Raw genomic sequence first — 144179 nt, 5'->3', positions numbered from 1 at the left:
CTCTCTCTCTCTCTCTCTCTCTCTCTCTCTCTCTCTCTCCAATTCATCCCACCCAGACACACACACACACACACACACACACACACACACACACACACACACACACACTGTATTTTTGTCCATTTAGAAATTGTGCAATGGAGAAAAGGAGCAGATATGTTTTTAGTTTGTGTTTGAAGTAAATTTCATTACCTATTAAATTCTTTAGATCACAGGTGGGGTAGTCAAATGTTTATATGGACAAGTACCAATCAATACCTTTTCTTTTTGTGCTGGAACTTCAATTGTGGACAACATACTACATGAGGGAGTAGGTGTACCATGAGATTGCTGACACAATATCCGGCTGTTTGAAAAGGTTCCTGCAAATGGCTGTAGTCTGGGCACCATTCCTTATTACATGCATCTGTGCAACAAAACTTTCTTCCTCAATGAAACTTTACCACAAGTTAGGAAGCCACAACAATTTGGTGCATTGCATTCTATTTTTCTTGGAGATATCATCAACAGTTTAGCGAACAGATATTCCGTGAGGGGACATTTCACATTCTCTGTTGCAAACTACTATTAAAAGATAGAATTTCTAATGTTTGTATGTAATCTATAACCATTTTTGTTAACATTTGAACATATCTAGCCTGTAGAATTGTCTCTGTAGTATTTTGTGAAAAGTATTTTGCTTTGTTTCTGTTTTTTGTTTCCTAGAGTTCTTAAGACCCTGAAATTTGTGTATCTCATTTATCACATTTAGCACTGTAACACTGCTAATGGTACATCCTAGGTGTTTCAAGCTCTTAACGTTTTCAATTGGCTGAATATCTAACTATATATGCATTATATGCAAAATACATTCACAACTGCAAATAGGGACAACTATTCTGTACAATGAAATGACAACAATGAAAATTTGTGCCAGGCTGGGAGTCAAGCCCAGATTTCCCGTTTATTGCTGGCACTTACCTTATCATTAGCCTATCTGAGCACACATCATGGGAACACCTAAAACTTCCATATGGTATCAAACATGTGTCTACAACCAGCAGTTGTACATCCATTATGTATATCCCCATCCCTTGGAGACATCTGAATTGAAAGTCACTTCAATGGTGCCAGTTAATGATCATGACATTGTACCACCTTTGTTGTTCTGAAATAAAATGCAATGTTCCTTTGGGCATGTAGACATGCCTGAAGGAACACTGCATTGTTCTTATGAACAGCACAGCCACCTAAATGTTGTGTATACTTGTTATTGAAACTTTCTTTCAAAATTAAATCATCCTATAAGGTATTCCAGGTGAAGAAGGAGCATGATTAAGTGATTCTGGAGACTACTCAAATACTGTTTCCTGTTAAGAGTTCATTGTGTCACTATCATGTGGTCATACAATGATGGAATCATGTGCATTCAAGTCTCAAGGCAGGGAGTGAAGGCAAATAAATATTACATATGATCTGCAGATGAAGGCCTGTTTTGTTTGCTTTTTGCAGCATAATGATAGATACAGGAATGGTAACATTTATCCCACATAACAATGCGTTTTATGATTACATGGCTACCACCTAACTTATACTGTGCCTGCGAGGATGCTCCATCTCCTATATTGCATTTTGATATACGTGTATCCACACATGAAGCAACTAATGTTGCCCTCTATGGCAGTGGCGTGTCTTTAATAGTACTGTGACCAGTTTATTCACTGTTGTATTCCAGATGACTGATGGCAACATGGACCTTGCAGCCAGCACATAGAGTTTGAATCAAACAGAGTCCAGTGCTTTCAAATATATGGATGGAGGGAGAATTTTCTGAGTTACCATACGGTTAAAACACAGAGAGAACGCAAGTTCTAGTTGGCAATGTACGGGGCTGGATATTGCAATGACCTTTTCAAGGAAAACATCCCAGTACCCACCAAATGCAATTTAAAATAACAGGAAATCTAAGTCGGAATGGTTGGACAGGGCTTAATGCCACCTACTCATGAATGTCCAGTATCTTAAACCCTTATTCCCCTTACATGCTATATACATGGAGGTGTATCACACATCTGGAGGCAATGAGCTGTGTGTGATTGAATGTGCCTGTGTGTAACTGAATATGGCCATCCCACATAAATGTCACATAGATGGTAAATACCATGAGTCACATCATAGCCACATACCTTGTAAAGTCACTCATTGTACTGTAGCTAATGGACACTTTTTCCTTAACATTGTTGGTACCTGCAATTGAGTATTTAACAGATATAATTACATATATTCAACAAGAATCATGAATATACAGTGCTGGGCATTAAAGTTGCAACATGAGGAAGGATAGCAATTATAAAAATTTCGCTTATTTTGCATATACCATCTGCTTCATCACACCATGACAACAACAGCAATACCACTGTAACTCCACATCTCATCAGAAAAATGGGTCTTAGGTCACTCCTACACTCAACTACAATTGACGTACAAGGTAGTGCAGAACCACAATTCTTTGCTGTGTACAAATCAGTGCCACTCATCTGCAGTCCATGTTTCCTGGTCACAGCACCATTCCAAAGACAAATCTTGGTGATGTGGTGTTAATGACAGTACCCACATAGAATGATAATTCTTTAGTCTAGCTGTTTCTAGTCTCTAGCCAGTTTGGCTGGATGACAGAGAACTTTGCAGGGATTCCATAATTTCTTCTCCAGTGGCAAGAGCAGATGTGAAGTGGTTACGATGTGTTTGCTACACCATACAGTATCCTCCCTTGTGGTGGTCAGATGAAGTCCACCAGAACCTTCAAGAAGTGTATGTCTGCCCTCACATTCCCAGGCAGTCAACATCAGGCCACTATCACATCCAAAACAACCACAAATTTTGTTAAATCATGATTCAACCAGCCTGCCAAATGAAGACTGGCAAAGTGACACATTTCAAATTCTGTAACATACTGATAATATTGTCTCACATGACTACCCTATATCTCCAAGCCCTTCCCAGCTATCAGTCAACATCTGATGCTGCTCACCTACCTTACATAGCCTACCAAGCCTGGTAAAACTAATACATACAAACAACACTTAAGTACTCTGTTGGCAGTTGTACTTGTGACAGAGAGTAAAAAAACTAATCATTCGCATAAATGATGTGCTGCCTCATGCTCTGTACTCTTCAGACCTGGCCCTTCAGCCTTTTTTTATTTATAAAGTTGAAATTTTGAAAGGACGAAGATTTGCAATGATACACAAGGTAAGAGAAAACTTGCAAAGGATGCTTTTTGCGATAAAGCAAGAGGCATAGCAAGACTGCTTCCAGAACTGGAAATAGCATTGGGAGCAGTGTATAAATTGTGGTGGAGAGTAATTTGAAATGGACCATGCACAATAAGTAACAGGTAAGTGTAGAAAGATTTGGTGAGCAAAGTTCCTGAATTTTTGAGCACACCTCATTTGCTTAGAACTCAGCCATCTGTTGTGGATTCTACAAACTTAACATTGTATCAGCTGATAAAACTGCCCAACAAGTACGAATTCTAAGGCAGGTATTGTAGAATTTTCGTCTATACATTATTGTAAATGTTAGCAAACATCAATTAAAAAATAGAATTGTAGGTCCCCATGAAGGCTTACTCCTGGAGTTGTATGAAAATAGATCTTGAGCAAAGCTTTAACCAATACCCAATCACAAAAAATTAGAACAAGAGACTAACTGGTGATGTACCTTCAACAAACTGAAAATATATTTCAAGTCAAGAACATTTGTGGATCGAAAGATAAGAACAATAATTTACACTGAAGTATAGCTGATAGTCTGGTTATAGGGTAGCTGACTCTACTCAAGTCTCCCAGACCTGCCTCATGTTATAAATTAGTCCGAAACTATGACAAGAATAAATAAAAAATATAGCTGGTAATGTGGTTATATGGTAGGTAGCTGACTCTACTCAAGCATCCGAGACCTGCCTCATGTTATAATTAGTCAGAAACTATGACCAGATTAAATAACAAATACATAATTTTTCACTCATCAAAGATGCTATAAAACACTGGATTCAGCTAACATGTTAGTTGAAACTCAAAGACAATCCCACCAAGTGGCTGACAGAACAGTTAATCAACCAGGAGTTTTCAAATGATGGTGCACAGAAGCAGGTTGAGTAACAGGTGCAATATATACAAACTTAAACATATTTTTCCATATTAATACAAAATTAGGACCAAACTGGACTAATATTATCATTAATACACCCATCACAATACATTCACTCTGTTATGACATTTAATGTCAATGAAAATATGCTTAAGACAAGATTCTATGACAATTCAATAAACAAAAGAAAAACCTGTACTATGTTTCTAAAAAATGTGTACTGTTGTGAAAATTATACAGTCAATATTCTTCCATAAGGGTAAGCAATGTAGGAGAAAACCTCAGGTTTTTAAATCCAAAAGTTGATAAAATGCAAATTTCTACAAACTGTGCATATCATTGTTTGATTTGTTTTATTACAGTTTACTTTGTTGTCCAGTGGAAGAAATGAAATAATACTGAAACATCCTCAGAACACTTCCCACAGTGGTGTGTACTCTTATGATTTCTTAATTGTAATGTCCGCATTTTGCTAATGAATGTGTTATCTCTTCAAAGGGTTTTTCAAAGTACACACAAAATACAAACTAAGGCATGCAACTTCAAACACATATATGTAATCAGAGAAATGTTTGGTTTTTTGCATCTCTGTTTCAACTGTATAGAACAAAATACTAAAAACCTTCCTTCATGTAGCTGTACACCAAATATGGTTATGATGAATGTACCACAAGCAGCTAGTTATGGTGTTAACTATATTATGCAGCTTATGGGGAAAGGTTCTGGAAATGTAAGGTATTTGCCTATGTAGAATTGAATTAGGAGTAATTAAACTACTACTATTTCTCAGCTTATGATGACTGTTTTAAAAAGGAGGAAACTATTTTAATATAACATTTTATATTTAATAACATTGTGTTTCATGGATATCGTCAAGCCCTGTAGCAGAATACTGAATGTATCTTTTTCCAAATATTTATTTTGTTGAACAAGTCCATAGGAACTGTGAATCCAAAAGCTTCACGAATCTGAAACAGAAAAATTCATTATATCGTAACTTATGACTTCATTAAGCAATCTGTATGAACCAGGTGGCAAATAAACATAATTTTCTTCCTTCTCAAACTGGTTACACATTTTCTGAATTTACTTCAAACCTATGATTTATATATCTTCCTTCAGTATTGTAACAGCTAAAAGAAATGATAAATTTCAGTTATACTGCTGTTCTATAACAAATCCCAATATTTTCCTTCCTTTGTGTTCCTAAGCATGAAGACAGACGACTAAATAGGATCAATGACAGGATATAGACAACATATACTATGTGATCAAAAGTATCCAGGCACCCCTAAAAACATACGTTTTTCATATTAGGTGCATTGTACTGCCACCTATCGCTGGGTACTCCATGTAAGCGACCTAAGTAGTCATTAGACAAAGTGAGAGAGCCGAATGGGGTGCTTTGCATAACTCACGGACTTCGAGTGTTGTCGGGTGACTGTGTATCACTTGTGTTATACGTCAGTACACGAGATTTCCACACTCCTAAACATCCCTAGGTCCACTGTTTCCGATATGATACTGAAATGGAAACGTGAAGGGACACATACTGCACAAAAGCGTACAGGCGGACCTCATTTGTTGACTGACAGAGACTGCTGACAGTTGAAGAGGGTTGTAAGGTGTAATAGGCAGACATCTGTCCAGACCATCAAACAGGAATTCCAAACTGCATGAGGATCCACTTCAAGTACTATGACAGTTCCGCTCATAAGCCACAAATAACGCCAGAAAAATGTTAAATGACTTCTCGCTTGGTGTAAGAAACGTAAACATCGGACGACTGAACACTGGAAAAATGTCGTGTGGAGTGACAAATCATGGTACACAATGTGGCGATCCAATGGCTGGATGTGGGTATGGCATATGCCCAGTGAACGTCATCTGCCAGCGTGTGTAGTACCAACAGTAAAATTCGGAGGTGGTGGTGTTATGGTGTGATCGGGTTTTTCATGGAGGGGGCTTGCATCCCTTGTTGTTTTGCGTGGCACTATCACAGCACAGGCCCACATTGACGTCTTAAGCACGTTCTTGCTTCCCACTGTTGAAGAGCAATTCAGGGTTGGCGATTGAATCTTTCAACACGACCGAGCACCTGTTCATAATGCACCGCCTGTGGCGGAGTGGTTACACAACAATAACATTCCTGTAATGGACTGGCCTGCACAGAGTCCTGACTTGGATCCCATAGAACACCTTTGGGATGTTTTGGAACGCCGATTTCGTGCCAGGCCTCACCGACCGACTTCGATACCTCTCCTCGGTGCAGCACTTCGTGAAGAATGGGCTGCGATTCCCCAAGAAACTTTCCAGCACCCGATTGAACGTATGCCTGCGAGAATGGAAGCTGGCATCAAGGCCAAGGGTGGGTCAACACCATACTGAATTCCAGCATTACCGTCACCGATGGAGGCGCCACAAACTTGTAAGTCATTTTCACCCAGGTGTCCGGATACTTTTGGTCACATAGTGTACAAATGAGAGCTGTGCAGTCCATTAGGGTTTAATTTGTCACAGGAACTGTGAGAAACTCACGTGGAAAGAACATAAAGGTACTGTGTGCCTAAGAGGTTTAATATCCATCTCACATGTATATGGTAGAATGCTTAACCAAATTCCATGTAAATGGCTACAATGGGGAAATTAAAGAAATTCTTATTTGTGCAGAGGGGAACAGGCAGTTATTTCTTTCGCATGTCATCTGAAACTAACATAATAAGAAGAAGAACTGGTATAAGTATACTTAAGTTCTTTAGCATGTACTGCTAATGGAATACAGCTCAAGGGAAACATATAATTTCAAGTAAACAACATAAAGCTGTTGGATTCTTTTTTTGGAAGGCCATATGTGTACTTCTCATCCAGCCATCTGATTTTGAGTTTTTAGGGATTTCTCCTACAGTCCTCATAAATGCTTGTTCATTCCTAATAACGGTGCTTCGGATAAATTCTTCCCCAGTGTTGCAGAAACGTATCAAGTAATTTATTTACAAAGAAAACACTGTCAGTGCAACGGAACATCTAAATAAATTAGTGTCAAATTTCAAAATTTTTACTATTCATCTTCTATTACGTAAAATGTTTGAATGGACAGGTATTTTGGCTTAAGACATTTGTACATTAGCGCTTTATCCTGCCACCAGATAATATGCACATATGCAGGTATACTGATTTTTAATAAGATACAATATTTATTTTAAAGTGAAACTGCACAATCTCTTATTTGAGATAATTTCATGAGAAGTGAATGTTCTGTCATGTCTGTAGCACTTCCTATTCCTTTGTTTCGTGGCAAATCAACACATCTTACATCATCAAACCTTTGCTGTATATTGCACATATTCAGCTCTATCTGTCTTTTTTTTTTTTTAATTTTCAAATTAAAACTTCAGTATAAATTGAACAGGTGTTACATCCATAAGCATGGGTGACCCATTACCTAGCTCACTTTTTGAAGTAGTTGATGCTGTATTCTATTCAATGATGATTCACAGCGGATAATGTTCTGGACTAACAATTCAAAAACCTAGGGCTCAACCTCTGATTGACATTAGAACATCCTTTTTCATTTAATGTTACTCTTTCTTCTATGGTAGCTTTATGTAGGTGGAAAATGAAAATTTTACCTAGCTTAGTACTCCATATTAAATAGTAATTCAAACAAATTGGTTTTACTAGCTGGGAGTTACATATGGGAAAGGACGTGATAAATAGCTTCCCACAAACTCTTTGCATTATTGCTAGGAAAGAATGCTCACATTCACGCCACTATCATAATGATAACTATTTCAATATTCATACAATGAAGTACCTCCCAAAATAAGTTCAGTAATAGATTACTCAAAGGACGCTGAAATTATCTAAACTAGTGAACACACATAAGGGTATGCTAATTGTGATCAACATGATGCTTCCTGTGGACATATGAGTGCAGTGCTTCATTAGGTATTTTATGATTGGAGGTCATATGATCGACCTTTCTTTTGAGTGGTGAGCAGCTGACGTACCAGGCTGTTGCGGATATACAGCTGAACATGAAGGCTCTACTATAATCTGACTTTATCACACAGAAAAAAGGCTTGTGAATGCTGAAAAAACATTACATAACAGAGACGAATCTTCAGGAAAACATGACTACAACCCAAAATATTTAGTTTGCAATCTGATGTTTCAGAAACAGAGTCATCAAACCAGATTCACTCCCTAAGTTGAACCCATTGGTGTGCATGTAGGAGGGCAAAAATCACCTAATAAAAAAAGTATACAGAAGTAAAGAGAAGGGAATTTGGAATACTGATGTGAAAGAAAATGAAAATGCTGTTGGTCCTGAACAAATATGAAAAGTGTGCTGGAGAAGAAAGGAAAATTTCCTTTCACACCACATATCTCAAAATAGCGAGCACAAATGAAGGACAGCCATAGGATAGTCTGTTGGGGGTGGCCTACAGCAGAGAGTACGGAGTATTTTTGATATTTTGGAAGACGAATGATGTCTTTTTAGTACCCATAAAAAAGTTTCAGTTCAACCCTGTTAAAAAACAGCATGACACTGTATTTTAAACCATTTTATTGAAAAAAAAGCACCTGACTCCTAGAGCTGGGGATGCTGTTGCATATGTTATTTCAGTTATTTTCAGGATATCTTCAGTAAAATACAAAACCCTGTGCCAATAGTACAGATTTTATATTTCAGCAGAATCATGAGAGTTGAAGTTTAGTTCTTAATGTTCACAGAATAAATCTGATAGGTTTATTTATCTTTATATTGTTTAAATTTAATATTGACTGCAAGGTTTTAGGTTTAATGATTTAAAATAAAAAAGTGAAACAAACACTCCTGATTTAGGCACTGGTAAAGAAAAGTTTTGGGAAAACCCAGGAGTGGTTAAAAAATTAGCGAACCTTACTGGGGCTCATTACATATGTAAGTTCACCAATAAACACAGATAAAATTCAAGCAAAACACCAGAAATTCAGTTCCCGAGAGACAGTAACTTGTATATATGCATTAAACGTACTGTACCTAATACAAAAGTCTTTTTATCACTTACTTGTATGAGGGGAAAGAAATTCAGACATCTCTATCATTTTGAGTCTGCTCTTCATTCTCTGTCCCTTTACTGAATGGATGACCGGCATTCTTCTGTACACTTTGGAATGTGAAGCAGAACGTTACATTACTGACATTTAAACTTCAGTTGCATAGAACAGTTTGCTCCTACAATTTTATGTACAAGGGCAAATACTTGAGGCAATAAATGAATGAAGTTACCTGTGGGTTCCCTCTACATTCAATGACTTTTGACAGCTGCTTGGCTGTATGTCTTCCTTGGGCTGACTACAATCTGCGGACTGTGCAGATCCTGGGGACTCAGTGCTCTGCAACTGTATATCAGTAATAACGTCCCGCGGATTCTGCGCTGAATTCCCTGCCTCAGTACGGCCACTTTGAGTAGTAAGAGGTTCTGCCAACCCTATTATTACCTTCTGATTACCGGCAACTACTGTGTGCACAGGTTGTATTTCACGATTCTCCATGTTTTCTCTCACTTCCTGCTGCCTGTTGATGAGAAAAAGGTGAGAAGTTGAATATTTATCATGCAAGGAGCCAAACTGATAATGTAAAACTAGGGGACTACAGACCTGCTGTCCTGTTGCGTTGTTTTTAGGATCCACGTGTAACGGTAATACATTCTACGTTTGGCAGCTTTTGCCCGCTCCTTACGATTATTCATTTCGTCGTAATGCACCTAAAAAACAGAAGTGCGTCTTCCGTAACGGACACGTGTAATAACTCAAATTATCTTTCAATGCTGTTAATACATCGTGAAGTAACATTAACTACCAAGAAAACTTAACAGACTTGTTAAAATACCCGTATATAAAACTTTATACATAAATTCGATGAAAAAACATATTTATGGTTACCAGAAATAACAAGTTTAGAAATAGTTCGCACCGGATTTCGGTCTTGTAGTTACCGACAATTTAATATCAGTACTTAAAAATTGCTAAGAAAGATAGCATCATAATTTAATTAAATCGTCTTCAATGGAAAATAGTTGACGAAATTATTAAAGCAACACTCGGGCTACTTACCTTTCCCGCTTCTTTTGCAGCGCCGTTCAAGAATTTGAATGTACAGACTATTCTCGTAACTTCAAAGTTATTACGTTATTTACAACTATGGACGCATTTACTGTGAACGACTATGATTTCGTGGTATATGTTCATATTAACAGCGACATCGTATAACCAAAAGGCAATTGCGAAGATCCTCTTCATCAAGCCGCAAATGTGCGTAAAAGGGCTTGCGATAAGCTATTATATAATAGTTGTCATTAATATAACATAAAATTAATGAAGTATACGTTCGAAAAAAAATTACAATAAAAAGTTTCCTTAACCAAAGATAGTGATTATTGTTATAATAATAATAATAATTATTATTATTATTATTTGAATGGCACTCATAGGACATTTCACAGCGCTCACAGCAGCTGCTCTGGTCCCTGTTGCTCAACACCAAATATACTGGATGAAGCAGGATGAAACCATGGGCCAAAACATGGATGATGGCTGTGGTATGTGCTAGCAAAGAGCGATGACAAACAGTGACAGCGTGTGCCCACACAAATCGATCAACAGAAACAGTGTTCACTCACTCGGGCACTGACGGCTTGGGCAGCTAGTTGTCCCAAGCTTGAATTCAAGTGCATGGTGAAAGCAACTGGCAGCAAATGATAGTCACCCAACAGGTGATCTTCTGCTGGAAACGTACGAAGTGAGCAGCATTTTGACTTAAAATAGGATGTGGCTTGTGGCTAGTGATGACTGTGTTTAGTGATGGTAGTCTTGCTGACTGATATTGCTCCAAAAACTACTGTGAATCTCCCTTCGTGACTAGTGGCTGGCAATGACTAATTCTGAATGTCTACATTTGCCAATGCATATGCAAGCATCGTCTGTTACCATTTCTGAAATTCCAGTTTCGCCATCCAAGTCAAGATGTAATGCTCCACCAGTGAGCAACCACGACATCATTGCTCCAATTTTCTCATCACATCAGCAGCTAACTGGTGGTACTGTAATTCTTTCACAACGTGTCCTTCAAGAAGTCCTAGGTTGTGACTTCTGGAAGGTCAGCATGCTACATATATGTCATTACGCCTGTGCACCTTTCAATGGAGGTGAGATAAGCACCCTCCTTGTGATGTCATTTTGCTAAATCAGCCACAAGAGCGGTCCACTTCGCAAGGTGGAAGCACGGTGCAACAAAACTACTGATGCTAAAAATCTCTAAATTGTTTCATTTTCTAATTGGTTTCTAGGCCACTGGTAAATAACTGAGAGAGTGACACTACACAATAAATTTCTGTGAATTATTTTAAGTGAAAGTAAATTTTGAAGTGGCTTCTGAGTTATGATTATACACTCTCTGTCATGAACTGACGGAAATGCTGTCTAAGTTTAGCTTTTGGCTCATCTAACATAGTGGAGTGAGCTTATCCGTGCTTTCACTGTATCGCAACTGCAATTCCACAGGCATATTAACGACCAAGCAAAATGCAGCTATTGTTAATTCCTAGAGAGCCTCAACAAGGATAACATTCAGTATGCATAATACTGGGGTATAAAGATACATATGGAACCCATTCCCTGAGTTTACTGCAAATATGTATTCCAAATAAATCTTCAGGCTACTCTAATAACAGGGCCGTCTGTACTAGGAACAAGCCCAGCAACAGGATTGTATTTTGAGGGCAGTGGGGATTTTGGGTGAGGGTGAGGGAATTTGGGAGGGCGTTCATGACATCATTATCCCCAGAAAACACTTTAGTAGAAGTGTTTGCTAGTTTTACATCTACTGCTGGCCATTAAAATTTCGTCATCATGAACATAAAAATTGGCTGTGTCATGGTGTAGAACGTTGATGGCCACCAGAAAATATAAAAATAAAATAATGTTTTAATGTTGTTCGTGTTTATTCTTGTTATCATGGCTAGTAAAGTAAATAAGGGGAGTAAATAGCTTCTGGTGTTGAGTGATCATTGTGAAGGACAGAGAGACAGTGTATACTCATGTGAGACAGCGGTATCTTCACATGAGAGAGTTTGGATGGGGCCATATTGTGAGTCTCCATTTCGCTGACTGATAGAATCGTGAAGTATCAACTCCCGTGGAGCACTTCGATGAACCAGTGCCCCTATATTAGACGTTATGGGAACATGAGGGCACGTGTCGACCCACTCTTCGCCAAGGTTCTGGCTGACCACATCTAACTACCACAAGGGAAGGTCAGCATATTATGCAAGCTGCTATTAACACCACAACACAGATGGCAGCATTTGGAGTGGAGTCATGACAAGGAAGCATGGGCTGTCGATGAACGCCATTGCATTGTATTCTATGATGAATCATGGTACTGCACTTCCATGAATGACCATCTTTGCAAAGTTTTGTGGTAACCTTGAGAGAAGTCCCATTCTTATAATATTTGGGAGAGGCACGGTAGTATTACTCCTGGTTTCACAGTACATGGAGTCATCAGATATGAGTTCAGATCATGGCAGGTAATGACTGAAGGAACTCTGATGGCGCAAGATACATCACAGATATCCTGCATTCTTATGTGTTGCCTTTCATGTGACAGTATCATGGTGCTATATTTCACGAGGACAATGCTCTTCCACACAGGGAATGTGTCTCATTGAACTTCCTGTGTGACACTGAGATACTCCTGTGGCCAACAACATCCCCAGGTCTGTCCCCAATAGAAGATGTCTGGGACCAGATCGGATGTCAGCTCCATCTCAGTGCCAGTATCAAGGATATGAAATGCGAGTTCCAGCAGTTGTGACCTAATGATTCCACTGTAATGCTGCTTGCAATATAGTGTATACAACAGCTGAAGTAGGAACATGGAACAGACGGGTTCTGGAGGGCCTTACTCTATGCTTTGTTGGACTTCAATAGCAGCACATATATAGTGCCTGAGGAGACAGATATATTATTTGACGGCTTTGCTGGATGCAGCCATGTCACATACATTGAGTCAGGGAATAGGCTAATTTGTAGCAACAGAAGTATCCTGACTGACCATGCAATGATGTCTGGTGCACCATGTACTGTCAGCATGTGACCATCATTGCAACTTTATTTGAAGTGGCAGCAGAGAGTGGTGCACTGATGGCAGTGCTCCCAATGACAACAATCGACACAGAACTGATATCAAGCTGTATTTTCAGACGAGTCCCAGATCTGTGTACAGTGTTATGATAGCTTTATCCATCTGTCAAGGTTCCGCCGGTCAGGGTGGCCGAGCGGTTCTAGGCACTACAGTCTGGAACTGCGCGACTGCTACAGTCGCAATTTCGAATCCTGCCTTGGGCATGGGTGTGTGTGATGTCCTTAGGTTAGTTAGGTTTAAGTAGTTCTAAGTTCTAGGAGACTGATGACCTCAGAAGTTAAGTCCCACAGTGCTAAGAGCAATTTGAACCATTTTTTGTCAAGGTTCCGAGCAGAAAAAAATGTAGTGAGGTTGTATTTCTCATAGTCATATGGGCTCAGCACAAGCTGTCATTGCACAGGATGTAATTCTATACTCCAAAAGAGATCCTCTGTCTCGTGTAGCTGGCAATTTATACAGGAGGCATAAGATTTCTGATCTACTTACACATCAAGCAATGTTTGAGCAAAATAATAGGCTGCCGATCCTGTCCTGATGTACCTCTATGCAGTGTGTCACCCTCGCCTGCACTGCTTCCACTTGACTCATTGATTTAAAATATCTGATCACAGGTTGTTGACAATGTGGGATGCCACCACATGCTAGCCACTTTGACTGATGAACTCTGGTGTAGAGATGATGTATCATAGAATGATATACCTCTATCTGGAATATTTTACTATTGTATTGTGATGTACATGTGGAAGAATTTCCCAGATTGTACAGGAATACATAAGAGATCATGTCTATGTTTGTATCAAGTGTTAGAACTTTTGTTGAGTCACAAAAAGAATTCAAAATCAAAAAGGTTCAAGTATTGCCATAATTCATAAATGTAAAGAAAAATATATATGTACCTTAGTTTCAATTTTCTGTTAAAAATGACCTATTCCAGTGTCTTTAACTTACTAATAGTCTCCTGGTGTACTCGTATTGTTGTGTCTCAAACACCAATTATTAGCATGCTAGCCTGTCTTATTTAACAGGGCTAGATTTTACTGAGTTGAATTACTAATTCTCGCTATTTTATCCATAGGAAAAATGGTCAGTGACATCATAGATGGGGGCTGAGGGGAAATCTGGCAACAATGCTTGACATCATAGGGTGGGGGGAAATCTCGCAACAATGCAGACAGTTCCTAGGACCTGCACAGCACTACTACTGGCATCTACTAAATAATTTGACTATATTTGGTTTCATGAGGATAGGAACAATCAAAATATACTTTTACATGTTCTTTCTGCATTTCCTTCAATGGTCCTTTAGCGGAGGTCTGTAAGTATTAGATGGTAAAATAAGCAGAACAGACGAGACATTAATAATCGCTAGGATTCAACATTATAGTAGCATCAAACTGAACATTTATCCTTAATAATGGCCTCAGTTCTGCTAGGAAGTGGTCCCACAAGTTTTTTTCAGGTACCCCATTCCTGCTGAAGCCAGTCCAAGTAAACTGCGAGTGTTACTAAGTTCTCTTGTCCTTGTATGGCCAGGTCTGCCATCTTTGATGGCCAGCTTGGATTCTGACATCACGCTTAGCACAATGGATTATTTACGATTTCAGGCCATTTTTGAATGTAATAAAAGTAATAAATACAATTGTACTGAATCTGCCCACATTGCAAAAAGTCATGTTCACAGCAGCAATATTTTAGTGTTGCTGTATGATAATAAATCGTTTTATTTATTATTTATTAGTCATTTCCAGATACATGGAACCACAATACGTTCTTCCATTAAACATAATTTCTCATACTTCACAAACACTATTTCTCTATATGTGATCTAAGAGCCAGAAAAAATTCCCTCTAACAACTGCTTCTGCGAGTGTTCAATTACAATCGACCTCTGGAAAATATTTCGATTCGCAAGTGTTTCTGCACAATAATGACGATAAGCTTAATGCAGCTATGGTAGGAGCATGTGTGTTGTGACACAACAACACCACGCAAATACGATGGCTTTTCACAACATTGGACATAAATTCAAAGTTTATTCTCAAATGGTAGCTCCATGAAATTATGGATTAAGATCGTGGTGTACTCTATGAATTTTGTACTGTGCAACTATGTCAGTTAACATCAGTTGAAAGGCATTTTGCAAGATACAGAAGCAGCATATTGTACTATACCGGTTAATACAGTAACACAAAGTCTTTTGGTAATTAGATAATAGGCATTGAAATCAATCAGTGGCAATAAACTGCTAGAGAAATTGGCATGATGGCATGGAAGCAATGAGGCCTTGGTAAGTTGCGGCCCGGCCGCAGTGGCAGAGCGGTTCTAGGCACTTCAGTCTGGAACCGCGCGACCGCTACAATCGCAGGTTCGAATCCTGCCTTGGGCATGGATGTGTGTGATGCCCTTAGGTTCGTTAGGTTTCAGTAGCTCTAAGTTCTATGGGACTGATGACCTCAGATGTTAAGTCCCATAGTACTCCGAGCCATTTGAACCATTTGAAGTTGCTGGAGGGAGTTGGCACAACATCCGCACACTCAAGTCACCCAACTCCCGCAAATTCTGGGGAGTGGAGCAATGAGCTCTAGTACCACGGTCATTCACATCCCAGTTGTGTTCGCTTGTGTTCAGATATTGCGAGTTGGGGGGGTCACACATCAATTGGAATTCACTACTGTGTTCCTCAAACCAGTCCAGCACACTCCTCGCCTTGTGATATGGCCCATTATCTTGTTGAAAAATGCTACTGCCATCGGGAAACAAGATCGTCATGAAGGGGTGTATGTGGTTTGTAAAGAGTGTACAATACTGCTTGGCCATCATGATGCCTTACATGAGCTGCACAGGACCCATGGATGCCCACATAAATGATCCCCAGAGCACAATGGAGCCGCTGTCCCGTCGTACAGGTGTCTTCAACTGGAAGACGACGATTTCGCGCTCTCCCCCATCGTTATGGAGAAGGTATTGGGATTCATCAGGCCATGCAATATTCTGCCACTATTCCAACGTCCAGTGCAGATGGTGGCATCCCCATTTCGTTTGTAGGTGCCGATGCTGTGGTATTATCATTGGCACTTGCATAGATTGTCAGCTGGGAGGCCCATCGTTAGGAGTGTTTGTTGCACTGTGTATTCATACACACTTGTACTCTACCCAGCATTAAAGTCGGATGTTAGTTCCACCACAGTTCACCACCTGTCCTGTTTTACCAGTCTGCCCAGCCTACAATGTCGGACATCTGTAATGAGTGGTGGCCGCCCAACCCCGCAACGCCTGGATGTGGATTCACCTTGGTCTGACCACATGCTGAAGACGCTCACTGCAGCGCACCTTGAACACCCAGTAGGTTTCTGAAACACTCGTGCTGCCGTCGGTCAAACTCAGATAGACTGTGTGCCTTCTCCATTCTAGACACGGACAGCACGCTCACTGATACTACATTAACTGTGCATGTGTCTGACTAGCTGTAATTCCTCGCCAGGTGATGCCACTATCACCTGGATGGGTTTATACCGACAACAAGCCGGTGGTCATAATGTTCTGGCTGATCAGTGTATACTTCCCATTTAATGAAAAATTTTAGTTAGTAAATGCATGTATTCTTGAAATGCAAGATTCGCTATTAGCTTATTATCACTGATTGACAGTGTTGTTTGTTGTTTCATTACCAAAGGCCGTTACGTTTTTAGTGTTATCCTGTATCATACAATATGCTGCTTCTCTGTCCTGCGAAACACTTCTCAGTTGGAGATAATAGGCATTGTTACTCCATACAACATTCATACAGCGGTCTACGATCTCAACCTTCTATTACATGGTGTTGACAGTTGGCAATAGACTTTAAATTACGTAAATTGAAGGTGAAGGGGTGAGAAGGAAAAGGAAAGGGAAGGAACTAATGATTTCAGCTGCGTTGGGGCTTTATGGAGAATCAGCACATATGAGTGAAATTGTGTGCCAAACCAGGACACGAACCTGGGATCTACTCCCTACTAGGCAGTTATGTTAACCACTGCATGATCCAGACACAAAGTATACTGTGAATGTGCGGAATATCTTGGCACACTCCCAGGCTGACCCACACTCAGACCTAGTACAACTTAGCTGCAGTAGACCATTTAGGAGGCTGAATGTAAATGTGCATCTGCACTGAAAGCTGTGCAGTCACTGCCCATTAATGTGAATCAATTATGTGAATGCATTGTGTCCAAAAGAACAAACACCATGTGTTTATATAATTGATTCACCTCAATAGGCAATGAATCCACTGCCTTCATTGTGGATGCACATTTACACTCAGTCTCCAGTGACAATCTAAAATTAGTGAGCATGGAGGACATGCACAGGTACTGTGGATAGGTGGGTCAGCCAGGAAGCATGCCGAGATAGTACATGCATTTGCAATAAACACTTTGTCAGGGTGGCATGGTGGTTAACACAATTGCATAGTTATAGGAAATCCCTCGTTTGAGTCCTGGTCTGGCATACATGGTCACTCACTGATGCTGATTCCACATAAAGTCGTGATGCAGCTGATATCGTTAAGTCCTTCCCTTTCCTGTTTTTTCTCCCCCGCCAACTTCAATTTACATAATGCTTATAACAGTTGCAGTAGCCATGTGCTGTCTGTTATTTTGGAGGTGTCTGAAAAAACATGCACCACAAATTCATATAAGCTTTAAATTTATGTGTAATGTTATGAAAACCACTCATATTAGCTTGCTGTCATCATGTGACAATACACATAGCCCTCTTCTGATTGTATGAAGCTAGATTGTTTTTATCGTCATTATTTTGCAGAAACAGTTAAAAACTGAAAATCCGCCTGAAGTTCGATTGTGAACAAACACACGTGGAAGCCTTTATTAGTGTGATTTTTTCTGGATCTTAGCTCACATCTAAGAAAATTACTTTTGCAAAGTATTTAAAATCATTTTCTTTGAAGAACATGTGTTTTTATCTTTCAGTAGGTGAACGATAAATAATTAATCATTATCTTCGGATTATTGCCATGAGTCACCACTATAATGTTGCTGCAGTGTACATAACTTTTTTTTCAACATGGGCACAATCAGAATAATTCTGTTTATTACTTTTATTTTGTAGACACAAGTAATAGTTCTGTGCCTGTCCAAGGCCACTCTGCGCTGGTGTCAGATTTCTCGCACAGCCCTATCATCTTATACATTGTTGTCAGATTTCCCCTCACCTCATTTGTATGACATCACACGCCGGTCTCCCTACGAATTAAATCACAGGAAATTTTAAAAAATGGCGAGAAATTTCAAAATAATCAGTTGTGCTAACTGTAAAATGACGTAAATTCTATACTCCAAGATGGCCTCTATCATGTAATACGAGATGGCTATTCAATATGGCGGACTTGGGCATACAATGACAGTCCCAATAATGTAAGAATCCAAGATGGCAATAGATGATGGTGGACCTATATATACGACGACAGGAGAAGTAAGTGACACTCTCAGTTTACTTGTAAGTGATGCCAGAATCATGTGGCACCCACTGTGACCACAATCTTGATAGCAGTTGTTCCAGTAAGCCAGGAGTGACATCAGCTTCTCTCATCTTTGCATGAGCCCCCGAAAATCTCAATATATTCTCAGAGAAAGCATCTGAATATACGAGGTGTGGCTATAAAATAACAAGAGGATCACTGTAAAACACTTTCCTTCAAAAACAAACATATTTAGTTACTGTCACCCTCAATATACTCCCCTCCTCTGTCCCTACAAAGCTCCATGCGAATTTTCCATTGATGAAATAATCCTGGCCGTTTTCCTCCATGAGCTCCTTAATTATACATGCTGCTTTTTCAAAAAAATTCAAATGGCTCTGAGCACTATGGGACTTAACAGCTGTGGTCATCAGCCCCCAAAAATGTAGAACTACTTAAACCTAACTAACCTAAGGACATCACACACATCCATGCCCAAGGCAGGATTCGAACCTGCGACCGTAGCAGTCGCGCATGCTGCTTTTTCTTCCACTGCTTAAACGAACTGAAATCTTGCTCCTCTTAGAGCAGATTTTACTTTGGGGAATACAAAGAATTCAAATGGTGCTAGGTCAGGCGAATAAGGTGGGTGGTCTAACACTGGGATACTGCACTTTACTAGTAACCTTTTACCAAGTAATGTGGTATGAGCTGGTGTGTTGTCTTGGTGCAGAAATCATTAAAGCTGATTCACATTGTCCATCACGTCACATCGCATCACATCCGATCAAAACATTCTGCAGTGCATTTCACATGGGGGCATCCACACTGGTCATCCTGTCCCACCACATCATGTGACAGCACTGTCAAGATTTCTCAGGAAGAAAGCTTTGATGGTTGATGTGATCAAACAGTTGTTGATCACATGACCCCCAAGTTCATTTCCTCGCAATAGAAGACTATGCTCAGATCTCCAAATTTCGTTTCAACGTGGTTTTCGTGGTCGATGTCAGTTGTATGTTGTTCATTATTCGTTTTAATTATTTATTTTCGTTACTTATTTTGTGAAAACATATAATAAATGATGAAAGACTAATTGAAGGAATGGGCAGCAGTCTGAATTTTAAAACATGAGTGTGCTAAATTACTTACCCTCTCCTACATTTTTAAAGTGCATTTTATCTCACTCTGGTACCATATTTAATATTTTACAATGTAATGGATAGCAATATGGCTGCAACATGATCTGGAAAAGTACTGTGGGTAGAATCTGATTAGTAAGTGGTATTATTTGTATGTTGAATTTACAATTAAATCAATACAATGAAATGAATACCTTAGCTGCATACAGGCGTTGATATATGTCGACGGGACAGTTGAAAACGTGTGCCCCGACCAGTACTCGAACCCGGGATCTCTTCCTTACATGGCAGACACTCTATCCATCTGACCCACTGAGGACACAGAGGATAGTGCGACTGCAGGGACTTACCTCTGGGACTCCTCCTATGAGACCCACATTCCCAACTTATTGTCCCACACTATATACTTGTGCCCCTGCCTATTACACTCATTACTCGCGGCTTTACCAATTCCCGTAAGACTTCGGGCAATGTGTGCATCCACACAGAAGATGGTCAAATGGCCGGTGAGCCTTAAATATTTGCACGTTGTCAGGCATTTGTAATGTTTTCTAAATAAATGGAAGGGAACCTTCAGGCACTGCAAAAGTGGCAAAATCATTCTTTTAGGTATACAAGAAGTAATGTTTTAAAGTTCTTTGTTGAAGTATGTGTTAGTGGCAAGCTTATTTATTGTTTATGAGTTCTCTGGACTGTGTGTGAAACTGTTTTGGACGCGTAAGTGGTCAAAATTTATATGGTTGCACTGGCTAATTCTAGTACAAATGAGGCACTTCACCTGTTAAAATTCAAATACATGATGGAATGGAAACCTATACACATTTAAGGTGAAGGTATTGAGGGAGATACGACTATTATACAAAAATTTGCACTAGACTGTCAACTAAACTTAACCTAAAACAGATCAAATTTTAATGGGATGTGATGACAGCTCATAATACTACGCTCCTGTTAGTATTCTGGAAACAAATTGACGTAACATATAGAATGCAGATTCCTCTGCCTCCAGCTGCTTGTAGAGTGTATGAAATATCCCTTCTGCAAAATGTAATGGCATTATTCAGACCCACACACTTTTTTGCGTTGTTTCACGCTTCTGTCTTCCTTCTGCATTGCACACGCTATCTCTGCAAGCTGAAAACCATTTGATTCCAATGAAAGTCCCACCAAAAAACAGATGAGGATAGCCATGCGACTTGAGATTACGTTACTTATACTGACTTGATGTGCGGGTGTCATGTGATGGTGCTGTGATGGACAGTGTCGAAAAAATAAATAAATAAATAAATAAAAACCCAGTCTTTATAACTTTGAATCTTCATTTGCTCGTTCGAGCTGGGACATTGGGCCCTTCCGATGCATCGATTGGCCCTTAGTTTCTGGTTCATAAGTGAAAAACTGAGATTTGTCACATGTCATCACTGTCTAAGAAATTAGGATTATTTTCAATGGTATTCAGTGTGTCAGTATAAACGTTTTCACAATCTTCTTTTTTTTATCGTGAGAGTTTTTGGCACGAGTTTGGCACACATTTTTTCATCTGAAATTGGTTATGTAAAATTTGCCAACACATTCGTTGTCAACTCCTACAGTTTCCGCAATCGATTGAATATTCAAGCAGCTGTCAGATCAAATTAGATTACCTAATATTTAGATATTTCCATCCATTTTTGGTATTGAAGGGCGTCCCAGGAGTGACTCATCGTCAACATCTTCTCGGCCATCTTGGAAACGCTTGAACCACTCAAAAACTCCCGTACATGATAAATAGTCCTTGCCATACATTCGTTTTAGTGAAAGATAAGTTTGATTGGGAGGTTTCCAAATTTCATGTGAAACTTCCAGGCAATTCATTGCTCTATTATTACATTTACCATGTTTCTGGCAAAACAAAATGACAGCTCTTACACAAATGAAGGCTACGATCACACTGATTTATCTACAGACACCAGGGATGTTACATTCGACAGAGAAGATTTCAAGCCTCACGGATATTCCTCGTTCATCTTTGGCACATGTGTATTTACTCCGTGACAGTGTAACTCCTATTATTCTATAGCCACCCTTCGTATGACGTCTGTTCAAAAAATTCAGGAAGTGTGTCCACAAAACTTTTCTGTGCTTACCTTTTACTTATTGTGCATGAACTCCTTTGAAGAATTCTCCTCCACAATTCATACACCGCTTCCAACGCCGTTCCCACTTCCGGAAGCAGTCTTGGTACACCTCTCGAGGAGCACATCTGCGAATTTTCTTTTATATCGTCTATCGTTGCAAATGTTCGTCCCTACAGTGAACGAAAATCAGAAAAAGTTTGCAGGGACAGGCCCTGGATATGGCAGCACTGCGATTTCGGTTATTGTGCAATAGTCCGCACCAACAGGGGTGAATGTCCGGTTCGTTATCGTGATACAAGAGCCATGAACTGTCTGAGCAAATTTGAGGCCACTCTCACATTTTCTCGCAGGCGTCGCAACACGTCCCGATAGTACCATCGACTAACAGTTTGTCCCTGAGAACACGAGTTTATGATGAACTGATCCTTCAAAGTCAAAGAAAACTATTATCGTGGCTTTGACTTTTGATTTGACCTGACGAGCTTTTTTGGTCTTGGAGAACCTGTCCCGGCCCATTGTGGAGACTGAACCTTGGTCTCAACATCAGGACCATAGACCTACATCTCATCACCAGTTATGAGTCTCTTAAGGAAAATCTCCTTCTCATTTTCGTGATCCAAAAGCTCTTCACTGATTTTGAGGTGAAGGTCTTTCTGGTCTTGACTCATGAGCAGTGGGACCAACTTGGCGGCAACATAATGCATTATAAGATGCTCTGTCATGATTTCATGACACGATCCCACTAAAATATTGCATTCTTCTGCAACCTTTCAGACAGTTAGTCTTCGATTGGCATGCACAGTTTCGTTCACGTTCCTGACAAGAGTGTCATTGGTACACGTGGAAGGGCGTCCTGAACGAGGGTCATCTTTAATTTCTGTCCAGGCACTTTTAAAGTGTGGGAGCCATTCGCAACACAGAGTATGGCTTAAGCGCTCATCACCGTAGGTTTCCCGCATCATTTGGTGTGTCTCTGTAAAGGTTTTCTTGAGTTTCACGCAAAATTCAATGCAGTCACGTTGCTCCTCTAACTCTGCCATCTCGAAATTCGCAAACTGTGCGACTCAAAGTTCCATTCAATACAACCGAGAACAATAATTAATAGACATACAAGAATGAAACTTCAAACAATTTTAGACATAGGAATGTGCAGGGATGCCAACCGCATTCCGCTCCAACACATATTTGGCGCGAGATTGCGAACGTTTTGGAATTTTTTGAACAGACCTCGTACATGGTAAGGAAGAATATAAATGATATTTAAATTGTGCTATTAGGTTCCTACCTAACCACACCCCAGAAATATCGATATATTAATTGCAAGTAAACAGCCAACTTTTGACGACAAGCGAGAATATTGGTTTCATGTCATCTTGTTTCACTCTCAGTAATTAAGGATATCCTCTCAGGTTCCTGCCTACGAACATCCCTTCAAATCATGACATATTAGGAAATAAACAGTCAAGTATTTATGACAAGAAGGAATGTAAATGTCATTGGCATCCTTGCAAATGAGGATATATTAGGCAGTAAGCAAACAGATATTTCTCATAAGCAATAACATAAATGTCGTTGCTGCTCATTTCATTCACAGCAATTTAAGCTGTCGTCTTAGGTTCTGCCTAGCCACACCCACGGAAGTAGTGGTATATTTGGAAGAAACAGGCAAATAATCGTGAGAAGAAAGAATATAAATAGCACTGCTGGTCATTTCACTCACAGCAATTTCATCTTTCCTTTTTTAAATATACTAAAGTCACATAATCGAACAAACTCATTCCTGAGGCAATGTGCTCTTATATGTAAGTAACATATTGGGGTACTGTAGGACACAAACCTGCTTGCTTCGACTCCATAACTCCTTGTCTCTAACCACAAGGCATGGTGAACACATGAAACTCTCAACAATATTATCATTCGTCCTGGGATATGCCAAAGGATTTTACCAAAGATGTGTCATTAGGCAACATGTAACTGTAATAAATCATACCGAAAACGATGTTACCTTCTTCAGAACAGCTCTCCTTCCCAACCCCCATCCCCCATCTACACACAACCTATGCATAAAAGCATAATGCTGAAATTGATGCGATGTTAGTAGTAGTGTTGGTTCACTTCAAGGACAGATTACAAGATGCCCCATGCACACCCCTACGGCATCATCGATGATATCATGCATTGTTGCCAGATTTCCTCGCCCTCCAATTATATGATGCCATAAGCCAATTGCCCAACGTGAAAATGACAGGCAATTCAAACAACTATTGGTACATTCAAAATAGCCCAGTTGTGCTAAGTGTAAGTGGCAGGAATGACGAAAATCGAAGATGGCAGACATAGCCTAACTGTCTAAAGTATAAAATCCAAGATGGCAGACCTGAGGACCACCTCTATGGCATCGCAATCGAAGATGACAACCCAAGAGCGTGGATCAGGGGTTATCAGGATATTGTGTATGGTTGCCTGGTCACTTTTTCTAATCACAGAACGCAAAATGGCATGCCTGGTGATATGAGGACTGTGTGCTTTGTTGCCAGGTCCCTCGATCCAAGTACAGAATTCTAGATGGCACAACTCCAGGTACTGGGACACTCTGCATGGTTGCCAGGTCACTTGTGCCAGAAGCCCAATTGTCTGACGTGTATAATGGTAGGAAACTCAAAAATCCACTTTTCCTAAGTTTAGGTCTAGTACAGTTTCCCCTCACTGCTGCAACAGCAGTTGTTTAAACATTTGCCATGTTAAATTTAGAATCATTAGAGCACATTTGCCTTAAGGTTAAAACTGTCGTTTAAGCATTTATGGTATATGTAGGAGAGCTATGGTTATGTCTTTAGTTGATGAAATCGTGCCCAGGGAAGCCCAAAAAATGGTTCAAATGGCTCTGAGCACTATGGGACGCAACTGCTGAGGTCATTAGTCCCCTAGAACTTAGAACTAGTTAAACCTAACTAACCTAAGGACATCACAAACATCCATGCCCGACGCAGGATTCGAACCTGCGACCATAGCGGTCTTGCGGTTCCAGACTGCAGCGCCTTTAACCGCACGGCCACTTCGGCCGGCCCAGGGAAGCCCCCTACACAGTCACAAAACTCTTACGGGTCATGGTCCAACTTGCCACCTTAGCGTAGTCATAGTCCACAGGAACTGAGTCCCAAGCTTAGAATATGAGAATCCACTAGAAGCGGAAAATTCAGAAAACCTAATTGGGTTTCTCCAAAAAAATTTCTCTATGTTAAAAACAATATGAGCTGTACAATGGCCCCCAAATACATTCAACAGCAAAAGTAAAAAAAAAAGATCACAGATGCATATTCATTCTATCATAAGAACTTGGACAGTGACTCAAGAAAGAAAAGGTTCAGATGCTGTGTTTTTAAAATTCACTACCAACATTTTAATGTGTGGAGGGAATGACAGCAATTGAAGAAAGAGGTCTCATGCCATACAGCTAACTTTGTCAACCACATTCAAGAACTAAACATGTTTGTATGAAATGACTAGTTCAATCATGTCCATAAGGAACATCACAATGATAGATCTTGAAAAAGAATGACAGTTTACAAGAGTAGCAGTCAACATCCTCATTGTGTCCTGCATTTCAAGATGAAAAAACTTTACCATCATCAGTGTGAGGGCCAAATGCCAACTAGTTGATGGATGCAGAACCTATACAAAAGTGTCCCACTGGTAGCCTAGTGGGAGATGATACCAGAGCATGTTGTCCACATAGCAGAGGTATGCATCATGTAGTTGGGAGGTACAGGTGTCCGCTGCTGCAGCCCTCATGTCACCAGCCACCTGAGTTAGCAGCCATAGGATTGCTCACCCTCTGCCAACTTGGCAGTCGGCGGCAGCAGCAGCAGCAGCAGCAGTAACCAGTGAAGCAGCTCAGTGAAGGGTGTTACCCTTTCCCGTCAGTTACCAATGCCTGTTGATCTAGCCAGGAGCACGCTATTCGATTTTGCAACGATAGATGGTAGTATTATCCTTTAACTATCGCATATTATGGCAGTAGGCAGGCTTTGGTGTGAACGAAATTTGTTAGTAACCATTGCATCAATTCAGCGTCGATTTTGAGTTACATTCTTCCATCAAGCGCAGAGGTATATGCTATGATTTGTTTGCAAAATTCCTATCCAGTTCCTCTTCACCAGTTGTGTTTTCTTTTTTTTATTTTCATCATTTCAACAGAAGGCAAAGTAACTTTAAGAAGTTCGAGAGTGGCTGTCAATGAGTAATACAGATTGCAGACCATGTTTAAAGTCTGCAAGTAGTAGATAACAGCATTGTATTCTGAATGATTTTTAAGCAATTCCTCTCATAACTTCTAATGAACAACCAAGTTTCAGCCCAAACTGCTTACAAGCATGTCACAAGTGACCGAGAAATGGTGTAGTTCATGCACTGAACTGCACAATGTAATTAATTCAGAGACGAATATGGACATATTGCTTCTCTGTACAGGTTACAAGTACTGAATGGAAACAGTTTGATGCATAATACTTGACTCAGCACAGACAGTCAGTAGCCTTCCCCAGACCTACTTTCTTGGGTTTTCATTCAACACCTCAGATATCTACTGAATAACAGTGTAAAACCATAAGACAGCATCTAGAAAGAGAGGGAGTTTACGGTTCATGTAGTTGCAGTGTCAAGGAGACTTAGCATATTATAGGTGAGATGAAACTTGACAATTCAACCACTGGAATGCCAGAGAGAGAGAGAGAGAGAGAGAGAGAGAGAGAGAGAGAGAGAGTCTTCCCAGTTAATTCATTTTCAGTTGTTGCAATGTAAGTCAGGTTTGCCCATTTGAGCAATTTCAGCGGTTGTTGGAATAAGCAGTTTGTTATTAGAAGAGACATCATGTGTGTAGAATGTATGTGCTCAAAAATTAAAGCATGTATGGATAAATCACGCAGTATGTCTTGGGGGTGGAGCAGTGGGGAGGTGGTAGAAGGCTGACCTTTTGGGAGAGCGTGACTAAGGGTTAGTCAACCTGTGTTTTATGACTAGTCGGTAGTGCTTGTGATTACGAAAACTGAAGGAGGGAGATATAGACCAGCATGTTGATCGGTTCACACATAATTGTCTGTGCTATCAGGATGCACATTCACAGACGTGCTAAATCTCACATATTATGCCATACCTTGCCATGTTACAGTAAAATTGTTTCAAGATAGGTCATATTCCAGAAAAATTTTAACAAAATACCCCAGTTACATTGAAACTGTAACAAGTCGCCCTATGTTACAGGAAAAATTAACTAAATGTCCCATGTTAGATGAAAAATTGTAACTAACTCCTCAGTATTTTCAGCCTCATATAAGGTTTCCTGGTTGAAGACTTCATTCAGCTCACATATACTATAACCACCTTCATGTCTAGAATAGTAGCATATGATGACAGTTAGCTGCTAAGGGGTGACGTCTCCATCAATAGTTTTTGTCTGTATGGAATGAGACTTTGCCTTTCGACATCATGCTAGGCATATTGTATTATTGTTCTAACCCTGCTTCCCCCATAACCTTAAATAACTCTGATTTTGATGGTTGTCAAAAATATTTCAATGTATAACTACATGAGAACACGTTTCGACGTCTCACAACCTAGCAGACTTTCAGAATTTCTCAAAGTGCACACACACAGTTGTTTCACCACTCATCTCCTAAACTCCCATATCATAACCGACTGCAGCCTTGAGCAGGGAAATACATCCCACACGATGCCCTTGTTGAGGAAACCATACCCACATTCATCAGAATTTATTTAGAAATCTTGTAAAAAATTTGATTTCTTATGTTCATTATAAACACATGGTAAAGCAAAATCCCTTAGACGTAAATCTTATGTAAAATGATTGTAGACAGTTGCCGTTCGCAAAGTTTAAAACTAAGTGAGTAACATCATTTGGTTCTTTGATGTACGTGTTGAGTGGTAGAGGAGCAAGTTTCAAGCAAAATTTTCTGATTTATGCACAAAATTTATTGATTTTATTCGGAAATTCATTGTTTTCAGTCCTATTCTGCTCACGAGTCATTTGGCTTGGCTCTGAGCACTATGGGACTTAACATCTATGGTCAGCAGTCCCCTAGAACTTAGAACTACTTAAAGCTAACTAACCTAAGGACATCACACAACACCCAGTCCTCACGAGGCAGAGAAAATCCCTGACCCCGCCGGGAATCGAACCCGGGCGTGGGAAGCGAGAACGCTACGGCACGACCACGAGCTGCGGACGTATTCCGCTCACGAGTGAAGCAATGGGAAAATGTGCATGTCGTTCTGTACAAGAACTGATTTGTGTTGTGTTCATGGTACTTTTAAACGAAAAGTATGTTCATGGCAGTAAGTCATTCTGCAGTCTGTCGTACATGTCAATTCTCTAATCTTTCCGCATGTCATTTTGTGAAAAGAATGTTTGACACCTCTGAATTGGTTCTGTGTCTTCCTTTTGTCACAGTGTCTCGCTACAAATTGCGTTTCCCATCTATCAAACGATGAAATGAAGTGTTTTTGTAAACTACACTGCTCCTTGTCACATATGATACAGCCCCCTTCTTGTAAGCACCTTCGTCTGCAACTTAGTTACTCATAGAATTTATACAAGGGATCGCTTACAAAATCATTTAAAAATCTAATTCTTTCAAGTGTTTTTGCCGAGTTTAAAGCTGTTCTGCGATCTATGTCGCTTTCCAGGAAACATGTTTCACTGATATCCATTCCCAGATTTTAAGATTTACCACGCATTCTATTGGAATGATGGAAGAAATTACTTGAATAAAAAGGTTTTTAGCTTAACACTTTTCAAAATGCACTAACAAGAATTAACCAACTTCTCATACCCCATGCAGATTCCTAACTCTATACAGATAGTCTCGAAAATTTGTGCCCATGAATTTTTAGTAGCTACGCTAATACTCATAAAATTTGAACGAAAAAACGCTGGGTGTACGCAACAGATAATTGATGCATGAATATTTCCCTTAAGTACTAAACATTTCATAGCAGCTGATATTTGTTGTTGTGTGATATTTCCTTTTTAAATTTTATAAATATTCTCATAGCTGTTAAAACTTCACAATCACAAATTTTTAATAATACATGTGTGGGGTTAGGGATTTGTATGCGGCAATAGCCATTCTTTCTGTAATCCAATTTGAAAATACGTTAAATTAAAGTGATTTCTATTTAAATAATTATTTACCGTTTTCTAAGTTTGTGTGTGATTGGAATTTTCCATACATTCTGATGAGATTACATCACAGAAATGTGGTAAATCTCAGGTTTATTTCAGTTTCTCTTATCTGAGCCAACCAACGTATTACTTCCTCCTATGAACATCTCGTGAGAAGACTGTGAAGGTAAAAAATTAGAGAGAATCGAGCTCACATGGAGGCTTACCAGCAATATTTCTTACCATAAAACACTCACGACTGGAACACGAATCCAGTTCTGAGCTACTCTGAAAGTTTCAAGTCTCCAGCTCAGCACGAAGTTTAAAATCAATTCTAAAATTTGTACCGGTCAGACAACCAGACAAGGAAGCGAACTAATAAAAACGTGTTAAAAATCGCAGTTGCTAAAGTGGAACCGTATGGGAGCTATACAAAAATTTGATTCGCCTACATCTGGGCTTTTCCAGTCTATATAATGTAGAATCTACCCTGTATTGGATGCAGTGAAAAATGACAAATTAGTTCACACCAAATCATACCTATGGTAAAAATTTGTGTTAGTTACAGAGTAATACTTCCATCTATCGTTGTAAAATCGGGTGGCATGTTCTCAGGTAAAACAACGAGCCCTGGTAACTCACAGGAAAGGGTGGTGTGTCTCACCAGGCTCATTCACTACTTGCCTCTGCTGCTGCTCAGAGCCAGGCCGTCAGAGGCTGCCGCGTAGCGGCGCGTTGGCTGTACCCGTGGACTCCGATGCCTCACGACCACATGCTGCATGCTTGTGCAGCGCGGACAGTGTATTCTTGCGTCATCTCCCTCTAGCCTGCCTGTGGAGCTCTCAGCTACCGAACCTGTATCCATCAGCTAGTTGGCGTTGGGCTCTCCCACCGATGATGGCACAGTTTTTTAAATCTGAAATGTTGGAAACGATTAATCCAGTGACTGCAACATTCTTTTTCAGGACCTGTATCTGCGATGGTTTTGATGGTCATGATCCCACTAGTCACTTTGATTTTAGGTGTGTAGCTCCGAAATTTGGGTTGTACATGCATGGTGCAAATAACTTCACATCTTCTGGATGCAACTGGTGGTTGCCTGTTGACAAAACTTGTTGGTTTAATTTCTGTCGCTCCTTCCACACATTAAAATTTTAGTGACGAATTTTATAAACATAGCACCTGAAACTTATGGCTTTTAAGCAACTATCCAAGTTCTTACCAAAGGATAAATATAGGTCTGTGATTTTTTTAAATTTCCTTGCAGATTGTATATGTATGGGCTATTGTACACCTTGGATCACCTTTTTGGATTCTGGCACCATAGCAGTTGTCCTCACATACCAGGTCTCCATCTTGCATAGCCATCTTGGATTCTGATATAATAGGGGCTGTCCTTGTACACTCGTCCTCAACTTCCTCACGTTCAACAATTTACGCAGTTCCTTCGTGAAATCCGACATGAAGTTGGTCCCTTGGTCAGTAATTATTGTCTCTGGTACATCAAACTTCAAAATCCAGTTATTTACCAACGCTTGCCCGACCATTGCTGCCTGTTGATTTGGCATAGCCACCATCTCCACATTCCTCGAAAAATGGTCTATTATTGTCAGAACGAATCTGTTCCCCAATGGTGTTCGCCTAAAAGGTCCTAAGTCATCAATCCCCAGCAAAGAGAATGGACATGTTGCCTTCGGTAATCGTTGCCACTGTATGTTTTTCCGACTCAAATTTGCTCTCTGCGCACATGGTATACACTTCTTGACATACTGATCCACATCTCCTTTCCTACCTCTCCACCAATACCTCTCCGCCACTCTCCTATTCGTCGCTCTGCATCCCCCATGACCAGATAAGACGTGATCATGTGCTTCCTTTAAAACCTCATCCCTCAACTTCGCTGGCACTTCTACCCTTGGCCCTAACTTCGTTTCCCTGCACAGAAGACCGTCGTACATATTAACCTGTGGATGTGTCCGATACAATTTATAACCGTTGTCCGCGTCCTGTAATTCTTGCCATACTGCTAGGTCATAACCTATGACTTCTACTTTTGCCACCTTCCTACTTAGTGCATCCACATTACCGTGCTTCTTCCCAGGCTTGTGCACCACCTCGCAGTCGAATTCACTAAGCCTCACAGCCCATCGAGCGAGTCTAGTGGACGGATCCTTCATCCCCAAAAACCACATCAACGCAGCATGATCTGTCACTACCCGAAATCTTCTCCATTATAAATAATATTTAAAATATGTGATTCCATAGATTACGCTAAGCATCTCCCTCTCTGTTATTGAGTAACTCTTCTCTGCTGCATTCAACTGCCTCTGCCTAGACGCATAGGCTACAAGATGTTCTTCCCCATCAATTTCCTGACTAAGAACACAGCTTGATTCGATGTATCGCATGCTAGTATAAACTCCATTTCAAAATCGGGAAACACAAGATCCGTAGTTGATGTTAACACTTCTTTCAGTCTGTCAAACGCTTTCTGACACTCTTCTGTCCACTCAAATTTCACACCCTTCTGTAACAATCGCGTCAACGGCTGTGCTAAATCTGCAAACCCTTCACGAAATTTCGATAGAAATTGCAAATTCCGATGAATGACTGCACTTCCTTAACTGTTTTCGGTTCCCGAAAATCCCTTACAGTCTGTACCAACCTCGGATCTGTTCGCACTTCGTCCTTACTGATAATATGACCCAAATATTTTACTTCTTCTAATGCAAAATGACACTTCTCCAGGATCAACGTCAAATGAGCTGCTCTTGACCTCATAAAGTCTCCCCTTAACCACTATCTATGTTGCTCCATACTACGTGAAAACACTATAATGTCATCCAAATAGACCAGACACTGCCGTGATTTCAAACCTCTCAAGACACTGTCTAGCAACCTCTGAAACGATGCTGGAGCGTTTTTCAAACCGAGTGGAGTTCTAATGTACTGGTAATGGCTTCCAGGTGTAGAGAAAGTAGTTTTTGGACGATCCTCTGGAGCCACCTCTGACTGATGATAACCACTTGTCAAATCCATCGTAGAGAAGTACTGCCACTTTCCTAAGAGATCCAAAGTCTCCGATATGTTTGGAATGGGGTATGCGTCCGTTACTGTCTTATTATTGAGGTATCGGTAGTCACAACAGAACCTGTATTTCTTAGTTTCATCCGCAGGCTTTTTAGGCACAACGACAATGCCCGCTCCCCAGCAACTATTACTATGCTGTAGAATACCGTCCGCAAGCTGCTGATCAATGAAATCCTCCACAATCGGCTGCAAATACCTCGGTATTCTGTATGGTTTACGGTAAACAGGTGCTTCATTCCATGTTGGTATCCTATGTTGAACTAATGGAGTTGCTGGTAATGGCCCTTGTGGAAAAAAACAAATCCTTAAATTTCCACAATAATTCTTCAATATACTCTCTTTCGTCTCCTTTCAAATGCTTAATTTTGTCACGCAATGCAGTTCTGTCGGCAGTTAGTGGTTGATCGCTTCACCTACCTCTCGAACACCAGTCTTCGTCATCTGGCACATCCAAATTTGCTACTAAAACTCCTTTCCTCAAATTCGCGTCTACAGCACTAAAATTATCAACGTTCACGGGAACTACTCGCCCGTCGTTCCCCTCCTGTACGCATACAACACTACGTTTCACAAAACAACCCAGTGAATCCAAAACTTCTTCATCCTCCAATGGTTCAATAACACATACTGTACCCAGGTAGATTCGACTCCACACTTACCCAAAGCGACTTCCCTGTGCCACTAGACAGACACTCATGCGGTTTAAGCCTTAATGCTAATGTACGCGGTTCAATTGGTTTGTTCATTACGTTTAACGCCCCTCGCGACAGCTCTGCATTGACAACAGTTTCCCCTAGCTGAAATAACATTCCGCCAAGTTCCACAGCTCGTTGTCCAAGGTCAATTTTGGCATGATGTTGATGCAAGAAATCTACTCCTATGATCGTGTCGTAGCTCTCGCTTACCCATGGTCCTACCTCCATGCATGCGTTAAATCGGACTTGTTCTATTCGAAAGTCAACTGTCACCGACCCCAAAGGTGTGACCTCCTTATCCTCCACTCGACGCAACCTATAACGTGGTGGGTCTAACTTCCTTCGTCCCGTTATATTCTTAGTAGCCCCTTATATTTGCGCCCCTGTGTCCAACAAAATCTTAAACTTTTTAGTTCCTATGGATCCTACCACTGAACATTCCATCTCTGCATACGTATTCGTAACATTGAAATTAAATGGGAGCTCCCTTAGGTGGGTCTTGGGCCCCCCCTGTCGTTCACACCCGCCGTAAACACTGTATGCCTCTCGCGTGCCCCTGTTGCCACGTCTATTTCCTCAAGTTGAATTGCCAGCTGAATGGCCGAATACAGATCTTTCGGATTTCCTTCACGCACTTTCCGTGACATATGCGCCGGTAACCCTCTCAAAAATACATCAAGTGCTCTTTGCTCGGCCTCCTGCAACAGAACACTATTCGCTTCATCGCTCTGACCCAACTCTTAAGTACATTCATTAATTTGCCTTATCCTTTCCACAAATTTCTCTATCGTCTCCCCCTGTCTCTTTGACATTGCATTTAACCTCTCTCTAAAGTACCGAGCGCTAATCTGTTTCTCGTACCTTTGTAGAAGCCCCTTCTTCAACTGCTTAAACTGTCCTGCCTTCCTTAAAGCCTCAGAACGTCTTACGTATGTTTTCGCTTCACCCGTTAATCTAATCTTGGCTGTATGTAACAACTGCTCATCAGACCAACCATTCATCACAGCTGAAATTTCCAAGTCCTCCACAAACGAACGCACGTCCTCAGATGCCTTGCCAGAAAACGAAATAATCAGACTCGTGGTTTCTGGATCAATCTCCTGCATCCTAGGCAAACAACGACTGATCAGATGCGGTTTCCTGCTCACTTCTAGATGTTAATTCATTTCTCACTGCGTATTATCTGCTGTCAATTGTGCTACTTTTCCCAACAAAATCCGCACCACTTCTGGTTCCGACACACCTTGCGTCCTTGACTCTGCCATTGTGTTGCTTTCGTTCCCAGTCAGTTCTGAAACAAAACGTTTACATACAAGAACAACCTGACTTCCTACAGCAGCGTATCATCATACTCAGTATCATCATAAACCAATACAAAAGTAATTAAATGCCACGAAAACAAAATAATAAATCTTACTGTCTCAAATACACTAACACTTACTCTGACAACAAAATAAAATGCCCAAGCAAAATATCTACAATGTGGCTTGCCAGGAGTCATATTCAAAAGACAAAAAAAAAAAAGTCCAACACTCAAAAAGAACAATTTTGTCAGCACTCACCACATCTTGCGACTGTACTGCAGGCGGTGAGCTCGAACGTCGTACTGGACAGATGACGTCCGCTGTTCTGACACTAAATGTCGTGGATGTATTAAAACTTGGCGAGAACTTTCCAAATGATTTATTGTTCTTTAGCTATAGTGCCCCGTTAACCTCGGTCCGCGTCACGGGGTATCGCAATGCTGAGGCCACCGGCCCAGCGACACAATGCAACGCGCTGCTGTGTGTCAGCCTTGTAGGAACGCACCGTCAGGGCTGCGCCTGCAGCTGGCTCAGCAGTCTTCTTCCCCGTTGACTCAGTGTTGCTCCGCCAGGAGCCGTACGCCGGCCCCGCTGCTGCTTCTTCCTCACTGGTGTAGCTGAGAAAGTGGCGTCAAACGAGCGCCCGTGATCTGGCATCCGAATCTGTGGCCCTCGCCTCGGGAAGTCTCCGGCATGTGTCGGGAGCCGAGACGACTGCCCGCGGTCGAGGGTCGAACAAGTGACCCCCTGTGGACTGGAATGCTGGTGCCCCATCTTCTCTGAGTGTAGCCGGTAGTGCGACACGCCCTGCCATCCAGGAAATCTGTCACACTTCAATGAATCTAGTTAGAAAACGGCCTTTGTTTTGCAAAGCGCGCCGCTTCGCGTCAAGTACACATAACACGCTAAGTTTCCCAGTGGCCCCTTCTGACTGTGACTTGCGCCATGCAAACTGCTGTGTGTGCCTTCTCCGGCAGTTCTATGCCCCTGTGGCCTCTATTTGCCTTCTCAACTGCTGGTATGCATAACCCACTGCAATCTGGCCTGCACCTGGCCGTAACTCATGCTCCGAATATCGCGCAAAACTAACTTTCCCTATCCTAAACGGTGGTGCCGCTACACCAGCATCTCGCACTGATGTCTGCGCTAAATTACGAGCTTCTGTAAAAGATCCCCAATATTGGAGATTTTGCGTGCATTTAAACTTGGCATCCTTTTTTTCTTGTTTCTGCAATAGAGTTCTGACCCGTTTTGTGTACCAAGGAGGAGCAGTTCCACCATTAGTTAATTTATTTGCTATAAATCTCTCAATTGCTGTCGATAGTATTTCTTTGAATTCAAGCCACATCTGGACTACACTTACATTGTTAATTTGGAAGGAGTGGAGATTGTTTCTCAGGAAGGCGTCAAATGAATTTTTATCTGATTTTTCAATAGGTATATTTTTCATTTATTTTTGGAGAATGTGAGGTCACAATATACAATCTCGCTACAACAACCCTTTGTTCACTAATCCCTGTATTATATTTTACGCTCATTATTACCCCACAATTATTTGTTACTGAGAGGTCAAGTGTGTTTTCACAACCATTTACTGTTTGTGTGAGCTCATGGACTAACTGCTCGATATAATTTTCAGGGAGTGCATTTAGCATAATTTCGAATGATGTTTTATGCGTACCTCCAGATTTAAACATGTATTTTTGCCAGTATATTGAAGGTAAATAAAGTAACCACCATCTATAATTGTATGAGTCGGGTACGTTTTTAAATTAACCTCAAGTTCCGTATGAACCTTTCAACAATTACATCATCTGAGTTGGGAGGTCGGTAAAAGAATTCAATTATTATTTTATTCTGGTTGCCACGGATGACCTCTGCCCATACCAAATCACAGGAACTATCTGTTTCAATTTTGCTACAAGGTAAACTACTTCTAACAGCAACAAAAATGCCACCACCTCCTGTGTGTAGCCTGTCCTTTCAGAGCACCGTTAGGTTCTTCGCAAAAATTTCAGCTGAATTTATCTTCGGTTTTAGCCAGCTTTCAGTGCTTGTAACGATTTGAGCATCTGTGCTTTCTATTAGCACTTCGAGCTCTGGTACTTTCCCAACACAGTTACGATAATTTACAAATGTTATACCGATGGATCCCGTATCTTTGTTCTTCCTATGTTCGGCCTTCGCCCTTTGTGACTGAAGCCCTTTTTGTATTTCCCCGAGATATTCTAACCTAAAAAGCGCCCAGTCCATGGCACAAAGCCCCTGGTACCTGTGTAACCGCCTACTGCGTGTAGTTGAGTCCTGACCTATTCAGCGGAATCCGAATCCCCACCACCCTATGGTGCAAGTCAAGGAATCTGCTGCCTACATGGTCGCAAAACTGTCTGAGCTTCTGATTCAAACCTTCCACTCGGCTCTGTACCAAAGGTCTGCAGTCGGTCCCATCTAATATGTTGCAAATGGTGAACTCTGCTTTGATCTTGAAAGCAAGACTGGCAGCTTTTATCACTTCTGTTAGCCTCTTGAAACTAGAGAGAATCTCTTCCAGTCCAAGGCGACACACATTACTCATACTGACGTGAGCCACCACCTGTGGTTGGCTGCACCCTATGCTCTTCCTTTCATCCGGAAGGGCCCATCCCACGTCTGGAATGACTCCACCCAGTATGCAAACGGTGGGCACATTGGTTTTCTTTCCCTTCTTGGCAGCCATATCCCTAAGGGGCCCCATAACGCGCCACCACAGAACGCCCCACCCCCTTAACCAGTGCCTCTACCTCACAAGAAGGGCCTGCATCCCACCATCTCTCCATCCATCCAGTATCTCATCCTTCCACCGAGACCACACCCGCCAAAAAACCTCCCAAGTGGCCAAGTGGCGACCTCACCTCCACACCCTCCTCCAAAAGACCACCACCCACCTCACTTCCCTCTGATCCTGCCATGGATACCACCCCTCCTCCCGCCTCCCCTGCCCCCACCCTGTATACCTTCGTCCTTGCCAACCCTGATCCAAAATTCCTAGATGCCCGCACCCTCACCATTGAAATCTGGAAATACATTCCCAGTGCACCCATTACCCAACTTATCCCTCGCAGAGACTCTCTTCTCATCAAGTCCTCCTCCCCTTCTTCCATACTGATCTCGTCCAGCACCTTCCCTGCATCACCTTTTTTCCCCATGCGTCCCTGACCCCTTTCCTTACTTCCTCCTCTCCTCACCAGCCTCAAACCTGTTATCGTCCACCAGCCCTCACTGCCATGACCACAAAACTCACCCCTGTGGTCACAGAAGTGGAGGTGTTGCTGGAACTGAACACCCATCCCGCCCTGGAAATCCGCTCAGCCCACCTAATTTACAACTCCTCTGTCCCTACCTTCCTTATGCATATCTTTACTGAGTCCGCCTCCTAGATCAATCACCTCCTCACACAGGGAAAGCTGATTTTCAACCACCACCACCCCACTGACCTGTCCCATTCCCCTCCTCCATCCTACTGCTGCCAGTGCTGTCTCCTGTACAATGACCACCTCACCCAAAACGGCAAGGACTCCTCACCTTCCCCCATTGTAAAGCCTTCCACTTTCTTGAACAGTGTCCTAACCTCGCCTCTCCCCCTTCCTGCAACAAACCCCACCCCAACTACTCCTCCAAATGCAAAGCAAAGCCCCCTCCCACCAACCTTGATCTCACTGTCCCCGTTCGCCCCATCGACCTGCCCATCCACCCCAGCAATTCCCTCTGCCCTCCCCCTACAGCAGAAGACATCATCCAGTTCCTAACCATTGTCCTGCAGGACTTCTACTCCTTCCAGCACCCCCAAACACTCCAGCAGATTTCCCTCGCCACCCGCTCTATTTTCCATTTAAATACCTATGCCACCTTCTCCCACAAATAGGTTCACTTTACCTTCACCCACCTACACACCCTCATTTAAGCCTGTCTCTCCTCGCCCCACTTCCTTTCCCACTCCCATCTCCTGGCTCATCACCAGTATCATCTCTGCTACCTCAACAATAGCTCCCTCCCTGCCTACAAATACCTCTTCATGCATTACCTATCCCAGCACCTTGATCCTTAATGAAACTTTCCTCCAACCTCACCATGTTGCCGCACCTCTCCCTATCTCCTTCAGTGCATCGACAATGCCCTTCCCCTCGCCCGAGGTGTGGTCGCTGTTGGCCACCTCAAGCATCTTCCTGTCCGGCCACAACCCCTCCTCAATAACCCAACTGAACACCTTCTCCTCAGCGTCTTTTTTCCCTCCCTCATCATCACCTGTGCCACAATCTATAGTCATCCCGCAGCTCCTCTCCCCTAAGACTTCATTTCCCATGTTGACTGCACCGTCACCACCTATGTGATGGCCACTGACCTCAACATCCCCTGACGTTAACCTTGCTTCCCCCCACCTCGTTTGTTGTATCACCATGGACGTCCTCGATCCCATTGGTACTGACCACCTCCCTGTCCTTCTCACTGTCCCCTCTGCCCATGGCCCCCCTGCAGCCCCCCACCCAGCTGTCTTCCAAAGTCCATCCAAGACTGCTGCTGCACTGACTGGGATGCCTACCAGGAATCCATTACCTCACAGGTCAAAAGCCACACGCTCACCTTTCACCATCCCACTGATGTCGCCCATGCCTCTTCCTTCCTTCAGAAGACCATCACTGATGCTGTGAAGGCCTATGTCCCTACCATACTCATCAACCCTCACTACCCTATGCTTCCACCGCAAGCCGTCCTTCTTCGTGAATCCTGCAGGCTCTACCACTCGTTCCTTCACACCTATGACTGGGATACACTCCCCCGCCACCGGGGCAATTACTGCGACACAGCCAGAACCTTCTTACAGCAAAGAAACGCCAGGACTCGTGCTAGACATGCACACACCTCAACAGCACCCTCCCTGTCAACCCCTCCAAGTACTGGTGCTGCATCACCTTACTGGTAGCCATCCCACACTGCATTACCCTATCCTCCACAACGATCGCCGCTTCCCTGACAATCTCAGTAAGGCTAACCATTTTGCACCCCACATATCAGAGGTCTTTTCCATTCCTGACAATCCCCATTTTGATTACTCCCTCTTCCCCACCATCCTTTACTGCACTGATACCTCTGTCCCACCACTCATCCCGAGCTTCCAGTGCTTGGATCAGTTACCCCCCCCCCCCCCAACATCAACAGCCTCATCACCACACATGACATCACACTCATCCTCTGCTCCAAACGCAACACCACCCCTGGTCATGATGGCGTCACCTACTGCCACCTCAAGGAGACCCCCCGTCATTCCTGGCTGTCCTTGCTACTCTGTACAATGTCCTCCTCTCCACTGGCTTTTACCCGGACCTGTTGAAGACTTCTCGTTTTCTACTGTTCCCTAAATCCAACAAATCCCCCTCTGATACCTCTTCGTATTGTCCCATCTGCCTCGCCTCCATGCTCAGTAAGGTCTTCGAGACTATCCTCTCCCACCGTATTCACCGCCACTTTAACCAGCACCAACTCCTCCCCCTTACCCAGTGTTGCTTCCAACCTTCCTTCTCAGCTGACGTCCAGCTCCTTAACCTTATCAATCTTCTTTCCCTCCAACGTGACTCCTGTCACTCCGCTATCTTTGTTTCCCTTGACCTCCAGAACGCCTGCAACCATGTCGGACAGACCTATGCTCTCCCTATCAATTTCGTCCACCTCGTTGCTTTCTTCCTCTCCCATCATCCCTCCTATGTCACTTTCCAACTCCCATATCGTCTATCCCTCTGCTGGCGTACCCCAAGGCTCTATCCTTTCCCCTCTCCTCTATCTCCTGTACACTACTGATACGCCCAAACCTCCCCCACCTGTTCATCTTCTCCAATTTTCTGATGACACCGCCTTCCTAGTCCTTTATCCTGCCGTTCAATGGTCCCAGCATACCCGCCAAACCCACTTTGACCAGTTCACCACTTGGTGCAACAAGTGGTTCCTTCATCTCAAACCATGCAAAACCCAAGCGATCATCATAGGCCGCAGCATCCCCTCCTTCTGTCTCCATGATTTCTTCCTAACCATTTATGGCTGTCCTATCCACCTCACTCCTACCCTCAAATACCTAGGCCTCACCCTCAACCGCCCCCTCACCTGCACTCCCCATCTTCTTACAATCCAACACAAAGCCCACAACAGACTCCACCTCCTGAAACTCCTGTCTGGCCAAACATGGGGACCGCATCCTTCCACCATCTTTCACACCTACAAATCATTAATCTGTCGCAGCCTTTGTTATGCCTGTGTTTGCACTCCACCTCAGCTTCCCTATCCGCCTTCTGTCCCCCCACGTGCATCCTCTTCGACATCATCCTCTTCCCCCACCTTCTCCTTTTCCTTGAACACATCCGCACCCTGTATATTGCCCAATGACTCGATCCCCTCCCGCCCCCTGGTGTTCCCCTTCCTCTCCACCCCCAGCCCATTGCGGCGCCTTTACCATTGTGTCCCCCCCTCTCTCCATCTCCACACCCTCCACCTCCTTTCCCAATGCAGCTTCCAGCACCTACCCCTCCCAGATGATGAAATTCGGCCTGACATCTACCCCTCCTACCAACTCTAACCCCACCTTCCTCCTGCCTCCTCTTCAGGGCTCCCTCTCCTCCTCCTCCCTTCTCCTGAGCGGCGTTCCCCCTCCTACATCCCCTCTCTCTCCCACGCTCCCCTTCAGTGTCTCTACACTCCCTCCTGCCTTGTGTTCCATCTTCATTTCCTGCCCTGCCGGTCTCCTGCCTCTTGGTGCGCCTCCTGCCCTATTTTTTTCCTCTTTCTCCCCCCCTCCCAGCCCTCCACCGCAACTTCCTCCCCTCTTTTTCCCTCCTCTCCAGCTTCCAGTCCCTCGGCAGGTCCCTACAAGCGGTTTTTTTATTCTTCATGAATGCTCTGACGTTTCCAATGGTTTTTTAAGTGTCATGCTCTGTGTGATTTTTATCCTGTGGCCAACTTTTAACTTGTGATTGCCTCCAGTGTTTTTTTTTTTAAGTGCTCTTTGATTTTCCAGCTGTGTTCTTTTAACTTTATGTCGACTTTTTAACTGTCCCCCAGTGCATATCCCCATCTTAGTGTATATTTTAACTCCCATCATCTCCATTTACTGTGTTTTTTATGTCCCCCTTTTTATCCCCCCTTTTTATACATTCACCCTTCTGCACTTTTAGAAAACCAATTGGGTGAAGAGCGGTGGAATGTGCCGTTGCCAGCTCTTCGCTGCCCATATGGGGCAGGGGAATGAAATTACAATAAAGAAAAAAAAATCAGTGATTAAAGTAAAACATTTTCAAGCAAAGCAGAGTAGGCACTGGGCACGAAGTCACTCTTCCAGTTAAGCAGTTTTGTTGGTATGCCTCTTAATACTTAAAGCACACAAGTGCATATGTATGGCAGTAGCACTTTCCATTATGGTCTATTTGCTGTTTTAAGCTGTAGAGAAACTGCTAATGTATTTATGTTTCCCGTATTTTGCTGCAGATCTGAAAATGGTCATTATAGACCGAAACCGGTAATGCGTTGACAAAAAATTTTGTGACCATAGACGTAAAGTAAAGGAAATAGTCGTATAATCCTCAGTCAGTGGCGTCTGTCGGATGTGGCTTGAAGCGTGTGGCGTCTGCATAGTACACTCTTGGGCGTTGTCAGCTTCCCACACCGTCGAGAAGCTACTTCCCACCCTCATACCACCTCAGTTGGCATCACGAGGCAGAGTGCATCTTGCTCCAGTCCTTCTAACAAAGAAATAAGCATGGCATTACCGAGAATGGAATAACTGCAGGAGAGGCGCTCTGCATCGCGGTGTAGCTTGCTCGCCAGGTTTCGAGAGGGTGAGTTTCTGGATGAGGTATCGAATATATTGCTTCCCCCTACTTATACCTCCCGAGGAGATCACGAATGTAAACTTAGAGAGATTCGAGCGCGCACGGAGGCTTTCAGACAGTCGTTCTTCCCGCGAACCATACGCGACTGGAACAGAAAAGGGAGGTAATGACAGTGGCACGTAAAGTGCCCTCCGCCACACACCGTTGGGTGGCTTGCGGAGTATAAATGTAGATGTAGATGTAGATCCGGGTTCCCCGCATGCCAGTCTGACACGCTTACTCTCATATACAGAGATGTGCGCTGAATCAGTGACGTTAAGAACTCAATAGACAGCTAGAAGCATACTATTCAAATGCACTCATTGTCATCTGACTTCCACAGCCCATACTAAGTAACTTTCAACAGCTGGTGTACAACAGATCAGAGCATTCCCCACAGCGGCTATCTATAGTTATCTCACAGTGTACTGTCCACAGGACTGAGTGTTTTACCTGGTGAGCTCCTTAGTGAGTAACAATTGAAGAATCCCTTGCCTTCTTTATGCTCTGCTGATTTATTTAGTTTCCGTCACGGCGTTGGCACACAAACATAAAGTTGCACATTGATGGAAATTATGTATTACCTTTTGGCTTTTGTCTCTGCATCTTCGGAAAAGATTTGTTTAACTATTTTTCCGACGTTTCTCCAGCACGAGTAGTTACACTCTAAGAAGTTCACCCTCTATTGCTGGTAGAGGAATGTCCTTCAGCAGTGGAATGTGAACTTTTGACACTTCCACTCACCCCTGATTGTGCACCGTTAGAAAACTCGTTAAACAAAGTTTGTAAATCCGTTTTTCAGTATATTATAAAAACACACACACACAAATATTTTTCTTCGTCTTCTTCGTCGAAAAAGAAACTTGTGACATCCGTAAACACAGGGTAAGGTGAATCCTCTCTCACTCTTTAAGTACCATGACGTTGCTCAAAACAGAATACGGATGATATGAGTGACTTTTGCGAAAATAAATTTAATGATAGTCCAGTTGCTGCATGAGTTTCTCTTGGTACCACATTCTCAGAAATTTTTGTTCAGGATTTAGAGTAACGTCTCGCATTAAAAGGACACCATTTGCTTTGATGAATATGCACGACCAAATTTCCTCTCTAAGGAGGTTTTTTTGGTGCTGACAGTAACACTATACGTACAAAAAACCACACACAATTACTTGTCTTAACATTCTTATAAAGTGGCCTGATACATGTCTCCCTGACTAAAGAACATTATGTGAACCTACTATTTATAACACTACGGTGGTGCTAGGCATTTTTCGCAGAAAAACTATTTTTCTACATTGTTTCCCATTCCACATGCTTTTATTGTAGTGTAAACTGCTGGACAGTGTTCTGCAATGTACTACATTTAATAGCTATTCGTTGCTAAAGTTGTGGAAATTTTAGTTCTATACGAAAACAGATATAGTGGTGGAAGCCTTGCTAACTTGTACCCAAGAAGATGTGAGTTCTGTCTGCCTATAGTTTTAATTATTTAATTTGAGAGTCGATTACATAGACTAAAACACGATTTACGATTTGGCAGACACCTTACTAGTTTTCTAAACTGCCCTGACCAAAGGACATAGTATTAGCAGTCTGCGTAATACTACCGTTTGTCGAAGTAGACAACCTTCAACATGATTTTAAAAAAATACGCTGCAGAGTACTATTGTTAAGACATTTAGACCTGTATGCCTACACAGTTCCGTATCATTTGGTAACAAGCGATTTGCGATGTGGGAATATCATAACAGAGGCAACTTGTACATTACGCCAGCCTCTAAGCGGGATGATTAGCATGGAAAATATCCAGTTCCATTACGACACAAACTCACTGTATCCTAACAGTTATAATTCACTATCTACACCAACATGTACGAAGCCTCTGCAATTCCAATTTTAGTAATATTACACTGATTTATGGATAAACGAGGGAAAAACAGTGTTCGGAAGAATTTGTGACAGTGACTGTGGAGCTTTAACGTAAACAGCAGGCGTAAGAGGGAGACGACAGCAAATATGCATACTTTAAAAAATATACGAAGTTAAAAGTTTCTGTGAAGTCATCGGGATATTTAAGTAAACGTCCCACTGTCCCACAGTGGCCACCAGTTCGACTTCCAGGAGGAAAGTCGCTGCCTGCTAGACCGACAAACAATGACACAGTCTCCGGCACACCTTCAGTAAAGTTCAGTGAGCCGCTGCTGCCCGTGAGTATTCACTTCCGTCCACAGCGCTAAGCGGCCAATGTGTGTTCAGCCGCGAGTCGGATTACGACGAAGCCTACCGCCTGTGTCACGGAGTTGCTAACAAGCGTCTGTGGAATCAGTACATTCCGTCTATTCCATGCAGAAGAGCTCTGCATGTTAGCGCCAATATTTGTGCCTCAGACACCACATCCTCTGTACAGCGTGTTGATGTATGATACACACGTGATCTGCAATCTTTTGCAAGTTGTGTGTCTCGAAGAATAAAACCCACTTTAGTTGAGATTGTGTCATCATTAGTTACTGTTTTACCACTGTTCGTTCCTAACTTCAAGCGGCGACCCAACGGTGGTGACGAGTCTCGTGAACCTACGGTGATGTGTTTTCCTTCATCAAGGGCGACGTTAAGTGTATTTTGTGTGTATTAGCGTCAAGGAATTGTTATGTCTGTGCCACGACAAGAACTTTCTGTAAATGATGTGGTTCAGTTGCAGAGGCAACAAATTCAGCAACTTGGGCAGAGAGTTATTCAACTGACGCAAGTACTTTCAATGGCAGTTACAACTCAACATACTAACGGCACACCCAAATTCCGATAACATACGGCCAGTGAGGGGACTGGGCTGAATACCCACTCAACTTGTAGCGCAGTTCTCCGCCTACGACATAGCAGTTGCGAAGCACAAAGATTATTTCCTTACTAATGTTGGTGTTTTATGTTGTGTGTCAAAATGTCTACGGACTCTTGGCCGGAGGACTTTGAGTGTTATTTGTTCGAAGTTATATGAGCACCTTGGCGCTCAGGTGCATGTAGCAGCTGCCAAATACAAGTTCTTTTGGCTTAGGAAGCAATCGGAACAGACATTTAAACAATGGCTCGCAGAACTGAGAGGTGTTGACAGACTCTGCATATTTAAGTGTCCATGTGACGTCACACAAGTGGCGTCATACTCCATGGCGTGATTACTCAGAATGTATGAGATGCACGCATGCACACTCCAATTTTGAAGCTACCATATCCTAAGTTAGAAACTGCCCTTTCTGTTACTGAACCTCAGAACGTTTTAGATTCTGCAGAGGTAAATTTAGAGGCTCTGACCATTTCTGTAGTTCAAAGTACACAATGCACTCAGTTCTCTACTCAGAGGTCAAGCTGCAGGCAAAGCCCATTGTTAAAAAACAATCAGTCACGCCGTGCGCCTGCCACTTTGAGAGGTGGCATGCCTTTAGATGCACACAGTGACTTGCCCCCTCTCTTATTTATATCTAACTCTGAGTAATTCGGTTTGGGGAAGTATGGCCGAGTATTGTCATTACAAGGCTAGTATTGAGAACTCAGAAGATATGAATATTTTCCTCTCTAATTGCATGTGGTGAAAAGTTGCTACTGCTTCACATGTGGACTTCCCACGCAGCGTCTCTCATCACCTGGGTGGTCCGGTGACAGGCGGGTTCTGCCGATCTTGAAAGGGTTAAGCCGACGGGTGTGAGGGAGTCGAGTGCATGCTTTCCAGACGCCACATTGTCATAAGAGCGGCGGTGACACGCCCACAGGGGCCTGACGGAGCGGCTGGGCTAGAGATTCCGTTGCTTCACAGAAACACAGTGAAAACACTTTCTGACGGACTTCCAGCGAGGCGTGGGAATGATTTGTGTTCCCAGGCAGTCTTGGCAGGCAAATTCCCGCGTTTTATGCAAAATTATAACTGTGATTGGCTTGCTCAGGGGCGCAGAAATTGGCGCCAAGTATCTCCATTGATGGAATAGTAGTGCTTCGGCAGTAGAGTGGAATTTTCCACCGGTTTTCGAGTTGCTGATTGGCACGTTTTAACCATAGCCACTGTCGTGGGGGTGGGAATGCTCTGTGTTCGGCTTGTACAGGTGCTCTTGAGAGAGTCGGCTCTCGTTTTTCGGTCAGAGTAGGTTACAAGACTGAGCTCTCGCTGCTCTGGACAGCCTGCCTTCCGTTGGTTGTCTAATATAGTTTCATTTAATTGTAACTGTTTGATGAAATTGCTGAAGTTCCGACTTCAACGTAACTTTCCGAGTACAGTTGGCAATTGAGCATTCTACGTACAAGCGGCCTACGTTGCCCGTCTTGAGCAGTTTTGGCTAAAGTTGACTGTACCGGAGTTACTGTGTGACTTCGCTTGTTAAAATCAATCACTATACCATCAGTGATTGTGTAGCGAGCCTTCTTCGTCTCCCTCAGAGGCGCATTTGTGTTGCTAGAAGTCTTTAGTCTGGAGCAACCAGACCAGGATAATTAGTTTTGGGCTATACTCGCGACATTATCATCACCACAACGGGACGTCGAAGCAACCAGCCATCGCCTCCGGTATGCCAGATCGTGTCCTTGCAGTTAAGAAGACAGCTTGGTAATGTATGTCCGCAGCACCGGCAGATTAGGGAATTTAGATATGTGACAATCAGAGCTCTGCATAGCGCGCCTGTTCCCGTCTTTTCTAATGTGGTTCTGTCTTGGGTGTTCATTGTCTGAGTTCTCACTACAGTAGCAGCAATTAATGTTGGGTTGGCTGGGTGTTTCTCATAAGATTTGAGTTGCAAGGAATTGGCTCCACATACCACTTGGTCATAAATGTCACAATCTAGTTTATGAACAACTTCACCTTCACAGCATTTATTTGAGTATCCAAGTTGACGTATTGTAAATGTTTCATGTGTTATGTTTATTATTTTTCTTCTTGATCCATGTGCAATAACAAAAGTCGGATTTAGGAAAGGGGGGGGGGGCTTAAAGCATCATTTCCATATGAAGATTCTAGAGGAATTTAGTGTTAAATACACTGCTCGCCCCGACACCTTGCAACTTTGCAGTCTAATATCTGGAAGTCGTTCCCGAAGTGCACGACCGTTAGCAGTGCCCACGCAGAGAGGCAAAATGCTTTTCCTGTGGCAAACGGGGCCATATTCAAGCGTGATTTCAAAACAGCCGTGGCAGGCGACAGTGACGCCGCTTTCACACTATACGGTTTTGACCGTACGGCAAAAAGCCGTACGGCTGTAGGTGTGAAGAAATGTATGGCGCCTTTCACATTATACGGCGACGGCAAAATGCCGCTGCCGTGCCGTGCTGCAGCCGTGTCTTGCCACTACAACAGACGGTCGCCGTACGGCAAGTTCGACAACAGTGGCCTACGTGACTAAGTGCATGCTTTCACACTGGACGGTTTTGAGCCGTACGGCGTCGACTAGTTCGTTGTAGTGTCGTTTTATTCATTTGTGTTTATTCTTGTTTACTGAAAAGTGTAGAAGAATGGATGAAATTGATACTGAACTTTTGATAACCTTGGTGGAAGTAAGACCTGTTCTGTGGGACAAAACTCTAGATGCGTATAGAGATCGTATTGCTACAAAGAATGCTTGGCGGGAAGTTTGCGTAGCACTGAAGCAAGATTTTGATGAGATGGAAGACAAAGATAAAAATGCGTTTGGTAAGTATTTATTTAATATATTAATATTACATTTAATACGTTTTAAACAGTTTTTATTTAACGTTATAAATTTTATTCTAAAAGTAAATCGTTTGTTTATAAGTAAATTACTGCTACCAGTCACGTTTTTTTTGTTTTGTTTATATTTTGCACGACGCGTTTCGGGAAATAATTCCCATCCTTAAGTGCGTTTTTCTCTAAGTTTTCATCATGTGTGGTGTCTTTTTATGTGTCAGGTCTTGCATTCTGTTTTCTTTACTGTAATTTATAAGAGAAACACGCACAAGACCTCACAAATAAAAAAACACTACACATAATGAAAACTTAGAGAAAAAAACGCACTTGAAGATCGGAATTATTTCCCGAAACGCGTCGTACAAAATATAAACAAAACGATTAAAAACGTGAGTGGTAGCAGTAATTTATTTATAAAGAAAACTATTTACTATACAGTCGCAGGCTTTCACAAACAATCTACAAAAAGGAAAAGGCTTGTTAATTTATATCTTTGACATCTGCCATGACACGCTTCCAGCATTTGTCATAAAATATTTACAAAGAGTGTTCCTTATGGCGTTGGCTGTCAGTCCTCCTCTTATGTTGGCATCTTGGGCTAAGTCTTCCAAACCAGTGAAGGATGTGGTGTCTTCAATTATAAATCCATCTCTCTGACGTACAAAATTGTGTAAAACAATGCAAGCTTTAACCATTTTTACTGCAAAATCTGGATGAACATTTAAAGGTCGGTGAAACAACCGCCACTTATTGGTGAGGATGCCAAAAGCACATTCCACATACCTCCTTGCTCTGCACAAACGGTAATTAAATACACGTTTCTCAACTGTCAAGTTTGTTCCCCCAAAAGGCCGGAGCAAATGCGTGTGTAGGCCAAATGCTGCGTCTCCCACGAAGAAGTAGGGTACTTTTGGACCTTCCGTACCAGGCAGACATTGGACGTCTGGAAATTCCAGGGAATTACTTTCTATTGACTTCCATAAACTGGACCGTCTGAACACTGAAGAGTCACAGTCTTTGCCATAACTTCCTACGTCGACATAAATGAACCTGTAGTTGGAATCCGCTACAGCCATCAGAACCACAGAAAAGTATTCTTTGTAATTGAAGTACATTGATCCGCTATTAAATGGGGCAGTAAGACGGATATGTTTTCCATCCACCGCTCCTAAGCAGTGGGGGAAATTAGCAGTACGTTCAAATCCAGCCGCTATTGATTCCCATACCTCTTTGGTCGGTCTTTGTATACATTCTTCCCGCAGTGATGACCAAATTGCTGTGCATACATCATTAACCACTTTACTTGCTGTAGAAATCCCAATTCTGTACTGGAAATGTAAGTCAGTGAAGGAACAACCGCTTGCCAGATACCTGAACAAAACGAAAAAAAATCAGTGACATTTAGTTTGCAGTGGACATTTTTTGTTACAGTTTTGCTTTTTTCTATACAAAATTAAAATGTTTTCATACAGTTTTGTTTTCTTTTGATGTAGGTATAGAAGTAATACGGAGGTGGACCAATCTACGAGACTCCTTTGTGAAGTCAAACATAAAAATTCAAGCTGCGAAAAAAAGTGGCTCAGCAGCAAAGAAAATGAAAAAGTATGTATATTCTGATCAGCTGCAGTTTCTAAAAAAGCTGTATGATGCTCGAGAGACGGAGGACAGTTTTCAATCGGAACGCACCGCCAGACTGGAAGAAGATATAGAAACGCAGGGCTCCGTCGAAAATACTGAGAATGTTTCTGGGCCATTTGATACAGCACCCACACAACAAACATCCAAAAGCGAGTGCCATACAAACAGAAAACATAGAAAACCTGATGCAATCGAAATGAAAATATTACGAGCTCTGGAAGAAGACAAACCTTGCAGCAAAATGTCATTTTTACTTAGTCTGAAGCCTCATCTGGAAAAATTTGATGAACAGGATTATCTTCAGTTTCAGATGGGAGTCCTCAAAGTTATAGAAAATATATATGAAAGGAGAAATATATTGACAGCTCAACCTCCTCCATTTACCCATTACACACCTCCCATGCCCTATAATAATAGATTTCAAGCTTATTCTTATTCACCTATGGAAAATGCTGCTCCAATATCCTCTTACCATACGCATCAGATTCGTCCTCCTCCAGCTGCACCAAACCCAACTACTTTTCTCGAACAACCATTACAGACTTCTCAAGGTCGCAGTTCTTATCAACGAATTAATAAAGTGCCACCACCATACCCTTCGCCTTCCACAAGTAGCCATGAAGGCCCACCATCAACAACGCAGTTCTACAACGTTTTTGCAGAGAGCCTGTCGCCACAAAGTGACAGTACAGTCAGTCCTGCTACAAACTCTTTGGTTTCAACTGCTGATATTGATATTGACTTTTCTACTTCATAATCTGAGCGTAATAAAAATGTAAAACACAAATAAATAAGTAAATAAACAGAACTAGTTTTTATGTATTAAATTACCTTAACGTGATAGCCAGCATTTGAACAGGTTGGATGCAATTGCGGAATTGTGTGTTTTGTCGTTGTAACACATCCTTTAGTTTTCTATGTAATTCGTCAAACGAGGTAATAGACATTCGGAAATAGTTAAAGAATTTATTTCCGTCGTTCCTCAAATCTTCAAAGAGTGTATAAAATAAACCCACTTCGTCTCTTCTCTGGTTAATGGGGTGTACCCACAAAAGACGACCTTTTCTTTTGCGGCGACGATGAAGCAACCACAAAGCAACAACTCGTTTACGGTTCATCTTGATACACACATTAAGCAAACTGAATAGACACCAACAACTGGTCACGTCAAAAAGCCGTGTAATGTGAAAGCAACACAGGCACGGCTAAAACTCGTACGGCTTTTTGCCGTACGGTCAAAACCGTATAGTGTGAAAGCGGCGTAAATGTATCAGTTGAGCCGGTGAAGGAGGCCCAATCAGTGTTTTACCCTTAAAGTAAACAGAATCGTTCACAAGTGATCTGCTTTCAGAGAAATAAACTGTATGTACATCTACGTGTGGCAGAGCATTCTGTGAGACTACAATTAGACAAAGGTGCTTGCGTGACTTTGCTGAACAGAAATACTTATGAATTGTTAGGCAGCTCATGGCTACAGCAGCCTACTGCCATTCTGCCAGCATACAATGGACACAATATCCCAGTGTCGGGAGTGTGCAGACTGGCAGCAACATTTCTTAATGTTACTAGAACTTTGCTTTTTTATGTACCGTGTTCTCGGAACAGTCCGAACTTTTTTGATCTGGCCTCACTTGACTTGTTTTACCTGGACATTCAGGACAATGTGTTGCCAGTCAATGCTACTGTTCCTCACAACTGTATTAATGAGTGATGTGACAATACAGAAATTTATTTCGAGAAGGCCTGGGGAACGCTGAAGATTTTGAAGCACACGTAACTTTAAAAGATAATGCACAACCACCGTTTCATAGTGCAGTCCCCTAACGCATTCGTGATCAGGTCGCTCAAGAATTGAAACTATGGCAAGACAGTGGTGTTGCTGAACAGATCTCAGCCAGTCAGTGGGCATCTCTCCCGACAGTTATCAAAAAGCCATCGGGTGGGTTGCAGCTATGAGCAGACTTTGAAACCACTATCAACCCTCAAAACAGAGATGGACTCTTTTCCCCTTCTTCACCTGATGAACTGATCGACAGATTGTGACAGGAATGCTTGTTTTCCAAAATAAATTTCCCGGGGACATACTCGCAGTTACCCTTGAATGACATTCCAAACGGTTCTTTGTACTTATCACGCACTTGAGTCTACATCTGTTCCAGCTCCTCCCAATCGGCAGTGCATTAACTCTCGCAGTTTTACAGTGATTTCTGAATCAGTTAACAGCGAAGGTCCCTTCGTGTGTAAATCATTTAGATGACACTGTAGTTTCTTTTGACACACCAGAGGAATATTTATCCAGTTTTGATTGTTTGTCCCAAGATCTTTCGGAAATGGGAACCAAGTGTAATAAAGCGAAATACTCATTTCTTCATATCATTAATTCACAGGGCATCCATCCAGCGCAATCGCACTTGTCGTCACTCAGGGGTTTGACGGGGCCTCGTCATTTTAAGGAGTTAAAGGCAGTAATGAGCTAACCGACGTATTATTTCAAATTTATTCCTCATACAGTACAAACTGCTGCCCTGTTGAAACACCTACGCTGGAGACGTGTTCGCTTCTTACGGTCCAAAGATTTACAGGACGCATTCCATCAACTTAAGGATGATCTTCTCAGTGATCGTTGTATGGTCCACTTTGACCAAGACAAGCCAGTAGTTTTAGCACTTGATGCGTCATCCTATGGGCTTGGATCGAAGCTATTCCACAGGATTGGTAGCTCTGACAGGCTTGTAGCCTTTTCTTCCAAAACTTTAAACAAGGCGCAGTGTAATCGCAGGCAGCTGGAAACAGAGGCGCTCGCCATTGTTTATGGAGTCACTAAATTTCTCCACTATTTGTATAGTCGACCTTCTATCTCATCTCAGATCACAGGCCACTGACAGCTTTGTTCAGCCACTCCAAGCCTGTTCCGCCACGAACAACACAAAAATTATTATGAAATTACAACGAAATTCAGACCATTAGCTGCTTACAGGCGTTGATTAATATCAACAGGGACAGATGAAAATGTGTGCCCCGACCAGGACTCGAACCTGGGATCTGCTGCTTACATGGCAGACGCTCTATCCGACTGAGCCATTTTTTTTCTTTTTTATTTATTATCAGAAAGACTTGGTACTATCATGACACTTCAGTAGACCATAGTCATATCATCATGTAATAGAGGCTGGAAAAGGGAGAAAAAATTTATTACGAGAGTAGAACAATAAATAAAAGAAAAAAAACGAGAACGTAGCCAACAAACCACCACCAAGCTCATAAGATATGTATCAATAACTATTTTGATATAGTTTTTTAGTAAATTTTAATTTTTTTATTTTTTATTTTGTGTTTTTTATAGTTCATAATTGAATCTAAAAGGAGTAGGAAAACGGAACAAGATTACATTCCAAATAGCAAACTAAGAAAAATTCCAAGTAAACTAGGAAAAGCTAAGGATTGTAGACGCGCCCGTGTATCTATACTTCATCGATACACATTTGACAATAGAGCGATGCTGAGTCAAAACACAAAACAAAACGAACAGGGAAACAAGGAGAGAACAAACCGAAGCAAATCAGGTGGGAAACATACATAACAAAGAAAAACACTTATCATCAAAATGAATTAAATTAACCAACACCTTACCGATGAAAAACAAGATTCACCATGTTGGCGAAGAGGTCTCGGTATCGAGGCATTCGCAAGCATGTCCAATAGGCCGTGATCATGTACTGCATGACGTTCATGTGATCGTCCCCCTCGCCTTCTACAAAATAATGAACGAAATGTCCCAGCAACCACATAACGGTATGGGTTTTTGACTGTGGAAAGAAAGAAGAATCTGGGCGCACTATGATGTCCGTAGTGCAGGCAGTCTCAGAAGACCGAGTAAGGAAGGCCAATTGTGTCCTGATCCAACCACCAGTTGGCCTTATGACCTCCACAAGTAAAACGATGTCGTATCGTATCGGGAGACGTACAACGACTACATAAATCCGTCTCACTAAGCCCAATACGGAAAAGTCGCTCGTTCGTTGGAATCAAGTTATTTACGACCTTGTACCACGAGGACGCTACTCACATCGGCAAAATCGGAAGACTGATATTAAACCAAACTTCCCCACGAGTATGTAGGAATTTAATGGTCTCCATATGATTTCAGCCCATAAATAGCTCATCGCAAGATAGAAGTCACGAATGTGTTTTAACTTATAATTTATGCGACCAATATCAATATGGGGTTCAAGACTAGCGGGACAGACAAAGAAAAATAAATGAGACGTGAATGTGTGAGTTTCTTGAGTCATCGTCAAAATAGTACGACGCACATTTAGCATCTGCGACTTCCTGTATATATCAGTCAGGTCCAGCCCCCCAAAGGAGCGAGGCTTCGTGATCACCTCATACCGTAAGCGAAATATATGTCTTTTCCATAAGAAACGACCAGAAAATTGTAGTTTCTTCGCTATCGTCGCGGGAAGCGGATAAACTTAGGCCGCGTAATAAGCTTTGCATAAGACATATGTATCCAGTATTCGGACTTTCTGGAGCAGAGTAAGAGAACGCCTTTCATGCTCTAATACAGCTCCCTGAATTTTTTCCGTAACAGACTTCAAGTTGAGCGCCACCATTTTGAGTGGACAACGATCAATGATGATACCGAGAGACGTATACAGATCCACCGCAGTAGCCCATGGAACAACCGCGTCATCAAAACCTCGCAAAGGAAGAAGCTTAAGTTTTGCACCTGAACTGCGACAAAAACTATCGATGACAGCCTTCAGTCGAGGTATCTCAGCAGAATTGCGAAGTAGAACAATCACGTCATCCGCGTATGCACGAACAGCTATAGTCCCGCCGGAAAGCGTCCAACCTGTCAGCTGGGATGCTAGCATGCGGAGTAGGGGCTCCAGGAAAAACACAAACAGTCACCGTCAGCGGGCTTCCTTGAGACACTCCCCTACGGATACTTATTAGGGGCGTTAGTTGGCCATTAACAACCACCGAAGCCGAAATACCCGTAAACAGATTTGAGAGCACTCGCTGCGTGTCAATAGTGAAACCAACTGCCTCCAGAATCGGAATCAGAAAGTCGTGATTAACACGATCAAATGCCTTACTGAAGTCTAAAAAAGCAAGAGCACAAGGGACGGACGTTACAGCAGCAACCGAAACCATGTCACGAAACTTTAATATAGGGGTAAGAATGGTACGACCAGGTACGCAGCTTTGATGTTTTGTAACAATCGTATCCATCAAAGCCGACGTCCTACTATTAACTGCCCTCGCCACAGTCTCATAATCAAAGTTTAACAAAGTTAGTGGGCGAAAGTGATCAGGGGCAGCCGGTCCAGTGCGTATCGGGATTACAACAATTTTTCCCACTTTGAACGAGGGCGGCACTACTCTACCCTGTAACACCTCATTCAGAAGGGAGGTAAAGGTAGCACCCAACAACGGCCAAAGGCGCACGTAAAATTCCTTTGGAAGTCCATCTAGACCCAGGGACTTTTGATAAGGCGATCCCACAATAATTTTGTAAACTTCCTCAGGCTGAAAGGCAGCTAAGAGCGTTTCATTATGTTCAGATGTAATTGTCGTATACAAGATGCTGACAAGTGGGTCGTAAAAGGTTTTACTGGACTCCTCGATATCGTAGATTTCTACATAGTACTGGTGTAAGATACGCACTATATCAGCTTGCGCCATTACGATACATCCATCTTTTGTCGTGGGAGAATGAATACAAGTGCGTCGGCGACGGGTCTGATGCCGAAGCAAATGATATAAGGAAGTCAGTTCTTCCATCACCAATGATCGCGACTTCGATCGGATTTTCAAACCTTCCATTTCCATTCTCTTCACGGTTAACAATTTTGCCTTACAGGCCTAACATCTGCAATTCGCAGAGGGCTTGATCCGAAGCAGCATAAAGTTCACGCAGGCCTCCCCCCCCCCCCCCCCCCCCCACCCACCCAGACCTAGGGTCATGTAATGCAATGCCAGTCACTAAGGCGGAAGCATTCTGTGGAATTACCAATACAACAGGTGATACTTGGTCGCTAATTTTCTTCTCCTCGGGAGCTGCTGTAGGCGGCAAATACAGGAAGACGAAGGAACAGGAGGACACTGCATCGTCTTAGGCTGTAACGGAGGACACAAAGACGAACGGGGCACTCCGCTCCCTCTTCACACACAGGCAGCTCAGAAGGAGCCACTTCGCGAGCAGGAGGGATGCTGGAGATAACTTCTTCGGCACTCACCGTACCACGGACGGGAGGTATAGTAGCATCGAGAGTAGCAGGGGACACAATCGATGCGGAGGAGGTTGGCGCAGAAGGTACAGCCAAATCCTCACCATCACCTTCCTGAGTGCGATGTCGCTTGTTTGTCGCCGTTATAAGTTCTATCCTGGGGCCAGTAGGATTCAGAACCTGTCGCGGAGGTAAAGGCGGAAATTCATTGACACGATTATCAGAACTGACTGTTTATACATTATAATCCGAAGGCGAAGTAGGTCCGACGGCGGGAGGCGAAGGAACAAGATCAGCAACCGTCAATTTGTGAAGCTGCACTAATGACGGCTTTAATACAAAAACCCTCCGCGGACAATTAGAACGAACGTGTCCACTTTCATTACATAGGAAACAGGTTCCCTCTTGACCAGTATACATGGTACTGATGCGGTAACCACACACTTGTAAATGTGATTATATATTGCGTTTGACATGCACTTCCAAGGAAAGAATTCCACTATAGCACTGTAATCTGCGTTGAGTAGACCAGCGTTCACGACGGATGTTTTTCACGTTACCATAAGGAGTCAATATGCCCTTTAGAAAATTGTCATCAACTTCCGGCGGGAGGCTGAACACTCGAACATTGGTGTATTCGATTTCAGCATCTGTGAGTGACACTATACTAGGGGAATTATCGCGATGTCTGAACGGGATGTGAGAACCATGTCGCGACACTAATCTTTCAGCGTGAAAGATCCATGAATTTCACGTAAAACACGTACTCGTCAGCATCACAATGCCGCGCGGAGTGGCCGCGCGGTTAGAGGTTCCATGTAACGAGTTGCACGACCCCTGCCGCCGGAGGTTCGAGTCCTCCCTCGGGCATGGGTGTGTGTGTGTGTGTGTTGTTCTTAGCATAAGTTAATTTAAGTAGTGTGTAAGTTTAGGGACCGATGACCTCAGTAGTTTGGTCCCTTAAGAATTCACAGACATTTGAACACATTTCAGCGTCAAAATAAGCGGTGTGGACCTGATCAGAGTTCACATGAATTGTATCGAGAAGCCAATCGTGAATTTCTAGGGTCCCACGCTGAATGTGTCACGTTGTTTTATCGAAGCGGAAAAGTTCATTGAGATGAGCAACCTCCTGCTGTAGTGAATCGCGCTGCTGTTGAAGTGAAAAGCGGTCTCCATATTATGCAGAAGACGTAACACAATCTTCTTGTGTGAAGCACCCATGTGCATTTCGCAGTGAGGTGTGTATGGAATGGGCAGAAGCTGTCGCGACGAGGGAGACATGGAAGACGCATTAATCTTCATGCCTTCTGATCTGGCAGAATGGCTTCTTGCGTCCAGCGTAGGAGACAGCATGCCTAAAGCCGGAGATTGCACAAGAAGATGATTATAGAGGTCCATAGGTAACGGAAAAGTTTAAGAAAATCGGCCCCCAATATGGGGCCAAACATGCAGGCCATTAACAATCATCATGAAGGTGAGAAAACATTTTGCAGATTTAATTTCATATGACTCTGAGGCACATCCCGTAAAACACCACTTATATCCAAACCTGTGTTGACCAAAATTCCATACCAGATATCTTTTCAAACACAAATAATCGTGAAGATTCACATTTAGCAGAAGCTGTGGCATTGTCATTACAACTACAATCTTACTGGTTATACAACGGATACGCACGTCTATACACATCCGTTGTTGATATCTGGGAACCCACACAGTTTGCAACATCATCTAGCATTTCGCCTGAAGTGTCTATGGAATCAACACCATTCGAATTTGCGTGGCTGCCGCTCGTCAATGCGCCGTACGCTCCTTCGGCTGTCAGCTGCCAGCTTGGCGTAGAGTCTTGCCAGTTCAGTGAGGATCATCTCAATAGGTGGCTCTGGTGGCTGCACAGCCGAGACGAGACTTCAGTGACAGCGAAACATGGGAAGTGACGTAGTTGAAGGCGTTGTGAATATTGACTTTGAAGACGATATTTTAGATGAGGCAGAAATATCTGTGTTTGTTTTATGTTATTGTTTTTGTTGACGTGGTAGATGCTGCATAAATCCTTTTCAGAGATGAATTTTTTTAATAATTTCAATTTTGACAATTATTTTTAACACTATATTTGAGATGTAAGGAAGTCATTGCAAATATATTTCTTCAACAAATGCTTCAATTTACTGTACAACAATGAAAATAGGAAATTGCCACATTTGTGTACATGGTGCATAGCAGGTTACATGAGAGCAAACATGGTGAAAACATAAAGAAACTAAAAAATGTGATAAATAATAGCGAAATTCAAGTAAGAAGGAATTGTTCACATCATGTATTGTGGAAAAACTCCGTACATTGTGGGCAAACAGGAACCTTGCACTTTTGCAGATGTATCTTGTTCTTCTTTTGCAGTTTTATTTCTCACATTCCTTTTTTTTTTTCAGGGTAATGGGCTATTCCATCCAGTCTTATATATGCAGTACACCCAGTGCGTTGCCTTTTCTTCCAGTGAGCATGGTCAATGGTGTTAGATGGTCTGCCAGACTTCCTTTGCAGGCTTCCAAGCTATGTAATTGTTGTAGCAACTGAGGCCTTGTATTCCACCAAAGAAATATTTCTCTCAGTGCCTCTTTTGTAAAGAATCCATGCATTTACTAGTGCAACATTATAAAAGTGGAAAAATATTCTCAAATAAAACTTCTTGCTCTTCATTGTGTGAGGGTAGTGTGCAACCATCTGGTCAGTCATGTCTACTCAGCCCATGAATTTGTTGTGGCATGCTACAGCATCTGGCCTCTCGATATCTATGCGAGCATGGTTCTTCATGTCCCATCACAGTATCAGTTGGTGTCCCTCCAGAAAAGGTAGATATCATGTGGACAATGTTTCTCTCCACCCATCACAAAACTGTAATATTGTCATTAGAAGTAGCAATAGACATTGAACCTCGACCTGATTCCATTAGAGCTTTGCTGTTGGTCAATTTACTCTCTGCACCGTACAGTCTGTTCGACCTTATGGTTCCCAATACATGAATTTTCTTTTGCTTGAGATATGAAAGCAATGCGATTGCTGCAAATAAATGGTCAAGAATGATCTTGTGATTTTTTCCTTCTAGCCCCTGGCACAATCTTATGACAGTGTCCCCAATAGGACTGAAACTCAGTGGGTAATTCCGCTCCCGCCTTTTCTCTTGGTACATTTCAAAAAATGTCGCGCATCCATCTGAGCTAGAGCGTACCCATGATTTCAATCCCCACTTTTAGGGCTTAGACTTTATATACTGTTTTGCCCTGCTTCTACCCTTGAAGAGGATAATCATTTCACTTATAGACTGATATTCAGTAGGAGTTACATTCCCCGAAAATGTCTCTTTCAGTGTGTCCAATATGGGTTTCACCTTCACAAACATGTCAGAGTTATTTCCCGGGATTTCGTTCAAAAATGGTTCAAATGACTCTGAGCACTATGGGACTTAACATCTGTGGTCATCAGTCCCCTAGAACTTAGAACTACTTAAACCTAACTAACCTAAGGACATCACACACATCCATGGCCAAGGCAGGATTCGAACCTGCGACCGTAGCAGTCGCGCGGTTCCGGACTGAGCGCCTGAACCGCTAGACCACCCCGGGCGGCCGGGATTTCGTCATTGTCCACAAAACGTAAATACGTTTTTAGACTACTGGCCATTAAAACTGCTACAAGACGAAGATGAAGTGCTACGGACCCGAAATTTAACTGACAGGACGAAGATGCTGTGATATACAAAGGATTAGCTTTCCAGAGCATTCACACAAGGTTGGCGCCTGTGATGGTGTACTCAACGACAAACCTGGGTGCACGAATGGCAAAACATCATTTTTTCGGATGAATCCAGGTTTTGTTTACAGCATCATGATGGTCGCATCCGTGTTTGGTGACATCGCGGTGAACGCACATTGGAAGCGTGTATTCGTCATCGCCATACTGGGGTATCACCCGGTGTGATGGTATGGGGTGCCATTGGTTACACATCTCAGTCACCTCTTGTTTGCATTGACGGCACTCTGAACAGTCGACGTTACATTTCACATGTGTTACGACCCGTGGCTCTACCCTTCATTCGATCCCTGCAAAACCCTACATTTCAGCAGGATAATGCACGAACACATGTTGCAGGTCCTCTATGGGCATTTCTGGATACAGAAAATGTTCGACTGCTGCCGTGGCCAGCACATTCTCCAGATCTCTCACCAATTGAAAACGTCTATTCAATGGTGGCTGAGCAACTGGCTCGTAACAATACACCAGTCACCACTCTTGATGAACTGTGGTATTGTGTTGAATCTGCATGGGCAGCTGTACCTGTACACGCCATCATAGCTCTGTTTGATTCAATGCCCAGGCGCCTCAAGGCCGTTATTACGGCCCGAGGTGGTTGTTCTGGGTACTGATTTCTCAGGATCTATGCACCCAAATTGCGTGAAAATGTAATCAAATGTCAGTTCTAGTATAATATATTTGTCCAATGAAGACCCGTTTATCATCTGCATTTCTTCTTGGTGTAGCAATTTTAATGGCCAGTAGTGTATTTTCTCAAATCTCTTAAGTGACATAATGTCAGCAATAAGATCCATTCTCAAAACTGGGTTACCTGACCAGTTCATACGTCCGTTTTGGGTACTTTATATATGTCATGATCAAATTAATCGCTAAGAAGCAATGAACTTCTCTTACTGAGACAGAGAAATTGCATTCGCCATTTGAAAAAGCATTCTGTGTTGTCTCTCTAACTATCAAGTCCAGTGCTTTAGGAGTGTACATGTTGTAGTAGTAAAAATATGGCGTCTTCTCTACTAAAAGATCACTATTGCTTTTGTAAACGCCACAGAATGCAGGAATGTCACCAACGAAGTCAATGTCCTTGTTTGTATACCATATATTACGTGAAGATGTTGGAGAATTCGAAACTTGTACTTGCAGTTGCACTATTGGTCTGGACTGTTATTGAGTGAATTGCCCTATCAACAGCTGAATCACCACTAGCAACAGTGTCATCACCAACAACACTATCATCATCAGAATCATCATCAATAATATCACTGTCTTTATCACACGTAATTACGTCCAAATCAGAACAATTGGCATCATCAACAGAATCTAAAATGAGTAATATTTCCCCTGGGCTTAATGTTTTCCTTCGATTCATTTTTAATAATGTTGGAAGAGAAACTGTAAAATAAATGAAAGTAACAAAATGACAAAAATGGTATTTTATAATTGAGACTCTGGTGGTTACATGGTATTTCAGGTTATGTTACCTATGCACTGTGTCCACAAATGTGTACATTTGTAAACAGTCGATTTACACAAATAGTTTCCAGATATCACTGTTTCAACAGTAACATCATAATAATAAATGTTCAAAGCACACAATAAAAAATTGTAGACGAAAAATTCTCCTGCAAAAAAAACGTAAATTATGATTTCAAATGCATGTACTAAACAACAGGCAGCCGCTGACTATCCACAGATATAAAAACATCTCTCTTCATAACAGTTAAAGATAATGAACTAGGGACAGGGTAGCCAACTTATGGGAACACAATGGCCACAAATGTAACCAATGCCCATTGGGCTCAAATGGCTCTGAGCACTATGGGACTTAACATCTAAGGTCATCAGTCCCTTAGAACTTAGACCTACTTGACCTAACTAACCTAAGGACATCACACACATCCATGCCCGAGGCAGGATTCGAACCTGCGACAGTGGCGGTTACGAGGTGCCAAAACTAGAGCGCCTAGAGCCACTCGGCCTCACTGGCCGTCCACTGCCCATTAAGGAATGCATTTTCTTCAATATATTCAGCATAAGGTAAATGGCTACATATGTGCCAGAATCCCTGAGGAGGTTAATTGTCATAGTAACTCAGCCATAGGCTTTGTGCTACTCTGATTTTCAAGAGATGAACAATCGTAGTCCGCAGCTGGTGGTCGTGCGGTAGCGTTCTCGCTTCCCACGCCCGGGTTCCCGGGTTCGATTCCCGGCGAGGTCAGGGATTTTCTCCGCCTCGTGATGACTGGGTGTTATGTGCTGTCCTTAGGTTAGTTAGGTTTAAGTAGTTCTAAGTTCTAGGGGACTGATGACCATAGATGTTAAGCCCCATAGTGCTCAGAGGCATTTGAACCATTTTTTTTAACAATCGTAAGCTCATTTGTTGGAGAGAAAATAGGAAACGTAATATACATTCATATTCAGGGAGGCAATTACACTATGGCCATTAAAATTGCTACACCACGAAGTTAACGTGCTACAGACGCGAAATTTATTAACCGACAGGACGAAGATGTTGTGATACGCAAAGGATTAGCCATCCAGAGCATTCACACAAGGTTGGTGCCAGTGGCGACAACTACAACGTGCTGACATGAGGAAAGTGTCCAACCGATTTCTCATACACAAACAGCAGCTGACACGGCGTTGCCTGGCGAAACGTTGTTGTGATGCCTCGTGTAAAGAGGAGAAATGCGTACCATCACGTTTCCGATTTTGATAAAGGTCGGATTGTAGCTTGTGCGATTGCGGTTTATCATATCGCGACATTACTCCTCGCGTTGGTTGAGATCCAATGACTGTTAGGAGAATATGGAATTGGTGGGTTCATGACGGTAATATGGAATGCCATGCTGGATCCCAACGGCCTCACATCACTAGCAGTCGAGATGACAGGCATCTTATCCACATCACTGTAACGGACCGTGCAGCCACATCTCGATCCCTGAGTCAACAGATGGGGATGTTTGCAAACAACAACCATCTGCACGAACAGTTCGACGACGTTTGCAGCAGTGTGGACTATCAGCTCGGAGACCATGGCTGCGGTTACCCTTGACGCTGCATCACAGAGAGGAGCAGCTGCGATGGTTTACTCAACCTGGGTGCACGAATGTCAAGACGTCATTTTTTCAGATGAATCCAGGGTCTGTTTACAGCATCATGATGGTCGCATCCGTGTCTTTCGACATCGCGGTGAACGCACATTGGAAGCGTGTATTCGTCATCGCCATACTGGCGTATCACCTGACGTGATGGTATGGGGTGCCATTGGTTACACATCTTGACACCTCTTGTTCACATTGACGGCACTCTGAACAGTCGACGTTACATTTTAGATGTGTTACGACCCGTGGCTCTACCCTTCATTCGATCCCTGCGAAACCCTACATTTCAGCAGGATAATGCACGACCGCATGTTGCAGGTCCTCTATGGGCATTTCTGGATACAGAAAATGTTCGACTGCTGCCCTGGCCTTCACATACTCCAGGTCTCTCACCAATTGAAAACGTCTGCTCAATGGTGGCTGAACAACTGGCTTGTCACAATACGCCAGTCACCACTCTTGATGAACTGTCGTATTGTGTTGAAGCTGCATGGGAAGCTGTACCTGTACATGCCATCCAAGCTCTGTTTGACTCAATGCCCAGGCGTCTCAAGGCCATCATTACGGCCAGAGGTGGTTGTTCTGGGTACTGATTTCTCAGGATCTATGCACCCAAATTGCGTGAAAATGTAATCACACGTCAGTTCTAGTATAATATATTTGTCTAATGAATACCCTCTTATCATCTGCATTTCTTCTTGGTGTAGCAATTTTAATGGCCAATAGTGTAAGTTGACTGGTTCAAATGATTGTGGTTAGAATATCGTATTTTCCCACAGAATATAAATGTATAGGATTTATTTAATACTGTGATTATGTACTCTAGCTGCAGGTGTAGTGTTGTACCAGTGAACGTTATAAACTGCAGATTTAGTTTCATAGCTGTGTGCACATGAAAGGATACACAGCTGTGTTGTATGCAACGTAGTGCTGTTGTAATGATTGTTGGAAGGCTTCTTCAAAGTTAACTCTCAACATGTTGAGTTGTTAAGTAATGTAGTTGTTGGACTTTATTTTTAGTCACTGAAGCATATAATGATGGAACTAGCTAAAAACACGAAGAGACATGCAGCAAAACTGGAGATACTGTGGGAAATTTGGATTTGCAAAACAATAGCAGGTTAGGATTTATATTGTGGCGCCGATGAAATCGACACCAACATCGACATGTATTCATCTTTGGACTCTAGGCATTATCTTCGGCTGTTTCGCCATATTCAGTTCAGTTTTTTGTGATCCTTGTATGTGTTAAGGTTAATAAATGAACTATTTGTAAATGGGTGTGATTATTGGTGCAACCAACAAGGTAACCCTGGTGACCCCAAGTTGTAACGTCTTTCGTTTTCGCAGTTTTACTGTGTCCGCGACCTCTCCGTTGGTTATTTTCGCGTGTATTACATTGACACAGTATTCGAACAATGACTTCGTCTCAGCACCTAACGTCGGATTTTGTGATTGACATGCATCATGTCGCAGGCGATGTACACCCGCCAGGACTGCAACATGATGCCTCTCACTCGATGATTCCGCCAGACGTTTTCGAGCCTGCAACAATAAGTGAGGTTAAGAGTGCGCATGACTCCGGCTATCAAACGCCTTTGTTCCCACCCCATGTGCCCTCCCTGTGCAGTTACCTATTACAGATCTTCATGCAGTGCAGGACCAATGCCGATTTCTGCAAATGCTTCGTCAGACAACCTACTACCGCCAGGACAACGATTTGCCATGCTGCAATCCGTGCAGTACCATGCAGATACCTGCCACGTGGCCGGAACTGCTTCGTTCACAGGTCTACCTCCTCAGCATCAGACCACGCCCACACCTGTCTCAGTTCAGCTTTGGCACATGCCTTCGTAATTCTATACCTCGGCCTGCAACAGGAACAATAACCTGTTATCTGTGCCTGACCTCCACCTCCATCCCACTGCTACGTCTCAGTGTTGTGTGCCATGACATTCACCTTATCCGCACACTATTTTGAGTGGAGTGACTATGAACAGTGAACATTCACACATTCCGTCCCACATTTCCCACACTGTGCTTCTGGACAGCCCGCACCTCCGCAGCCTCCCTGCAACACAGGTGGCCCTGGCTCTGATCACACGTCGAGCTTTCCACGGACTAACACACATTCTCATACTCTGAACTTTTTCTCACCTGTCGCCCCCACACCTGCTCCAGTCGAGCTTCCGCTACTGTTCTCGGCACATCTCGGTGCCTCATCCACGTTGGTCTTCTGCAACGCGTCAATCCGAACACACCCGCAACATGTTGAGCTTCTGCAATCGCAATCGTCACATTATGGTGTCTCACCCGCGTCGGCCTTCTGCGTTGCTACGGATCACGCTCAACCACAACGTGTCACCTTCACATTGCCACCTGAACAGCCGTCATTACCACATCCCCTGGAGACACACTCTCCTCAAATACTACAGCAACAACAGCTCGATTCAGGCAGTGCCCCGACGAACTCAACTCATCCTGTTCTTCTGAACATTCTACAACGCTTACCAACGCTGCCGCCGTTTAATTTCGACAGAGCAACAACCTGGTTCAAAATTGTGGACGAAGTGTTCGACCATTACAAACTCGACGAGTGAACCAGGTTTCTGTGCCTCATCACCCACCAGCACGACCAGGAGGACTTGATTGCTGACCTGGTCGACGCCCTGGACTCATCTACCCAGTAAATTCTAGACAAAACGATAGTTCTACGTCGGCTTCCACACTTAACTGAGGAGCAAACTATCAAGTGCTCCATGTCCTGCAACTAGACAACGACAAACCTTCCCAGCTCTGGAGATGGCTACGTGCCCTGGTCAGCGACGATCTACTCTCTGACGCAGCTCTCCTTGCCATCTGGTCAGATAAACTATCTCCTCACATCCGCTTTGCTCTGGCGTGAAGGTCTCCTGAACCTGTTGAGCAAAGAATGACAATTGCTGACAAGCTACACGATGCGTCACTGCTCTATTTCGCCAGCCACTGCCTACCTCACAAGTCTCAGGTTCAGGCTCATCGCCCTGCGTCCGGATGCAGCCGGGGCCATACTGTGCTGACCCTTCCGCTCGCTCTGGGAAGCAGTAAACAAGCAGCTGGGACGTCACCGGCTCTGCCAATGGTCACGCCCCCTCCTCCAACCGAACCTGCTGCAGCCACCGAACCTCGGCCACTGCCACTGGCAACGAACCTTCCACAGGAAATGCAACCACACTACCCGTACTGTTACTTCCACACATGGTTTGGTGAGGCGGCATGAAACTGTAGACCACCCTGCTACTTCCCAAACGCCAATCGCAGATAGGTCGAGCTGCCGCCTCCTGCGCACAACATGACAGGCATCCCCCCCTTCTCCAGTCTGTACGGGAACGACCGGATAATTGCCGACAACTTTACGTTAAAGACATTTCGTCGGGATACCTTTTCCTAGTGGACACAGGCGCCAATGTTTCGCTGCTGCCTAAGTCCTTAGCGTCGTCGAACATCCGCCCTCATCATACTTCACTGCAAGCCGTGAATTCAACTAAACTACAATGCTCGGGTTCAACTTCCCACATCGTCTCTCTGTCTCTGAAAACTGCAAACTCGAGTGGACTTTTTTAGTGTGCAAAATTGACGAACCTGTACTAGACATTGACTTCTTGCGACACCACAAACTTTCACTGGACCTAGTGTGAAACACTGTGTTTCATCATCCGTCCAAGACTCACTTCCCCTGTGCTCCGTCGAGCAACCCTCCCCCCACCCCTCCCCCTCCCCCCATGACACATCGGTCCGGGCTCATCTCATCTGTACACACTCGTCTCTGTCGACGACGTTACAAGAAATCAGGCACAAGTGCCTTGTTGAGCTTGAACACGTCGCTCGCCTACACAACGAAAACTTCAAGCTCTCCCTGCGGCTCCACAAAACACAGGTCCAGCTCTCCGATGCAATCCCAGCAATCGAGCCTCCGCTACCCCTTGCAACTGTGCTATTAAGACTGCCATAACGTGTACTGACAGCTACACAGCGCCACACCCTCCTAACACAGCAACGTTTGACACTTGGCTGGACACAAGTGAGCATGCGTGACGAGCGTCACGTGCTCCGGAACTGACAGCTCCTACCCCACCCCTCGCGGACAGCACCTCAAACTATGCAACTTCGGCTCCTGTGCGACTGTGCTGCCACAGGCCGCGCCCTCGGACAATGGACTCACTAACGGCTCACGAGCTCTACCGAGCTCACCCTACCGTGGTGCCACTCCTTCGGGCCGGCGGCCATCTTGTCGCGCTGACTCGTGGTACATTTCACCGCCACGGCTCCCATCGGATCCGCCGAGTGGCTCCAAACACCACGACCACGCCTCGCCTGCCCCACCGACTACACATTGTAAACAAACCGCCTCCCGTGACGCTGACAACATTTCCGTCGTCACCAGCGGCACGGTTCACAAACTTCTCCTCATGCCAGGTCCCCCGATCTCCAGTAAACCACGTTGACTCTCTCCGACCTTAAAAATCTAATTTCTGAAATACTAAGCTCCGGCATCATTGAACCCTCTGCCAGTTGCTGGTCTACACCCATACATATGACACCCAGGAAAGCCGGGTCCTGGCGCATGTGTGGAGACTACCGTCGACTAAACACACAAACAATTATGGACACCTACCCCATACCCAACATTGCTGACTTTACCAGTTCCCTCGCAGGTGCGACCACGTTCTCTGTCATTGATTGCAAATGGGCCTACCACCAGATCCCCATGGCACCTGAAGACATCGAGAAGACAGCAATCACCACCTCAATCGGGTTATTTCAGTTTCGATTCATGCCCTTCAGTCTGAAAAACGCAACCCAGACCTGGCAACGCTTCATCAACGAAGTGCTATTCAACCTAAAATTCTGCTTTGCATATCTTGATGACATTCTTGTGTTCAGCTCCTTCTTCGAGCACAACATTCGACATGTGCAAACTGTTATGAACACTCTCGCAGCAGCAGGCATCGAGACAAACCAGGACAAATTGCTGCTACATCAACCTGGTGTCACTTTTCTTGGTTTTCGGGTCTCTGCCGACGGCATTTCACCGCCTCCTGAGAAAGTACAAACAATACTAAACCTACCCAGACCTTCGTCATTCAAAGAGCTCCAGCGCTTTCTGGGGATGGTTAATTATTATCGCCGACATCTACCTCGGGCTGCGGAGATTCAGGCTCCACTGATGCATGCCTTGGGAGGCACCAGCACCTCTGGATCTCGGCCTGTTCCATGGACCCCTGCTATGACTGACTCTTTCACTGCCCTCAAAAATCTTCTTGCCGAGGCCTGCACCATCGCGCATCCTTATCCCATTGCGCAGATTTTCATCACCACAGACATGAGCGATACTTCCATCGGCGCTGTCCTTATCCAGACAATCGACGGCAAAACTTCGCCTCTGCAGTTCTTCTCGCGCAAGATCACCAATGCACAATGGAAATATTCCGCGTTTGACATGGAGTTGCTTGTGGTCTATGAAGCGATTAAGCACTTTAAGACTGACGTTGAGGGACGCCCTTTCTATGTTTTAATGGACCGCAAACCCCTGGCTGCGGACATTACAAACCCGCCACCTGACCCACCTCCTCGCCGCTTCAGATACGTGGACTTCATATCTCAGTTCACCACCAATGTCAGACACATAAAGTGTGCTAACAATATAGTTGCTGATTTCCTTCCACGAGCCAACGCTGTCCATTCGCTGTTAGACCTCTCTGAACTGCTTAACCGCCAACCTGTTGACGAGGTAACACAAAACCTGATTTCAGACTCTATTTCTTCACCACACTTCTTTCGCACCACCTTCCCTGGCATTTCTGGTGAGATCTGGTGCGACGACAGTACGGGCACGTTATGCCCCCTCATCCCAACCATGCTCCGTCGAGATGTCTTCAACGTATTGCATAATTTAGCGCACCCCAGAGTGACCTCTACGGTCGCAGGTTCGAATCCTGCCTCGGGCATGGATGTGTGTGATGTCCTTAAGTTAGTTAGGTTTAAGTAGTTCTCAGTTCTAGTGGACTGATGACCACAGATGTTAAGTCCCATAGTGCTCAGAGCCATTTATTTCTGATAGTCATGTGAACATGGTTTGGTTTGTTGTACTGTGGACACTGCTTTAGAAAGAGTAAGTGAAAGTATGGTATGAAGGGCTTTGCTCGAGCTGTGTGGGTGAAGTGAAATTTGCACCACCATGTTTTAGAGTTGTATGTTGATTCCTCATATCGAGGGCTTTGTTGGAGCTATGTAGGTGAAGTGAAAATATTGGTGTTGAGTTTTTGATTTGTGTTTGGGTTACTGGTATTACAGTCTTCATTTGAGAGGTATAGCTCACGTGAAATCTACAACACCAATAGTTTTTGTGTTTGTAATCTTCTTGTGTTAAGTTTTGATTTCTGAGTGAATATCTCTTTTGCAGTGCTGTCATTATTCTTACTACCATTTACTTAGTTTTTACCCTTCATTTGGCTGTTCTGTTGGTTTCATTCTATTGCTGGAGTTAAAATACTCACATGTTATTTATGTTTGGTGGCAGGTGTAATGAGTGACATCATGGTCACCGTACTGTATGTGCTTGAAATTATGTACACCACATTGATGGCATTACTGGTCAAAACAGGTGAATGGAGTTATGACTTTATGCCAATCTACCTTTACAATAAAGCAGTAGATCACTTTATATAGACTTATTTTTTCTTTGGATCTAGTTTGTGTGTGTTTTGATTAACAAAAAATAATGAGCTGTTCCAAGGATCATTGGTCTGTTTCTATCAAAATGGTGTAGATTGCATAGGTTTCACACTCTGTGTCTTTTTTGTGATTATGGCTAAATACTGTCTATTTACAGATTATCAGCTAGCTCATTGGCTGAAAAGTAATAATAATGAGCATATTGGTCTGTCACTGCTCACATTACTGTTAAGGAATGTTTACATCTACTTCTATAGCACAAACAATCATTGTAGTCTTTTATACCACAAGGTTTTTGTTATATATCCATCTTCAGAGCAGAAGTTGCCAGAAGAATCAATTTCATTCAGTTTTAATTTTGTGTAAAGTCTTACAGCAGCCAGCCACCTTTGGTTTTATTCTCCAGTTTCTGTTTACCATGACCAGTTTGGAACTGACAAGCAGTTCATCATCAGATGGTACATATTTATTGCATATTTGCAGCATTGTTGTGGCTCATGTAGCTATGGCATGAGAACAAAACATGTACACGCTGAATATGGTATAAGTACATACAGTTCATGCCTGGCCATAGCTGCACAACTCTGGTAATGTTGCAAACACGCAATAAATATGTATCATCTGTTGATGGTGATTCAAAACTGGTCATGATAAATAAAGGTTGAAAAAAATACAAAAGATGGCTGACAGCACTAATTTCTGGAAACCTTTATCAGTCACAGTGACCCATATATATAATGGATAGATATTAAAGTTTTAAAATTTTTTGGCACCTGTCAGATTATACTAGTGGGAAATAATAGAAAACTTTTGTGACTACTGTTGAATGCTTTCGTGAGCCTATGGCAGACTTAGTGATATAATTTTGATTAAAATAACTTCTTGGTTGACAAACGGCTAGGGTGGCGCAGGGATTTTCGTTATATACAACATTACACATACTTAGAATGAGCAAGAGCTCCATAGGCAATGCAAATAGAGCAAAACATACATTCAAATTATTTTTAATGTTGTCGTTATCAGCAGCAGTGGGAACTACATCAGTGGGGGTGGTGGATAGGGCAACAGTTGGCTCTCCCCTTCCTGTGCTTCCTGCTGCATGTGAGAAAGCTGTGTGGTGGCTAAAAAAATCAGTCATTATAGCGGGCACATATGTGTCAAGAAAGAACTGCAGTTGGCTTACTTCTAGCCACTGCCATCATCACAGAGTTATTTTAGTCAAGGTGTAGTGTAGTTGCGAAAAATCAGTCCAAGGTGAACCGTGATCTGCACTATCAATACAAGACAGAAATATAACTTTTGTGTAAACTTTGCATGCTTATCTAGGATTTAACAAAGTTATGTATTATGGTTTGAAGATAGTTGCGAAGCTCCCATGTAACATACTGCAAGTAACTGGTTATCTCATCCAATTCAAAAGAAATTTAAAATATACCTCATTAGTAACTCCTTCCACTAATTATCTTAGTACAAGGATTTGATTCCTCCTTTAGATGGATGGTAAGTAGTGTGTTGTAAACTGTCCTATGTAATTACATACTTAGGTTACTAATTTCTTTGAAAAGTACTTGATTAATGAAGTAAATATTAAGTTTCTGATAAGACAGCCTGCAGCCACCTAATATAACAGACATAGCAACAACTTTCTTTCCAATTCACCAAAACACATTTGCCTGGTATAAACAAAACTAGTATTAAGCAGTATTGTGATACTTTCTTATTAACATAGTGTACCGCTTAAGCAATGTTTGGTTGTCTTTTGTTAATGTGTACCTTCACTTGTTCCTTAGCCCTGTAGGTTCACCTTCTTGGTAGGATGTACACAATATGATGAATGAGTGGAAGAAATCTCTATTCTTTTGAAATTGTGATGGTTTATTTATGCCAAGCCACATTAGTAAATGTATATAATGTGAATGCAATAGGTAATCAGATTAGCTGATTATATGCTTTACCATTTGACAACTTAATATATGCTCAATGTAGGAGTTTTTACTTCTAGGTACTTCATTTGAAATTGATCTACCACTCTCTGATGACAGAGTGGCATACTTTACATACAAAATTCATGTTACTAATCAGTACATACTTAATTCTTTCCTAATTTGACATGTAGTTATTCTAATTTGACATCTAGTGATGTTATTCTACTTATGCTTGTTCTTTCCAATACTGCCAGGTTCTATCTAAAAATATTCAATAATTCATTCAATATAACTTTGATTTATTTTCAGAAACACATCACAAATCAAGTAGCAAACCAGAACAAGTACAGGATTGCACAACCAAACGTTCTCTGCCACCACCCTATATTTTCTGGGATGGTTACTAGTGATAGGCCACAGCCAATACCCAAGATCATTATTTTTATTTTACCATCTGCGCGAAATTAATGTGTCTGGTAATATATTAGGTGTGTACACATAGCCTGTTGTTCTCATTGTTCATTATTCTATCTAAAATTGTATTCCAAATGAGTCGGCAAAATACGGTATAAAACTATGTGTTACCTGTGATAGAAGAATTTTTACCACTTAAATATGGAAGTCTATGAAGGCAAACAGCCTGCTGGTCCACATTAAGTACCCACTGACACAGAGAATGTATTGTTACCACTAATTCGACACACTGACAACACATGCAGAAATCTGATGATGGACCACTATTCTGTACGTAAAGCAGTCGCTAACACTGATCATCGACTCACAGAATGGGAGATAAATTCCACCAGAACTGCTGTCAGTAAAGGGTAGGATGGTAAATATTAATATTTTATCATTAGGAGGGAAACCACGTAAAAACTGCCTTCATTGCTCATATGTTCCAAACAAGAAACAGAAAATGAATTTACTAATGGTACCTGCCACCCTTAACAACATGAGCATAGTCACTGAGAATGATGAAGTGAATAAATGTGAACTGATTACCTCTACATCCCCACAGAAGGTGATGTAGATGTTATCTCTAATCTGAATACTCTGTTTCAAAACCAAGCAATTGATGGCCTGTTAAACTGTTTTTTAACAGAGCAACAAAGGCTCAAGTAACACACAGTGTAAATACAGATGACTTAATACCAATGAGAAGATTTCTTACAGATCTGAATATGGTGCTTACAGAAGCATATGAGTGTGAGTAACCATACGTGAATTACTAGTGCACACCATAACCTGAAGGAGAAAATATGAGGTTTTGTAGATATCCACATCAAAAGGAGCAAGTGAGTCAAGATAATAACAAGAATGTCACTACTGCTGTAACAGGAAAAACATATACATACAGCATTGCCGCCATCTTTCTTGCAATCTTATTTGTAAGAAACATACAGCAACGAGTGTCCCTACTCTATATGTGAGTATGGCATAAGAAACTGGATCTGACTGTGGTTAGTAAAACACTAGTGAAGTTAACTTAAGTTGATCACTTAGTATATATATATATATATATATATATATATATATATATATATATATATATATATATATATATATTGTAGTACTGTTAGGTCAGATGGAACTGTAATCATAGTGTGTGTAACCAATGCATATTGAAATATTTTTATGTTAAGCAATATATACACTTAATTTTACATTTATAAGTATTTATAATGTCTTGGAAATAATGAACTAATAATTTGCTTCATGAATGTATATTTTATAGAGCTTACAGCTAAAAAAAAAAAAAGAAAAAGAAAACGTAAAAATTGTTTTTGTCACAAACTATCTGACATAAGATTTATCGTGTGACAACATAAGACGCGTGTAATTGTAGGTTCAAAAAACAGTTACACTGTTACCACAGAGTATGTACAATAAGCACACAGTCTGCCCCCCTGTGACAGAGAGTTCATTTTGTTGTCGTATATGAAACAAATCATACATGAAATTATCGAAGACATCTCATGAGATGGAGTCTACCAACTTGGAGTGAAAAATTATTAATGCAATTGCTAGTTACCGCCAATGTATTTGAGTAATATCAGAGAAAGATTTGTCCTTTCCCTGAGTTAATACAGTGACAAAATGCATTGTGGTAGGTAACTATGAAAGGACATTGAGTTACTGAGGTGAATCCGACATGTCGCTTTCGTCATAGGCTACTAAAATCCTTCCAAATACTAAACAAAGTTGTAATTCTTATTCGTGAAACATTATTGACATACATATATGTTTGTCTAGGCAGTAACTCATTTGTATATGACCTTTATAACGAAAATCTTTGATTGTCAGAGGAATTGTAACTATTATGTACCGAAAGTTTCAAAACCCAAAGTGGTAGATGAAGCTGTCATGCCAAGTAATTCAGAAATATTCAACAGAAGGGAGTGGACCATGCAGCAGAACCAGTCCATGGGTAGGTAGCTGCTGCAACAAGGTCTCCTGTCTCAAGGTAACGTTATTGGCTGACCACAAAGCTGTGCCCAGCATGAACTTCAGTGTACACACCTATAGCAGTCAAAGTTTCAACCGATCATCAACACCGTCATATGATTAGTATTGTAATAGGATGACCAGAGCAGGTGACGCGGTTGGGGTTGTAGGGCGTGGGTGGGTAGAAGGTGGTTGCTTTTAGCAATCCTCCTCTTTATTGTTGGTTCTTCCAATACATTTTCCGGTGGCTCAGCCCCACCGCTCGTGTCGTGGTGGAGATGTGTTGATGCGCACAGCCCGGGGAATGCGACGCCGTGCTCGGTCAGCAGCTGCGCAGGCAGTAGGAGGTTAGCAGCATGAGATCTGGCCTAGCTCGCCTCCTGCAGACGCTGTGGTTAGTGATGATGCCGGGAGTCGCCGACGCAGCAGTGGGCAACGCCCTCCGCCAGCCAGTCGTCGGGGACAGCGTCACTGATGACAACGACGTAACAGCGACTGAACAACCAATCAGTCAAACCGATGCCGACGCCCACGTCTGATGCCCTTCAATAGTGCAGACCGCTGCTGAATCCGCTGGTTACATGGCGCTGTGTTTATTAGAATGTCCTGATAACTTGGCTAACGCAACCGCACCGGCCCGCGCCTGTGTAATTCTGCTAATGCTGCATTCTGACTGTTGATGGCTGCCGAGCACGTACACACATACCGATGCTCATTGCAAAACTGTGCCACCTGCATAACGCGCCGGCCAGCCTTCATCTGCTGTCTGCCACAAGGCTGGCGCATAGCGCACTGAAACACACTAAATCACAATTTTGCACCATATTTCCTAATAATAACCCCTTGTCCTCTACAGTATGATGAATGAATTCAAGAGTGAGGTAATCTTTGTTAATGCTGTCACTGTAATTATCTTGTAACTTGGGACTTGCAGTGACTATCAGTGGTAAGGTTCTTTGCTTTCTGAGAGTTAATTATTGTTCTTTTCAGATTCTGGAAAGATATGTCAGTCTTATGAGGCATTGATTGGGCATTGGAGATCTAGTACATGTTTGGCTATGAAGTAATCCGATGTCAGCTGGCACTGACTGGGGAGCCTTAGCAGCAATACTAGGCTCACAGCGGACTAGGACCAATAGATTACGTTGACCGAGATTTAATAGTAGGAATGTACCTTATTTGGGTAGAGTGCTGGATTTTGTAGTAGTATGGGCCACTGTCATTGCATTTGATTGTATGATAAGTATAGAACATTTATTTACTCTTCAGAAATTGTGCAAGAGTATTTTATTTTATAGTGTAAATGAATGTTTCTCATGAATGATTTTTTAGTTTTTAAAGTGGACTGATAGGATATAATGTTTTTCATTTCATGTTTTATCTTTTTTATTTTTTGTTTTAAATTCTTATGCTTGCATGTAAAAACTTAATAAATGTTTAGTTTTAACAAATGTTTGAAAGTGCTATTCTGCCTTTTGAAACCTAGTCCGCACTTAGCTGCCCACTTTTACAGGGGTTATGGGTGCAACATCGTAAGTTCTCCGTGGTCCCTGTCTCCCCTCTACAAGATGCCTAGACATACCTTTGAAAACCCACTCAAATTAAAGTGTATGATTACTGATAGATCCTTTATCACCTGTAGAAGATACAGTGCACACAGGAGAGGACTGTACTAGAGACGTCTGCACTGAAAAGTGATCACCAGTAATTACGTAAACACTCATTTAAATGCACCATTTTCTAACTGACAACTGTGGACTCTCTTTTCTTGGGGGGAGAGGGAGCAGAGTGCATATGCCTTTACTGTACAGCTGAGTCTGGTGAAACATAGAAAAGTGCAATAACGCCATTTCCTATAACTCTACTTCTTAGATAATTATTTTTCTTTTCTTTCAATGGCTTACTCTGAGAACTATCTATGACCATCTGTTTTCTTTTCCTTCAAATAGAGTTTTGTGTAGATATTTCCTTTGCAAACATCAGAGGCATGTTTGCTAAGGGAATGAACAGCCACAGCTTAGAGTTCATCCACTGTAGTGTCTGATGTGGTTTATCCAAACTATAAAAATAACTAATAGAAGAAGCTAATCATCATCCTTATATGTTTCAGCACTAATAAATGTGAAGTAATCTCTCATTTAAACAACACTGTTATGTCCATCATTGAACTATTAGATTACAATTCCCACCAGTTTCAGAGAACAAAGCTTCAAAAGTTCAGTGTTATGAAGGAATACCAGCAGTATAACTGTGTCAATAACTTTTCACAGTGTCCTTCACTTTTCACTGAACAGACAACTGTAGAGTTCCTAATGATGAAGTAAGGCTTTCTGGTGAAGCACTAAATATTTTATGACTACCCACACAACTAAGGGTGAGAGAGGTAAAAAGGATTTTTGTAAGAAACTTCCTGCTCAGTTGGAAAATAGGACAACCAAAACTGCAATACTGAAATGCCTTACTGTACAATATGTTCATTGACATTTAAGTGTTTGTTTTTATTTCATGATGTGATCAATTCACATAAGGTATAAGTCAGTTCTGTAAAGACTTCTCTCCCTTATATACCAGTTGTGCCTGTAGAAATAACTGTTAAGGCATTTAGAAGTTTATCATTAAGCCAAAGTGAACAACTTAAAACCATGAATGGGAACTAAATATATATACACAATCATAATAAGCACACATTACAATGAATTTAATAAGTTTGCTACATACTAGTGGTATGAGTTCACGAGGCACCAAGTCCAAAATCAATAAGTGAATTTATCCAATTTCAGGTACAGGAAAACAATTCCTCGCATATATGTAACACTCTGGTTTAAAATAATTTTTTCTGAAACAAACTGTCTTCATTTTGTATGGTGTTTTTTTTTACCAGTTTTGTACTTTTATTTTCTCCATGCACCAGCATTATAACTATTGGGTCAAATATAATTCCATCCTTTTGGCAAGATATTTATATTCACTGTAACCTTTTACTTTCTGTCTACCATCCAAATCAGCCAAATGTGTCTAATAACATACATGATGATAATATCATTAATTCAGAAAAACAAAATTTTATGAATGGGTGCACATGGTGCAACAGACTGCCAAGATATCTAAAGAACATATAATTGAAATTTGTTTTAAATAAAGTTACACCACACAGGAAATGAATAAGCATCACATATTATGTACTTTCCAGTTCTGCGTAGCATAGTCCATAATACAGGAACTGCAGCATTGCAGTTGTGAGGCAACAGAATCCAGAAATTGTATCCTACAAAATCTGCTAATGGCAAGAAAATAGTTGCACAACTATTCTGGTAGAATATAAAATTATGGGCAGCTAAAATAATCATACAGAACCAACAAAATTGTTTGTATAAACATTTAGAAATACCTCTTGTGAAATGGGAAGAATAATGTTTACAGTTCAACAGTGAATTTAGAAAATGCAAAGAGAAAGTGGCAGGTAACAATCATCTGGTATTAAAATGTCATACCATTACTATCAAAGGACGTTTTAATCGAGAAAACATGGCCAAGAGGCAGCTGGACAAAAGAGCTGTTGAGCACACTACCCAGGATGATGTTCTGGACTTTGACAACTTCTTAACTGCCTGGACCTTCTGGATTCTTTCCACCCACACCAGCTTTTCTGGACTGGACAGAGAGAACTCTCCTTGCAACATTTCTTTCATTCTCTAAATTCCATTGGCCTCAACCTGCACTACTCTGTGTCTTTCACTTGCCTCTACACCTTCTATGCTCCCTTTCCAGTCCCAACACACCCTTCTGTTCCACAGGTGCACATGTACTGTCTGTTTCGATTTTCTACTTTCTCTGCCCTCCCCCAGCCTTCCCCTCCCTCCCAAAAAATAATCACCTAATGGTGCAACTTGTTACTCACTATCCTATTTCCTCAAAATTCCTGGATGCTCCCATAGGCAGCTCTAGTAACTTCCCACAACCCTAGATTGCTATCATTTGCACTCCCCATCCCATGCCTATCGCATCCAAGTATGTGTATGAGTGTGTGTGTGTGTGTGTGTGTGTGTGTGTGTGTGTGTGTGTGTGTGTGTGCATGAGGAATTGACTAATTTGAATGACAGGTTCCACCTATTCATCCTCTGTAAAATTACAGAGTAACAGCACTCACAATCACACAGTTTATGGGTGCTTATTTCTTGTAACTTCTTATTAAAACAACTACAATCAGATATTTGTAATACTTCCTTTGAAAAGTTACATTTTCCTCTTTCAAGAATTTGTCTATGGATTTTTATCAGCAATAAAAAAATGAACCAAGTATATGCAATACTTGCATCTCAGTCACTGCATAAGATGTAAGCAAACAGTGATATACTGAGGCCTTGCTACTTCCCCAGAGTGATATTCTCAGCTATTTATCCTAATATAAATTAGAAGTTCTTATTATATGAAGTTAAAAATCACGTAGTGCCATGACCCCTTGCATTTTTATAGTATATCTACAGTATCTGTACATGCAGTGAAACATTCATTGGGGAATTATGTATCTCAATTTTCCTGCCATTTTAGTTTTTATACCAAAAAGTGCATTAAATACAGTATGAATATATAGAATATGTTTTACTATATATAAATTTGTTAGATCTTGAGCAAAATACTTCGGCACCTGCAACAGGAACTCAGTTCATGTTCTCACTGCTGGGCATGTCTACCCATTTATTCCAAAGGGTGGCCACCTCAGTTTGCAGTCACCTGCTGACTTGTGTGCTTCATCCACTACCAGCTGCTGTGCCAGTATTTTCATATGCTGATTTTATTACTTGTCACTCTAGTGAAAGGCAAAAGACTTATTAGTAATACTAGGATAACCTGTTAATATGAACATTCTCTAGCTGTAGCTTAGAAGTTCTGTTTGTGAATAGGCTTCAGCTGTTGATATGCACTTCATCTACTGAGCAGTGATTCCACACAACCAAACCCTCATGACTTCCATCACCCACTACTATACCATAATATCTGTGCAGATGTAGGCCACATTATTTCACTCTACCAAATTATCAACTACCAGCCTAACCTGAACCTTGGTCTATGCTACAGATCAGTCATTCACCATAACGAAATGCATATGCAATCTTGTTATGGTAGTGTCCAGTTATACAGATAAAATAGTTGTGTTCACACATTGGCAGTTCATATGTGTAAGGAAGTAGCTTTTGAAATGTAATTTTAGAGATAAGTGCTGAAGATTATATGGATAGATCAGTTAACTAATGAGGTGCTACTGAAGATAGTTGGTGAAAAAAGAAAGTAACAGCACAACTTTACCAAAAGATGGGACTGATTTATAGCACGCAGCTTTAGGCATCAAGGAATCATCAGGTCAGTATGGTAATGGAGGGAAATGTATTGGATAAAAACTGTACAAGTACACCAAGGTTTGACTACTGTAAGTAGGTTAGAATGGATATAGGTTGCAGAAGTTAAAAAGATATGTAGAGGCTTCCACAGGGTACACCAGAGTGGACAGTTGATCCATTTGGTCTTTGGATTGAAGAAGATGGCACTAATGACAACAATAACATCATCTGGAAATTCTACCATTTACAGTTTTTTTCCAATTTACTGAATTCTTTTCTTCCTCTATGTGGTTTGTACTTCTGCTGAAAAGGTAGGCGGAGGAAAGTGGAAGAGCAAAGACATGTAAATTTGGCAAGAATGATACTGACAAAAATTAATTTTTTGTTGACAGTGATGCAGATCCTGTTTATGCACAACGAAATTCATTGGATGTTGATAATACCCCAAGTGTGGCTTAGCACTGTTCTACCATCAGCTAACTTTATAAGAATTACAGATAGCTCTAGCTACACATTGCAGAGTTTTTAATGGTGGCAGTTTAAAAATTAAATCTGTATCGACAAGCACCTGAAAGGTGGTTGCAGTCACTGGTTAGTTTTACTTTGTAACAAAAGGAAAACGAATAATAAGTCTGTTTAAGGGTTAGCAGTTTTTTACCCTCATGTTGAACATGGGGCATTAGCACTGTTTTTAGCCTACTTTATTTCCCTATAAATGTTTTTGTGTATTTATTTTTAGGAAGGAGCACAATTTACATTCACTAAAGGAGAAGTGGGAAATACGTGACAATATACATCTACATCTATACTCAGCAAGGCAACTTTGTGTATCAGTGTCACTTCTCCCTTTTTCTGTTCCACTTTCACGTGATTCATGGGAAGAACGATTACAGGTTTGCCTTTGCGCGGGCTCAAATTTCTCTAATTTAACCTTGACAGTCTTTTTGTGAGATAATAGGAGGAAGAAATATTTCAGCTGGCTCCTCCAGAATGTACACTTCACACATTCTCCCAACTCTAACAGTAAACTGTGTCGTGATGCTGAATACCTTTCTTCCAGCATCTGCCACTATAGTTTGCTGAGCATCTCCAAGGTGCAACCGTGCTTACTAACTGAACCTGTAAGAGAATGAGCTACCCTTCTTTGGATGTACTCTATCTTCTCTACCAGTCCTACCTGGCACAGATATCATACTGTTGGTTCAAGTATTGTTTGAATAAGTGTTGTGTAAGATGCTTTCTTTGCTGATGGACTAAATTTCATGAGGATTCTTCCAATGAATCTCAGACTTGTATCTGCCGCACTTATGATTAATTTTCTGTTGTTGATGCATTTCAAATCATTTCATACACATACTCCTAGATACACAGGCTGTTCAGAAAGTACGGAACGTTTCCGTCTGATGCCACAAAGTGCTCGCCGATCTCGTATACTGTAGTATGTGCGTGTTCGGCAGCTCAGTCAGCATCCATCCGTGAGAAAGGGAACGTCTCTGCATGTGTGGTTTTTTTGATATTCGAATTTGAAATGTGTGCTGCAATCGAAAATACCCCCAATTGTGAGGTGCAGTCTGTGATACGGTTTTTGTTGGCAAAACACCTAAAACCTATAGAAATTTATTGTGAACTGGGTGAAGTGTATAGAAACAACATAATGAGTGAATGTTCCATCCAGAAATGGTGCATTAGGTTTAAAATTGGACGAACCAACATTCATGATGAAGAGAAGAGCAGACGCCCGAGCATTGTGACTGACGATCTTGTCACTACAGTTGATGAAACGGTTCATGAAAATTGTCACTTCACAATAACGGAGCTTTTGCTTTCTTTTCCTCAAGGTTTGCGGACTTTGTTGTTTGAAACTGTCACTCAAAAGCTAGCCATAAATTTTGTGCATGATGGGTGCTCAAAATCACCATGAAGGACAGCAAATGAGGGCAACGTTGACATTTCTGGAGGCGTATCACAAACATGGTAATTCATTTCTGGATCGGATAGTAACCGATGACGAGATTTGGATGAAACACGCCAATTGCAAGACAGGTGCAAAGATAGTTGTTTCATCCGTCATACTGTATCGAAAATCGAATTGGTGTCCTGTCAGGTCCAGAAAAATTTCTCTGCTGAATGATTTCAGTTGCTTTTCTATCACTTATTTTGATATCTGTCATTGTTGCAATGGTTTCAATTAAGAACTAGAGAGTGATCTTCCTCTGAGAAACAGTTTTGGACAAAGACATTCAATATTTTGAGCTTTTCTGTGCTGATTTCTGTTTCAATACAGTTATGGTCGTAGAGTGTGTGCACAGATGGTTTTGATTCATTTACTGCTTTAAAGTAAGACCAGAACTTCTTAGGATTTTCTACTAACTTGTTGGACAGTGGTTTACTTTCATATTTGTTGATGCTTCATGCACAGTCCCCCTTATGCTAATTTTGGCTTTGTTAATGTTTTTTTGTCTGTGCATCTTTGGCTTCATTTAAATCTGTAGCGAAGTTCTCTTTGCTTTTCTGACAACCTCTTAACAAAGTTGTCAAACCATGGTGTGTCTTTTCCATCCCTCACAACTCTGCTTGGTACATGCTTGTATAAAGTATAATACATGATGTTCTCAAATTTTGTCCACTGATGCTCACTGATGTCAATGTTGGGAATGAAATTTTAATGGTGATTTGCCAGGTAATCTGAAATTTGTCTCTTGTCGCTCTTCCTACACAGAAAGATCTTCCAGCCTTTCATGCTGTAATGGCCTTATGATCACTGATACCATGTTCTACACTAAATGAGTTGAAACGTTCTGGACTGTTTGTCACCAGCAGGTCTATAATATCATCCCCATGAGTCATTTCTCTGATTTACTGCTCAAATTAATTTTTGGACAAGGCACTTAGAAAAATTTTGTGTGATTCTCTGTCTCTACTACTCATCATAATCACTAAAATTTATAACATGACCATGGAAATTATACAAAATATTTTCCAAGCATCCTCTCTGCTGTTCTGCTGAAACTGTTGCTGAGGCATGGTGTCTATAAAAGCGTCATATAAGCATGTTTGATCCACCTTTAACACTTATCTTCACCCAAACTATTTTGCATTCTCAGTGTGCTAATCTCATTAGATATTATCATAGTCAGTATTATGTCAACAAAGGTCAAGCATCAATTTAATACAGATTCTTTAAATGTTTTAAATGTTTCATTAAGAAAAAAAGGCAGAGAGGTATTTCCTACAGCTTAGAATTAATGAAAAAATGTTGAAAATTAATGTCCCTGAATTGTTTATATGAAAATTCTTACAGGTTTTTAAATAAAACAAACATCATTAACACTCTGAATCTTTATTTTCGTTGTCTACTTATTTGCAGCCCGCCTCTGCTACAGGGCTCCAACTTATGGTGTGTAATGTGGCAGTGTGTATTATACCTAACTATGTCAGTTCATAGAGCGAACATGCTGTAATCAAGTTTCAAATGCAAAGAGTTTCTACACACATGGAGATCCTTCTTCTTCCACATGACAATGGCAGGCGACATACGAGCAGTGCAACATTTCCAACAGACCAACACCTTTGGGTCACTGCCATCAATCATCGTCCACATTTTCTGTGTGAAGAATTTCTCTATACAGGTTGCGTTGTCTGGCATGTACATTACTCGATACATATTTTTCCATTACACATTAAACAGTGCCAAATATCTAGACATCTTTTGACTGTTTCTGCACACAATCAACAGATGCAGAGATGCTATATGCAGTAACCAACAAGATGGAGCAGCTGCCCACACGTCAAAATGAAGTATGGCCCACATCACCAGTGTGTGCCCAGAAAGACTTGTCAGTAGAGGCCACTGGCCCCTTCGGTCCCTGGACATAGCATCATCTGATGTTTATTTATGGGGAACATGGCATGCCATCTGATAATGAGGAAACTGTTTTGTTCAAAGTGAAAAAATGCAAAAAGAGAGTAAAAAATATCAAGTACAAATAAAAATACATAAATAAAGCAAAAGTAAATGGTTTACATCAACTATTCTTCTATGGTCATCTCAAAGAAGATAATCAGAGATGTGTGCAAGTGAGTATGGTGAAGTTTTACTATCAGTTCATTGTGGGGAATATTAACTGCTGAAAACAATGCTTCGGTATGGCAAAAACTGTATCATTACTATTTCCTTATAGGTGTATAAGGGATTGTTATGGAGTTGTGTCAGAGAGGGATCTCGAAGAGATATTCACTAACTTTTACAGCAAACAAATGAAAGATGAACAAGATATATATATTCACAAGTGCTGCCACAGATTTACATATTATGTATCATCAACTTCCTGAAGATGTCAAGTAAATACCAGGGCATTTCAAAATATCCATGGCATGACAAAAATTCATGTCCACCATATTACAACTTGTTTACTTTAGAAATTCTCCAAAGGACATGAGATATAAAAATAGGTCAGAAAATGCAACACCAGGGCACATATGCACATTAGTTGAGGACCACATACACCCATATCCAACAAAAAAGGTAAATAATACATCAAGAGATTTACAATATTTCAGTGAGATGCTTAATATCAATATAATACATGACATGTTCATGGAAATGAGCCTGAAAAATGGGTTTCCAACTTTGTGGTTAGGAAGCCACAACTGGTACTACTGCACTTGTGGGGAGTTATCAGAACAGTTGAAAAGTCAATCACTGAATGTATGTGAAAAATGTTAGCACCAGCAGAGTATATAGTCCATAAGAGGAAAACAGGAAGTTCACAAGCATAATGGAAACCCTGTGTAATGTCTGTAAGATGTGCAGATTATATGGAGAATCTGCAGCTGTCAGAGATACCAGCACAGGAAGCATTCTACTGCAGGCAGCTCACCATTAATGTCTTTAATACCCACATCAACATGAGGGACAACACTGCTAAATTTTGATATATCACGAGGCAGACTAAGGAAGATCTAAATGAAATTTGCTCTTTTATCTTAGATTACATTACTAATGCATTACCAAGTTCTATTAAGTACCTACATATATTTTCTGATGGGTACCCAGACCAGAAAAAAAGATCACTGTTATCAGATTTTTCTCAAACCTCGTTACTGCTGGAAGATTTCAAAATGTACAGAAATATTTTCTCGTATGTGTCCAGTCTTTTGTGCCATACAGCGATGATTTTAGTTATCGAGATGATGTGTAGAATTAATAGTAGCTTCTATCAAGACTAACAAATTGACTTTTAGAATGGTATGAACAGCAGACATTTTTGATTTTCCTACTTGCTGGCCAAAATACTTCAATAAATCAGTACTTTCAGAGGAATCTATGGGAAGCAGAGTAAAGAAAGATGAGAAAGTAACAGTCTATATCCGTAAATTTATAGAATATCAGTGTGAAGAGGATCATGTCATAGGAAAGAATTTCACTGATGGACTTTTTCCTCATTATTTTAATCTGTTGCTTTCTACAAACAACAGTCCATTGTTGCCATGTTCTCCTGCTTACTCTCAGAACTATGTGGAAGTATATGGGAATTAATTAGTTGACATCAAGAAAATGCACCCATACATACCAACAGAGTATCATGACTTTTATAATCAACTACCAACTAGATCCACCACAACAGCTGGTGACTAGTTAAGTTGATAAATCTCCATACACAAATATAAGAATTTTTTATGCCCACATCTCTTATTGAATTTCTAACATTTGTGTAGCTTTAGGACGCAACAGATGTGCCATAAAATCAACATCTTTTTTCTTCACACACAATGTCCTGTGTCGAAAATTGTGAGTCATAAACAATATTAATTTCTTTTGTTACTAAGGGTTCCTGGCACTGGGCGGAAATTTAAAACTTTTTTGGTAGTATAATATAGAGATTCTAAATTCATTAAAGGCTATTAAAAGCGATTTACTGCTTTTTGTCTAAATTATTACTGTTTATTGCACTAACAGCAGTCTCTTGTATTGGCCTCATGTTATCGAACAGGACATTAAAATATTTGCACTCAGCGGTAGATAAACGAAAAGCAAATTCATATTTCTCCTCACTATATTATCCCCTACAGAATCCCTTTTATATTTACTGGTAAATGTGACTGAGTGGAGAAATGTTGTTTCAGAAATAAATAATTCAGATGTATTGTTTTGTTAATATCAGTTGTTTTGTATATTCCTTTTTGTAACTATGTGCTGAGCATGAGTGTAGCCATGGACACCGTCTGGAGTGCCTGGAAATGGGCACACATTGGAACTTTGAAGGCTGTGGGCAGAAACACTTTTGAAAGTGTATAGACAACTGAGAGGAGAAACATGAATGAGAAGTGTATGAATATTATGATTACTGATACATTTCTGCATTATAATTGTAATAACTTTTTGTCTACAAGAAAAGAGTGTTCAAGCTACTGAAATGTAAAGTAATATTCCAGGAAATCAGGAATATTATGTACCTTGTTTTATTGAAAATTTGCGTTTATTGTTATGTCATGTTATGGCCAGGGAATGTTATTTTGAAATATTTATCGCATGAAGTTTTGAATATCAGTTTATGTAAAATGCTACTTTCAAACTGGAACTATTCCACTTGTTTTAACTTCGGCTCCTGATAATGACCATTTTTTACTTATTTTTCAAATTCTGTACATTCTTGAAATAATTCAAAATGTTAATCATGCTTTAGCACACTTAAATTCATTACTCAGGCTAATATTTTCAATGTGCCAATTCTAATGCTCCATTTAATTTCACTGTAAAATCCATTAATCAAAAGATATAAATAATTAAAAATAATAATACAGTTCACCATGTGAAATTTCTAGTGAGCCAGTCTGTGTATTTATATAATGATATGTACACAATTAGAAAGACTGGCATTCCAACTTTGCAATAACACGTTCCAATTTTCATAAAACTAATTAACTTATGAGACAATTAATACTGAAATTCCATATCATCATAATTTTTCATAGCATATTACACCACTGGGCATGTTAAATTCCAACTTGGACCAGTACATTTTTGTTACTCCAACTTTTATGAACCATTAAATGAAACTGATCAATGCTGCCTGCTGAATGTCTGTAGGCCTAAATCAAAAACCAAGAAAGCTTTCTGGCTGTTATTATTCCAAACAGGTATCAGATTCTTGGTCAAATAGTTGAAGATGGACTGTTTAAATCTGCACAAACTAAAAGCAACCATTCACAATTTTTTGAAAGAAAAGAAAAAGGTGCCACTGATAAGATCAAAAAACACCAAATCCTAACATAATGTGCTGACATAATGAGTGAATGTAAAGAAAATGTCCATGGTAATGAGAGTGAAATCTGTGAAGCTGTATGCAAGAAACCATCCTGAGAAAATAGTAGAAGAAGTGAGGAGAACCAGAAATACAAGAAGGGCCACATTCTAATATATGGAGACAGTAATGCTCACAGATCAATGCAAGACAACATAAGTATCCAAGATGACTTTATACTTGTGGCTTACATTCAACGTGGAGCCATCCTTTTGTGCTGCTGTGAAGCTGTGTACACAAGATAGTGAATCTTTCTCATCAAATAATTGCTTCATTATCATGGGAGGTGTAAATTATGTAGCTAAAAATCCAGTAAATTGTGCAATCAGACACATGAAAGTGACAATTAATATATTAATTGGCAGTAACATAATTGTTGTTAATATTCCACAGATACATGATATAATGGAACAATCTATTGTGAACTAGGAAATGCATGAAACAAATTATAGGCTTAAAAATAATACATGCTAAATTTCACAATGTGTCTCTGGTAAATATCAGGAATCTAAAAAGGGACATGCACACAATTCATGGTATGTACATAAAGAAAAGAGGTAAAAAAGGTTGTCAGAAAATCAGTTATTGAGGATGTTAGACAAAATTTTGCACAAAATGGTGTAATAAGTCCATTGCCATGGAGTTGCACAACCCACCCAGGTAGGATCAGCCACACAAACAGCCACTGGTGGCAGCAAGGGAAACTTGTAAAGGCTGCTGGACAGCTTAGTAGCACTAAATCATCCTGTGTGGTTCAGCAGGAGAAATCATAATTAATATAATGTGGTAGAATTTTTGTAGTCTTAAAAACAAGCAATGTGGAAGAGTGCCACCTTCAACCAGTGTTCAGCATTCCAAACTTAGATTAAAATTAATTCAATGACAGTTTCAGAGTCTTAGCAATAAGTACAATAAGTTGGATATCATTGCAGTGATTGATAAAAGTGATGTTTCAGTTATAAGTGAACAGTGGTATACAGATGACCTAATCAGTGTACATCAGCCACTCTAAAGGAACTTTTCCTCTGCCCTCAGCAGAAAAGAGAACTGTGGTGGTGGGTTAGCTGTCTTTGCACCAAGATGTAATAACTATAATGTAACCAATGTAAGTACTTTCAGTACAGAGCACATAATAGAACTAGCAGCAAATAACTACAAGTGGGGGAAGAGAACTCAATTATTGTAGGCTTAAGACGACCTCTAGGTGGTAGCATAAATATACCCTTTGAAGTTCTTAATTACCTGTTTGTTGGCATAGACAGCATACATTACAATAAAAATGGATGAGTTAACAACATACTAAAAACACTGTCCCAACAGGTCTTGACGGTCCAACAGTATTGACTGGCTGCAATGTCATCCTCACCCCTTAGGCATCATTGGATGTGGATACAGAGGGGTATGTGGTCTGCACATGGCTCTCCTGATTGTTGTCCGTATTTGTGACTGGTGCCACTACTTCTCAGCCAAGTAGCCCCTCAATTGGCCTTATGAGAGCTGAGTGCATCTTGCTTACAAACAGCATTTTGCAGTCCTGGATGGTGATCCATCCAAGTACAAACCAAGCCTGATAGCACTTAACTTTGGTGATCTGACAGGAACCGGTTTTACCACTGCAGCAAGGCTGTTGGCTAACATCTTACCAACTGGAGATTTAAATATTGACTGACTGTCTAATGACCCTAGCTCAGAAAAACTAATGCAAATACTAGCTAAATTTAACTTAACTTACCTGATAAATGAACTCACTAGAGAGGTCAATAGCATCAAATCATGAGTTGACAACATTATAACTAATATGTCTCACTTTACTTCAGTGCATTAGTTCTGCAGCTTGCCATTCTTGACCATCATGCTGTACAGGTATAAGCTTTAAATGTTCACATCAGCAGCAAAATGAAACAATTTAAGACAAGAAGAACCACTCATGATGACTTTATTGAAGGGAATTTTCATCAGATTTTTATTTTTGCTTTGATGTCTCAGGTCCAGAACTGACCTTGCCAGTGAATGACTGGAAAAAAGTTTAAAGAAGCTGCATAAGCCCTGAAGGGAACAGCGAGAGAAACATTTAGACTTTTCCAATTTGTAATGCTAAGGAATAGCAATAATAATAGGTAGAATTTAAGAACTATCATCATTAGTGCAAAATTCTGCTGTTGTAAACAAAAGCCAAATATCCAGTCACAATGTTAAGAAACCCTACTGACACTGACTTAGCTGTTTAGAAAGATATAAACAGCTTTTATCTTTGGGGGTTATAAGGACAAATCAACTAGTGACTATAGACAGAGTATTATCAAATGTCAATATCAAGTCACAAATGTTCTTAATGAGTGCTTTTCTTACATTGTAAAGTCCATCAGTAAACATATCAACAATCTTCAGCATACATACAAGGACATTCCATTCAAACGAAGCATATACTTTGTCCCAACTAACATCAAGGAAATAAAAGACATAGCATGGTCACTAACAGATATAAAATGGACAAGCTATCATGGATTCTCTACCCACACATTAAAAAATGCATGTAAAACATATCTGAAACGATGGCCAATGTTGTTGTTGTGGTCTTCAGTCCTGAGACTGGTTTGATGCAGCTCTCCATGCTACTCTATCCTGTGCAAGCTTTTTCATCTCCCAGTACCTACTGCAACCTACATCCTTCTGAATCTGCTTAGTGTATTCATCTCTTGGTCTCCCTCTACGATTTTTACCCTCCACGCTGCCCTCCAATACTAAATTGGTGATCCCTTGATGCCTCAGAACATGTCCTACCAACCGATCCCTTCTTCTCGTCAAGTTGTGCCACAAACTTCTCTTCTCCCCAATCCTATTCAATACTTCCTCATTAGTTATGTGATCTACCCACCTAATCTTCAGCATTCTCCTGTAGCACCACATTTCGAAAGCTTCTATTCTCTTCTTGTCCAAACTATTTATCGTCCATGTTTCACTTCCATACATGGCTACACTCCATACGAATACTTTCAGAAATGACTTCCTGAGACTTAAATCAATACTGGATGTTAACAAATTTCTCTTCTTCAGAAACGCTTTCCTTGCCATAGCCAGCCTACATTTTATATCCTCTCTACTTCGACCATCATCAGTTATTTTGCTCCCCAAATAGCAAAACTCCTTTACTATTTTAAGTGTCTCACTTCCTAATCTAATTCCCTCAGCATCACCTGACTTAATTAGACTACATTCCATTATCCTCGTTTTGCTTTTGTTGATGTTCATCTTATATCCTCCTTTCAAGACACTGTCCATTCCATTCAACTGCTCTTCCAAGTCCTTTGCTGTCTCTGACAGAATTACAATGTCATCTGCGAACCTCAAAGTTTTTATTTCTTCTCCATGAATTTTAATACCTACTCCTAATTTTTCTTTTGTTTCCTTTACTGCTTGCTCAATATACAGATTGAACAACATCGGGGAGAGGCTACAACCCTGTCTTACTCCCTTCCCAACCACTGCTTCCCTTTCATGTCCCTCGACTCTTATAACTGCCATCTGGTTTCTGTACAAATTGTAAATAGCCTTTCGCTCCCTGTATTTTACCCCTGCCACCTTTAGAATTTGAAAGAGAGTATTCCAGTCAACATTGTCAAAAGCTTTCTCTAAGTCTACAAATGCTAGAAATGTAGGTTTGCCTTTCCTTAATCTTTCTTCTAAGATAAGTCGTAAGGTCAGTATTGCCTCACGTGTTCCAGTGTTTCTACGGAATCCAAACTGATCTTCCCCGAGGATGGCTTCTACTAGTTTTTCCATTCGTCTGTAAAGAATTCATGTTAGTATTTTGCAGCTGTGACTTATTAAGCTGATAGTTCAAATTGCAACGATGGCCAAAGCAGTAAATAATGAAACTGAATCAGGTAGTTTCCAGACGATCTAAAGATAGCACAAATAACTACAATTTTCCAGAAACATGATAAATCTAAAACTGAAAACTATTGAACTATATCAAACTTGGCTGCTTTTCCTAAGATAATTGAGAAAGTTATTTATACTGGCTTAATGACATTTCTGAGCCAACACAATCTAATATCTGAAAATCAGAATGGCCTTATGAGAAACATGTCAACTTAATTAGGCACAGCACAATTAACTGATGAAACAATAAGTGCCATAGAGAACAAGTAGTATGTTACAGGAGTGTTCCTTGACCTACATAACAGTGGGTCTTTCAGATCCAAAAATTACTAGTATCAAACATAGAGTACCTCAAGTTGCTGTGTTGAGATCTTTTGTGACAAATCTAGAGAATCATTGCAGAACCTGTTCCCAAAATAAAGTGTGCTCAACATTATACATGTATATATATTAATAATAATGTTGCATTTGAAACAGTAAATTCAAACTTAAACTGTGACATAGACCAGCAATATATAATAGGAATAAAAAAGTTTGGGTTTGAGGTTGTTCCTGCAGGATGTATGTGACTCTGATGTGGGTATATAACAGTTTTCAACAGGAGCATAAACTATGGTGACATTAATTCCAACTGCATACAAATGAGACCAATATGTTTTCATTCTGTTTTGGACTGCTGAAGGAAAAACACTGGTAAACATCAATTAGAGAATGAAAAATGTGCATGCAGCAGCATTTTGGTCAAAAACCAATTGTGTGGCATGGTGTGCCATGTTCTATGCTGGTCGCAATTTTTCACAAGACGCCAGTCAGTCTGGGAGATCAGCTTCATCCATCACAGACAACTTGGCATCTCCATTACTGGGGACTGGCACTGTGCAACACTGTAGAAATTACAGCATGCAATTAAGGTGACACATTACGGAAAATTGCAACAGGAGGTGCTGCTGCCTCATGATAACACACATCCCCATATTGCAAATGTCGTAATGCAGAAGTTACACCAACTGAAGTGGGAGACACTTGAGCAGTCACCCTATAACCCCTTAAAAGAGTCCTTGAAGAGTTGATAGTTCTGTTGGGGAAGGATGTGCAGCAGGCAGTTACAGACTTCTATATGCAACCGGACAAAGCATTTTGGCAAATGGGTGTCTTCAATCTGGTGCATTGGTGGGATGATTGCCTCAGTGCTCATCACAATTTTGCCTCATTTGGATACTGGTTCTAGACTGTACAGACCTTGAAAGGAGATAACATATAATTAGCCACAGAACAGATTTATATGAAAAAAAGCACTTCACACCGGGATGAAGCTAGCAAAGTCTCACATCCCTTCCCACTAGCAAATTAAAAGCCACCTACAAAGAATTTTAACTGAAATGACGTGACTAGTTAGGCAGGTAGGGTACCATATTAAGGTCCGAAAATCCCCGTTCCTCTCCTCTCCTAATCAGATTTGCACTGGTAGCTTATGCATCCCAAAGGGAGCTGCTGGTTTCAGACGGTGTGACTGCCCAATGATTGTTTCTTCCAGTATTGGAACCAGAAATTTTCTCTACTGTGGCTTCTCCAGTGGCTGTTACAATGCATTATAGGAAGCAGCAAGTTGTTATACACAGAGCTTGAGGGTGATGGTCTTCCAAAAGATTAAATACATGTGGCAGATCCATGTTACAGTGAAATGAGAAAATCTCAGTGCCTGCACGATCTTAGGTGGAGAGTTCCATACACTGGGCAGCTTGTGAACCTGTACAAGAATATTTCAGTTCTAGCTCACCCTCATTTCATTGTCATGTCATTCTATTAGATTCACCATGGCAACGGAAGTAATATCTCTATATTGCAACAGCTATCTTCAATGCAATTACCCAAGACCATAGGTCAATCATCATAGAAACAGCAGTGTGAGTCTTTGTCTTTACTGTAAGAAATGCAGTATTTGTCTCAAACAGGGGAATGATTTACTTGCACAAACAAGTACTTTGCTGAAAAAATTTTGAAAAAGATGTGTTCAGTTGTTGGTTAAAACTGTAACATTTAATTTTTAATTTAACGAATATTGTGAAGTTATCCTAACAATATTCACTCTAGTCATTTTAAAGATACCAAAATTCATAAATATATTTTGTAGTATAGTATAATACTATGTATAGATTGTAGGGAATTTATAGAAAGACACTAAAGAAAAGACTCGCCATAAATTAATTATCCCAATGGGGTGGAAATCTGTGGACGTGATGTACATGTACAAACAAATGATTACAGTTTCAGAAAAATTGGCTTGCTCAAGAGAAAGAGCTTCAAAAATTGAGCAAGTCCATAACATGTTGGTCCACCTCTGGCCCTTATGGAAACAGTTACTTGGCTTCACGTTGATTAGTAGAGTTGTTGGATGTCTTCCAGATGTATATCGTACCAAATTCAATATGTATGAAGATGGTATCTGTTCTTTCGGTCATGTCCAAAAGAACAGATACCATAGCTGACCGTGCAGTTCATTAGAATGAAATTACAATTAAATCAATACAATGACATGAATACCCTTAGCTGTATACAGATGTTGATATACGTCAGCGTAGACAGCTGAAAATGTGTGCCCCGGCTGGGACTCGAACCCGGGATCTCCTGCTTACATAGCAGACACTCTATCCATCTTTTTTAATTATTATTATTCATCTGAGCCACTGAGGACATAGAGGATAATGCGACTGCAGGGACTTATCTCTGGTATGTCTCCTGTGAGACCCACATTCCCAACTTATTGTCCCGTACTATATTCGTAGTGCCCCTGCCTATTACACTCATTACTCGCAGCCTTACCACTTCCCTTAAGAGTTCGGGCAATGCTTGTGCATCTGCACAGAAGATGGTCAAATGGACAGTGAGCCTTAACTAAATATATATGAAGATGGTATCTGTTCTTTCAGACATGTGGGTCTTGCAGGAGGCATGCCAGAGGTAAGTGCCTGCAGTCACACTATCCTCTGTGTCCTTGGTGGCTCAGATGGATAGAGAGTCTGCCATGTAAGAAGGTGGTCCCAGGATCGAGTCCCGGTCGTGTCATACATTTTCAACTGTCCCCCATTGACGTATATGAACGCCTGTATGCAGCTAAGATTATTCATTTCATTGTATTGATTTATTTGCAATTTCATTCTAATGAGCTGCACAGTCACCGATGGTATCTGTTTTTTTGGACATGTCCGAAAGAACAGATACCATCTTCATATGTATAGTTAAGGTTCACTGGCCATTTGACCATCTTCTGTGTGGATGCACAAGCATTGTCAGAACTTTTATGGGAATCAGTAAAGCCACAAGTAATGAGTGTAATGGGCAGGGGCGCTACGAATATAGCACGAGACAATAAGTTGAGAATGTGGGTCTCACGGGATGCATGCCAGAGATAAATCCCTGCAGTAGCACTATCTTCTGTGCCCTCAGTGGCTCAGATGGATAGAGTGTCTGCCATGTTAGCAGGAGATCCCGGGTTCGAGTCCCGATTGGGGCACACATTTCACACATTTTAACTGTCCCAGTTGATGTATATCAACAGCTGTATGCAGCTAAGGGTATTCATTTCATTGTATTGATTTAATTGTAATTTCGTGCCAAATTCTGATCACTTGGTGTGTTAGATCTTCAAAATCCTGAGAAGGTTGGAGGGCCCTGCCCATAATGCTACAACCATTCTCAGTTGGGGAGAGATCTGGTGACCTTGGTGGCCAAGGTAGGATTTGTCAAGCACAAAGACAGACAGTAGAAACTCTTTACATATGCAGGTAATCTTTGTCTTCTGAAAATATAAGCCTAGGATGGCTTGCCATGAATAGCATCAAAATGTGTTGTAGAATATCGTTGACATAGCACTGTGTTCTGTAAGGGCACCATGAATGAAAACCAGAGGTGTCCTGCTATGCAGGCCTGGGTCTAAGGGCATGAAGGAGGGGGCCAGGCAAACCGGAGTGTCTGCCCTGGGCTGCAATTTCAGAGGGCATCAAACTCATATTCTAGTAGAAAAAAAACCTTGTTTCGTAAAGCGCCTAGCATCCAAAGCACAGTGATCTATCGATTATTCATATTATTTTAAAATGCATCTGTATTGGTTTTAAACATATTTGAGCACATTCGAAGTTAACATCTGAATGAATCATAAGTAATTTTTAAATATGTTCATAGTGTACATGATGCTTCTGCCTGGGGCATCCCTGTCATATTTAGAAAGACATAGCTTTCCCACAGACAAAAGAGGACAGCGTAACACGAGCTGTACCGAATAAACCTGAACGTGTGAATGCCAGTTGCTGTTTGTTTATCTGATTGACTGGATGTACGAATGGTAAATGTTGTTGTAATTATTAGGGAAATCCATAGATTCAGACCATCAGAGTGGAAACTGTCAATAAAATGTAGTGTAATATCTGTGTGATGCGAATTTTTCATGTCTTTGTTATGTTCATACTATCGAATCTTTGGACAGTACAACGGTGGGTGTTCGTCTTTGTCACAAAACTGAACCTCTGTGTGTGTGTGTGTAACGGTTATCTGTGAGGAACCATGGTTTTGTAAATCTTAGGCCCGTTTCACACTGGGACACTGGTAACAGTCACCAGCGCCGGTCACTGACAGAGGTACCTTCTTTTGAACTGGAGCGTTCACACCAGGATACTATGCTGCCTCATGGAGCCACTGTGACCCAGCAGTGACTCAACCTCACCACATGTGACAGACAACATCACTGTACAGCAGTCACCACCAGACACGCATTAATTTGAATTGGAGTTTTCACACTGGAACACTGATCACAGACACAGTGCTGCAGATTTGCCAACAGACAGGCAGTCATTTCTGAGACAGTGATGCAAAATATTCTTGTACCCTATACTGTACAGACTGTAGCCATGAGTTTAGGTTTGATTAACACGGAAGATTTTGTAAGTGAAGCAGAAAAGCTGTCCTATTTGGGATGTGAAAAGTGCTGACTATAGCAATAAAATGATGAAAACTAATGTGTGGCAAGATATTATAACCAAGTTTGAGCCTGATTTCAATGAGAAGAGCATGGATAAGAAAAACAACATTGGTAAGTTGTATGTTCTTTTTTCAAATTTAGTACCTTATCTTTTGGTCCATAATAGGCTAGCGAAATTTAGTTGCTACTCCTGTATGAGTCAACTTCACTAATTAATCAGTTGGCAATACCTGCGGTGTCAGACACCAGTGATCCGAGAGTGTTCACCACAGTCACCGGTGACCATCACTGGTGACCATCGCCAGTGTCCCAGTGTGAAACCGGGCTTATGCTATTCGCAGCCCATTTTCAACAAATAATCTTGGCAGGTTTTGGGCCCAGACCACATGCCTACAACCATGAAGTAACTGCTTTTGCTCATGACTAAAATAAAGTGAATTTGTCAGTTATTTGTGTGTTCGACGAAAATGGCAAAAAATACAAGTGGAAAACTTGAAGCACCTGAAGACTGGGTGGACTGGAAGCGGCACGTGTCGATGCTGTTGCGAGCATCTGCACTTGAAGACGTGGTAAACGGTACATACAAATGCCCTGAATTGCCACACAATGAAACCACGGAGCAAAAAGGCAGCATATCAGCAGTGGTTGGAAGACAATGCGAAAGCAGTAAGTTTACTAGCAAGTGCGTTAGGAAAATCCGTTGCCGAGCTCATGTAAATGTGCACCCATGCAAGTGAAATTGAGGATAAATTACATGCACGATTCGAATGAAGCAGTACACAATGTCTAAACATGTTGATAGAAGTATTTCTTCGTGTTCAACATGACGCCAATGAGGACATTATCACACACGTCACAAAACTGCAGAAGCTTTTCTGGGTAGCTCAGATGGTAGACCACTTGCCTGTGAAAGGCAAAGGTACCGAGTTCGAGTCTTGGTCTGGCACACGGTTTAAATGTGCCGTGAAGTTTCATATCAGCCCACACTCCGCTGCAGAGTGAAAATCTCATTCAGGAAGTAGGTTGTTGTAAGGGTGAATTCAAACAACTTTGTTAGCTTTGCCGCAAATTTTTCTTCTATAATACTTAGGGAGTCTCTTAGATGCACCCTTGTGAAGAGAGATTCCCCCTCTAAGCTCACCTTGAGGTCTTCTTAGTCTAGTTGAAAGTTCTGCAGCTGCTGAATGAAATATGCCAAATTTTGTATGTGTTGTAGGCATTTTCCCACAAAGGGGTTGAGCATTGTTCTCAGGTATTTCGCTAATTCATGTGTAGGTATGCCGATGTTGTTAACACCTGGACGAAGAAATATTTGTTATTTGTCGACTTTAGGTAGTGCATAAGTCTGTTTGGCACAGCTGGTCATGGATGAAGTTTCTTCACTGTATAATTGTCTGGGAATATGTGTTGGAGAAGCTCAAGGGTCTTCCTCTTCACCCAGTTACTAGCAAAGTCTTCAGTTCTCCTGTATGCGTCATCCTCTAATAGGGTGTACGACTTCTGTTTGTAAACGTGACATGATATACAACACAAGAATTCCTCTCGCTCCACCCACAGTTGGCGTCGATATAAGATACAATGTGCCTTAACATCAAAGGAGCGAAGACCCCAGCCTGTCAAAGTCAAAGATAAAGTGATTGTGATGGCAGTTATCACATATGTCGGGAACACATCAGCAAAAATTGGAAGAATACTCCAGAAACACAACAGCAAATGCCTGTTCTGTCCACCAACCAAGACGAAAACTTTATTAGGATCAGTCAAAGATGACCCAGAACTCCAGAAACTGGGGGGGGGGGGGGTTCTACCACATACCTTGCCAGTATGGGAAACTGTATGTAGGCCAGACTATCCAGACAGTACAGGAGAGATGCACTGAGCACAAATTCCTCAAAGACAGCATTCAGCTGACAAAATTCACTATGGGAGAGTACTGTATCTCCCATGAACGTACCGTTAATTGTGACGACACCAAGTTGTTGCAATCTTTTGGAATTGTATTCCCAAACATACTGTAGAGATACAACTAAATGACCGATTAACTGACTAATAAATTAGTACAGCAGATTTCAATGAAGCAAAGTCCTGGGTCTCAGCCTTGAGCATGAGCAGGCCACAGTGGCAGTCTACGTTGATGCCCACTCCCATCATGATAACTGAAGAGGACAAAAAAGTTTTGACAGCATGCCAGCAGAGATCCAAATCTAGCCCCACCCATGGCGCTAATGAAGGCCCTGCTTCCTCCACTTCCACACCAGTAGGTGCCAGCAGGAGATTGGGGAGAGGGCTTATAGAGGTGACACCTAGCAGATATCACCCATCTATCAGGAACGCCTGAAGATGGGAAGAAGTTGGCTTGCCAAAATATTGCGCCTCTTAGACAATGTCAGCAATATTAATACCTGACAACTACTCAAAATCTTTTTGCAGAAGTAGAAAATCGCTTGGGCAAGGCCAGCAGTGGACTAAACCGTATGAAACGAATTTAATAACGGGACTGTGATACAATATTAAGATAATTTGGGAAAGTGTTTATGATTTATTTGTCCATTTATAAACACACAATAAGTATTGTGTGAGGACTGTTGCTGAGAAACCATGAACATGAGAAACAATAAGCGTTTTACACTGACCAAAAAGCTCATTTAGAGAACTCAGTACTGTACTGAATCCAATACAGCTGCTTCTACTTACTCACATTTCATTTTACTGTTTGTAGTTAACACGTTATTATGTCCAGTACTATGGTGCACAAACATAGTACAAATCAGATGAATAATATTATTACAATATATTGTCATGATTTTGTAAAGCAAAACTAAATTATTCTGCAGTTCACTGCTTACATTCATACCTATCTGGATGTGGTTACTGACACAAATTAGTGTAGTGGCACTCCATTCAGCAGTATCTGGTTTGAATATTGGTTGCTGAAGAAATTCTCATCAGTGTTTATGTATTATGATGAGTGATGGTTATGACAAATAGCTCCTAATCACAAGATTGTTGGACAATGCCATGCATGAGATTTACAATCTCCCATTATAATTTCTTAGACAGAAAACATCAGACACTGTTAGTGATAAATTAGCTTTGTGGACGCATTATCTTTAGTGGCACTGTTCAAAAGGAGTAGGTTTTGTGCTAGCACTGGATTTCATTCTCTACCTACCTCTCATGTCATATTCTACAATAGAAATTATGTGACACTATAGTCAATATACTCCGATCATTGCCATCTACAGAGAACTTTGATACACGGTCTGCCGAGTTCAGTCACACCAAAAGGCTTGCCCTGATCAAGAGTCATACACTCATCACATAATAAGTAAATGTACTTCCGATAATAATACACTAAAATTTTAATAAGAAGTTAACAGAGTCCAACATGAAAATAATTAGCCAAAGAAAATGGTTGGAACTAATGTCATTTAATTATAAGTTACATGAATTGTGGCACCAAGCAAGGAAATTGAAAGTTGATGTACTATAATCAGTATATAGCTCATGTCAAAGTGGTAGAAGTGACATTCTGACAGTTTTCAAGACGGATGGGGACCTCTGAATTCAAATATTTCAAAGAAATGTGAAGCAAGAGAGCAAAAATAATAATATGGAGATAATTAGAATCTTAAATACGATGAAACAATATATTCATTCCAGTATTTGAGAAGAGCCTAAGACATGCCGATGAGTGAGTGTATACTTCACTATACATATATTTTATGGATTGTGACTTTTCTTTGAACACATAATTCAAAACAGTCATGAACTGCACTATGAAGACTAAATGATATGTGAAGAAATGAGACATATATGGCTCAAATATCACACTTATTTCACACAGAACTATTTATGTACTAGGCAAATTAATGAGAATGATTGTAGACCAGTGTTCACTTAGAACTAGCATTTCATGTTTTGAGATGTATGCAGTGGATCCAGGTCACTGTGCTTACTGCCAATGCTATAATAACTTCAGTAAATTATCATAAGCACATAATTTACACAAATCTAATATACACTTTCTAACAATATGCAGTATTGGAATGTGCATAAGATTTAATGGCACAATACAATTGAGTGAAAACCTCAATCCATCATTCAGCAGCAACATCGTTGAAATTTACGTATTGTTTCTTATATCACAATGCATTGTTGTAATTCTCAACTTTGTTACATTATCGTTATCCTATTACTGTGTAGTGTGTCTGCATTAGGTAATCACAAAATGGGTGGCAGTCAGAGCAGAACACCATATAATGCTGCTTTCAAGAGTAAAGTAATTCTTCATGCTGAAATATATTGTAACAGGAAGGCATGATGGGATTTCAGTGTAGCTGAGAGTACTGTTTACTTATTTGCAACTACCATTACTACAAAGAAATTCACTGGCCCTCACAAAGGAAGACATCCTGACACTGAAGCAAAAGCTTGGAATTTGTCAATGAAAGGATGAAAAATGAGCAACCTGTGATTAGTGACACCACAAGATATAAATCAAAAGAGGTACAAACTGTGATTAGTGAGACCATAAGGCACAAAGCAAAAGAGGTCTCTGCAGTTCTGAATATACCAAGGCAAGATTTTAAGAATAGCTGTAGATGGGTTGATAGCATTATGAAATGGGCAGGCTTAACTGTAGAGTGCTATACAACAGTATGGCATAAGATTCCACAGGATTTTGAGAAAAAAATTCAAGAATTTCGGCACTATATCATCACACTTTGGAAAGAGAATAAGTTTTCGATGAGCCGAATAGGCAACACTGATGAGGTAGCAATTTGGTTTGATATGGCACCTAACTACGTGATTGATGAGAAAGGGACAAAAAAGTTACTACCAAAACATTAGGATCTGAAAAACAGTGCACATCAGTAATGCTGACAAACACAGCAACTGGGCGCAAACTTCTCACCCTCTTAATCTGCAAGTGGAACACAAGCTCCAAGACCTCTAAAAATGAAAAGCTGTACCATGATGATGTCATTGTTCAAAATCAAGAAAAGGTATAGGTGACTGAACCTTCAATGCTTGACTGGGTCCCAAAAGTATGAGAACTCTCTCCTGCTGGGCTTTCCAGACTACCATCAATGTTTTGTTTTGCTGCATTTCACAGTCATCTCACTGTCAATGTAAAAATGAAGATCCACAGCCTAGCCAGTAACCTTCCTAGACAAATGACTACTGTGTTACAACCCCAGGACATTAGTATAAATAAACCATTTGAAGGCTATATTCAAGAACACTATGACAAATGGCTTTGTGAAGCAAATAGTGAACTGACTATGACAGAAAAAATTAAGCTTTCTGCATCCCATATTATTGCTCATTGGGTTTTGGCTGCTTCCAGAAAAGCATGAAAGTTCCAGTGACGATAAAATCATTCACAAAATGCTGTATTTTGAACACACTGGATGGCAGTGAAGATGATGTGCTCTAGAATGAGACCGACAATGATGCAGTAAGAGTAAATGAATCTGTTTCTGATGTAGACTCTTCTGAGGCTACCAGTAATGAAGACATTAATGAATAACGATGAGTAACATCTGGAATTTTTTGTATGTTTGCTTGCATGTCTTGTAGGTAATTGAGTTAGGTGTTCTTTTTTAATAGGGACTGTGTCACTTAACAATTCTTCCTATTTTGGTCATTCATGTATTGATCCACCATTGTGTAAAATAAATTTAAATTTAGTCTGCCAGTGAAGTGCAAACAGACTCTTTTTTTATGATTTTAATTTTTAAAATTGGAATATACATTACATTTAATGGTGGATTAGCTTCATGTAAAAATGGTATATGACTAGTCCACAGAATATTATGTGATTATGTTTGTCTGCCATATTGTGCAGTGTATTTGAATGCCTTACACTTCTCTTTGGTGATTAATAACGTGATTTTATACCCAGAATTATATCTATGAACTGATTATTCTAGTGTCTACCTACTGTATCTAAAATTAGTGTTACATTTTTGACTGCTCTTGTGTGGTGAGATTGTCTTTATAATTTCACAGCTGTCTTTAAACTAGCATTTTAAGTTACATATACTTATCTACATTAAGCTTGTGGTTTAACATATTTCACCATAGCATAAAATGTCTGTTGTAAATCAATAAATATATTATTCAGCAGTTAAATATTGTTGGAAATCATATATTTTTCATCACAGATGCCACATTGCTGTTGAATACTGTAAACAAACCTGACTCAATGACACTTTGAAACCCCTGGGCCATACATAATATTGACAGCACATCAAGATATGCAGAACTTGGCCACTCATGTTATGATTCCTTCACCTAGATGTTACTGTAATGGAAAACAAATGGTACATTTACATGAACTGAAGGCGATAAGCAAGTACTTGGTATGTACTAAGGCCACCTCCTACATGTAAAGAACACAAACAGCACGCTAATTGAGAAATTTAAGTTTCTATTACATTTTAAGTGGATTCTCTAAGACATTCTGAAGGAAACAACTTAATTAATTTTAGTTAAAATATTATTTATTACATAGATAAAATCAATACATTATTTGTAAACTGATATAAATAAATGTTAATACAAGAAATTACATTTCATAGTTATTGACACACATAAATCTTAAATACTGTACATTACTAACAAAGAACAACAAAAAAATAACTTAGAATATTATAATCTAGTCTTGAAGAACTTTAATGCAGTACTTAAACATCCAGAAAAACATAAAGAAAACACATAAAGTTAGAATTTGGAAGTTGTTTTAACAAAACAGTGGCAGTAGTTTAACTACTTTTATTCGAGTAATTATTGCAATACAAGAAATTAGCACGGTTATGCACTCAGAAAGGTGGTCGACGTAAAAAGTATAAAACTTGTACTGCACTGCATGCTACAGTCTACATTTATTTTCACTTTTAGAGAACACTGTTCTTCAAGTTTATGATTTTAACTATCTACTGCCTTCCACAAAGGCTGCTTCTAAACTGATGTAATTACAATTTATTCTAACAAACCACAAATGTTCATAATGATCAACTTTTTAGCTATAGAATACATAGAATGTTAAATGGCTCATTTGTTTCATGATGGAAATACATTTAAAAAAAAAAAATAGACACACGATACGACAATCACAGCCATTTAGTTCTGATGCCACATCTCTCTCACATCTCTTGACTTCCATTGACAATTAAATAAAATATAATGCAATACTTAAAAACAAAAATTGATAAATATACTATTAAACAATATATCACATGGCTTTTCTTACAGTTTTTTTCCATTGATTAATTTTAGATATGCAAAATATATTGGTTGTTGGAGAAAGCCAGTTATTATACAGCATTCACCGATGGAATTACTCATATATGTTTTCAGGGATGTACTAAGGTTTCATTTATGCTATATCTGGTAGTAAATATTTCCAAAAAGAGACAGGTAACTAAATAAGGTTCATATTGTGATCTCACTAATTACCTATACCAACATACTGGTACATTCTATCAAGACATGAATCAGCTACAAATTTCATATATTTTCAATCCAGTTAGTCCAAGAATTTCATTTAAACAAAGATATATGCACTTTTATTCATTCAATATCAAAAATACCCTCCAAATGCTCTCTCATTTTAGCTATGCCTTTCTATATATTTTCTAGATCCAACATTGGGTGTGCTGTCTGGAGAATGTTTCAGCAGAGTGTAGTATGGTGGTACATGTGTATATCACAGAGGTAGTTATATGCTTAGATTTTCTGTAAATTTGTTACAGTCACAGAGAAGTGAATGGAAGAGACATGGACACTTCAAAAAGTTCAACACATTTTCATTTACAAATTAATACAATGGCTGCCATGAACATGTAAATGAAGTGTAAATTATTCCTTGGTTGTTACAGCTATTTCTCTTCCAACGACAGTTACTTACAATATTTACTTACAGTAATTGGATTGGTCCACATAAGGCCTTCAGAGGTGAAATGATACATATAACTTCATTATATGTTGTTATTATCACTATGTATATATATAATACTTATTTATGATGATAAATGCCCCTGTGGATTAGAAAGAGTTGGCCAAAACTAAAAAACGTAAGGATCTCTTACACTGGTCGTGATTATCCACCAAACTTTTTATTATTTCCGGTAATCAACTTCTAGTAGATTTCTGTTATTTTGTAGTACTTATTCTATGAACTGAGCTCTTGGTTGGAAACTGGAATAAATTATTTCTGACATTTACTTTTATGAAAAAAAAAGCACTGAAAGTAGTAATCAATACACCCAATCTTTTGAGCAGGCTTATGTTGCACACTATTCAGTCTAAACAATCCATAAACTGTATTACATGCTTCTGGGCTTGGACACATTTAAGTTGAACTGGATGTCATCCCAAGACACAATACAGTACAGCATCATGGAATAAAAATGAGGAAAGTATCACATTGTTTCCATTATGCCCCAAATGTTTATTAAAACATACATTGAAGGTAAAGAATTTTTTAACATTTCAGCAGAGAAATTATGAATACAGTTTCAGTTTATGTTTTGTGTATTGTGTGGCAAACAACCAACACTGAATTTGCTTACGCTGAACTCTATCTGCAAGTATCAATCTTGATCATGTTGTTGTAATTGAAGCAGGAGTAAAACACATTTGAACGCCGGCAGGGTGGTTGAGCGGTTCTAGACACGACAGTTCGGAACCGTGCTACCTCTATGGTCGACGGTTTGAATCCTGCCTCGGGCATGGATGTGTGTGATGTCCTTAGGTTAGTTAGGTTTAAGTAGTATGAAGTTCTAGGGGTCGGATGACCTCAGAAGTTAAGTCCCGTAGTGTTCAGAGCCATCTGAACCATTTTTTTAAAGAAATTTGCAATTCCATTTCCCTAACCAGAAGCTCAGTTTTGAAGTACAGTTTACTCTAACTTGTGGTATGGGCAACGAAAGACATAGGAATATGTTCTTGGAATTTGTGGGGCAAATAGAAACAGTGATTGTCAGTTTCTCTAGGAACCTCACTATTTGGAAATAGTTGTGACTTTGTCCTTAGAGGAATAATCAATGATCGTGTATTTATTATATGTATTTATATGCAGTAGATTAGTAGGTAGTGTTTGTTATGGGCATTCCTTCTATCATGTCAACGAAGTAAAGGCAGTTAGTGGAGGTCACTAAAATCATGACTGAAAAGCGTAAAGAAGCTGTGATCAATATAAATGGCATTAGTGTAAGAAAACTGTTAAAAAAATTGGACTGCATTCTAGTATTCACTACAGGCTCTGGAAGAATATTGCTTGCATGAAATCAAAAGCGGACAAAGGGCTCTATAAGAAAACATTTTTTAAACTGAATCCAAAACTCTGGTGATTGGGGTTATCCTATAAACTCAATTACAATTATATTAAGTGAATTTTTGGATTGCTAAGATAAAATCACTACAAAATATAAAGTAAAGCCCTGCAAAATGAAGTACTGTGAACATCAAGATACCTTCCATTTGGAAAGTGGATGCACTCAGCGACTGTATGTGGCTTATAAATTATAGAGTGCAGCAATTAGTCATCCTTTTTAGATTTTATTATGCAAATCCAGATTTTGCTTAGTAGCTAGCCATTCTCAATTCTCTATATTTTATTCTCAATGCGTGTAACTCCCTGTTGTTTGGGCATCAGTCACTGTTCTTTAAATATTGAAAGAACTGTTACTGACGGGCCCCCAACAAAAAAAAATAAGAAAAAAAAGTACCTTACATGCATTGACATGAAAAAAATAGTGCATTGAGAATGGCTAGCTCCTAACTGAAATCTGGATTTGCACAATAAAATCAAAAAAGGACAACTGTTTGCTGCACTCTACAGTTTATAAATTCAGTTTACAGTTTTTATAATGTCATAAGAATGAGGTAGCCTCAATAATACAGCAAAACGTACAGCAAGTAACACTAGCAATGTCACCTGGCATAATTATTGCTTATTGTATTGAGCTGCAAAAGGAACTAACTACAGTGCTATACTCAAATATAGTCCATTTTGATGAAACAAAACTCACTAATGACACTGGTTGGTGAAGGGTTTTAACTACGAGAGGATGTAAGTTTCAAGAAAGAATAATGACTTTTAAGTCATCATCACTTTCAGTCATATTTGCAGCTGCAATAAATGGCACCATAATACATCCTTGTGTAATTTATAAAACCCAGTGCCTGTATCACAGATGGATGGAAGTGGAAAGGGTTATGAATATTTAACATTTCAATAGTTGTGCACTAAGTGCTGTCTAAATGACTTCATTACAAAGATGTATTCCAAAGAGTTTAATAGTGTCACACCAACTTCTTTTCTCCGAGTAATTATCTCTCACAGATTTTGAACTGTTGTAAATCCTTTCATAGTTTAGTAATGTTTTAGGGACTAAAATAATTAACATATAATTAGTGACTTTTTCAAAACTATACTCATTTCTTTAATTAGCACAACATTCTCATGGTCCATAAATAAAATGAGGTTAGTCTTTGACAATGCTACTAAGCATCCAAGTAGTAAAACTGACAACAGCAATCTACAACATATAAGGCTCGAAAAAACATGGAAATACCAAGAACACAACACATTAGCATGTCTAATATGTTGTAGCAAAACTATTGGCATTCAAACCAGCTTCCAGTCATATCATAATGGACTAATACTGGTTCTGTTTGGTTTCAAAGGAAATAATACATCATCCTTCCTGCAAAATAGTGGCAAGTTCACATTCCATAATATCTCTGCACTAAGTGGCGAATCTCCCATGTGTGTCTGTATCAAGCACATTTCTAGAACTGTGACAGGCCGAAACCCAACGTATAGCACTAAATGACAACATTCATGAAACATGATGTACTCGCAAAAATGAGAGAGTTGTTAATATGAGAAACACTTCAATATCTTAGAACAGCTCTCATAACCAAACAAGTAAGAAGGGGAGATGGACAACATGATCAAGAAATATGAACGTATAGGTCTGACAGCAAAGTAAATGTATAACTTTACTGATCTGTTAATGTTACCAAATGTTTTGTGCAATGTAATATGTAGTGAAGAATAAGAAATAACATACTGAACATCACTAGATACTCTGGCACAACAAAGGGGCAGTATGGTTGAAAAGTCTATATAGTGAAGAAGTGAGTAACTTTGCAGTTTATATGTAAAAGTAATGTGAATCTTAATTGTATCTGGCCTACTTTAGGCACTCATTAATCACGTGAATTTGAAATAGAGGTAAAAATCAGCAAAATAAATGGAGTAAATGAATGTGTTACAGCAGTGGAACACGACTTCTGTATAGAAGCTGTTGTCATGTTTCTTACAAGGTGCTACCATGACAGAGAAGTATTGTGAAACTGGGTGAACTGAAACAATGGGGTCAACAGTTCTATGCTACCATGTACGAAGGCATATGAGAACATTAATCAAAATTAGTTTCTCTAGGTTAGTAGTAAACTAATCTAGAAAGGTAATTATGAACATAGTTTATGTTTATCCTGTGGCAAATAACCAATGCTGAATTTGCTTATACTGAACTTTTATCTGTAAGTATTGATCTAGATCACATTGCTTTAATTTAAGGAGACTTATAACACATTCGCAATTCCTTGTCACTAACCTAAAGCCAAGTTTTCAATTATACTTTAACTTAACTTGTAGTTTGGCCGGCTGGAAATGTAGGGATATGTACTTGGAATCTATGTAAAGAATAACGAATTTTCCATCATCATCAGTGTCAGTCATATTTGCAGCTGCAAGAAATAGCACCATAATACATCATTCTGTAATTTTTAAAGCTCAGTCCCTGTATCATGGATGGATGGAAGTGGAATGGATTATGAATTTTTAACATTTCAATAGTAGTGCACTAAGTGCTGTCTAAATGACATCATTACATGGTTTTACTCCAAAGAGTTTAATAGTGTAACATCAACTTCTGTTCTCTGGGTAATTATCTCTCACAGATTTTGAACTGTGGTAAGTCCTTTCATAGTTTAGTAATGTTTCAGTGACTTAAATAATTGCCGTATAATTAGCCACCGTTTTCAAAACTATACGCATCTCTTTAGTTAGCACAACATTCTCATGATCTGCAAATAAAATGAGGTTAGTCTCTGACAATGTTACCCAGCATCTAAGTCTTAAAAGTGATAACAGCAATCTCCAACATATAAGGCTGGACAAAAACACGGAAGTACCAAAAGCACAACATATTAGCCTGTCTAATATGTTGTAGCAAGCCTATTGGCGTTTAAACCTGCTTCCAGTCATGTCACAATGGACTAATAATGGTTCCGTTTGATTTAAAAGGAAATCATATATCATTGATCCTCCAAAATAGTGGCAATTTCACATTCCGTAATACCTCTACACTAAGTGGTGCATCTCCCGCGTGTGTTTGTATCAAGAATATTTCTAGAACTGTGACAGACCTAAACCTAATGTTTAGTGCTGCATGACAATATTCATGTGACGTGATGTACTTACAAACACGAGAGAGTTGTTAACATGAGAAACACTTCACCATGTTAGAACTGCTCTCATAACCAAACAAGCATGAAGGGGAGATGTACAACACGATCAAGAAATATTAATGTATAGGTCTGAAGGCACACTAAATGTATAACTTTACTGATATCTTACTGTTACCGATTGTTTTGTGCATTGTAATATTTAGTGAAGAATAAGAAATAACATATTTAACTTCACCAGATGCTCAGAAACAACAAAGGGGCTGTATGGTTCAAAAGTCTACATAATCAAGAAGTGAAGTGACTTTCCAGTTAATATGTAAAAGTAATTTGAATCTTAATTCATCTAGCCTACATTAGGCACTCATTAACAATGTGAATTTGAAATAGAGATAAAAACCAGCAATAGAAATGGAGTAAATGAATGTGTTACAGCAGTGGAATGCGACTTCTGTGTAGAACCTGTTATCATGTTTCTTACAAGGTGCTATCATGACAGAGAAGCATTGTTAAACTGCGTGAACAGAAACAATGGTGTCAACAGTTCTATGCTCCCCTGTAAGACCGTCGATGAAGAAACAATACCACGTAACAGAGAAATTGCCGATTTTTCGTTTTTCAGTGAGATGATGTCATTGACTGTACACACATCTGCTCTTAACACCATAATGCCAAATTTCTACGTATTTAACATGAAAAAATTATCTAAAACAATACCGCATATGTCACACAGCAAATAAATAGATGGCAATACCGCCAAAGTATAGAGAATTTAAATACCGTGTATCTACAATCTATGGATACTGTAAACAATACCACGTAAATACAAAAGTGCGCACAGCCACAGCACATTGTTACTACTTTATTACGTATTTCACAGTGCTCGACCGTGGTTCCATGCTTGTAGCTTCATTCGTGATAATGGACGGCGATAAAGATGACGATCTTTTTACTGAAGAAGAAATTGTTTCTCAGCTGAAATTGGCTAATGAAAGCGGTGAATCGTTTCTGAGAGTGACTGACAGTGGTAAGAAAATTGTTTTATTATTCACCTTTGAATGTTAGTAGCACCGCAAGTGTCTTATTGTGATATAAATGAGAACTCCTCCACTTCACTCATTCTGTGCTTCATTCATTTCTGCCAAAGATTGCTAGACTGTCCACTTTCTTGTAGAATCTCCCATAAATGCAGAACAAACAACAGGTGAGAAAAGTCGTAACCAAAGAAAAATTAATTTTGTATATGGGGTTCTCAGTTACTGTTGCTGCAACATCTAATGACGCACGTAAATTTCCTTGGGATTATTGTTAATAGTATTACTCATGCCGTTGTTCTCATAAATACTTGAATTTGAGCTTGATCTTTGTCTGCTTAAATTAATTTATACATATTTTTCCATCTAGAAACTTCAGTGGCTGTATCCAACTATGCTCAAAATTAAACCACAGTCACTAGAGACGACAGTACTTCACACTCATTGCTATGCAATGGTGCTCATTGTTTGCCAAACGCTCTGGATAAATTATCGGAAGATCATGGGAGCAATAATGATGCTGACAGTGAAGGCCAAGAATTTTAAGGTGATGTAAGCAGTGACAGGAAAAGGAAGTCTAAACTACATCCTGAAGATTGGACGAAAAATGCCAATAAAATTCTGAGAATGCGTGGACAGGCGTATATTGGATACAAAAGAAGTCGAATTGGTAAAATCTCTCACGATACTCCAGGAGAGGCACGAAAATTAGGTCCAACATGTACTTCGAAGATGTGCCAGAAATCCGTTCAAACGAAGTGTCATCAGTTTTCTGTTGATGATAGGCGGGCAGTATTTAACACATTTTGGGAAATAATGTCATGGGATCACAGGAAGGTTTACGTTATCAACCTTGTGGATGTAATTCCAACAAACATCCAGGGAACAACACTGGCAAATCCTGTAGAAGAGGGACGCTCATTTATCATTTGAAAAATGAGCTGAGGAAACATAAATTATGCAAAAAGATGTTTCTCAATACTCTTGGGATTAACGAATGGACTGTCCGATATTGACTAGGTAATTCCACACATGGAATGAGTCCTGAAACAGAATCGTCACCACCTCGAATCAAACAGATGAAGAAGAAAGATGAGAGAACCGTCAGAGAATTCTGGACACTCTTCTGAAACTTCCATCGCATTACTGCAGGAAAAACTTCTCGAAGTCATACCTTGGGCCAATTCTATAATCCAAGCAACAGCTGTATGGACTCTATGTGGAAAAATGTCATGCAGAGAAGGTTTCACCATTAAGTCGGGTTACCTTTAACTTGATTTTAGAAGATGGTAATATTAGCTTATTTTCCTCCAAGAAAGGCCAGTTTAACTTGTGTTGTAGTTACAGGCTTGGTAACTTGAGTGAAGGCGTGTGGAAACAATACACAGAACAGAAAGAGCAAGCAAGAATACAAATAGATGCTGACAAGGAAGGAGCGCAGCAGAAGCTCTGCACAGTGTACACCATGGACATAAAGGCCGTGAAGGTAGCTCCATTTTTAAGTGCAAGTGCAGTTTATTATAAAACAAAGTTGGCTGTTCATAACTTTACAATGTATAATTTATAAAGTCGTGATGCAGTATGTTACTGGTTCAATGAAACGCAATGTGATTTGGTTGCATCATGTTTTGCCTCATCCATCGTGGACATTCTATCCATTACAATTAAGGAAAATCTCGTTCAAGTCATTCTGTATTCTGACGGCTGCAAATATCAGAACATAAAAATTTTATTATGCAAATCCAGATTTTGCTTAGTAGCTAGCCATTCTCAATTCTCTATATTTTATTCTCAATGCGTTTAACTCCCTGTTGTTTGGGCATCAGTCACTGTTCTTTAAATATTGAAAGAACTGTTACTGATGGCCCCCCACAAAAAAAAAAAAAATAAGAAAAAAAAGGTACCTTACATGCATTGACATAAAAAAAATAGTGCATTGAGAATGGCTAGCTCGTAACTGAAATCTGGATTTGCATAATAAAATCAAAAAAGGACGACTGTTTGCTGCACTCTACAGTTTATAAATTCACAATACAGTTTTAATAATGTCGTAAGAATGAGGTAGCCTCAATAATACCGCAAAACGTACAGCAAGCAACACTAACAATGTCACCTGGCATAATTATTGCTTATTGTATTGAGCTGGAAAAGGAACTAACTACAGTGCTATACTCAAATATAGTCCATTTTGATGAAACAAAACTCACTAATGACACTGGTTGGTGAAGGGTTTTAACTACAAGAGGATGTAAGTTTCAAGAAAGAATAATGACTTTTAAGTCATCATCAGTTTCAGTCATATTTGCAGCTGCAATAAATGGCACCATAATACATCCTTGTGTAATTTATAAAACCCAGTGCCTGTATCACAGATGGATGAAAGTGGAAAGGGTTATGAATTTTTAACATTTCAATAGTTGTGCACTAAGTGCTGCCTAAATGACATCATAACAAAGTAATAGTGTAACATCAACTTCTTTTCTCTGGGTAATTATCTCATACAGAATTTGAACTGTAGTAAGTCCTTTCACAGTTTAGTAATGTTTCAGTGAGTTAAATACCTAACATATAATTAGTGAATGTTTTCAAAACTATACGCATCTCTTTAGTTAGCACAACATTATCATTATCTGCAAATAAACTGAGGGTAGTCTCTGACAATGCTGCTAAGCATCCGAGTCGTAAGACAGACAACAGCAATCTACAACATATAAGGCTTGCCAAAAACATGGAAATACCAAACACACAACTAATTAGCATGGTAATACATTGTGGCATTCAAACCAGCTACAAGTCATCTCGGAATGGACTAATACTGATTTTGTTTGGTTTAAAAGGAAATCATATATCATTTTTCCTCCAAAATAATGGAAAGGTCACAACCCATAGTATTTCTGCACTAAGTGGTGCATCACCCATTTGTGTCTGTATCAAGCACATTTCTATAACTGTGACAGACCTAAACCCAATGTTTAGCACTGCATGAGAACCTTCATGTGACATAATGTTCTTACAAAAATGAGAGAGTTGTTAATATGACAAACTCATCACTATCTTAGAACTGCTCTCATAACCAAACAATCAAAAAGGAGATATGTACAACATGATCAAGAAATATTAATGCATAGGGCTGAAGGCACACCAATTGTACACCTTTACAGATCTGTTATTGTTACCGAATGTTTTGTACAATGTATTATGTAGGGAAGGATAAGAAGTAACATATTTAACATCACCAGATGCTCAGGAACAACACAGGCGCTGCATGGTTCAAAGGTCTATATAATCAATAAGTGAAGTAACTTTGCATTTTATGTGTAAAAATAATGTGAGTCTAAATTTTATCTCGCCTACATTAGGCAATCATTAATTCATGTTCATCTGAAATAAAGATAAGAACTGGCAAAAGAAATGAAGTAAATGAATTTGTTACAGCAGCGGAATGCGACTTCTGTGAAGAAGCTGTTATCATGTTTCTTACAATGTGCTATCATATCAGGGAAGTACTGTGAAACTGTGTAAACAGAAACAATGGGGTCAACATTCTACACTCCCATGTAAGAAGCCATATGAGAATGTTATTCAAAAATTAATTTCTCTAGGTTAGTAGTAAACTAATTTAGCAGGAAAAATTATCAACACAGTTTCAGTTTATGTTTTGTTTATCCTGTGGCAAACAACCAGTGCTGAATTTGGTTACAATGGACTCTATCAGTAAGTATCAATCTAGATCACATTGTTTTGATTTAAACAGATGTGTAACACATTTGCAATTCCATTCCACTAACCTGAGGCCCAGGGTCAAGTATACTATAACCTAAATTGTAGTTTTAGCAGCCGAAAATGTAGGGATATGTACTTCGAATTCGTGGGATGAAAAGGCAGTGATTGCCAGATTTTGTAGGCACTACACAATTTGCCAGTAATTATGTATTTGTTCATAGAGGAATAATAAATTATCAAATATTTATTACATGTATTTATATGTAGTAAATTAGTAGATCGTGTTTGTTATGGGCATTCCTTTTATCATGTAAAAGATGTAATGGGCAGTTAGCAGATGTCGCTCAAATCATGATTCACAAAAGCATAAAGAAGCTGTAATCAATTTGAATGGTGTTAGTGTAAGAAAAAATGCTATAAACATGGAATGCATGCTAGCATTCCCTACAGACTCAGAAAGAACACTGGTTGTATCAAATCAAATGTGGACTAACTGTTCTATCAGCAACATTTTTTTAAAATTGAACCCAAAATCCTCGTGATTGTGGTAATCCTATAAACTCAATTATAACTTTAAGCAATGGTATTTTAGGATTTCCCAAATAAAATAGATACAAAATATAAAGATACATCCCACAAAAATGAGATTTTGTTAACAGTTTTTATAATGCCATAAGAATGAGGTAGCCACAAGATAATGGCAAAAGATACAGCAAGCAACAGTAGCAATATCACCTGACATAATTATTACTTACTATATTGAGATGTAAAAGGAACTAGCTGGAGTACTATACTCATTTTGATGAAACAAATTTCATTGATGACACTGGTAGGTGAAAGGTTTTAACTATGAGAGGAAGTAAGTTTCAAGAAAGAATAATGAATTTACCCTTCATCAGCAGTTTCAGTGATATTTGCAGCTGCACAAAATGGCTCCATTATACATGCCTGTGTAATTTATAACAACCAGTGCCTGTGTCACGGATGGATGGAAGTGGAAATTATTGTGAATTTTTAAGTGCACTCAGTGCTGTGTAAATGACGTCATTACAAAGTTGTATAGCAAAGCGTTTAATATTGTCACAATCTTTTCTCTGGATGGTTATCTCTCACAGATTTTGAAAAGTGGTTAAGTCCGCTCATAGTTTAGTAATTTTTTAGTGACTAAAATAATTAACATATAATTAGTGATTGTTTTCAAAACTATACGCATCTCTTTAGTTAGCACAACATTCTCATGATCTGTAAATAAAATGAGGTTAGTCTCTGACAGTGTTACTAAGCATCTAAGTCTTAAAACTGACAACAGGAATCTACAACATATAAGGCTGGACAAAAGCATGGAAATACCAAAAACATGACACATTAGCATGTCTAGTATGTTGTAGCAAACCTATTGGCAATAAAACCAGCTTAAAGTCATCTGAGAATGGACTAATACTCTTTCTGTTTGATTTAAAAGGAAATGATAATTCATTCTTCCTGCAAAATAGTAGCAAGTTCACGTTTCACAATATCTCTACACTAAGTGGTACATCTAGCATGTGCATCTGTATCAAACATATTTCTAGAACTGTGACAGACATAAAACCAACATTTAGCACTGCTTTACAAAATTCATGTGACATGATGTACTTACAAAAATGAGAGAGTTGTTGATATGAGAAACACTTCACTGTCTTAAAAATGCTCTCATAACCAAACAAGCAAGAAGGGGAGATGTACAACATAATCAAGGAATATTAATGTATAGGTCTGAGGGCACACTAAATGTATTACTTTACTGATCTGTTACTGTTACCAAGTGTTTTATGCAATGTAATATGTAGGGAAGGATAAGAAGTAACATATTTAACATCACCAGATGCTCAGGAACAACAAAGGGGCTGCATGGTCCAAAGGTCTATATAATCAATAACTAAAGTAACTTTGCAGTTTATACGTAAAAATGATGTGAGTCTTAATTGTACTTGGCCTACATTAGGCAATCATTAATCACGTCCATTTGAAATAAAGATAAAAACTATGCATGTCTAGTATGTTGTAGCAAACCTATCAGCATTCCATCCAGCTCAGAATCATCTCAGAATGGACTAATACTCTTTATGTTTGATTTAAAAGGAAATCATATATCATTCTTCCTACAAAATAGTGGTGAATTTGTTACAGCAGTAGAATACGACTTCTGTGAAGAAGCTGTTATCATGTTTCTTACAAGGTGCTATCATATCAGCGAAGTACTGTGAAACTGTGCAAACAGAAACAATGGTGTCAACATTCGGTGCTCCCATGTAAGAAGTCATATGAGAATATTATTCAAAAACTAATTTCTCTAGGTTAGTAGTAAATTAATCTAGCAGGAAAAATTATCAATACAGTTTCAGTTTATGTTTTGTTTATCCTGTGGCAAACAACCAGTGCTGAATTTGGTTACAATGGACTCTATCAGTAAGTATCAATCTAGATCACATTGTTTTAATTTAAGCAGATGTGTAACACATTTCAGTTCCATTTCACTAACCTAAAGCCCAGGTTAGAGTATACTATAACCTAACTTGTAGTTTGGGCAGCTGAAAATGTAGGGAATGTACTTCGAATTCGTGGGATGAAAAGAAGTGATTGCCAGATTTTGTAGGCACTACACAATTTGCCTGTAATTATGTATTTGTTCATAGAGGAATAATAAATTATCTTTATTACATGTATTTATATGTAGTAAATTAGTAGGTAGTGTTTGTTAGGGGCATTCCTTTTATCATGTAAAATAAGTAAAGGGCAGTTAGCGGAGGTCGCTGAAATCATGATTCACGAAACGTAAAGAAGCTGTAATCAATTTGAATGGTGTTCGTGTAAGAAAAAATGCTAAGAACGTGGAATGCATGCTAGCATTCCCTACAGACTCAGGAAGAACACTGGTTGTTTCAAATCAAATGTGGACTGACTGATCTATCAGCAAACTTTCTTTAAATTGAACCCAAAATCCTCGTGATTGGGGTAATCCTATAAACTCAATTATAACTTTAAGCAATGGTATTTTAGGATTGCCCAAATAAAATCAATGCAAAATATAATGATACATTCCACAAAAATGGGATTTTGTTTACAGTTTTTATAATGCTATAAGTATGAGGTAGCCTCAAGATAATGGCAAAAGATACAGCAAGCAACAGTAGCAATGTCACCTGACATAATTATTACTTATTATATTGAGATGTAAAGGAACTAGCTGGAGTACTACACTCATTTTGATGAAACAAATTTCATTGATGACACTGGTAGGTGAAACGTGTTAACTATGAGAGGAAGTAAGTTTCAAGAAAGAATAACGAATTTACCCTTCATCAGCAGTTTCAGTGATATTTGCAGTTGCACAAAATGTCTCCATTATACACGCCTGTGTAATTTATAAAACCAAGCGCCTGTGTCACAGATGGATGGAAGTGGAAATTACTGTGAATTTTTAACATTTCAGTAGTGCTGCACTCAGTGCTGTGTAAATGACATTATTACAAAGTTGTATTGCAAAGATTTTAATATTTTCACATCAAATTCTTTTCTCTGGATGGTTATCTCTCACAGATTTTGAACTGTGGTTAAGTCCGTTCGTAGTTTAGTAATTTTTTAGTGACTAAAATAATTAACATATAATTAGTGATTGTTTTCAAAACTATACGCATCTCTTTAGTTAGCACAACATTATCATGATCTGCAAATAAAATGAGGTTAGTCTCTGACAATATTACTAAGCATCCAAGTCTTACAACTGACAACAGAAATCTACAACATATAAAGCTGGACAAAAGCATGGAAATACCAAAAACACAACACGTTAGCATGTCTAATATGTTGTAGCAAACCTATCGGTGTTCAAACCCGCTTTGAGTCATCTCAGTATGGACTAATACTCTTTCTGTTTGATTTGAAAGGAAATCATATATCATTCTTCCTGCAAAATATTGGTAAGTTCACGTTCCATAATATCTCTACACTAAGTGGCGCATCTCCCATGTGTATCTGTATCAAGCACATTTCTAGAACTGTGACAGGCCTAAATCCAATGTTTAGCACTGCATGACAACATTCATGTGACATGCTGTACTTACAAAAATGACACAGTTGTTGATATGAGAAACGCTTCACAGTCTTAAAAATGCTCTCATAACCAAACAAGCAAGAAGGGGAGATGTACAAAATGATCAGTAAATTTTAATGTATATATCTGATGGCATACTAAGTGTATAACTTTACTGATCTGTTACTGTTACCAAATGTTTTGTGCAATGAATATGTGGGGGAGGATAAGAAGTAACATATTTAACAACAACAAAGGGGGCTGTATGGTTCAAAGGTCTATATAATCAAGAAGTGAAATAACTTTGCAGTTTATATGTAAAAGTAATGTGAGTCTTAATTGTATCTGGCCTATATTACGCAATCATTAATCATGGTCATTTGAAATAAATATAAAAACTAGCAAAAGAAATGAAGTAAATGAATTTGTTACAGCAGTGGAATGCGACTTCTGTGAAGAAGCTGGTATCATGTTTCTTACAATGTGCTATCATATCAGGGAAGTACCTTGAAATTTAGTAAACAGAAACAATGGGGTCAACGTTCTATGCTCCCATTTAAGAAGCCATATGAGAATATTATTCAAAAATTAATTTCTCTATGTTAGTAGTAAACTAATCTAGCAGGAAAAATTATCAATACAGTTTCAGTTTATGTTTTGTTTGTCCCGTGGCAAACAACCAGTGCTGAATTTGCTTACCCGTAAGCAGACGGGTAACACATTTGCAATTCCATTTCACTAACCTAAAGCTCAGGTCCAAGTATACTATAACCTAACTTGTAGTTTGGCCAGCTGAAAATATAGGGATATGTACCTCGAAGTCGTGGGATGAAGAGGCAGTAATTGTCAGATTTTGTAGGCACTACACAATTTGCCAGTAATTATGTATTTGTTCATAGAGGAATAATAAATTATCAAATATTTATTACATGTATTTATATGTAGTAAATTAGTAGATCGTGTTTGTTATGGGCATTACTTTTATCACATAAAAGAAATAAAGGGCAGTTAGGGGAGGTCGCTCAAGTTATGATTCAGAAAAGCGTAAAGAAGCTGTAATCAATTTGAATAGTGTCAGTGTAAGAAAAAATGCTAAAAACATGGAATGCATTCTAGCGTTCCCTACAGACTCAGGAAGAACACTGTTTGTATCAAATCGAATGTGGACTAACCGTTCTATCAGCAAACTTTTTCTAAATTGAACCCAAAACCTTGGTGATTGGGGTAATCCTATAAACTCAATTACAACTTTAAGTAATGGTATTTTAGGATTGCCCAAATAAAATCAATACAAAATATAAAGATAAATCCCACAAAATGAGATTTTGTTAACAGTTTTTATAATGCCATAAGAATGAGGTAGCCTCAAGATAATGGCAAAAGATACAGCAAGCAACAGTAGCGATGTTACCTGGCATAATTATTACTTATTATATTGAGATGTAAGGGAACTAGCTGGAGTACTATACTCATTTTGATGAAACAAATTTCATTGATGGCACTGCTAGGTGTAAGGTGTTAACTACGAGAGGATGTAAGTTTCAAAAATAAATAACAAATTTACCCTTCATCAATAGTTTCAGTGATATTTGCAGCTGCACAAAATGGCTCCGTCATACATGCTTGTGTAGTTTATAAAACCACGTGCCTGTATCACGGATGAATGGAAGTGGAAAGGATTATGAATTTTTAACATTTCAATAGTTGAGCACTCAGTGCTGTGTAAATGATGTCATTACAAAGTTTTATTCCAAAGAGTTTAATAGTCTCACATCAACTTCTTTTCTCTGAGTGGTTATCTCTCACAGATTTTGGATTGTGGTAAGTCCTTTCATAGTTTAGTAATGTTTTAGTGATTAAACTAGTTAACATATAATTAGTGACTGTTTTCAAAACTATGCCTATCTGTTTAGTTAGTACAACATTATTATGATCTGGAAATAAAATCTCGTTAGTCTGTGATAGTGTTACTAAGCATTCAAGTTGTAAAACTGACAACAGCAATCTACAACATGTAAGGCTGGACAAAAATGATGATGATGCCTAGCATATTGCTTTTGTTAGATGGTGTGAGACAAAGGGGAGATGGTGAAGCACACAACAGTGGCAGCAGAAACAGACAAGGAGAGTGGGTTAATTGTCTATGACAGTATTCAGGGCTTTGGGCATCCCCAGAGGATAACAGTGGAAGAGGGAGACTTCAGGCCACTGAGTGGCCACTTCAAAGTGGTGCACGGCCAATGACCTTCAACAGGAAATTGGAGCAGTGTGCTGCTTCACTGCTGCAATTACCCAGTGTGGTGTCATACCAAGTCACAGGTGAGGGAGACTAACTGGCAAATCACAAATAGTGAAGTGGTTGTTTGTTGAAGAGCGTCATGCCAATCCATAGTGTCTCCCCATGCATGAAGTTTTCAGTGAAAAGATGTGCTAATGAATGTATGAAGTCCTTAGTTTTTCTTTCTTGTAGTTCCTCCAAGCAGTACTGAGTTCTCAGAAAAACTGTTACAGCAAGGAAGGCTGCTTAGAAAGCAACAGATTAAAGTACTTTGTACATGATTGAAAATACTTCAAGATTAATGTGAACCTTTTGATAGCTTTGCTAATTCAACTGTTGTCTGTTTCTGAATTTTGATATATGTGTTTAATGTACTATTTTCTTGCTGCTTTGAAATGAATATTCCAAGAGATTAGGAAATGGACTGAAACTAAATATGACTGTAAGATATCATACCTTTTCATAAGCAATCTGTGTCTTCTATAAAAAAACTCTGTAAGGATTACAAATTGGTAAGTATGGATGGGTTAAGTTTGTGTACTGTTTTAAGATATTGACATTCAAGATGAATAATGTGAAAAATGAGGGAGCCATTGCAACCTATGATTAGATTTATATTTCTGGGGTCTTTTTATTACATTTCTGGCAATTCTTTTTTTGTTTTGTTTTTACTCTTATCGTTAAATGTGGGGAACTTTTATTATATTTCAGAAAAATCTTTATTTGTTATGGATTTTGGAAACATTTAATGATGGATTTACGGTTACTAATATCAGTCCCATCCAAACAGGTCAAACCTACTCTTATACATCTTTCACGTAGTGAGTTAGTGTTTCTGATGGGAAATCTCTTTGTATTATAAGGGTGCTGCATGGTGACCGTCATTTGCATTGATGCGTATGTGAGTCAGCCCAACCTGACAGTTCTTAATGAGACGATTGTGAGTGTGTGCACGGTACATGTTCAGGGATAAAAGGCATTAAGGAGTGGAACTTATATTTTTCAGACAGGCACGTGGTGTTTTTAAGCTATGGATGACTGTAAGGAATTTACCAACAATGGAGAATTTGAATCAAAAGAGTTAAGTACATAAATGAGGATGCAAGGTGAATGTGATTAGACTCACTGCTTGTGATTAAAGAGGAAATAGTTGCCTTCTATCAAATCAATGTGAACTTCATTTAATCTCTTCATATTAATGACACTATTTTGATGAGAGTTCTGATTAAGATTATGGGAATAATAAATAGTGCATGTTTCAGCAAACATACGGTTGACAACTTTCTCAAACTGGCATGTGTACCTTTTGAGTAAGTTTGCCCACCATGCTGTCATGACCATCCAATTACCTCTTAAATTTCAAACAGTCAAAATATGCAAGTTAGCTTAAATAAAAGAAGGCTCAGTTTCCAAAGTTTACATATTAATAACTAAAAATATGGAGCTAGAGGAGCAGATTAGCCAGTTGTAGGGAAGCAGCCTACTCACGCTGTAGTAAATTCACATCAGTTTCCATTGTGTGCCAGCCAGTCTGCTCTAACTAGCTCTGACGTCATAAATGTAGCGCAATACCTTAAAAATCAAGCAAATGACCTAAAACTTTTCTAGCATGTCAGAATAATACTAAATTAATGTGTGTTAAATATCAGTTCGATAACTTCAGCCATCTTCGAAATTTGGACGTTTTTCTAAAAAAATCATTTGCGCAACAGAAAAGAGCTACAGACTTCAAAATTTATATTTAGATTTATCTTTCATAATGATTTAATTAAAACATCACTATGGAATTCACAAATTAAGACTTTAGTGGAAATTCATGATTTTCTGGTTTTCGTCTCAAAACTGAAGGAAGCAAGATAGATTAAGTAGGTTAATAAATAAGGCTAGGATGTTTAGATTTAAATAGATTGGAGGTCCGCTATGACTATGAAGATGTGAAAAGTTTCTTTTGAATACCTATAAAATTATAGCGATAGCGGATCTCAAAAGGGCCAGTTCAGAGCTCATCTACTGCGTGCAGTGTAATTTAATTAATTCTCTTGCCCAAAATATTTAACTTAGCCACATCAAAATTTTATTATCAATACTTACTTGCGTGATGAATGCACGTTTAAATTAAGAGCTTCATCGGCCATCAGCAAAAGAAGCTATAAATTATTATGTAACTTGAAGTGGTGCATTACTAGCCCAGCGGCTAGTCGGGAGAGCCGATTTGATCAGGCGTTCCCTTAGCCATCCGCACCGCCGCTTTATATATAAGAACGCTGCGCGAGGAAGCAAGGCCCCAGTTCTCTCCAGACGCTGAATGACACGCCATCTGTGTCGGGAGTCGCGTTGCATCGGTATCACTGCTACAAACAGCCTCGGGTGCCATATTAAGTTACTAGAGATACGCGGAACCATGAAATCATTTCAAGTGAAGTGCTAATTCTGGGATGATTTTCATTAACTAGCTTCAGTTTGCGTATTGTCGTATTTTCATGTGCCGTCGCGGGACAGACATTCTACCAAATATTTAGCGTGGCGTTTGATGAAATAATCTCATCAAATTATGGCGAGCATTCTTTTTAACATTTAATTCAGACATTTATAGTTGCATCAGCGCATTAGACTCTGAACTGCTCTGTTAGTTAGGTTGTAGGGATACTTGTGTTTTTTATCAGTGAATTTCAGAATATACTCAACTATTTTGGAAAACCGTTTTTGATTAGAAATCCCGGACAATCTCCTAATTCCTCAGAGCTATAAGCTGCAGCTATAATGGTATTCTCAGATGAAGTGGGCACTAGGATCTCTAAGTACTGGTTTCACGTTTTGTTAAACCACTTTCTGGGTGCTAAAAAGTAAATAGAGAGCCAATGTTGAGAACGGCGAAAGACAGCATTAACAACATTCTAAAAGCCAGAAACTGATTCAACATGCAAACATTTATACAGCAATTAGATAATTTTTACAACTTAATCGCCGCCCCACACAGTGTGATGATGGGCAGCTATGCCAAGGGTAAATGTTAGTGTTCAAACTGCTCTTGGTGACTGAATAGGCCTTAAAAATCCCAATATTAGACCCAAGCCATGAGATGCAGGTGGGTTATCTCTTCTGTAATTTTAGTATAACTGAGATGGATGTAAGTAGAGTTTCTGGCCAAAAGCAGAGGGAGCAAGACATACGGCAATGAGATGAGTGGCTATGATTAGCTGAGCTTCCTGCAGGAATGAATTTCAGATCTCGTAGTACAGCAGCAAGAAGCAAAGCTAGTCAGTTACAGCAAACAGTTTCCAAGCCGTTAATTTTGTTTCTTCATTCTCAGGAAAATCCACAGAGAGTGTTGATACATTTTTGCACAATATCTGTGATGTAGATTGCATTTGCTCATGGCCAGAGAGTTTTCTGCTTTTTGTGGTAAAGCAAAAATTGTCCAATAATGTGCACACCTATGTTTAGCCAGTTAAGATATTAAATAAAGATGACAAATTTGAGATCCAAGCACAGGACCTATCAGAGAAGTATTAAATAATAATGGCATCAGTTGTTTCCATAAGCAACTTTCTACCTTCAGGCAAAGGTCAGGGGAAGATACTGAACAGTTTGCCAATTGAATCAGGGCTGTCTCCTGTGAAACCTACACGTTGCGGAGGATTCTGACCCAAAATCAAGTGCTCCTAGAGGAAGCAGAAGAACATTCAATTGATATTTTTATTGATGGTATAAATACACAACGAAGTTGTCAGGTGAAAGTGGCTTCCCTAATGTTGCTCCATGAGGAAACCCACTTGGCATGTCGTGTGAAGTAGCAGGGCAATTTGTTGCCTCCTCTGTGCTGTAGAATGAGGTATCCCCCCCCCCCCCCCAAAAAAAAAAAAAGTTTACCAGTGACTCAGTTTACAAAGGATGTAAGTGAGCCACTCATAAGCCAACAAACACTTGTTATCTTACTGTCATAATTGCCAGAGTTTTGGCATCTACAAAAGCATCACTCATGATCCCAAAATAAACAAACTCATGGCAACCATGGTTCTCCCAATTACAGAGGGAATGGTCGCTTCCATCACAGAAATGGCAAAAGAAGGTATAGCCACTCGACCTTGCCCCAGTAAAAACAGTAAATACCCTTCACTTACCGAGGTTTAGAGGAGCTGACAATTGTGATTGTGAAGAGAGAGATGTAAGGGAAACTGGGCTGGATTTTGGTGGATATGGGCACACATATAAGTTTAAGTTTTCTTCCCTCTGGCAACAAGCAGCCACTGAAACTACCCCATTTACATATTTGTGTCCTGGGTGTCAAAATAGCAAAACCCACAGTAGCAGTTTGCACATACATAATACAATTCCAGTTGGAGGTTATAAGAAAAAAAGGCCTGATTTTGTCTTCATACTATCCTGATTTCCTGTACTGGTTCCATGACGTGATTGATTACTACTGGTAGCTTAATGTCGCATTCTGTTGAGCAATCCACCATTTTGGTGGTGACAGCACCTCCCAGACATAATGAAATCTGGGGAAGGGCACCGTTTGTCAAAATATTGATACACCACAAATCTCAGTGTTAAGGGCAAGCATCCCTGCAACCCTAAAAGGTGGTATTGTATGAGTTTTCTGGTTGACTGTCAAAACTGAAGAGCCCAAAGGAACCATCTATTTGGTTGACTCACTTACTGAAAATGACATTCTTAATAAAACGAATGTATGTGTCTAGAGAAGTTTACATAATGCAAAAACCATGTGTAGACAATTTTAGTATATCAGACATAGTAGCACCATGAGGAACCATACTGTATGCAGCACATAACCATGGATGTGGAACACTTCCCTGAAGAGAGACTTGAGAGCAGGAGCAGGCAGAAGCCAATAACTGCTTGAGAAGTACAGGGTGATAAAAAAAAATTATGAACTGACATGGGACACTGGCCATACAACAAGGATCAGTAATCCCCGTAGGACCTGGAGATCAAAAATGTTAAGTGAGGGTGCTACAGTCATGAAATAGCGGTGACCTATTAGGCATCCGAGTGAATTTGTTTTTATTATCAACATTTGAATGTTAGGAAAAGAGCATCAAATTGCTCAGGCTTATATTTGGAATCGAACGTATTATGATGAAATAAGGCATGTGTATTTTAGGTCAGGGAAATCATTAAGATCCCAGCTGTACTATGCTTTGAAACCAAGGGGGCCACCCTGTCACTCTGACCAAAACACTGGCAGTGTGTTATTGCACATATTCAGATGGCACCAGTCAAAGTAGTAGGTAGTGATTCAACCTCCATAATAAAGAGGCTTATCTGTAATATTATTTGTGTAAAATGTAACAGAAATATAAGAAATGGTAACTTCAGTGATTTGTGCAATCACTGGAATCACTTTGCTTGTGCAAATGTAACTGAAAATGACCTACCTGCTGCAAGTGAAAAGTGAATTTGTCTATGATCTCCTGATGTGATAGGTAACATTGTAAAACTTGACACAGTATCTGATGAACATAACAATTTTTTATTATCAGTTACTGCTGAGCTACACAAGGACTTAAAAATACTGAGTGATGAAAACAGAAGACTCAAGAAAGAGAGTGATCATCAGGTATGTGTCTATATTTCTAAACCAGAAGGATTGCCAAAAAATGAGTTTGGACTTTAATGGCTCACAATTACAGGTCTCGCACAGTATGAAAAGCTGTGAAATTGAAGAGGAGTTCTTATGAACTCATCAACAATAAATATTGGCAGGATTTTGTTCTAACTTTTAATAATAAACATAATTCATTGCAAAATACAGATGATATAGAAATTGCATCAGAATGCTCATCTGACAAGGCAGTACAAGAGACTCAAAACTTAGTAAATAGCAAATTTATATATAAGAAGAAACATAAAATCAAGATTTACACAGACAGTTATGTGTGAGGATTATCAGTTATGTTAATGGAAAGTAGGCCTTCTGTGATGGATAAGTCTGAAATAGAAGGAATCATGAAGCCATGGGCTGCTTTATGAGATGTTTCAACGTATACTGAGGAAGACACCACAGCCCTCATGGACAAAGCCTTCATAGTGGTAGCTGCCAGTGCAAATGACAATGAAGAAGACTTTTGAAATATTAAGCCACATCAATGTGATTGTCATCATTGTGCCTCATTGACATGGTCTTGTGTGAATAAGGAAGTAGAGCAAACCAGCAGGGAGTACAAAGTGATCTGTAAGCACTTTAAGAATGTTTCCCTAGTTAACACTAGTAGTTACAGCAGAGAACGGCATACCAAGTATGGCCAGTATCTCGGCAAACTAGGTAAACATGTTTTAAGTGACACCATTCTCAGAGTAGTGTTGGATAAGCTTAGGAAGGAAGAAAGATCAGCACTCTGTTTGGGTTATGTTTCAAATGTGATGACAAAAACTTGTAGCATTAGACCAGATTAGATATTCAAATACCATAAGAGGACATAATCTAGTCAACTCCCCCCCACCCTGGTGGTCAGAGGTTTGAGTCCTCCCTTGGGCATGGGTGTGTGTGTGTTGTCCATAGCATAGGTTAGTTTAAGTAGTGTGTAAGCTCAGGGACCGATGACCTAAGCAGTTTGATCCTATAAGATCTTACCAGAAATTTACAAAATTTTTACATGGTAACATTAGCTCCATCAACTAAGTAACACGCAAAAAAGTAATGCCAAAAGCAGAATTTGAAGTAGGCTTCCTAAACATTCAGGATATGGTGGAATAGTTAATGAATCTTCAAATGAAAACATGTTGGACCTTTTATGTTTACATGAACATTGGCGTAATGAAGAAGAGCTTGGATACAAAGTACTGAATGACTACACATTACTTAGTTGCTATAATAATGGACATCTCTTGCATGGGGGTAGCAATATATGTAAAAACATCTCTTGCACCAAATTGTGGTATGTTAGATCTCAACACACTTAGTGTTGAAATGTATTTTGAAATACCAGGTCTAGTATTTGAGAGACTTAAGCTACTTGTAGTAGCTGTAATAGCAGTGTACAGGCCACCTGGTGGTGATCCCCATGCCTATCTTGAGAAGCTTGATGGTTTCTTAATGCACATCGGTGCTATACCAAAATGGGAAAAGTACAATACTGTCATTGGTGGGGATGTCAGTTCATGTTTTGATGTATTACAGGACAAAACAACTGCGACTGAACTAAAAAACTTGCTTTGACAATTTACCTCTACTATGCTGACTATAAACCCATGAGAGTCTCTGCCTGTCTTGATAATATATTTGCAAATATTAAGAGAACTTGTATGTCCTTTGAAGTAATTAGTTTCCCTTTATCAGATTATGATGCAGTATTTGCCAGTCTTAGTATGTAACTTCAGACTGTTCCAAACCAAAATCTAAAACTGTGACTAATAGACTGATTAGCAAAGATAACATGGGTAGGTCTAAACATGTCCTCAGTTGTTACAAATGGGACTCCCTTTTCAGTAGGCTTCAACATTGTTTCTCTGAAATTGTTTTCAGTGAGTTTTTCTCCACATTTTTAAACATGTTTGAAAGCAGCAACCCCCTCAAGAAATGCGCAATCGCTATTAGTAGTACCTAAAAAAAAGTTTGCTGTATTCTGATCTGTACAAAAAAGTAATTCTGAATTGTATAGGAATTGTATGATGGTAAATCTGAGAGTAAATATAGGCAGACAATCAATGAAGGAAAGAAACTACATAATACAGCAAACATGACAGAAATGCAAGAGAATTTAATGCTTGCAGACAAGAGCACCATACAAGTTATGGTTAAAGGTTATGTATACATTGCAACTGCAGCCATTGACATGAATCCCATAATGCTTAAAAATACTTTATATGTTTCAAAACTCAGAAACAATCTTATTTCAATGGCAAAGGTTGTGGACAACAACCACACAGTGGCATCTGAGAAAGCTCCCACAGTTATATCAGCCACTAACAGTAAAGTCCGAGTTACTGCAAACAGATAAAGTGATTTGTTTTATTTACAGGAAAAGTGTTGAAAGGTGACTGTCATTAGTGAGTCGAATGTTATAAAAGAGACTTGCAAATCTAAAATGCTGGATTAGGCCACTTAAACTCATGAGACATGATGAAAATGCTCAAACATGTGTATGTTATAGGTCTGAAATTCAGTGATGTTGATCCAAATTGATGCAGTAAGTACCTTAAAGGAAAAATCACATTGATTCCATTCACTAACAAGAACAGAAATCAAATAAACTTCTGAAGTTAATCCCCTCTGATATCCACGGACCAATGAGAGAAATATCTCAAACAATTTTGAGACCTTTATAGATGACCACAGCAGATGATGTCAAATCTATTTCCTTAGACATAATGTAAATGTTGTTTACAAATTTGTTAAATTCAAAATTTAGTGGAAAATCAGACTGATCATAAAACTAACCCCTTTCAGTCAGATACTGGTAGCACTGCAATGAATGAAGGACTCTAATCTCAGCACAGCAAGAATATAGTGGTGCCTAACAGTTTCATACACACCATTTCAGAATTGTCACCAAACAAAAGAACCATTCAGCGGTTGAAGTGGCTTTTTATATCTGCTCAAGTCAGTACTACGACCATCATTTTGGGCTGAAGTCAGTACCACAGTTAACTACATCTGAAACTGTTGCTTAACTAAAGGGTTGTCTGATAGAATGCCATATGAGAAGCGGTTGAAGAGAAAACCCAATGTATCATTCTACGTCTGGTCAAAAGTTTGTCATCATGGATAAATTGCTGAACAAAGCAAAGTTTGATCATAAAGGCAAAGAAGACATATCTGCAGGCAATACTGACTGTACAAAAACCTATTATGTGTGGGTGCCAAGGAACCATAATATGTGAATCTCCATTAAAATGAACCAAATCATAGCCCAGTAGAAGGCATCAACATGAATTCAGTTGGAGGATATTTCAATGGTGATACAAAAATTGAATCAGAGACCATCAGATGATGAACTGTTCCACAAATTTGAACATGATGACCTTACAATTACTATAGGCCTAAAATTCATCCCTGATGATGACTTATCATGTGATAAACTCATTAATTCTTCAAATCTCATATCTGCACTACAGTTATTGCCAGATATAGACTCATCAGATGTTTTACATCACGATATTAACTTCAATGCAAATACAACAGAGGTCAGTGTCAATGACGCATTAAGTTGTCCATTTCATCAAGAGTGGTTTGAGGTTAGATACAACTGGTGTTCAAAAAGTAAGACAACACATTTTTTTTCTTCCCAATTTTGGCTGGATAAATGCAGAATGCGTTGTAATACATTTTGGAATACACCCACTTCATCTCCTATGGTTTTATGAAGATTCAATAGATGGAGGCACTATACATAACCTTCAAAATGGTGTCTGTAATGGAAGTGCAATCCAAGTAGAGAGCTGTCACTGAGTTTCTTGGCTAAAGCATCAGGTATATTCATAGGGGCTAGCAGAATGCCTATGATGGCCTGGCAGTGAACAAAAACATTGTGAGTTGTTGGGTAAGGTGTTTGTCATCTTTGCAACACAGTCTCGCAAACCTTCCGATATCCTGCGTACTGGATGTCTACACACAGCTGTGACTCCAGCAGTGTTAGAAAATGCGGACAGCCTCATTTGAGATGACTGATGGATCACAATAAAACACCTTGCTGCAACACGACATCTCTGTTGGTAGTGCTGACACATTCATCCACCATTTGGGGTTCTCAGAGGTGTGTCCCCACTGTGTTCCTCACCACCTACCAGAACACCATAAAGACCAACAAAGGATCATCTGTACGTAGTTGCTTGTGCATTTCAAGGCTGATTACAACAATTTTTTGTCAAACAATATCAAAGGCAATAAAGCATGGGTTCATCACTTCTAACCAGAAACAAAACAGCAATCCATGACTCTGAAGGGATTATTCTCTTTGAAGTCCTTCCTCATGGGGCCACCATCAGCTCAGTATTGCATTGTGTTACCCCCAGAACTTCAAGAAATGTCTTCAGCATGTTAATTGCCACAAAAATTCAAAATAACTTCTCCCTCTTCATGACAACACAAAGACTCAGTCCTGTCTGTGCACCCGAGAGGAGCTGATGAAGCTTCATTACACTGTTCATCCTTATCTACCCTACAGCCCAGAACTCATCCCTTATGACTTGCATATGTTTCACCCAATGAAGGATAGACTCTGTGGGAAGCAGTACATGGGTGATGTGGAGGTTATTGATGCTGCAAGACGTTGGCTCCCATGACAACCAGTAGAGTGGTATAATGCAGGCACACAGGCCCTTCCAGTAAGGTGTGTAAGGCTGTCATACTGAACAGATACTATGCTGAAAAATAGGGTTTTGTAACCACAAGAGTGCAGAAGAATATGGTGTACTGGAATACTGAATAAAATTAATATGCTTTCCAAAAAAATGTTGCATTACTTTTTAAATGTCCCTCATAAGATGAAATGTGGTCACTAGAGAGAAATGACACCGTGTTCACTGCAGACAGACCAACAAATGACTGAGTTTTTTGTGGAATAAATACAGAACTGATGGATCTTTGCTGAGGGAAAAAGCAAGAGGATTGTTGGCTTTGATGAAATGTAATTTCCAGTTGCAGGAATTGAATTATTTAGTCTACACACAATGTTCTGTCAGTCAGATTTGACTTGTGAATCTCAACCTGATATATGCAGTCAGTAACCTAAGCCAGTACAGCAGAAGCCCTAATTTTGTTCACAAGCAACTGGATAAGTGGGTTCTTATACACCTTAAAGAAACCATAGACAAGAACCCTACCTTTGCTGAGGATAAGAAAAGAATCTTCGGTTTCACAGATGCCAGTTGGGGAAGTTCTGATGCTGATGGGAACTCATATGTAAGTTGCTACTTCACCTCATTTGGATCGGCATTCTAATAGTGTTCAAAGAAGCAATGTTTCATCATCTGAAGTTGAGTACATGAGCCTCACCAAAGCAGCAAAGGCAGTGATTCTCCTCAGTTTAGGAATTCTCTCATACAGCCCCATTTCTAGTGACAATCACTAGTTATCCACTGAATGATGAAGCACATGCATATAAAATATCACTTCATGCACCAAATTTAACTAGAATATCTGCTCAAACTGGAATATCAGCCAACAGAAGATATGGTGGCAGATATACTAACAAAGGCTCATCCTACACTGAAACATTAGAAATGTGTTGAAGGGCTTGGACTTCAGTCCTACAGCCAGAAACTTAAGCCTCAAGTTTTAATATATAACTGTCTGTTAAAATAAAAAGGGCATTTTGAGATTCAAATTTTATCATCATGTGACATCCTTGGTATCCACAGATGTCAATGTGCATTGTTCTTGGTTCTGTGTTATCCTCTGTACAGTAAACTATGTATAAAACTGTGTTTCTTGAAGCTTTCCTGGTGGCTCAAATATTCCATCTATTTTGGGAGTGCATCCCATATATTATTAACACATCTACTGATATTATGGCTAAAAACCTTCCAACCATTCTCAGGGTGAGCCATGTACAAGATTTTTAACACATTTTACACTGTCCTCTCAAGGGAAATATTGTTCCAGTTCTTTGCCACATGACATTATAAATATGCCATCCATAACAATCAACCAAGTTCTTTCTAAGCACCATGAATTCACAGACTCTCTGCTTAGTTTATTTAAATCTTTGAGGTATGAAATTTTGTTTATGACTGAGACTCTTGTTACCAACAGTATTATTTTTTGTGCATGTACATTTACTCTACAGCGTGAAGTATGTTAAAAATCTTGCAAGTGACTCATCTTAAGAATGGCTGAAAGGTTTTTGTGGTACAACTTATTGATACCTCCCAACAGTCATCATAGCCATGGAATTGCAAGTTTTCATGAAACACTGATGGCAGTTGTGTGGGATCTGGTGGACCCAATGGAGCATGCCCCTGAGCCATGCCTCTAGTGGCTCAGTAACTCAAGCACCCTCTGCCACTGCAATATAGGATGTCCATTGGCAGCACTCAGAGCTACTTGTACTCTAATGCACTTTGCAATGGGATGCAATGCAGATGTTGCAGCTGGACTCCATTCATTGCTGCACTGTCTTCTTCTGGATCTTCATATGTTTTGAGAAATACAAGTTATGTAAATCTTCTGTTGGTTGTGTTAGCTTGTTCACTAATAATTTCTGCTTCTGTCCAGCTTTCCTATGATGATGGTTGCTGCAGCACTCTATAGCCCACCTCTCCTTACTGTTGTAATTAAAGGTATACACAACAGTTGTCAGCCAAAATATCTGTACATAAAATCCTAGATGCACTCCAGAAAAATGATGGAATATGAATAAAATTGTTTGGTAATTATGTGTCATGCCTTTCTTTTCAAACCATGTCCCAACAATAACAACAGTAGAATATAAAATGTAGTGTGTTTTACAAACATGTATTTTTGTTTATTATTATTACGGGTATGTTAAATTATGTTCTGAAATATCCAGTTACAATGTTGGAGAATTTGCCTCATTTAAAGGTATTTGTTTTGGATCATTATACTATGAACAAGGTTTAGTTGCCCAGAAAATCTACTCTCAAGGTGAAACACTTTACCATGAATAGGCATAGTTGTAAAAATATTTCCTTCCAAATCAGATTCTCATGGTGGAGCAGTTTACCAATTATTGGGATGGTTATAAAATTATTTCTTTCCAAATGATTTTTGTAAATACTGTAACTCCAACATTTACACATGTTTCCTGAACTGTTTAAGTAGTTCAACACTATTCAGAGGCCCATATGGTTTCCAGTTTAAAAATCATAGGGTGCATGCACGAGCAGCTACAAATCATAGTGTGTATGCACAAGCAGAAACAGATATGTTTATGAATATATAATTAATACTGGAAATGTTCTTCTGGGATATATTTTGCAGTTAGCTGCCCTACAGAAATAAATGTATAAATTTTTAAGATTAATTTCCATAAATACTAGTAGTATTTTCCATAAATACTGGTAGTTATCTGTAACCTTTACTGGTTTAGTGACTTTCATATACCCAGTTTGAGGATAGGATGTGAAGCAGTATGTTTTCCATTATGATAAAAAGGATGTTACAATTATTTGTCGTAGTACAAACAAATGTCTGTCAGCAAAATGAATCTTAGGTGTAATTAACACGTCTATACCTGTGTGGGAATAACACAGAAACTTTGCCCAAAGTATTCCTGTGTGTTATGATTTTAGTTAACTGCTGACTGTTAACAGTTCCAAGCTGTCTAAATGGTACTGAAATATTTTCCAACTAATAAGCTATGTGAAGTTGTCTGTTCAGTGTTTGTAAGACGTAAATTAATCTAAATTAAGTCTTCCTTTGAAGTCACACAGTTGTTTACAATATACTAAGTTATACAAGTTGTGTTGCCAACAATGTGGCCCATGGGGTTTAGTGGCAAGAAAGCATAAATTAATTACTTTCAATGATCCTACATCATAATAGTGAAAGAGTATCTGTTTCCTGATAATCATTTGTATTAAACATTGTCCCAACAGGCCTCGGAAGGACAAATTGTACTGACTGACCATCATGTCAACCTCAGTTGGATCCATATGTCGAGGGGCATGTGTTGGCAAACTGATCTCCCAACTGATGTCAGTTTTCATGACCTGAACTGCTATTTCTGTCAGATAGCTCCTCAATTGGCCTCACGAGGGCTCAGTGCACCATGCTTGCAAACAGCACTTGGTAGACCCAGACTGTCACCCATCCAAAAATTAGCCAAACATGGCAGAACTTTCAACTGCTGCAATCAGATAGGAACCAGTGTCATCACTGTGGCAAAGCCATTGACACTCTGTGTTAAAAGTTTTCATTAAAAGCTTTCACTCTCTTATCCAACAACATTGTGCCAGCATTACATCAAAAGTCAACTTTGGCTAGAAGTATATAATACACAGGTCATGAATGATAATATAACACTTATTGAACTATCGTTCATTACTTTCTCTGATATCTATCTCCCACTGAATCATGACCAACAGAACAAGAGAAGAAGTAAGGAATGTGTTTGGATAAATAATGCAATTGAAATATGCTGATGAAGGAAGTGAGAGATCATGATTCCATAACCAATAGCTATTGTTCAATTGATGGAATTAATTGCAGAGAATACTGCAAACAGGGAACTTTGAAATCCCTACCTTACTATGAACAGTAGAGGGTTTCTATACCTGCCATGGTTGCAGCAGGTAACAAGGTATAAGTGTATAGTTCCTGAGAAGAAGCATGAGAAACAGTTATCACATCAATAAGTGTATAAATTACATATTACTACCATAAGGAGTTACTGATACAAAAGTTGAGATAAAAAATATGAAACATCCACTACACATCTGCAAATCATGTCATAAAATTTTCCTCTCAACAACCATAAAACAAAATTAAAATTTAATTTGTAAAAGCAAATATAAAGAAGATAACTGAATCAGTTATAAAATCAATGAGGAGTCAAAACTCAATTGCGTATCACAAAATATCACTTAGGCTTACGAAGATCTACACACCATATATTAATGCTGTATTCTGATATGTTTTTAAGATATATTCTGCTTCCAGTCATAAAACATTCATTGCTACAATTACTTTCTAGACTAACAGAAGCCAGTCATGTAGACATCTATACATCTACTGTCTCATTACTAGTGATTTGACCGGCTTCTGCAAAGGTCAGGAGCAATAAAATATTAGAGTATAATTAAGTTGTTGTTTTGACTAGTACTGGCATGCAGAATCAAGCAAGCAACATTACAGAAAATCCAATTTATTGACTGTATGTGGCATACTTTCAGAAAAAACTCTTATGTTATCAATAGCAACCATCTTCTTTGATATAAGATTAATTATTGCAGTGAAGAGTCCCAATCCTAGTCTTACATGTTTTAAAACATGTCAGAATTACAGGAAACCCACATGAATGAATCCTGTGTTCATGCTTTAGGAGTAAAGGAGACCACTCACAAAACAGCATAAGTGTTGAGTCATCGACAGTCACATATTAAAGAGAAATGTAACTTGCTTCCTTTTGGAATAACTCTTTTGTCAAGCTGGAGTACAAATATACATACAAAACACTCACACACTGGTGTGGTTTCATTCCGCCAGCTGTGTCTGCAGCCAAGAAAATGTAGGGACACAGGTGTGTACGTGTGTGTGTGTGTGTGTGTGTGTGTGTGTGTGTGTGTGTGTGTGTGTGTGTGGGTGTGGGTGTGTGTTTGTGAGTGGTCTCCTTTACTCCATTATTTACAAGGGAATTGTTTATATGGATTTCCTGTGATTGTGATGATAATACTTGTAGATGTAAAAAGGAAATGTGAACAGTCAAATGAAATAATTAACATTATATCAAAGAAGAATGACATTCCATTGGTGAAAATGCCACATTCACCACCTTATGAAGAAACTCATAGCTGCTACCTTCAGCTTGAGAAAAAACTATATCATCACTGGCCGTAAAACACAAAGTATCAATTACTTTCCGCCTTTGCCTTTATTCTGTCTTGTGGTACCATCTTCTTAATGATGAAAACTGCATGGCAGAATAACAAGAATATGGAAGGAAGAAATCGCTACTCACTGTATTGTGGAGGCAGTGAGTCAGAGACAGGCACAATGAACAATGCTAACAAAATATTAAAAGGTCTGTAAAAAGTCCTTTTCCTGCACTTTCACACAAGCACAACTCACAGATATATGGCCGTTGTCTCAGGGTGCTAAAGCCCAACTGGCAGTTGGCCTATGGCGCCCTGAGACAGTGGCCATGTTTCTGTGAACTGTGCTTGTGTGAATGTGTGTGCAGAGAAAGGGCTTCAACCAAGAGATTTAATATTTTGGCAGTCTTTTTCATTGAGCCTGTCTGTGGCTGAACGTCTTCTCCATATGGAGGGTATCATATATTGGTTGGATTCTGTGCTTCAGTACCTTGATTTGACTAACAAAATGTCTTATTGTATCATATTTTGGGTTGACTTTGTGCTCTCTGGAGGATAGTCTCAATCCAGAATTAGGGTAACACATGGTATGTAGTATACATTTAACATATAATGGGTTTAAAGAATCTCAGGATTCTAATCCCACTTTCACTGTGCAACCAGATACTCATGAGGTTTTTAGGCAATAATATGGACCTACTAAGGAATGGAGACTAAGAAAATGATTTACGAATTTCAGAAAACATGCCAACAATGAATTTAGTACTAAACCAAAAGTTAGTACTGAAGTTTATTCCTTTAAAAAAAATTGAGATGGATTTTAAATGGTAAAAGAATGGAAACATTCTGCCCTTGCTCCTCCAACAGCTCAGTTCAGGCACTTTGGCTCCCATTGCTAACATCTCTTCATCAACTGTAATACCGTAGGCATCTGATGAAGGAACTTTAAATTTTCGTCACAGATTTTGGGAAGAAATATTTTCTTATGAAAGTTTTGAAACTATTTCAGACACAAATACAATGGTCATAAGTAAAACATTAAATCTGAAAGTAACATAAAAAATGAGTTTGGCGAACTCTTTCTGTCCCGTAGAATAACAGTGTTTTACATATTGCTGGATTACTTAGTGTGGATTAAGTATTTATGTGTGCCTATTACTGAACTATTGAATATACTTATATTACATAAACTCATCAATATGGAATCACATTTCTGTATCAATATTTTTGAATGCCTTGCAAAAAAAAAAAAAAAAAAATAAAAATAAAAAATAAAAATAAAAATAATAATAATAATAATAATAATTTGATCACATTATTATTTTGTATACAAGGGGCATTTGAAAAGTATGTCCAAAATAAAAACTAGTTACGTGTTTAGGGTAAACATTTTCTATTTTTTGACATAGTCTCCTTTTAGACTTATACACTTGTCCAACACTGTTCTAATTTGTTGATCCCTTCCGAATAAAATTAATTGTCCTAGTCTGCAAAATAGCTATTAGTTGCTGCAATCACCTCCTTGTCTGAATGAAATCTTTGTCCCACTTGCCATTTCTTCAAATTGGGGAACACATAGTGGTCCAAGGGAGCCAAGTCTGGAGAATACGGGGGTGGGGATGTGAAACAAGTTGGAATCCTATTTCCATTAATTTTGCGACCACAACTGCTGAGGTGTGTGCTGCTGCATTGTCGTGATGGAAAAGGACATTTTTTTCGGTCCAATCACCGGCGTTGTTCTTGCAGCTCAGTTTTTAAACGGTCCAATAATGATGAACAATATGCACCTGAAATAGTTTTACCCTTTTCCAGACAATCGATGATGATTATCGTTTGTGAATCCCAAAAGACAGTCGCCAACACCTTTCCGGCTGAAGGAATGGTCTTCACCCTTTTTGGTGCAGATTCTACCTTGGTAACCCATTGTTTAGATTGTTGTTTGGCCTCAGGAGTATAGTAATGTATACATGTTTCATCCACAGTGACGAAACTATGCTTAAAGTCCTGCAGATTTTTCCTGAAAAGCTGCAAACCATCCTTGCAACACTTCACACGATTCCATTTTTGGTCAAGTGTGAGCAATGGCGGAACTCATCTTGTGGATAGCATTCTCATGTCCAAATGTTTATGCAAAATATTATGTACCCATTCATTTGAGATGCCCATAGCACTAGCAATCCCATGCACCTTAACTCTTCTGTCATCCATCATCATCTCATGGATTTTGTGAAGGATTTCTGGAGTCGTAACCTCCACAGGGCGTCCACAACGTTCAGCATCACTTGTGCCCATATGGCCACTCCAAAAATTTTCGAACTCCTTATAAACAGTTCTAATCGAAGGTGCAGAGTCACTGTAATGTTCATCAAGCTTCATTTTAGTCTCCTGAGGCGTTTTGCCTTTCATAAAGTAATGTTTAATCACCACACGAAATTTTTTTTCATCCATTTTTTGACAATCACTCAACTTCCTTGATTCACACGAATGTCATACACAAAGAAATAGACCAATATAGCATAAACTTGGTGTACATTCTTTCCAAAGCTGCTACTAACTAAACATGACCTTGATACGTGCCGGTGGTGCCATCTATTGGACTTTGTACGGACTTTTCAAATGCCCCTTGTATGGTATAGTGTTCTACAAAAGGTCTATATAGCATGTCAATGACTAGACTGAGTCAATCTGAAGGGTCTACTTGCACTGAGTTAAAGAATGACTATATATATGATGTAACTGAGATTTCCAATCAAAGTGGAAAAGCTTTCTTGCAGCAAACTCCTCATACAGCAATTAATGCCCAAAACCTTTGGCACACTGTAGTCAGCATATGTAGGCACATCATAAATCTCTTGATACTTTTCTCTTTTTTCTCTGTGTCCAAACAGCTTTAGTAAAGGTGGTGACAAATTAAATAAAGGAATAAAACCTACAGCGTAGTCTGCAGAAACATACATCACATAGTGCAATATGATTAACAATTTATTCACTGCACAGTATCCTATATCCTATCTATGTTTCAAGAAGTCCATCCATTGATTGAGCCATAATGTGGAAATCCCCTTTTAGAGACAATATACCAAAGTGAATTTAGTCAGAACTTTTATGTTGGGAGCGTTCCACTACAACAGACTGCAAATGATATTCTCAATATATACTTACATATCAGCTATAACAGTAATCTGCACTAACAGTTTATGTGATTACAGCACATCTGCTGCATTGTAATGTGACAATACATATACCAGGAGTATACTTATCACTATGCAGCTCATTACAAGATTAGTGGTTAACATTACTCTCTGTTCTTCTCCCACACTATTGGTATTTGTAACACCGCTAATGGTTTTAGTAATACTCTATTTACCAATTGGAACAGATGGCTTCTTGGTAACTGCTGGATCATCCTTTGCTGTGAACATGGTGATGTCATTTGGATGGCTGTCACAAGACAGTTAGGTTAATGGAGAATGAATTTGCTCCATATCTTCTTATGAGAGAGCACAACCCATGTCAAATGGTCATGGAGCAGCCGAGGCATGAACATATTTACAAGCAAGAATACACAGGGGTTCAAAATGGCACAAGCAATGTGCCCTGTGGTGCCAGGTTGAGTTTCCATCCATGCCATCTGAAACAGTTCAGGAGAAAAATGAGTGGTGAATTTCAAAACATGTAGCAAATGAGTGACCATAAACTGCCAGCAAGTCCTTACATTATCTGCAAGTGAATAACAATGACCACCATACCAGGACTCCCCTCTCATCTTATGTAAGCATTATGCAATTATGATACCTGTACGTGCTTAAACTGTCTTCAGTTACAAATGATTTCTGATGCATTTTTTATAGAGATGTAATATGTATTTTACTTAAGTTTTATCATCCTTCAGGCTTCAAGTCTTGAAGCACTAATGCAAATATCTGTGTGTGCTGAATGGTACAGATATGGCTCTGAACTGTATAGGTGTTCAGAAATATGTTGCATTACATCAGTTCATTGCTAAAATCAGAGCCAACTGATGGTAGCCAGACACTGTGATTTTCTGATCATAGCATGTGGCCTTGAAGGTGGCTATTTTATGCAAACTGAGAACATTACATCACACAACTGATACAGTAGCCTGTAGAGAGCTTAGTGCCTTAAAGACATTGCTGAAAGCATGCCACACTCAGCTAGCATCAATGACATAGCCATGATTAGAGGCAATGAGATCCTGTGATTTGCCATTTTTGTATCACATACACAATTAACACACGATATGAAAAAACTTACTTATAGTCCACACTTAATTATTTCCCAAGGCTACAGAAGTGTTATTCATTCAACATGATATCTATCACTAATACAGTTGCTGGTCAGTGTAATCAGAACAACAGAAACACTCTCTTCATTACATTACATCTAAATAGCACCCACAAACCAAATCTTTTGTTCTATTATCATAAAGTTATTTGACATTCCATTCATTAGACACACTGATCAAATCTGAATGAGTGTTTTAACAACTATAAAAATGCTTTGAAAACTAAGTGTCTTGACAGAAAGAAGACTGATGAGACTGGAATAACTTAGTCTCATTCACAATGTATGTTAAAGGAGATACATAATTACCAAATCTGCAATACCAACTTTCACTGCTTAATAAGAAAAGTAAACAATGGTGGAAATAATAGCTGACAATAATTTCAACCAGATGCCACAGAAAACAAATTTGTCACTTTCTAATAAAATTAAGGTGAAAGGCAGAGCATGTGTACTAGTTACTGCTGAATATTCTCTTTTCTAGCAAAAGAATATTTGCAGTTATCACTGGAAAATGACTTCACAGCATCATTGTGAGCTACTGTTTTACCCCACTAAAATTTTCATTATTATCATTGACTAAGAGTTATTTTTGAATTAATGCATACAGCAAAACTGATTACAACATTGATATGGAATAATCCTGCTATGTAAAGAAAGCTATACTTATTTCACACCATATCAAAGAAAACTTAGCAAAATATGGCGTAAATTCCTCTTAACAGCATTCCAAAAGGAATCAGTAGAATCTGCGGGGTCGGACAAATACTCTTAGGTCTGTAGTTTTATTCAGTAACTGAGACATAATTTGGAACAAAATGATATGTCTTTGCTTGTGATGACACTACTAATGCACATTGTGGTAATTTATGCACACAGAGTAAACATGAGCTACAAAAATTAATGAAAATGTGGTTTTTGAGACAAACCCTAGATAAAAAGTTTATGATACTTTTTAATCCTTTAACAATACTGGCATACAAATCACCTTTATTCACAGTGGCTGGTTAAAAATAATCTATACAATCCTTCCTTCTTTCCGAATTGCCTCATAGGCTATGACCAAATACGGTGACGTCTCACGTAACATTACCATCTTTCTTCTCTGAGGCACCACTCTCCATTACTGTATTCCATACAAGACCTATATGGAAAGACACTTCATGAAAAATTACAAAAGCAACCTTTGAGAGAACAAATAGAAAATTTTCACAGCAGAAAACTTTCAATTGTAAGATATTTTTGCTTTGGAGTTAAGTGGTAATATTCACATTACATATAGAAAAGTTTAATGTAAGTGGATAGATAAGAAATATAGTCACTTAACAGCAGTAGGAGAACACACATATACAAATCTCAAGGAAATTTGCAAACTTTGGCAAGGCTTAGAAAATGGGGATTGTGTCGAAAAGTCACCCAGAACTCCATGTCAGGGGAGACTTACCAAATGGGATGAGAAAGAAAGACTGATTGTTGGGGATTGCATTGGACTAAATTAGAAACCTAAGAGCTTGGAGATGGAAGACAGGGTAATAAGCAAAACAGAGAACATGGACAAAATATTGTGCAGGGGTTAATAAGAGCAGAAAGCTAAGAGAGTTGTATGTGGTAGATATGGCAGAGAGGGAAAAAATGAACAGGTCAGAAAATAAAAGCTGTAGAAAATAAAAAGGGAGTGAAGAAAAAATGCAAGTAGTTACTGACAAGAAATGCTGAGACTAAAGAAAGTAATGTAAATTAAGACCAGGTGGGCGGCAAGAATCAAGGTCATTCTGTAATGCGAGTCCCCACCTGCAGAGCTCTGAGAAGCTAGTGTCTGGGAGAATAATGTAAATGGAATGTGTGGTACAAGAGGCTCTGAGGTCATAACTGTCATGTAGAGCATGCTCAGTATCATGTATTGGTGTAAACCCTCTGTCTATGTTCATTTATCTTGCCTGTTAAATTGGTGATAGTCATACCACTGTAAGAGGTCGAACAGTGTTAACATAACAGTTGATACACTACTTGTGTCATATCAGAAACACAGATATATCCTTTGATAGTATATTTTTTACCAGTTGCAGAGGTAGTATAGGTGGTAGTAAGAGGGTGCAAGGGGCAAATCTTACATTGGGGATGGTGACAGAGGTAGGGGCCATAGCATAGGGACACAGGTTCAGAAATATCATGAAGTGTGACCAGAAGACTGCAGTGATTGGAGGGAGTGGAGCGCGTGGATGGGAGGCTGATGAAAAGCTATTGCAGGTGTGATGGGAAAAATATCAGGCAGAATTGACCCAATTTCAGGGTAAGATTTTAGGAAGTTGTAGCCTTGTCGAAGTAGCTGATTAATACATTCAGGACTAGAATGATACTACATCATAACAGTCATGATATGGGAGTGTGTTTCACCACACATGACATCTGAATTGTTCCCCACAGACACTAGCTTCTCGGAATTTCATAGGTTGGAACTGACATTGTGACATGTCATCGATTCTTAGCACCCACTTGAACTTAATTTATGCTTATTTATTTGGTCTCAGCATTTAGTGCCAATAACTATTCCTTTCTTCACTCCCTTTTACATCTCTATATTTTTATTTTCTGACCTACTATTTTTTTCTGCCTCCCCTTACCTTTACCTCAAATAATTCACTTAGCTTTGCACTTAATCTCTCTGTTGCCTATTATCCCATCTTCCAGCTCCAAGCTCTTAGGTTTTCAAATATCACCTGGTGCAGTCCCTAACAACCAGTCTTTTCTTCTCATCCCACTCCATATACCACCAATGAACTTAGGTTCTGGGCAACTTTTCCATATGCTCCAAATTTCCTAAACCTTTCCAGTCCTTTTCCTTCATCCCTCTTCATCACCCTTACACCCTTCTGCCAGACGGAGGAGCAACTGGCTCTGAAAGCTTACAGATTTCCTTCACCTTGTTATGTAGGTATTCTCTTGCTGCCACTTGGTGATTAGATTTTTATCGATCCAGTTACATTATACGTTAAAAAACTGATCATTTTCGTTGACATATGGTAAACTTTTTTATTCTATTTAACTCGTACTGTCAGACACAAATAAGAATATCCTTGCTTTGCTGTCAACAAGAGAATAAAGTTTTCTTCAGTATTGCCACTTCACTACATGAAATTAGTAAAATGTTTCATATGTATGCTCTCACAAGGTCATTGTGCAAGAAAGAAGATATATTCACATAAAATTCCTTCAAAAACAACATTGTGTAAAATTTAAATTTTGTAAGTATTCAGTACAAGACATACCATGACCACATTATCACACAAATTAAAAAGCTGAAAATGAATCAAAGATATAGAATTACCATTTTCAGTTAATATACCCCCTCCCAATCCAGGGTGTCATAAAGATCTTTCTCATCAGTAGACTAAGATGAAGTGTGCTGTAACAACTAATTGGAGTTGCTGGTTCCACAACAGTATGAAGTACTGCAGGGAATTGGTTTTCCTATAGCTTTTTGTTAATACTGGCGTTTCAAATTTATTTCATAATCTGTTTCATTTGCAGTGGTATGACTGAAATATATAGTAGATTTCCATTTATTATGTTACTACACAATTTAATGTAGCAAACACACACACACATATCACCAGAAACAGATGTGAGCAATACCATGAATGCAAACTAAAAATATCACAGCAATATGGAGAGTATGTTTGGTCAAGTGTGTGTGCTAATGGAAGCGAGGAAAAGAGATTATTTATGTTGTTAGGAAGTAGTCCACAATTTTACAATGTTTGGTTAATTTTAAACTAATAGTGCTCAACAGACATGAAATAGATGCAATCTGTGCAACATAGAGACTGGATGTGTATCTGTTGCAACTTTCGTGTTTCAGGTACACATGAAATGGACTTCAGATGTATCGGTAGTTATTTGATACTCCAAACTTTACTTATTTGTTACTTATCAAACAAGTTGCAAATAACTGTGTATACTGCACTACTGACAGTACTGAGGTACTGTTTATATTATATAAAGCGAAAGCTTGGCCTTTGTCTGCGAAGGAGATGGTGAGAAAGATGAAAGAGCAAGCAAGCTCCAGGCCCTGAGAATATTTTTTGAAGGCCCAAAGAACATTCATGTAGGTTGCAACATGTCAATGAATTTTCTGGTTGTAAGTGATTTAATATTAATAATCATCATCATCATTTTGTACATTTGGAGATAATTTACAGTGATAAGCTATACTTAAGGTTTTTAGTAAAGGTAGTTGCATCTTGGTTCTAGTTGTTATGTAACTTTTATTCATGAATATGGAGGAAAACATAAGCTTTACAGAACTAGAAAATATCTTTGACAATACATTTTGTCGGCTAAGCAAATTAATTACAGGGACCTAAATAAAAAAGTTATTGTGATAACATTACTAACAATTCTAAATATACCTTTATATGTACATAAATCTAAAAAAATTATGGAAATAACAAAACTTGTGCACAATGAACTTAGTGACATCAATCCAGAAACAAATCATATTTTCGTAGTAAACGTTAGTGCCATGTATTGGATTAGGTAGTATGGCAAATATTTAATTTCAAGCAATAAAAGGTTTCTTCTTTTCCTTAAGTTTCAAGTTTTTTAGTAGAAATAACACTAACAAAATATTTTACTTCATAGCCATCATCATACATTTCAAAGACTTGAGCAGCATATTAGTGACCTCTCATCTCAGTTTTCTGCTCTAGTTTGACTACAATGAAGTCCCCCTCTTCACTGTTTCATAACAGCACCCAAGTTGTTCCCAATTGTCATTAACAACATAGGCTCCAATGGACACACCTTGCAGTTTGCAGATGACATGACTTCATCCTCAAAAGGGGGGAACATATTTCAAGCTGTTCATCAAGTAGATGTCCTTCTCAATAAGGACAAGGCCTGGTTCATCATGAACAAGATGAAAATTAATGAAGACAAAATGCTGAGGCTGATATGCACACTAAGTGATACTGGAGCACTGGGTGACACAGCAGGTGTTAGGCTTCTGGGTTTTTTCTTTGATACCAAGTTAATCTGGCAACAGCACATGGAACATTTACGTTTCAAACTCTTGTGGGTTCTTTAACTTTTGACGAAACTAAAAAGTGCATTTTCACAGCAGTACCTACTAACAGTGTACTATGCAATGTTCCACGGCCACTTCAGCTATGGGCTGTTACTGTGGAGCCATTCTGCCGACTGCAAGAATGAGCGTTATTACTAAAGAAAAAAATGAGGATCATTGACTCAAGTAAAACGAATTTTTTCTAGAATAGGCACTCTGTTTTCAGATAATAAATTTTAAATTTCTTAGTTCACACAAAGACAAATCATGAGATATACAGAAAGAGAAATAAAGTTCATCAACACAGCACTCACTGTAAAGACAGTATAAAAAGACCAAGATGCAAATTAACTACATGCAGAACAGTTTCCCAGTGGTGGCAATAAAAGTTTTTAATGCTCTACCTAAGGATATTCAGTCATTACCAATTGAACAATTTAGAACTAAAGCTTCTTGTTGTGGTCTTCAGTCCTGAGACTGATTTGATGCAGCTCCCCATGTTACTCTATCCTGTG

Source organism: Schistocerca serialis, chromosome 3 (genome assembly GCF_023864345.2).
Source record: "Schistocerca serialis cubense isolate TAMUIC-IGC-003099 chromosome 3, iqSchSeri2.2, whole genome shotgun sequence".
NCBI lineage: Eukaryota > Metazoa > Arthropoda > Insecta > Orthoptera > Acrididae > Schistocerca > Schistocerca serialis.
The sequence above is the reverse complement of the archived record's forward strand: the minus strand, read 5'-3'. Positions refer to the sequence as shown.